We start from the raw sequence: 144,179 nt of genomic DNA, 5'->3' as shown, positions 1-144,179 counted from the left end.
GGACACGGACATGTCTTGTAACAGAGTATTTGCAGAAGGGACTTCATGCCTCAAAATTGAAGTGATAGGGTAGAGTTTCACAAGAGCACCAAAGGTCAAAGAAAAGATGCATTACATGGGAAAGAAATAGTGAAGTAAGGATGTCTATATGTTACCAAATGCAAATTTTACCCATTCTGAAATTTTGCACAGTCCTGTGCAGGAAAATAAATGTTCCCCGTGTTCCTGCAAAATCCCAGCCTCTTGAGCATTGATACTGATTTACTGTGAAGATGAGAATGTTTGCTTTTATGTCCCCCTGGAACATTTGCTCTTTATAGCCTTGAATTTCCAAGCCATTTGCTGCCATTTAAAGGGTAATAAAACTTCTGTATCTTACCTGGGGTCAAAGCCTTTCATTCCAGGATAGGGAACTTTCTCTCTTCCCTAGGGAGACCTTGGGAAGGATAGAGAGCTATCTCCCTACCTACATACATGTCAAAAGAGGAGAAAACCCTGGTTGTAATCTCAGAGAGGCTGGTTTTGTCTTCTCCATAAAGACAATTTAGATACTTTAGCTTCCAAAGGGTAAGAATCCAAGACTCTTCCCCTCCTATTCCTAAGGAAAATTAGTTTACATCAGGGGCAAAGATTTTTCTCCTTTCTTCGACGAGGGGAAAGAAGAATGGTTGTCTCTTCCCATGTAAACTCCCAGATCCATATTTGTGTTCCTCTACTACAGTTTGATCCCTCCATATATATAGGCTTAGCCACCCCACTCTCACTGTGTCATCTGAGGGGTGCTAAGCCTGAGGGACCAAGCTTCAGTGTTATTCTGACACTATGAGTAAATAAAGTTCTGATTTCTGATCCAGAAACCTGGTGTTACTACTAGCCTCCTTCTCTCTCTCTTCCTCTCTCTCTCCCTCTCTCTCCCTCTCCCTCTCTCTCTCTCAATCTCTCTATCTCTCTCCCTCTCTCTCCCTCCCTCCCTACCTATCTCTATGCAGGTAGGTGACCTTCTCAGACCCCTCACAGTTTCTGACTTGACATCTTCCTTTAAGAAATCAGTGAATTACTTTCTTTATTAGTGATTCAACCAACATTGAGTTTCTCATTTGTATACATATCTCTTATGTATTGTCCTGCCTAAAATGGAGGAAACCTAAAAATGAGGAAACATCAAGCAACTCCAAATCTACTCCAAATCTACTCTAAAACCTGTTGGTCTTTGTGCTTCAAAAATGTCAATGCTAAAAAAAAAAAAAAAAAATGTCAATGCTACAGAAGACAAAGTCTGAGGAACTGTTCCAGATTAAGGGAGATGGAAGACACACAGGGACTGAAACTAAATGAAATGTGTGAAGAGGAAGGATTGTTACAGAGGTTATTAGAACAATTGGCAAGATTTGCATATGGACTGCAGATTGATAACAACACTGTAGATTGATAACAACATTACTCTCTCAATTCCCCTCCTGTCTCATTGGTTGCTACTTCTCAGTATCCTTTGCTAATTTCTCTACATCTCCCCAAACTCTAAATTCTTGTGTGCCACAAAAGTCACACTTTGAACCTCTTCCTGTCTTTGACTTCTCTTGCTCCTTAGCTGGGCTTAACTAGTTGTATGGCTTTAAAGATCATCTGCAAGCTAATTCCCCAATTTATATCTCCAAGCCTTGGCCTTTCCTCTGAACTCCTGCTTATTCAGCATATCCACTTGGATGTCAGACTGGCATCAAAAACTCAACTTATCTAAACACAAACACTTGATTTCTTCCCAAACATATTCGTTCTAGAGCATTACCCATCTCAGTGAAGAAAAACTTTTCTCTTACATGTTTAGAGCAGAAATCTTAGAGTCATCTTTGATGTCTCTCTTTTTCTCAAACTGTACACGAATCCTTTAACAAATTTTATTGGCTTTAAATTAAAAATGCAATATATCCATAATCTGACCATTTTGTACCACTTCACTGTTACCATTCTGTTCCCAATCATCATCATTTCTTGCCCAGATTTTTGCAATAACTTTCCAACTAATCTCTATACTTCTCTGTATGTATCTTTCCTATTGTTATAATGCAAGCCAGATCATGTCACTTTGCCTCAAAACCTCCAGCGACATCCTAGTTCACTCCTGATCTTAAAAACAAAGACCCAGGCCTAATCTCCCTGACCTCATTTCCTTATATTCTTCCCCTTGGACCCTCAGCTCCAGCCATACTGGCTTCCTTTCTGTTCCCTGAATGCGAACATGCTTCCACCTCAGGACTTTTGCACTTACTCTTTCTTCTGTTTGGAACACTCTTTCAACACATTTCCATATGACTTCCTCCCTCACTTCCTTTGAGTCTTTATTCAGATGTCACCTTCATTGTAATGCTTTCCTTGAGCACCCTATATACTATTTTGTATTTCTGCCCCCCACCCCTGGACTGCCTATTCCCCTTGCTCTATCTATTTTTTTCACCTATTACCATTCGATATAGTATCAATAATTTGTAGTTTTTTGTGTTCCCCAGTTGAAGTAAATTCCTTGAGAGCAAAAACTTAGTTTCTCATTCACTATTTTATCCCTAGACCTAGACCAATGCCTGTCGTATACTAGGTGCTCAATGGACATTTGTTGAATATATGAATCATAATTGTATGTAAGAAACACACATGGAATTGAAAATAGTTTTATTTGGTTAAAAGCCTTGGAAAAATAGAGAACAAGGTCATGTAGATGTGGGTATTTGGAGGATTTTCAGTTCTATGGGAAAATTGCCCTGGTCAGCAATACAGAAGAAGGAAGTTGAATAGCTGGCCCTCATACATGAGATAAGAGAATGAAAACTAAATTAAATTTCAGACTTGAGACTACCAGATCTCCAGTAAGCCAAGGACACATTGGAAGCTGACCAAAGGAGTGCGTGAAGTCCACAAAATGGATTCCCCAGGCATGTACTGGTTACTGTAGAAATGGGCTTCCTCCTAAAGATATTACAATGAGAAATAGTGAACAGTCAACAAAGGATGAAAAGCACATTGGTCTAATTAGTGCCACCTTGGAGGAAGATCTGGGGAAGATGTTTGAACAATAGCCAGAGGATAAGCTAACCTGAGTACAGAGTTTAGGTAAACTTGGCTCACTTGAGACTTGGGCTTAAGGACTTCATGGTGACCGAATGTCCATGAACCTTTCTCTGACTGGCATGGTGATTGGGGTTTATGTTTATAAATTTGATGTTTCACTCACCAACATCGATTCACTTTGTACTTCAATAAAAACAAAGTGCCACTGACCCAGGTTCGATTGACTGCCTTGCAGCAAACTGAACACAGAGACGTTGAGGTTTGCAGCAGAGAATAGATTTATTTACAAGGCAGCCAAGCAAGGAGACAGCAGAACAAGTCTCAAATCCACCTCCACCAAGAGAGGGTTTAGGGGTGTTTATGGGATAAAGAGGTAGGGTGGTGAGGCATGGGGAAAGATGGTTGGAGGTAAGAAAAGTGAGGTAATTGGTGGTCTGCACAAATATAGTTGAGCTCATGGCTTGTCTTAGGATGCATGTTCAGAAAATGGCGGCATTAGCATGTTCTCGGGGTGGGATTTTTGGTCTTCTGACGTCAAAAGGTCATTCATCGGACACTCATCAGGCCCAGTTGAATGGTCAGTGGTCTCAACCGGTCTGAACCAGACAAGAATTAGCTCCAAGTTCCTGAAAAACAACTTAGGCAACTGTTACCTAAGTTGACGGTAGTGACCCATACGTCAGAGATGTTATCTATAGGGGGCGGTCAAAGGAGTCTTGTGATAATATTGTCTAAGCTAAGTGAAGCTTGAAGGGTATGCAGTTTGCAAGAACAATTAAAGCGAACTTGATCAGCGAAGGCAGGTTACAACTTACTATTTATTAGACAAGCAAGTTATAGTTTAATGGGTCTAGCAGTATTCAGTTTCAAAAGTGGTTTTTTGTTTTGGTTTGGTTTGATTTGATTTCTGGAAGGAAATAGAATTTATTCTCTAGGTACTTGGTGTGCCCTGGTGCGGGGATGGAGTGTCTATGTCTTCTTACTGTTTGGTTGCTTTCTCTGCCTCTCACCACAGTTGAAAAGAGAGTATCAAAGAGGAGAGCAACATGAATCCACAATTAATATACAGTGTGGTAGTATTCTAACATACCAAAGACCTCAGGTCAGTATACTAGCAATAATTATTATGAAAAAGTTATTTTTCTACGGTACTTTATAAATTCAAGTGTGCACTATACACTCTCATTCTCACAACTACCCCATGATCTAGTGTCAACCCTCCCATTTTACAATGAAGAAATTGAGGCTCAAGCAAGGTAGGATGACTTTTGCTCAAAGTCATTCAGTTGTGACCTAAACCTAGAGAAAAGATATGTCCTGGTGTGTCCAGGAGAGTCCCAGTTTATACCTATAGTCCCAGTGTAATTATTAATAGCACCTCTTTCACTCTCCAAAGTCTCCTAGTTGGACAATAAATTATATGGTCATTCTGCTAAAACTGGCTTCTTTCATTCACTCAGTTCCAATCTTTCATTATTGCTTTGTTTCCTCCACTTACGGCAGATCAGGGTGGTTATACCAGCCTAAAGAGCTGGCTTCAGACCATGAAATCACTTCTATGAGAAAGGGCATTTCAGACTGCAAACAAATAAGTCAACAAGTAACTTTTAAAATTGAAAGTTACCAGTATAGTGTAGCAAATAAATGGTCGGGATCTGAATCATAGTTCTATTACTTCCAAGGGGAAGTTGGGGAAATTAATGTGGAAAAATATCAGCCAGAGCACCATTAGCATAAGAGTTCATTTTTAAAGTGTCAGGCTTGAGAGGCTCCTGAAGGGCCTAAGGAATTGTCTATCTTGGGGAAAGAAGGAGCAAGAATTTTATAGCAATTTAGCGAGGGTCGGGGAGGGGATTGTCAGCCAAAATTCAGCTAGTTTTGGGAATAGTTGGTCAGAAAAGCTTCTTGGAGGAGGAGGGAATTGTTGCAGATTAGCAGCCATTGTTTGGGCGATTTGGATCCATCAGAATGAGTGGGAGGAACAGTTAGGGGCTAAGATGCTGTGCAAGAAGGAATGGGAGGAACAACTTCAGGCAGAGACACGCAGGGGCCACGTGGGAAATTCTCAGGACTTCAGGGTCTCTTACATTAATTAACCTCTCCAAGCCTCATTTTACAGATTTGTAGGTGGTTCTGAGGATTGAAGGTAGTCAGTACAAATTGTTCAATAAATGGCAGCTGTTATTATTTCTTTGAGCCCCTCCTCCACCCCACCACTTACCCCCACCCCTTGTTCCTAGAGTAGTAGCTAAGCGTGTAGATTCTGAAGCCTCACTGCCTGGGTTAGAATCCTGGCTCTACTAGTTATTAGCTTTGTGACTGTTAGCTGAAAGGACCCCAAGCTATAAAGAGGGCAAAAAGGCAGATTATTTGGGGTCTTAGAATTGCAGTTCGGGGATCTCAGATTCCCCTCTGGAGGAAAATGGGTAAGCATTTTATGGGAAAAAGGGGGAAGTTTACCAAGAGTTGTTTGGTAAACTCTTGTTTACCAAGAGTTTGGATTGGAGGGTAAAACTGTTCTATACATACAATTGAGTTAGGGAACACATCTCATCCTTAGTCCAGACAAAGTCCAGTTCTCAACGTTCTTCCTTCCTTTTGCCAACTCAGCAACTATTCAGCAGTTTAATTTAGAGTGTTCAGCAAAAGTCCAGCACGGGTGCATTAAGATGGAGGCCCTCAGGTCACATTTCAGTCGTTCCTGACATAGCTTTTTTAACAGTGACCTTAAGCAGGCTAATTAGTTTGTCTGTACCTCAGTTTCCTCATCTGCAAAATTAAAACCAATAAAACATAAATTGTTCAGAAGAGTAAATGTGTTATTAAATATAACGCAGATACAATAGCATCTGACACATATTCAGTGCTTAATAAACGTTATTATTTTCTTTCTTCACTTACCTCTGTCATCTGAAGGAGGGTAGAATGGAAATGAGGGTGAAGATATATTTGCCAGAGAGGTTTACAGCAGTGCCATCTCCAGAATTTTTACGTAGTTGGGCTTGGGGCTGACAATTTATTTGGAAGGGGAAGAGTGACAAGAGGGGGCTTCGATTGGCATTTGTGCCTCCATAAGTTTAATGAACTCTCCCACATAACTCCTTTGATGTGGGCAAAAGACTACTTTCTCAAAGAATTAGCCCAACACAAATCTCCATCATGCTGCACTGTTCACCACTTCTCTCACCCCAACCAAGTTGCCGTCCCTAAACGCCAACATTCTTGATCTGGAAGGGAGGGCAACGGAACTTTCTCAACACTTTCTTGGATTTGCACACTACGTTCACCATTTTCTACTTAGATTACATGTTCTAGGTCAATAAATAGAACACAATGTACTAAAGAAGCTTTTACTTACATTTTTCATAAGCTTGAGAAAATTGTTTATAACAGAGGATGAAAACTCTTAGAGGCATCTGGGGTAGGGTCTAGAGAGTATGCATAGAAATTACGGAAGCAGGGAACCTCCCAAATTGGACTTGGACCTCACCCACTCAACAGATTGGAACAGAGTGTCAATTCATAGTAGTTTTGAAACAGGAGGGAAGGGGGCAGGGAACAACCTTTGAAAGAATAACATAGCCTGAGGACATGACATAAACAGATTAAAACCAAATGGGTCCAAGATGGCGGACAAGTCGACTTCCACTAGACCTTGAGCCTCAGTATACACTCACTGTAACACATCAGCAAGCTAAATGACACACCCACAGGTGCCATGACAGTTCCAAGGATCCATAAGGATCAAAAAGTGGGCAGTGGTCAATTCTTGGAAATCCCCGCCCCTTCCTGAAATAGCTGGGATACTCCTCTCACTCATTAGCCATGAAGTTACCCGTCCCTATAAAAACTGACAACCTCCATATCCTGGTGACTTTCTCACCTTCTGAGATGGCCCACAATCCGTCTGTAGAGCGTGTTTCTCTCTAAATAAATCCACTTCTTACCTATCGCTTTGTCTCTCACTGAATTCTTTCTGCAATGAGACATTAAGAACTTGAGCTTCATTAAGTCCTGAAACCAACTGTGTGATCTCAGTTGGAAGACGGTGGGTTTTGCCCGGGTTCGAGTCCCGGCTGTGTGGGTTCGAGTCCCAGTCAGGGTTTTGGCCAGGTTTGAGTCCCAGCATGTAGGTTCAAGTCCCAATCTGAGGTGCACGGTTTCAGTTTAAAGGTGCTTTACTTGTTACAAATTACTCAGATTTTACTATATTTTCCTTGGGGTGGGGGGGAATCTTCCTTTTTTGGCTTTTTGAAAATAACATAGATTTCTTCATTTGTCAAAAGTATTAATGACCAGTCCAACAGCTTTTCTTTAGCCCTAAGGCTAGAAGAATAGTGATTAACTCCCATCTACTGTTTAGTAGTTTCATTCCCTGCATTCATAAAATTTCCATTATATTCTTGCTGGAACTGTTCAGATTCTGTCTAAAACCAAAGGCTCTAGTACTACTGACAGTTTTGTTCGTTTGTTTTTTGGTTTTGTTTTTGTGGCCGCACCCAGGCCCTTGGCAGTGAAATCTATCATAAGTATCAATGTTCTACACATTTTTACTCTCTTTACAATGGCAACAGTGCTTTATAGAGATATGTGCTGCTGTTAATCAAGGCCCGGAAAGGCTGGCCATTTTTTCCCCATGTTATGGACAAGGAAATTAGCCCCTTCTGAAATCAACACAACAGCACAGGCACATTTCTAAAAGTTGAAAAGCCACCTAACAAAATAAGATACTTCATGTTTTACTCCATGGAACAAATATACAGAAATGTAACACTTCTACGAAGTCAAATTATTGTTTCTAAATTTAAGGTTCATACCTTTTGGCATCAGACTAGAGGGCCCTATCCATCCCAAGATAATGCAAATATTTGGTATTAATTGTTTTATTAAAAGTGTTTCGACATTTCATTTTGCTCCTCTATATTTTTGTATTTTAACTTGAAAGATAATTTAAAATGAATAAGAAAAATAAAAACACATATAGGAGGTACACTGTGTCAAATAAATAATAAGGTAGACAATAAGGGTAGAAAGAGTTAGGGAAAAAAGGATGAAAACTAAAGGGTGCTAGATACAAAATCCTTGCAATCTCGAGAACATAAATATTTAGTGTTTTCCAGTAATGCAGGTTTGTTTTAGGCATTATTATCTTAAAATAAGGCCTCGTGAAGGAGGTGGGATTGATTTAGGCCTTAGAGTATGGAAGTAATATGGGTTAAGAGGAGAGGGAAAGGAGAGTAGAAAGATCAGGGGAAGGAAAAATGCAACAAAGAATTGAGATTATCTTAAGAGGGAAATAAGCCAGTTTGTCTCAAGTATAATATTTAGGCAAGGAGAAAACTAGGGTCATAGGGTCCACATTAGAAGAACTTGGAATTAGGATTTAAGGACTTTTACACTTTAATCTGCAAAACTCAGAGACAAATTGAAGAACTGACTAGAGTTTTAACTTGCATTTGCAAAGGAGACACCTAATCAAGAAAATAAGACGCATTTGCTTAGAAAACCACAAGGTCAGGCGATAACTCAGATTGTTACATGGTAGTGGACAATTCTGATTGGGTAACAGCTGGCTCCATTTTGATAAAAAGAGAAACAAGATGTTTCTGTCTTTTGAATAAAGAACAACTTTATGGCTTATCTTGGAATTCAAGGCTTTTAGAATATTCCTGTTTTTCATGGCTTATCTTAGCGTGCAAGGCTTTTAGGAATGTCAGCCTTTTCCAGGCTGTGGTACAGGATGGGACTGATTAGCTATTATGGTAGACAGGGTTAGACAAGATATCAGTTTTCTTTCTCATGTTGTATAGACTAGAGTGTAGAACCTCAAACATCCATAGGCTTTAGCAGGACCACCAGGTAGAGTAGTGCTGATTGTACAGGTTGTGCACAACTCCAGGGAGTGCTATGCACACAGTCCCCCTGGAGTTATACAATGCAGTCTGCTCAGCCATACGTGGAAACCTGGAGGCCAGGCAGGTAACACAAATCAGTGAAGCATCTAAAGGATTCCAACTAATTAAAAAACAATGTTCAGAACACTGAACACAGAACACAATTTGCAGACTATGTCCAGCCTTGGAGCTGGATCCAGTTTGGGACCTCTGCTACAGAAAGTAGAGTCAGTCAGTATTTTTGAGCAGGGTAATGATACATTAAAGAGGTTTATAAAATAGATTATAGAGAAAAGAGACTAGAAAGAAGGAGACCAGTCAAAAACCTACTTCAGTGATTTGGTGTTGAGGAAAAGGGACCTGGGCCAGGGCCATGGTAATAGGAATAGAAAGGAAAGAATTACTAGGATAGAATTCAGATTTGATTCAGAATCAAGTCAATTCAGATGATTTCCCATAAGAAAAAAAGAGAAGTGGTTCAGAGTAGTGCAAGGTTTTGAACTTGAGTCCTTAGAAATATACTTGGAGGGAAAATATTTAACTTTGAAACAAATTCAGATATTTTCTTAAAAGGTTTTTAGATTTTAGATCTAAAAAAAATTAGATTTTACAAGCAAAAAGAAAATTGAGTTTTGAAAGATTATATAGGACTTCCCTGTTGGCACAGTGGTTAAGAATACCCCTGCCAGGGCTTCTCTGGTGAAGCAGTGGTTAAGAATCCGCCTGCCAATGCAGGGGACCCATGTTCGAGCCCTGGTCCAAGGGAAGATCCCACATGCTGCGGGGCAACTAAGCACGTGTGCCACAACTACTGAGCCTGCGCTCTAGACCCTGAGAGGCACAACTACTGAGCCCACGTGCCACAACTACTGAAGCCCACGCACCTAGAGCCCGTGCTCTGCAACAAGAGAGGCCACAACAGTGAGAAGCGCCACGCACCGCAACGAGGATTAGCCCACGCTTGCTGCAACTAGAGAAAGCCCGTGTGCAGCAACGAAGACCCAACGCAGCCAAAAATAAATAAATAAATAATTTTTTAAAATTATATAATGTTATGGTACTGCTTACAATTAAAAATGTGGAGGGAATTCCCTGGCGGTCCAGTGGTTAGGACTCTGCCCTGTCACTGCCTGAGGGCCAGGGTTCAGTACCTGGTCCAGGAACTAAAATTCCTCAAGCTGAGCTGTGCTGCCAAAAAAAAAAAAAGCAGATGAGAGGGAGAAGGAAATTGGAAAAACTATGCAGAAATGTTAACAGGGGCTATCTATGCAAAATGGGATTACAAGTTATAATAATTCTCTTCTTTATGCATATATGGAGTGTCCAAAATTTCTACAATGAATGTGTTATATTTATAATCAGAAAAAATATTTGTAAATATCCTAAGGGATTTGCCTTTCACATAGTCCATAAATTAAATCTCCACTATTTGTTTTGGTGGCAACCATTTGCAATAGCAAATGCTAATAGGTCAGCTTTTTGGTGCTGGGAAAATAGGTCCTATTCTAGGGTGCTAGATACAAAGTCCTTGCAATCTCAAGGAGATAAATATTTAATGTTTTCCTGTAATATAGATTTAGGCATTATCTTCTGATTCAAAAATTAATTTCAAATGTGTTAATATTTTCAAAGACATAGTTTTTCTTTTTTTCAGCATTAGCTATTAGCCTTTCTCAATCTGTATTCAAGACTTAAAGCCTATCATAGCTTTTGCCAAGAACATAAAGATTCTAGGTAATAAGGAATGATAATAGTATCAAAAATTAAAATAATATGTTTATAATACTGTAAAGTTTTTAAAAAATGGCTTCACATATATTTGATATGAGGCTCATATGACCTTTAAGAAAAAAATCAGGATGTGGTAATAGCAGGGTTTTTTATCTCTTTTGTGGAAGAGACATTGAGACCCAGGTAAAGTCTCTTGTTCAGTATCACTACTAAATAGTAAAACCAGAATTCAGGGAATTCCCCAGTGGTCCAGTGGTTAGGACTCTGTGCTTTCACTGCTGAGAGCTTGGGTTCAATCCCTGGTTAGGGAACTAAGATCCTGCAAGCTGTGTAGCTTGGCCAAAAAAACCCCCAAAACAACAACAACAATTAAAATCAAGGTCTTCCATTTTCAAGCACTGTAACTTTTCCTACAGATTATGAATGGGAACCCATGAAAACCATGCCTTGCCCACTGGGTTAGATGTTTCTCTGAAATGATAGTGGAGCCTGTTAATCTTGCCACATTTGCCCAGCCCCATGACTTGGTCAAGCTCCAGGCTCTCACAATGGTCCAGCCTGTTCCAACCTAGTGAAATCCAAAATACAATAAAGGAAAATAGAAAGTGGTTAAAAACTCTTGCATTAAGGAAAAAACCCACTTTCTTTAAAATTTTTAAGGCATATTTGTCATTTTAAAATTTTCACAATGGTTTGCACATAAGTCCTTACTAAAATGAATAAAAAGAGTAAAGGTCTGAGATAAATAATGGAAATGATTGGAAAATTTGCAAGTTTGGTACTGCAGTAAGTCACATGCATCAGCAAAATAATTTTTTATGCTTGACTCTTTTACTTATCATAAATGGTTAAAAGGGGAGGACAACTCTCTTGGATAATCTGAAGCAGAACTTCAAGAATCAGTTTCAGTTCCACCTGGTTATACCCTCAAAATTAGTTTTCCCTTCATACTTTTTTTATATGATCCCATTTGGCAGTCACACCCTCTTGCTGGAAGAATTTCTCATTGTTCTGTGATCAAGGGTATTCATTTGTCTTAACTGGTACTCTACTGTTCGTCATGCAAACATGATTTTTGCTTTGAACACAATTTTGATTTGATACATTCTTAGATTGTTCTTCACACATGTGTGGGTTTTTAGTATATATCATTTTTCTCTGCCTGGTTAATTCTCACGTATGCTATCTGGGTATTTGTTCATGCTTTTATGCTAACACCCATACTGCTTTGTTCAGTAAAGCCTTATTGCTGGATAATTTGAATATAGTAGCAAATAGCTCACCTATCACTACTAACCACTTTAAAAGCAAAATTGCTTTCTCTAAAGTTTATAATAATGTCACATAACACATCTTTATCAAATGAATGATTAAATGGGTATCAGCTAAGAGAAGAAGTATTATGGCCAACTTTGAGTGGGATGTTACAAAAAGTAGGAGATTCTAATGTTTTAAATATTTTTTGAAATGCAATAAAAATGGTTTATCTAGTCGTAGGTTAGAATTTGAAACATTTTAAGAAATCATGCCTAAGCAATAAAGGGTGAGCAGAAGGTTCACCCTAATAATTAGTTTCTGCAGAGAATGGTAAAAGTAAGAGCTGCACCCAACTTCATGTCAACTCCTATGTGCCAACACCTCCTTCAGATGCTTCCTGGTGGCTGTCCCAAGACTCCAAGAACCTTGCTGCATTCTGTCCTCCTAGACAAAATTGCTCAACTAAGACCAAGTTCTCCCTGGAATGCTCAGGGTTTCATACCTAAACTTCTCCTCAATCACTGTCATGAGACCAAATTCTAAGAGTTATGTCCCACAGTGTGCTGTTAGCATAGACACTGAGTCCACATCCTGCAGCTGTTACTACTACAGCTACTCCTGCTGTCCCTACAATTCTACCATACAAATGTACTGCAAACAAGGGTTCATCATGCTCAATAATACCGTAATGCCCAATCGCAGGGTACCAGGGAGCAGCCTGCTGTTCATAGGCATACAAGACCAGATATTTTAACATTTCCATGTTGGTATATGCCCTTCCTCAAGAGCAAAACCAGATGTCAGGTGGACAGGTGTTTTCTCTTATTCAAGACTTGATCCTTATTTTTGTCAGTGTAATCACTGTCATTGAGACCGAGCACTCAGAACTTCTTATGCTGCACTCTCCAGAGCCTCCATTCTAAGAATGATGAAACCATCTCTGTACTTCAAGCCCATCTAGTCAAAAAGACTGCCCAGAAGCCAGTCAGCAGTGCTACTGAGGTCCTGAGGTTTAAAACTGATCAGGGGGAGGGACTTCCCTGGTGGCGGAGTGGTTAAGAATCTGCCTGCCAATGCATGGGACACGGGTTCGAGCCCTGGTCCGGGAAGATCCCAGATCCCACACGCTGCAGAGCAACTAAGCCTATACGCCAACTACTGAGCCTGCACTCTACAGCCCGTGAGCCACAACTACTGAGCCAAAGTGCCACAACTACTGAAGCCCGCGTGCCTAGAGCCCGTGCTCCGCGACAAGAGAAATCACTGCAATGAGAAACCTGCACACCGCAACGAAGAGTAGCCCCTACTCGCCGCAACTAGAGGAAGCCCACGTGCAGCAATGAAGACCCAATGCAGCCAAAAATAAATAAATAAAATAAACAATTAAAAAAAACTGATCGGGGTAACAAAAAGAAACTCATGTTTCATCCAAGAAAAATAGCTAAACACTGAAAAACTTCAATAGTATGTGTGGGGGGGTGATTACAAAATAAAATTTTAAGTAGAAAAAAAATTGAAACACATAGACTGAGAAAATGCCATGTCTAACAAACAATGCTAGTCCTAGATTATTTATGTAGCTTTAAAAAAGCAGAGAGGAAGGAAGGAAGGAGGGAGGGAAAGGAAAAATATTAAAAGGGAGCCTCTTTATCCAGAAATCAATGAGAAAGGTACAAGCCTTGGTTCTATATACCCTGAAACTACCTTTTCAAGTTAGTTAATGGTCCTTCATAGCATAGTGCTACTTCTTTATTTATCATTGGTATTGCATAAATTTATGGCTGATGTACTTTATACTGATATGTTTGTATTTTTGTTATGTTGAGAATGCTTTATAGACTCTTTTGTAACTGAGACATAATTCATGTCCTTTACTACATAAATTATTTGTAGCCATATGTAATCTTGATGTTCTGATGACTGACTGAGAAAAAGGCACAAAAAATTTCAAATAGTATCTCTGGTGCCAGGACAAACCAGGAGCATTGTGATCCTAACAGTTGTTCAAATACTGAATAGTACTGACTTCCACTGCATACCAGAAGCCCACAGTAAGAAGATAAGCTACCAGATATGACCTTCACGTCTGACATCATCAAATTAGGAGGAAGAATTTCAGCAGCAGAGCAAATTACAACCTCACTCCGTTGATCTACCCAGTTAACACTGCATATTACAGAGTGGTGCATATGTGCGAAAGGAACCACTTCAAGTATCACAAACACTTACTATAGGATGCAGATGATGGTAAGGAGACTCTGATTAATGTTGTAAATTTGGGATGGCTTTAATTATATATGTTATTTCAAAAAGTTCTTCTTACGAGCAGGGTTTAAGAAATCATGACACCGACGTGAATTACAAGATCAATAAAACCTTCCAAGATTCTGCAAACCTCGCACTTCTGTCTCCTTGACATTCTCCTGTTACACTTGAGACAGACTGTTGAGATTGAGGGAGAGGCTGAATGGACAGCCTGAAGAAAATTGTAAAAGTTTGTTAAAACCTGATGAGGGAATTTTGGAGAAGCAGATGGCTCAGAACAAATAAAAAGATTGCTAAGCTCTGTTGGAGGTTCACCTGAGTTTAGAGGTCACAGATTTATTGTGGTGTTTGCATGCCAGACCCCTTAAGTTTGTTTTCACATTTAATCCTCATGACCTCCATATATGTAAATATAATTTTCTTGATTATACAGAATTTAAGTCACTAATATAAGCTTCCACTGCTAGTTGGTTAGGGTTTTATGGTTGTAGACAACAGAAAATTACTCTGGCTAATATAAGATAAAAGGAATTTCTTTTAAAGGATGTGTGCAAGCTGACAAAACAAAGAGGAAGCTAATGAATCAATATGTAAAGGATGAAACTAAAGCATTTTCACAGGTCTCACTAATAGAAATGGATAGACTGATTCTTTAGGACATAGCTGCCTGTGTAAATCACTTAATGTCTCTGGATCACTCCACTCCAGAATCCAATTCCAGAGACAGAGACTGTTTGCCCTAGCAAAGGTCATATGCTTACTTAGCGGGGTGCCTCCAGGATTGGAAGAGTTAATTCACCAAAGGAGAATTGGGATGCTGTCACCAATAGAAAAGGGGCTGTGATCTCTTCCATACTAAGATATTACATAGTTATTGACTAAATTCCCAAGCTGTACATTTTATCCCTGTGACTCATTTATTTTGTAACTGGAAGTTTGGAACTCTTAATCTCCTTCATCTATTTCTCTTCTCCTACACCATACCCTTGCCCTCTGGCAACCACCTGTTTCTTCTCTGTTCTATGATTCTGTTTCTATTTTGCTATATTATGATAATTTTGAAATGTATAGAAATATTGAATCATTGTGTTGTACAATACAAACTAACATAGTGTTGTAGGTTAATTACACTTTGAAAACAAACAAAAAACCAAACAAACTCGTAGAAAAAGAGATCATATCTGTTACCAGGGGCAGGGGGTGGGAGAGGGGGAATTGAAAGAAGGTGGTCAAAAGGTAAAAACTTCCAGTTATAATATACATAAGCACTAGGGGTGTAATGTACAACAATTAACATTGCTGTATGTTATATACAAAAGCTGTTAGGACACACACCTATGGTCAATTCATCTGTGACAAAGGAGGCAAGAATATACAATGGAGGAAAGACAGTCTCTTCAATAAGTGGTGCTGAGAAAACTGGACAGCTACATGTAAAAGAATAAAATTAGAACATTCTCTAACACCACTCACAAAAATAAACTCAAAATGGATCAAAGACCTAAATGTAAGGCTGGATACTATAAAACTCTTAGAGGAAAACATAGTCAGAACACTCTTTGACATAAATTGCAGCAGTACCTTCTTTGATCCACCTCCTAGAGTAATTAAAATAAAAATAAACAAATGGGACCTAACTAAACTTAAAAGCTTCTTCACAGCAAAGGAAACCATAAATAAAATGAAAAGACAACCCACAGAATGGGAAAAAATATTTGCAAACAAAGCGACTGACAGGAATTAATCTCCAAAATATACAAACAACTCATGCAGCTCTATATCAAAAATAAACCAAACAACCTAATCAAAAAATGGTCAGAAGATCTAAATAGACATTTCTCCAAAGACATACAGATGGCCAACAAACACATGAAAAGATGCTCAACGTCACTAATTATTAGAGAAATGCAAATCAAAACTACTGTGAGATATCACCTCACACTGGTCAGAATGGCTGTCATCAAAAAATCTACAAACAGTCAATGCTGGAGAGGGCGTGGAGAAAAGGGAATCTTCTTGCACTGTTGCTGGGAATGTAACTTGATACAGCCACTATGGAAAACAGTATGGAGGTTCCTTAAAAAGCTAAAAATAGAACTATCATATGACTCAGCAATCCCACTCCTGGGCATATATCTGGAGATTCAAAAAATATATGCACCCCAATGTTCATTGCAGCACTATTTACAATAGCCAAGGCATGGAAGCAACCTAAATGTCCATTGACAGAGGAATAGATAAAGAAGAGGTGGTACATATATACAATGGAATATTACTTAGCCGTAAAAAAGAATGAAATAATGCCCTTTGCAGCCACATGGATGGACCTAGAGATTATCATACTAAGTGAAGTAAATCAGAAAGAGAAAGACAAATATACGATATCACTCATATATGGAATCTAATTTTTAAAAAAATGACAAAAATGAACTTATTTACAAAACAGAAACAGACTTACAGTTATCGAAAACAAATTTATGGTTACCAAAGGGGAAAGGTGAGGGGCGGGGAGGGAATAAATCAGGAGCTTGGGATTAACATACACCCACTACTATATGCAAGATAGATAACCAACAAGGACCCACTGTATAGCACAGAGAACTCTACTCAATATTCTGTGATAACCTCTATGAGAAAAGAATCTCAAAAAGAATGAATATATGCATATGTATAACTGAATCACTTTACTGTACACCTGAAACTAACACAACATTGTAAATCAACTATACTCTAATAAAATTTAAAAAAGAAAGGAAGTTGTTAGGAGAGTACATTCTAAGACTTCTCATCACGAGGAAAATGGTTTTTTTCTATTTCTTTAACTTTGTATGAAATGACTGATGTACTTAGTGTGGTAATCATTTCATGATGTATATAAGTCAAATCATTATGCTGTACACCTTAAACTTACAGAGTGCTGTATGCCAATTATATCTCAACAGAACTGGAAGAAAAGAAACAAAGAAAAGGGGTCGGATGATGGTGAGCAAAAGTTAGTAAGTATCCACAGCAGATAAAATAGCAAAATTAAGATGTGAATTTGTCAGATGTAAAACCTAACGTTGTATGTTCTTTACCAAGTTGCCTCCTGATAGGAATGGAGAAGGTAGATTGCCATGTGAGGTTAGAGCACAAGTGAAACAGAAGAGTAAGAATGTGCAAACTCTGACAATGCAGGAAATGATGATGGCTGACAGGGTCTCTGAGCGAGGGAAGAGAGTGAGGCCAGGAGGGGACTGGAAAACCAGGAGAAGTGGAGGGACAAGGCAGTAAGACATGCGAAGTGAGGACATTTCTGAGAATGTTCTGAAATGATGCCAGAAATTCTATTATGTAAACCAAGCTAGAGATGTCCTGAGAAGCTGAGTATGTCATGAAGGGTCATCAAAGAACAAACACATTTCTAATTGTGTTTTAGTTTCTGATATGATCAGAAGCACACTAGTTATTTGGTTTATTGAAAAGTTCAGCAGGAGGGAGACAGTTAATGGCCATAGACATCTTAAAAATAAAAGCTGCCCCAGAAATATTATGGCTTTGTGTTAAACAAAGAAAAAATGAAAACTATATTGATCATGATATTTATTTATTTATTTATTTATTGGCTGTGTTGGGTCTTTGTTGCTGTGCACGGGCTTTCTCTAGTTGTGGCGAGCGGGGGATACTCTTCGTTGCGGTGCATGGGCTTCTAATTGCAGTGGCTTCTCTTGTTGTGGAGCATGGGCTCTTGGCGCGTGGGCTTCAGTAGTTGTGGCATGCGGGCTCAGTAGTTGTGGTTCCTGGGCTCTAGAGCGTAAGTCCGTAGTTGTGGCACATGAGCTTAGTTGCCCCGCGACATGTGGGATCTTCCTGGACCAGGGCTCAAACCAGTGTCCCCTGCATTGGCAGGAGGATTCTTAACCACTGCGCCACGAGGGAAGTCCTTGATCATGATATTTAAAAAATAAAGAATGTCTGAAGAACATTTTATGAATGAACTTATTTTTCTACCCACCCCCTTTCCCAAAGAACTGTGCTATGATTCTAATTCTCTCAAACAACAGAAGTGTTAACAGAAACCTAGAGGCAATAGGTTTTAGGTGCTTAAAGATAGTCTTACTGGTTGGAAAAAAAAAAAAAAGTAAAAAGGTGTCTTTATTTGCTTTGTATGAAAGAAAGGAAAAAACATCAGAGGAAACCTGCCATTTATGAAAAGAGCAGAGCATACTGAAAATGAACCTTCCTAGAGAGTAGAGAAATGGCTGTGGCTATAAAAAGGCAACATGAAGGATCCTTGTGGGGATGGAAACACTGAATCTTGCCTGTATCAATGTCAATATCCTGGTTTTGATATTGTACTATAGGTTTTGTTTTGTTTTTGCAGTACGTGGGCCTCTCACTGTTGTGGCCTCTCCCGTTGCGGAGCACAGACTCCGGACACGCAGGGTCAGCGGCCATGGCTCACAGGCCCAGCCGCTCCGCGGCATGTGGGATCTTCCCGGACCGGGTCATGAACCCATGTCCCCTGCATTGGCAGGTGGACTCTTAACCACTGCGCCACCAGGGAAGCCCCATGAACCTCTATTGTTCTACCGGGAAGCCTGTGTTTTTCAACTGTGCCAGTGAGTAGTGCATAAGTCTGGGGAAAGTGTGAGTGTGCCCACTTGGCCACATCTTACAGTCAGCTTTATTAAGATGATATTTTGACCTTCATCTGTCTGACTCATATCTCAATTGATTCTGAATTCAGGAGGAAGAATGGGACAATATTTATTAGGTACCTGGTGCTTGCAAGGCAAGTTTTTTCAGCTGGTCTGAATTCTTAGATCAGACCCAGCGACCCTGTGGACATAACCTTAGATTTGCCTTCTTGCCACTCTGCTCTCCAGAATGTAGTGATGTAAGATAAATGTGGAATGTTAGTGGGTCAGATTACACCTGGTTTACAGAAGCACTCACTGTGAAATCTCGGACTGATGGGTTGCAGCTGCACTGGGAGGCATGTGACTTGGCACTCACTCCTAGAGAGACCATGCAGCAAGCATAGGACACACACAGGCAAGGGAAGAGGAAGGGTGGCTGCCCTAAGGTGAAGTTGTCTGCACCGGGCTCTACCTCATTCTTGGGACTGAACCCTGAGGAGTGGAGGAGAGTAGAAGCTGCACCTAACCTGTTGCCAGATGTCAGAAGGCCTCTGCTATTTGGCTTTGTGCATTGTTACTGTGTATCTTTCAAAGCTAAGTAAACTGGTGTAGGTGCCAGGAACATGTCTTGATCTGTGAGTCTTTTTATCAATTTTGAACATAGGACCAACCAGTATTGAGTAACACTTGTAGCAAATAGTCCATGAAAATTCCAATACCTGCTACCTGCTCTTCAATAACGAGATAAAGTTCTTTGTTAAGTTCACTTGGTTGTTGCAGTACTTCTGTAGGTTAGTATATATATCACTCATTTCAACTTTATTTCAATTTTCCTTCCCTTTTTAGAGAAGCGGGAAAATAAAAAACTTACCTTCTCAGATTTCCTTTCCGTTAGAGGTGATCTCATGATTCAGTTCTGGCTAATAAAATATAAACTGAATTTTTCTGGCACTGCCCCTTCTACTTCATTATTCTTCCCCAGAACACATGTGTGATGCCTGAGGCTTGGCAATCATTGCTAAGTATGGTAAAGTGCAAGACACAAGGGGATGGTTTCCTTGATGGCATTATTGAGCTACCATACCAGTCTTGGACCTCCCCTTTCCCAGACTTCCTGGTACATGAGACAAAGAGATCCTTTACTGTTTTAAGCAGTCAAGTGCAGTCTTAACTGCTATATTCATCAATTCCATGTGTTGTAGGCAAAATAGTGGTCCCCTAAAATGTCGATGTCCTAATCTCTTGAATTTATGAATATATCACCTTACATGGCAAAAGGGACTTTGCAGCCAGGATTAAGGACCTCCAAGTGAGAAAAGTATCCTGGATTCTCCGGGTGGACCCAATATGATCATAAATTTCCTTATAAGTGAAAGAGAGTGGCAGAAGGAAGGATCTGAGAAAGAGATGTGACAACAGAAACAAGGTCAGAGGAATGCTATGTTGCTGGCTTTATAGGAGGAAGGGAGCCATAAGCCAAGGAATGTGGGCATCCCCTAGAAGCTGAAAAAAGAAAGGAAATATTTATTTTGCCCCAGAGCCTCCAGAAGAAACACAGCCTTTCCAAAACCCTGATGTTAGCCTAGTGAGGCCTGTGTCAGACTTCTAACCTTTTATTTTTGGCTGACTTGGGTCTTCGTTGCTGCATGGGCTTTCTCTAGTTGCAGTGAGCGGGGACTACTCTTCATTGCGGTGCACAGGCTTCTCATTACGGTGGCTTCTCTTGTTGCGGAGCATGGGCTCTAGGTGCGAGGGCTTCAGTAGTTTCAGCACGGGGGCCCAGTAGCTGTGGCGTGTAGACTCAGTAGTTGTGGCACACGGACATGTTCTCATTTAATATTTTTCTATATAAACTTTTCTTTTTTGCGGGGGCTGCATCAGGTCTTGGTTCCGGCATGCAGGAGCTTTTCGTTGCCATGAGCGGGCTTCTCTCTAGTTGTGACGCACAGGCTCCAGAGCGCACGGGCTCAGTAGTTGTGGCACACAGGCTTAGTTGCCCTGCGGCATGTGGGATCTTAGTTCCTCAACCAGGGATGGAACCCACGTACCCTGCATTGGAAGGCGGATTCTTAACCACTGGACCACCAGGGAAGTCCCTGTGTATAAACTTTAGAATTAGTCCGTCTCTTAAAATTTTTTTCTTAAAATAGGGGTGGGTTTTATAGATTAATTTAGAAAGAATTTTACGTTTTATGATGTTAAGTTATCCTAGCCTATGCCTTTGCATTTATTCAAATCTTCTTTTGTTTCCCTTGGTAGTTAGTTAAAAGTTTTCTTTGTTTACTGCACATTTTCTGTTACATTATTCCCAGGAATTCAATCTTTCTTTTGCTATTGTAAGTAGAGCTTTTTGAATAGCTTGTTGTTTATATGTATGAAAATGAGTGATTTCTGAATATTAATTTCATACTAACCCACCTCAATTGTCTGATAATCTGTAAGATTTTGTGTTTTCCTCTTAGATTTTCTGGGTATATAATCATATCATCTGCAAATAATTTATAAATTTACCGCTTCCTTTCCCTCAAAATTATTTTTTTCCTTTTTTGAAAAGTTGACTACTATACAATAACTTAAAGCTTGGCAATATTTTTGAGATATAATTAAAATACAATAAAATTTATGATTTTAAAGTGTGTAAGTTAGTGATTTTTAGGATATTCACAAAGTTATACAGCTATCACCACTATCTAATTCCAGAAGATTTTTTTTTTTTTTTTTACCGGTACGCGGGCCTCTCATTGTTGTGGCCTCTCCTGTTGCGGAGCACAGGCTCCGGACGCGCAGGCTCAGCGGCCATGGCTCACGGGCCTAGCCACTCCGCGGCATGTGGGATCTTCCCGGACCGGGGCACGAACCCGCGTCCCCTGCATCGGCAGGCAGACTCTCAACCACTGCGCCACCAGGAAAGCCCCCCGGAAGATTTTTGTCACCCCAAAATAAACCCCATAGCCATTAACAGGCATTTCCCATTCCTCCCTCCCCTTAACCTCTGGCAACCACTAATCTACCTTCTGTCTATGAATTTGCCTATTCTGGACATTTCATATAAATGGAATCATAAAATATGTGCCTGTTTGGCTTCTTTCACTTAGCATAATATTTTCAAGACTCATCCACATTAGCAAGGTTCATTACTTTTTTTTTTTAATTTTAATTTTTGGCTGCACTGGGTCTTTGTTGCTGCGTGAAGGATTTCTCTAGTTGCAGTGAGCTGGGGCTACTCTTCATTGCAGTGGGCGGGCTTCTCATTGCAGTGGCTTCTGTTGTTGTGGAGCATGGGCTTTAGGTGTGTGGGCTTCAGTAGTTGCAGCATGTGGGCTCAGTAGTTGTGGCTCACGGGCTCTAGAGTGCAGGCTCAGTAGCTGTAGCACACAGGTTTAGTTGCTCTGCAGCATGTGGGATCTTCCCGGACCAGGGCTCAAATCCATGTCCCCTGCATTGGCAGGCAGATTTTTAATCACTGTGCCAACAGGGAAGCCCCCTCATTTTAGTTTTGATTTGCATCTCCCTGATAATTAGTGGTGATGAGCTTATCTTCATGTGCTTATTGCCCCTTTGTATTTGGAGAAATGCCTATTCAAATACTTTGCCCATTTTTTAAGTTGGGTTGTCTTTTATTGTTAGGTTGTTAGAGTTCTTTATATATTCAAGATACTTATCCCTTATCAGATATATGACTTGGAAATACTTTATCCCATTCCATAGGTTGTCTTTTCAGTTTCTGGATAGTGACCTTTGAAGCACAAAAAATTTTAATTTTAATGAAGTCCAATCTCTCTTTTTGTGTGTGTGTGGCTTGTGCTCCTGGTGTCATATCTAAGAAACCATTGCTTAATGCAAGGTCACAGAGATTTATATCTATGTTTTCTTATAAGAGTTTTATATATCTATATATATATATATATATATATATATTTTTTTTTTTTTGACTGTGCCACTTGGCTTGGAGGATCTTAGTTCCTTGACCCAGGCCCATAACAGTGAAAGTGCCAAGTCCTAATCCCTGGACCACCAGGGAATTAACAAGAGTTTTACCTCATATTTAGGTCTTGATCCATTTTGAGTTAATTTTTGTATATAGTGTGTGGTACTTGGGTTCCAAATCGTTCTTTTGTTTGTAGATAATCCAGTTGTCCCAGAACTGTTTGCTAAAGACTATTCTTTCCCCTATTGAATTGTCTTGACACCTTTATCGAAAATGAATTGATCATAAGTGTATGGGTTTTCTCAATTCATTCCATTTATGCCAGTACCACACAGTTTGATTACAGCAGCTTTGAAATAAGGTTTGAAATGCAGAACTGTGAGTCCTCCAACTTTTTTTTTTTTTTGCGGTACGCAGGCCTCTCACTGCTGTGGCCTCTCCCGTTGCAGAGCACAGGCTCCGGATGCGCAGGCTCAGCGACCATGGCTCACAGGCCTAACCGCTACCACGGCATGTGGGCTCTTCCAGGGCCCGGGCACGAACCCGTATCCGCTGCATCGGCAGGCGGACTCTCAACCACTGCGCCACCAGGGAAGCCCGAGTCCTCCAACTTTTGACTTCTTTTGTTTGGTCATTTTGGTCATTCAGGGCCCCCTGCAGTTCTATTCAAATTTAAGGGCCAGGTTTTCCATTTCTGCAAAAAAGGCTATTGGAATTTTCGTAGATTAATTTGGGTGAATATCATCAATATTAGGTCTTCCAATCCATGAACACAGATATCTTTTCAATTTCAAGTTTTCTTTAATTTCTTTCAGTGGTGTTTTGTTTTTTGAGTATAAGCCATCCACTTTTTTTTGGTTAAATTTAAGTATTTTATTCTTTTTTATGTTATTGTAAATGAAATTGTTTCCTTAATTTCATTTTTGGATTGTTATTACTAGTGTATGGAAATACAGCTATTTTGGGGACTTCCCTGGTGGCACAGTGGTTAAGAATCCGCCTGCCAGTGTAGGGGACACAGGTTCAAGCCCTGGTCCAGGAAGATCCCACATGCCGCGGAGCAACTAAGCCCATGTGCCACAGCTACTGAGCCTGCGCTCTACAGCCTGTGAGCTACAACCACTGAGCTCACGCGCCTAGAGCCCCTGCTCCACAACAAGAGAAGCCACCGCAACGAGAAGACTGCGCACCACAACGAAGAGTTGTCCCTACTCACTGCAACTAGAGAAAGCCCGCACGCAGCAACGAAGACCCAGTGCAGCCAAAAATAAAGTAATAAAAACAAGAATTAAAAAAAAATACAATTACTTTTGTATATTGATATTATATCTCCACAACATTGCTGAACTAATTTATTAGCCCTAATGGACTTGTAAATTCTTCAGAATTTTCTTTAAATAAGATTGTTATCTGCAAAAAGAGATAATTTTACTAGTTATTTTCCAATCCAGATGTCATTTATTTCATTTTCTTGCCTAATTGCCCTGGCTAGAACCTTCAGTGCAATGTTGAATAGAAGTGACAGGAGCAGGTATCCTTGTGTCCAGTATTTTTATACTTCTAATTTTTCTTCAAATTATAAAGATAATCATATTAGATAGAAAATGTTAGTGGAAATAGTAGTCATCATTTTTTAAAACTTTTGTTAATGAGAGTGGCTCTAATATTTTCCTATTGAACATAAGCTGGCTTGGGTGTTAAAATAGATTCATGTTAAGGAAGTGTTCTATATTCTTATTCTCTTTTTTTTTAAACATCTTTATTGGAGTATAATTGCTTTACAATGGTGTGTTAGTTTCTGCTTTATAACAAAGTGAATCAGCTATACATATACATATATCCCCATATCTCCTTCCTCTTGCGTCTCTCTCCCACCCTCCCTATCCCACCCCGCTAGGTGGTCACAAAGCACAGAGCTGATCTCCCTGTGCTATGTGGCTGCTTCCCACTAGCTATCTATTTTACATTTGGTAGTGTATATATGTCCATGCCACCCTCTCACTTTGTCCCAGCATACCCTTCCCCTCCCTGTGTCCTCAAATCCATTCTCTACGTCTTTATTCCTGTCCTGCCCCTAGGTTTTTCAGAACCTTTTTTTTTTTTTAGATTCCATATATATGTGTTAGCATACAGTATTTGTTTTTCTCTTTCTGACTTACTTCACTCTGTATGACAGACTCTAGGTCCATCCACCTCACTGGACAGTTACATGTAAAAGAATGAAATTAGAACACTCCCTAACACCTACACAAAAATAAACTCAAAATGGATTAAAGACCTAAATTTAAGGCCAGACACTATAAAATTCTTAGAGGAAAACACAGGCAGAACACTCTATGACATAAATCACAGCAAGATCCTTTTTGACCCCCTCTTAGAGAAATAGAAATAAAAAGAAAAATAAACAAATGGGACCTAATGAAACTTAAAAGCTTTTGCACAGCAAAGGAAACCATAAACAAGATGAAAAGACAACCCTCAGAATGGGAGAAAATATTTGCAAATAAAGCAACTGACAAAGGATTAATCTTCAAAATTTACAAGCAGCTCATGCAGTTCAATATCAAAAGAACAAACAACCCAATCCAAAAATGGGCAGAAGGCCTAAATAGACATTTCTCCAAAAAGGATATACAGATTGCCAACAAACACATGAAAGGATGCTCAACATCACTAATCATTAGAAAAATGCAAACCAAAACTACAATGATGTATCACCTCACAGCAGTCAGAATGGCCGTCATCAAAAGATCTACAAACAATAAATGCTGGAGAGGGTGTGGAGAAAAGGGAACCTTCTTGCACTGTTGGTGGGAATGTAAATTGATGCAGCCACTATGGAGAACAGTATGGAGGTTCCTTAAAAAACTAAAAATAGAACTACCATACGACCCAGCAATCCCACTACTGGGCATATACCCTGAGAAAACCAAAATTCAAAAAGAGTCATGTACCACAATGTTCACTGCAGCTCTAGTTACAATAACCAGGACATGGAAGAAACCTAAGTGTCCATCGACACATGAATGGATAAAGAAGATGTGGCACATATATACAATGGAATATTACTCAGCCATATTCTTATTCTTTTTTTTTTTTTTTTTGCGGTACGCAGGCCTCTCACTGCTGTGGCTTCTCCCGTTGCAGAGCACAGGCTCCGGACACGCAGGCTCAGCAGCCATGGCTCACGGGCCCAGCTGCTCCGCGGCATGAGGGATCTTCCCGGACCAGGGCACGAACCCGCGTCCCCTGCATCGGCAGGCGGACTCTCAACCACTGCGCCACCAGAGTAGCCCCATATTCTTATTCTTTTTTTTTTTTTTCTTATTCTTTTCATGACATTTTGATTCAAAAATAGATGTTAAGTGTTTTTATCAAATGCTTTTCAAAGTCTGTAGAATTGATCTTTCTCAGATCTATTCATAAAATATATGTCCTAATATTTAATCATCCTTGTACTCCTGAAATAAACCCGATTTTGTCATGTTATTTCTTTAAGATATTGCAGGATTCCCTTTCTTAATATTTTATTTAGTATTATTTCATCAATATTTACAAGTGAGATTAATGACAAGGTTTTTTCCCCTATAGGCTTTGTCAGATTTAGTTTTGAAATTATTCTTGCTTTGTGTAAAGAATTTGGAAGGTTTCTTTCTTTATATGATGGGATAGCTTAAATAATTTTGGCATTATGTGCTCCTGAAAGGTGCAGCATAACCACCTATGAAAAGCACCTGGCACTTTTTTTGTGCTTTCTTTTATGGTAATTAATTCGTTTAGACTTTCTTTTGAGATCAGTTTTGGTAAATGATAGTTTCTTTAAAAAGAATCTATTTTGGGACTTCCCTGGTGTCCCAGAGGCTAAGACTCCATGCTCCCAATGCCAGGGGCCCGGGTTCGATCCTTAGTCAGGAAACTAGATCCCACATGCCGTAACTAAGAGTTTGCATGCCGCAACTAAAGATCCCGCATACCTCAACTAAAGATCCTGTGTGACGCAACTACGACCTGGAGCAACCAAATAAATAAATGAAATAAATAAATATTAATAAGTAAATTAATTAAAAAATAAAAAGTATCCATTTTATCTAGAATTTCCAAATTTTTGCACCAAATATATTTTTGCTTTTTTTCTTAATTAACTTAGCCAAAAGTTTACTTTTTCAAGCAACCAGCTCTTGGGTTATTTAATTCTACCATTTTTGTTTGTTTGCTTTATAATTAAGTAATTTCTACTTTTATCTTTTTAATCTCCTCTTTCTATTTTCCTAGATTAATTTTCTGATCTTTGTTGAACTTCATTTGGATACCTCATTTGTTTTCATTCTTTCTTATTAGTTGATGTAGTGAAATTTTCTAGATGCTTTGTGATTTATTCACCTGTGAATAAGACCTAGTTTGGAATATTTGTAGAGCAAGATTCTAGGATATGTTTGTGTCAGCATAACTTGGAATATATGCAATTTATATCTGCTTAAAAACCGAAATCATTTAAGAAGGCACTGACAGCCAGTGAAAAGGCTGGTCAAACTTAGCTTGACATAACTTTAGTCTGTTAAAGGAAGGTTAGGCCCTGAACTTTATGCAAACTTTCTACACTGTAATTTGTTTGCTCTATCTAAGACCCCAACTCCATCCCCTGTGCCTAACCACTGACTAATATTTCCTGCCTTGATCTTCCTGTTTTTGCAATATTTGACATAGTTCGTTAAGTTCAGGACTTTCCTTACCAATTTTAATACACCACTTCTTCTTTCCACAGCCACCTGTCCCATGGTCTCTACATATAAAGCTATGCTTGGGCACTCCTTCTCAGAGATGTTTCTGGCTTCAGTTTTGAGTATCTGCCTATTGCAATAGTCTCCCTTAATGAAATGTTGCTTTGCAGACTCACCATTTTGCCTTGATACCAGAAGAATTTGAAAGACACTTTGATTCCTAGAATTACATTGACTTTTCTCTAAGTTGAAGTATAGTTGGTTTACTATATTATTTATATTAGTTTCAGGTGTACAGTATAGTGATTCAGTATTTTTCCAGATTATACACCATTAAAAGTTATTACAAGGGCTTCTCTGGTGGCGCAGTGGTTGAGAGTCCGCCTGCCAATGCAGGGGACGCGGGTTCGTGCCCCGGTCTGGGAAGATCCCACATGTTGCGGAGCGGCTGGGCCCGTGAGCCATGGCCACTGAGCCTGTACGTCCAGAGCCTGTGCTCTGCAACGGGAGAGGCCACAACAGTGAGAGGCCCGCGTACCGTAAAAAAAAAAAAAAAAAAAAAAGTTATTACAGGATAATGGCTCTAATTCCCTGTGCTATACAATATATTCTTGCTCCTTACCATCTTATACATAGTAGTTTGTATCTCTTAATCCCATTCCCCTAATTTGCCCCTCTCCACTTCCTTCTCCCCTTTGGTAACCACTAGTTTGTTTTCTATGTCTGTGAGTCTGTTTCCATTTTGCATATACATTCATTTGTATTATTTTTTTAGATTCCACACATAAGTGATATCACATAGTATTTGTCTTTCTCTGTCTGAGTTATTTCACTTAGCATAATACCCTCCAAGTCCACCCATATTGCAAATAGTAAGATTTCATTCTTTTTTATGGCTGAGTAATATTCCATTGTATACATATATACATAGCACATCTTCATAATCCAATAGTCTATTGATGGGCATTTGGTTTGCTTCCATATCTTGGCTATTGTAAATAGTGCTGCTATGAACATCGAGGTGCATATATCTTTTCAAATTAGTGTTTTTGTATATTTTCTGGATCATATGGTAGTTCTATTTTTAGGTTTTTTTTTTTTTTTTTTTGGCTGCACCATGTGGCTTCTGGGATCCTAGTTCCCCAACCATGGATTGAACCTGGGCCTCAGCAATGAAAGTGCTGAGTCCTAACCACTGGACTGCCAGGGAATTTCCTATTTTTAGTTTTTTGAGGAACCTCCATACTGTTTTCCATAGAGGCTGCACCAATTTCATTCCTAGCAGGTACAAGGGCTTCCTTTTCTCCATATACTCACCAACATTTGTTATTTGTAGACTTTTTGACAGGTGTGAAGTATTACCTCATTGTTGTTTTGACTTGCATTTCTCTAATAATTAGTGGGTTGAGCATCTTTTCATGTGCTTCCTGACCATCTGTCTGTCTTCCTTGGAAAAATATTTATTCAGTTCTTCTGCTCACTTTTTGATTGTGTTGTTTGTTTTTTTTGTTATTGAGTAGTATGAGCTGTTTATGTATTTTGAATATTAACACCTTATCAGTCATATCATTTGCAAATATTTTCTCCCATTCCATAGGTTGTCTTTTTGTTATGTCCATGGTTTCCTTTGCTGTTGCAAAAGCTTTTAAATTTAATTAGGTCCCATTTGTTTATTTTTGCTTTTATTTCTTTTGCCTTAGGAGACAGATCCTCCATTGATTCTTGGATTGTAATTTTGCTGCTAGTGATTTCTACATTAACTAGTATGTTTATATATGTAGTAGGTTTTTGGAATCCCCTAGTACAATCCCTAGCTGTTCTGAGCAAATCCAGGTCAATATATCTGCTAGTATGGCATACTATAAAAGTATTTAAAGTATAATGTTTCCTCTGAACACTGCTTTAGCAATATCACATATGTTTTGATATGTAATGTTTTCATTATCACTATTTTCTAAATAGTTGTAATTCTATGTGGATTTTTCCCTTGGGTTCAAGAACTGTTCAACCTAAGATATTTTACTTCCAGATGGGTAGAAGATTTTGTTTTCTTGTTACGCCTTCTAGTTTTATTGCATTGCTACTAGAGAAAGCTGTCTGTACTGTTTTATCTTTTTAGAATTTATTGAGGTTTCCTTTTTAATTGGGAATATAAATAGGAGGTATATTCTCTATTTTCAGAATCACAGAATTTGATATTTATAAATTAATTTTACCTTATTAATTATGTTATTTAAGCCCACTATATCCTTCTTTTTTTTTTAATGTGCTTCATTTGTCATGGACTGAGGGGATGAATTAAAGTATCCTGCCACTAATGTGCTTCTGTTCACTGCTCTGTGTAGACCTTAACTTTTACTTTAAGGGCTATGTTTAAATTGATGCCATGTTATCTGTACATAGATATCTGTAAACGCTCTCTCTCTAAGTTGGGCCCTTTAGCATATGAAGTGCCCTTCTTCTTACTTAATGCTTTTTGTCCCAAACTCAGTCATATTTGAAATGAAGATCATGACCACTTTTTTTTGCATTAGCCTATTCAGGTTTGCCCACTTATCATTTTTTTCTTTTCATTTCCTTTTCTTTTGATGGTTTTAAGTTTCTCATTCTTTACAGTGTTAAATTATTTTTGTTTTGTATCCAATTTGACTTTTCCCCTTTTACAGGGTGAGTTTAACTCATTTATAGTTATCATAATTTTGATTTGAAAGATATATTTAGTCATGGTTATGTTGTGTTATTTTGTGTTATGATTCATGTTTTCAAGGTTAAAAAGTAATTTCTTGTGTGAGATTTTGCATGGTTTTATGTGCAGTCTTCTGATGATTATGAATGTTTGTATTTTTATGTAATGTCTAATCTTCTTTCTTTAGACGTTATAAATGTCCTATTCTGAACAATAATTAAATTAGTAGCTTTCCTCTTCCTTCTCCCCTTTCTCGCCACAACTTCCCAATTTTAGTTAATTATATTATCTTTCTTAATATTATCTTTCTGTTTAATAACAATTATCCCCACATTTGTTTTAGTTTTAGTCTTATTTATCTGCAGTCCTTATGCTATCTACCTTATTCTTTCTAGTCATCTCTTTGATAAAACGTGTCCACTGGCAGATTATTCAAATGAGTTCATGGAAACAATACCCCTAAAATCTTGTGTTTTCAAAATTGTTTGCCTTTATACCTAAGCAACAGTTTGACTGGGTATAGAATTCCTGGGCCACACCTCTTTCCTTGAGGATTTTGTCTGTATTGCTATATCTACAATGTCTTCTAGGAGTGAACGTTGTGATCAAATACAAAGTCAGCCTAAGTTTTCCTAATTATAAGTAACTTATTTTCTTTAACTTTCAAAGCATACTTTATTTTTGAAATCTAATAATGTTATGAGGACATATATTGGTGTTGACCACGTGGAATCATTTTTTAAATTAATATGTGTCCTTGTACATTTTCAGACTCAAGTCTCCTTTCATTTCTGCAGTTTTTTCTTGAATTATTTTTTTCCTATTCCATTATTTTTTTCTTCTTTGCTTTCAGGATCTGGATTTATGTTTCTCATCATTTCTGGAAAGTTCACAGCCATTATCTCTTTAGATATTACCTCTATTCCTTTCTCACTTTTCTTTCTATTTGGAACTCTATCAATTGTTAGATCATATCATTCTATCTTCCATGTCCTTTAATCTTTCTTTCATATTTTCCTTTTTTGTTGTTGTTGTTTCTCTTTCCTGCAGTTCTTCAGATATATCTTTTGGTTCACAAATTCTCACTTGAGTTATCTAATCTAGTTAATCTCTCCACTGAGGGTTTTTTTTTTTTTTTGCTGCCAACAATTATATTTTTAATTTCTGTTTTCTTTGGATTGTTTCAAAACATTTCTGTTCATTCCTGAGTGGTTTTGTTTGTTTGTTTGTTTGTTTGTTTGTTTGTGGTACGCGGGCCTCTCACTGTTGTGGCCTCTCCCGTTGCGGAGCACAGACTCCGGACGCGCAGGCTCAGTGGCCATGGCTCATGGGCCCAGCCACTCCACAGCATGTGGGATCCTCCTGGACCAGGGCACGAACCCGCATCCCCTGCATCGGCAGGTGGACTCTCAACCACTGCGCCACCAGGGAAACCCCATTCCTGAGTGTTTTTAGCTGAATGTTCACTTTTTAAATTGCATGCTTTATTTAACACATCCGATATATGTGTTTTATGTTATATGTATGTAATTATAACTCCAATACTTGAAATCTTTGGGAAATTTAAATCTGCTGTTTCTTGTTTCTGCTGACTCTCACTCATGGTTATTGCCTTCTTGTGTGTTTGGTAGTCCTGTTTGTGAGTTCATTGCTTGATCATAATATGTGGGAGTCTCTGAACCAAACTTGGATAGCTCTCCTTCAGACAAGGTTTGTTTCTGTTTCTGTCATTAACCAGGACCACTCAATCCTTCTTGGAGTTTGGGCTTAGAGTGTTCCAGGTTCAGTTTGTCCATACAGCTGCCATTCCAAGGTTTGGTACCCACTACAGTTGTATTGCTATAGGAATACTTCCTTAGGCCAACACTGTACTTTCTGGCTTCCTGCCCACCCAGGCAGCTTCCTGCTACTCTGGCTCTCTACTGTTTTTCAAGCCATCAGGAATTTGGATTATGACCCAGCATTCTGTGTGTGAGTCTATTTGACCTTGACTTCTCCCCAGCCAATGGAGGTTGGCCATTACAGGGATGTTTGCAATGTAGAGTCTCTCTTCTCCCTGACTGTCACAGATGCAGACTGTTTTCTGCAAAAACAACTTGTCCGTGTGATACGTATGTTGCTACACTTTCTCTGCTTCTTGGAACTGTATGGGGTCTAGAGAAGCTCTTCCAAACAGCCTGTGAATCTCATTCCTACCTCTGAAATGAAAGATTTAGGCTCTAACAAGAGATTTAAGTTATGTCCTTAACCTTTACGCGATATATTTAGCTACTTAATCCTAACCCTGACCCATATCCAATCTCAAACCCTAAATCTAACAAGATCTTTCTAAAATATGCACTCTTAACATCCTCCCATACTCAGTCCTTCTACTTTTTGTAATTTAGGGATTTGTCTCATAATTTCTTCTGCTCAGTCTGCTTGTCACTTCTGAGTGATACTCCCCCAAAAAGGAAAATTTCTAACTACACTGTTGTCTTCAAATCTTAAGTCCCACTATATCTTTTGCGATAATTTCATTTTTGAAGGTACAAGATGCACTTTAAAAACTGCGTTTGGCAGTTTGTCTCCACTAACATTCAATTACTAGGTGCAACTCATCTTGGTTTAAAATATTTTCACAAGACTTTAACTTTTCGTGTGGTTACTGTTGTGTGGACTTCAGTGTTTAAAAAAAAAATGTTATCAAAGATTTTGAAAGTGTTTTACTAAAGCAAAAACATAATGATAAAAATAGTAATGTAAACATTAAAGTTCAGAATGTCATAAATGTAAAAAAATGGACAGGACTTCCATTTTTAGGTAAATCAAGAGGCAAATATGATAATTTCATAGAAACAAGTGAAAAAGAAAAAATATAAACACAAGTATGAGAGTGGATATCTAAAAACTCACAATCCAGCTACTTTTTTTTCTCACTGTGTTATCTTCTGAGAAACTTGGTCAAGTTTTGGCATGAAGTTAATGCTTTCATTTCAATTTCTAACAAAACACTGTGGCTTCTGGTAACCCAATTAAATTTTTTGTTACTAAAACAAAAAATATGGTACAAAATTAAATAATTCTTTTGCTAAAGTCAGAAAGAGGCCAAAACTGCGGATATTTTATACAAAGTTGCACTCCTTATACACTAAAACAGGCAGTTCTTACTGTTCTTGAAAGGTTTGTAAAAATCAGCTGCAAAGTTATTGAAAATACACTCAGAGCAAAACAAGCTATTGGCAAAATGCTATTGTCGTATTATTTATCATTGTGTAATGTCAGTGTCATGCAATGTGAAAGAGGAATTATGGCCCTGTGTATATGCTACCAAGTATTGTTTAGAGCTGGATGAAGCCACTAACCACTAGAAAATGAATCAGTTCGTGGCATATATGTGGTATATGAGGAAGTGCTAAAGTAATTTTTGTTCTGCTCATTACTAAAATCCATTGCTTCAGGAGAAAATATTTTTATTTAGATTATCAGTATTTTGTAGGCTATAACATAGACTGGAGGAGTATGCTGGATTCAGTTCTGATGCTACACCAGCTGAATACATGTAACAATGCAAGGTGCACTTTAATGCCAATACATGCATTGCTTTATAAAGAAGAACAGGTGGTCGATAATATGCCTCCAGGTCTTATGTAAAAGAAACTGTAAAAAACATGAATAAACCAAAGGTTGGCCACTTGTCCAACTCCCCAGTGTGTCGTGTAAAGCCAATCAGGCTTTCATCTGCATCACCAATGAAATATCTCTTATCAAAGTCGCCAAACATTTTTATCTTGTCAAATCTAATGATTAAGTCTCTGTCCAAATCATAGTTAATCTCTTAGCAATATTTGACCATTCTTTTTTCTTTGAAACATTTTTCTCTCTCTGCCACATTTTTTTCTCTAAACCACAGTCTCCAAAATTCTTCATCACTGGCTGTTCCTTCTTAGTCTCCTTTTGTCTATATTCTTTCTCTATGTAATCTCAACCAGTCCCATGGCTTTATGACAACAATATGGTATAGATTCCTATAGCCCTGCTTCCCTCACTAAACTCCAGATTCATTTATTCAATTGTTTGTCTTTTTTTTTAAGCGCTTTTATTTATTTACTTATTTGGCCGCATCATGCGGCATGCAGGATCTTAGTTCCCAGACCAGAGATCGAACCCATGTCCCCCTGCAGTGGAAGCACGGAGTCTTAACCGCTGGATGGCCAGGGAAGTCTCTCCAATTGTTTTTTGACTTCTCTGCTTGGGTATTGAAAAAGCTACTCAAAATTAACATATCCTAAAGATAATTTTGTTTCTTCCCCCCAAACCTTGCTCTTTCTGCGTTCATTGCTGTCTCAGTTATGGCACCACCATCCACCCTTTTGCTTCAGCCAAAAATCCATGAGACATTCCAAATGGTGTTCCTGATTTGTCTCTTGTTCCACTACAACTTGCTCTCCACATACAGTATCCAAAGTGATTATTTCTTATTTATATTTTTAAATCTATGAAATATAGTCTACATACAGAAGAGTATATACAATACGTTATAAAGTGAACGTCCATGTATCTACACACAGCTTTAGAAATTGAACACTATATTCAAAAGAATTATGTTAAACTCTCTACCTCACACTATATACAAAAATTAACTTAAGATGTACCAAAGATCTGAATGTATGAGCTAAAACTGTAAAACTCTTTGAAGAAAATATAGGGATAAATCTTTGTGTCTGTGGATTAAAATATGACACCCAAAGTATAAGCAACCAAAGGAAAAATATATATAAATTGAGCTTCATCATAATTAAAAACTTTTGTGCTTCATAGAAATGGAACTTCTGTGTTTCATAAGGCTACTTCCTACTCATATCTCTTCCCTCCTGTTGAAATAACCACAGTACTTATTTATTTGTGTTTTGGATCATTCTGTTGCTTTACTTTAGTTTTACCATATATATATATATATATATGTACAATATAGATTAGTTTTATCAATCTTGAAATTATATAAATGGAATCCAGCTGTATATGTTCTTTTGTGACTTGCTTCTTTTTTCTCAATATTATGTTCACAAGCTCCATCCATCCTGATGGATATAGCTGTAGCTCTGTATAAAATTTTATAATATAACATACCATAATTAATACCATTAGATTATACTAGTTATGGACTTTGGGATGTTTTCAGTTATTAACAGTGCTACAATGAACATTCTGATACATGTCTCCGGGTACTTATGTGCAAGTTTCTCTAAGATCTTTATCTAGGAGACTGTAGATATTGGACTGTCTAATAAACATGAAGGTATGCATCCTCATTTTTCCAAAATAGTTACACCAATTTAATACTCTGACAACTAGTAGAGGGTGAGTTTGCATTGATATTGTCAATGTTTTGGTAATGTCACATTTTTTCCCACTTTTACCAAGCTAGTGGCTTATACAGTTATGTTATTGCAGTTGTTTTTTTTTGGGCGGGGGGTGGCTAGTAAAGAGCTGGCCTTTATTTGCCTCAGAGATCTCCAGGCATAAGTCTCCTCACATAAATTAGGTCTGAACCATTGGACCAAAGGTTAAGGTAAGAGGGGGCTTATAATTAGACACAGAATGGGCCAAGCTTCCGGGTAACTGAATGTGCATGTTTCTGAGAGAAGCAGTCTCCAAACTAACCAGAAATGACTATCAAGTCTTCTCTTGTTTGGTGTGTTTGCCTTATTATTTCTCTCTTCCTTTGTTATAGACAATCAGTAGCTTAATGCACAGGGAGAATTGCAGGCGTGGAAGCTTTGTATGCTTTTATGACGGAGCCCAGCCCTCTACTGGGAGTATATTTGAGCTGATTCCAGAGCAATTAGCTGAATGGAGCATATTTGATTGTTATAATGAGTAGAGCAGAACTATCCAGAAAACTGTCCTTTACATCACATCTCCCCCTTTGGAGTTTTCTCAGTGTTAGTGGAGGTCGTTGTCTTTGAGGCTCAACTTCTTGAAACTTTGAAGAGCATACATCCCACCCCGGATTTGATGGACTCTTCTCCTTTACCCTGCTCCAGAATTGAGCTCCAGGCCCTGGGCAAGATCTCAGAAGGAGAGGAGCTGACCGTGTCCTATATCGACTTCCTTAATGTCAGCTAAGAATGCAGGAAGCAGCTGAAGAAGCAGTACTACTTTGACTGCACGTGTGAGCACTGCCAGAAAGGGCTGAAGGACAACCTCTTCCTGGGTGTGAAAGACGACCCGAAGGTACAGGCAGCCCCACTACTGGAGTGCTTCTGGGCATCTTCCCCAAGAGCCAGGCAAGGGCAGATTCCACAGCTAACCAAGCTACCGCTGCCCTTATGGGTGGTGGACAGAGCACTGCAGATGGGTCCCAGCTAGCATCCTGGTACCACTGCTTGCCAGGTGTTTGAGTCTGGGGAAGTTACTCTGTTTTCTCATTTGTAGAATAGGAATGATGGCCCCCACTACAAGGAGTTGTTATGAGGATTAAACAAGATGATATATGTGAAAGGAGTGACATAGAGAGTAGACACTCAGTAAATTTAAGTTCCTCTTCTTGCCCCTTTGCAGGTTAAGTGATGCTGAGAATTTCATATAGAGAGACAAAATGGGCAGAGATTTGTTGTCTGGTTATCACAAAGATATTCCTTGTCCCATGGAAATTGGCAATGTGGAGATCGGGCAATGTTTAGATTGCTTAGTATGCTTAACTTGCCTAATTGATGGTGAGACCATTGAGCGTTGGAAGTCTTACCAAGGGGAATGTCAGGGGCTCTGCTGAGTTGGGAGATAGCTAGGCTGCCAGGTGTCAGAGTAGCCGATTAAAGCAGCAAGCCTTTAATCACTTCCTATGATGGTAAAGCAGGAGGCTGAGACTAGAGCAGGTGCCAACTCCCCCTGGTCCATTTTTCCCCCATGGGAAGGCACACAGGTGGAGGGTCAGATGGATCAGCACAGATGTGAGGGTCGGCTCACTGCTGAGGGACCCAGAACAAAAGGCTCCAGCAGTTTTAGGGACCCTGAGGAGCATGTGTTGGGGAGGAAGGTGGGGGAAGGGTGAGGAGTGGAAAAGTACTGGGTACAGAGTCAGAGTGGGGAAAAGTGCCTTCAAATCTCCCCCAACCCTCCCTTCACAATAAGCAGGTCTTAGTAGAGCCTCCTGAAAAAGACCTCAAGACCTCAGCTAATCAACTATATTTCAATTAAAAAAAAAGAGAGAGAGAAAGAGAGACTTAGGAATGAAGGCACCTGGGCCAGGAATGCAAATATGCGAAGAGCGTGACCTGCCAAGGGGGACCTGAGTCCTTGGCTGCATCTCCTTTCACAGACTGCCATGCACTGGCCCTGCACCAAATCCCTTGTGGGGAGGGCAGCTTTCCCCCCACCCGTGAGGCCTGCCAGGTAGAGCCTTTGTAATTGCCTATGGTTGGGTCTGAAAAATCACACATAGGTTTTTAACCGGGAGCCATTTTCCTTGGGGAGGCTAACCCTGCACTTCTATATAATTCACAGTTCACCAGAGCATTTAAGATACAAATATACTTCTGAATTAACTTCTGTATCCTAAGTGTGAGCAGAAACTTTTCTCTGGTTAGAGCAAAGGCTACAAGCAAGCCCTTTTTTTTTTTTTAACACCTTTATTGGAGTATAATTGCTTTACAATGGTGTGTTAGTTTCTGCTGTATAACAAAGTGAATCAGCTATACACATACATATATCCTCATATCCCTTCCCTCTTGCGTCACCCTCCCACCCTCCTTATCCCACCCCTCTAGGTGGTCACAAAGCACCAAGCTGATCTCCCTGTGCCATGCAGCTGCTTCCCACTAGCTCTCTATTTTACATTTGGTAGTGTATATATGTCAATGCTACTCTCTCAGTTCATCCCAGCTTAGCCTTCCCCCCTCCATGTGTCCTCAACTCCATTCTCTATGTCTGTGTCTTTATTGCTGTCCTACCCCTAGGTTCATCAGAACCATTTTTTTTTTTTTTTTAGATTCCATATATATGTGTTAGCATATGGCATTTGTTTTTCTCTTTCTGACTTCACTCTACATGACAGACTCTAGGTCCATCCACCTCACTACAAATAACTCAATTTCGTTTCTTTTCATGGCTGAGTAATATTCCATTGTAGGGCTTCCCTGGTGGCGCAGTGGTTGAGAGTCCGCCTGCCGATGCAGGGGACACGGGTTCGTGCCCTGGTCCAGGAAGATCCCACATGCCATGGAGTGGCTGGGCCCATGAGCCATGGCCGCTAAGCCTGAGCATCTGGAGCCTGTGTTCCGCAATGGGAGTGGCCACAACAGTGAGAGGCCCGAGTAATGCAAAAAGAAAAAAGAAAGAAAAAAAAAGAAATTCCATTGTATATATGTGCCAAATCTTCTTTATCCATTCATCTGTCAATGGGCACTTAGGTTGCTTCCATGTCGTGTTATTGTAAATAGTGCTGCAGTGAACATTGTGGTACATGACTCGTTTTCAATTATGGTTTTCTCAGGGTATATGCCCAGTAGTGAGATTGCTGGGTTGTATGGTAGCTCTATTTTTAGTTTTTTAAGGAACCTCCATACTGCTCTCCATAGTGGCTGCATCAATTTACATTCCCACCAACAGTGCAAGAGGGTTTGCTTTTCTCCATACCCTCTCCAGCATTTATTGTTTGTAGATTTTTTGATGAAGGTCATTCAGACTGGTGTGAGGTGATACCTCATTGTAGTTTTGATTTACATTTCTCTAACGATTAGTGATGTTGAGCATCCTTCATGTGTTTGTTGGCAATCTGTATAACTTCTTTGGAGAAATGTCTATTTAGGTCTTCTGCCCATTTTTGGACTGGGCTGTTTGTTTTTTTGATATTGAGCTGCATGAGCTGCTTGTATGTTTTGGAGATTAATCCTTTGTTCATTGTTTCATTTGCAAATATTTTCTCCCATTCTGAGGGTTGTCTTTTCATCTTGTTTATGGTTTCCTTTGCTGTGCAAAAGCTTTTAAGTTTCATTAGGTCCCATTTGTTTATTTTGTTTGTTTGTTTGTTTGTTTGTTTGTTTTGTGGTATGTGGGCCTCTCACTGTTGTGGCCTCTCCCATTGCGGAGCACAGGATCCGGACACGCAGGCCCTGTGGCCATGGCTCACGGGCCCAGCCGCTCCACGGCATGTGGGATCCTCCCAGACCAGGGCACGAACCCATGTCCCCTGCATTGGCAGGCAGACTCTCAACCACTGCACCACCAGGGAAGCCCTATTTTTGTTTTTATTTCCATTTCTCTAGGAGGTGGGTCAAAAGGATCTTGCTGTGATTTATGCCAAAGAGTGTTCTTCCTATGTTTTCCTCTAGGAGTTTTATAGTGTCTGGCCTTATATTTAGGTCCTAATCCATTTTGAGTTTATTTTTGTGTATGGTGTTAGGGAGTGTTCTAATATCATTCTTTTACATGTAGCTGTCCAGTTTTCCCAGCACCACTTATTGAAGAGGCTGTCTTTTCTCCATTGTATACTCTTGCCTCCTTTATCAAAGATAAGATGACCATAGGTGTGTGGGTTTATCTCTGGGCTCTCTATCCTGTTCCATTGGTCTATATTTCTGTTTTTGTGCCAGTACCATCCTGTCTTGATTACTGTAGCTTTGTAGCATAGTCTAAAGTCCAGGAGCCTGATTCCTCCAGCTCTGTTTTTCTTTCTTCAGATTGTTTTGGCTATTCGAGGTCTTTTGTGTTTCCATACAAATTGTGCAATATTTTCTTCTAGTTTTGTGAAAAATGCCATTGGTAATTTGATAGGGATTGCATTGAATCTGTAGATTGCTTTGGGTAGAATAGTCTTTTTCACAATGTTGTTTCTTCCAGTCCAAGAACAGGGTATTCTTCTAGTCCAAGAACAAGCATCTGTTTGTTTCATCTTTAATTTCTTTCATCAGTGTCTTATAGTTTTCTGCTTACAGGTCTTTTGTCTCCTTAGGTAGGTTTATTCCTAGGTATTTTATTCTTTTTGTTGCAATGGTAAATGGGAGTGTTTCCTTAATTTCTCTTACAGATTTTTCATCATTAGTGTATAGGAATGCAAGAGGTTTCTCTGCATTAATTTTGTATTCTGCTACTATACCAGATTCATTGATTAGCTCTAGTAGTTTTCTGGTAGCCTCTTTAGGATTCTCTATGAATAGTATCATGTCATCTGTAAACAGTGACAGTTTTACTTCTTTTCCAATTTTGATTCCTTTTACTTCTCTTTCTTCTCTGATTGCTGTGGCTAAAACTTCCAAAACTATGTTGAATAATAGTGGTGAGAGTGGGCAACCTTGTCTTGTTTCTGATCCTAGAGGAAATGGTTTCAGTTTTTCACCATTGAGAACAATGTTGGCTGTGGGTTTGTCATATATGGCCTTTATTATGTTGAGGTAAGTGCCCCCTATGCCTACTTTCTGGAGAGTTTTTATCATGAATCGGTGTTGAATTTTGTCGAAAGCTTTTCCTCCATCTACTGAGATTACTATATGGTTCTTATCCTTCAATTTGTTAATATGGTGTATCACATTGATTGACGTGCATATATGGAAGAATCCTTGCATTCCTGGGATAAACCCCACTTGATCATGGTGTATGATTCTTTTAAGGTGTTGTTTGATTCTGTTTGTTTGTATTTTGTTGAGGATTTTTGCATCTACGTTCATCAGATATATTGGCCTGCAGTTTTCTTTTTTGTGACATCTTTGTCTGGTTTTGCTATCAGTGTGATGGTGGCCTCATAGAATGAGTTTGAGAGTGTTCCTCCCTCTGCTATATTTTGGAAAAGTGTGAGAAGGATAGGTGTTATCTCTTCTCTAAATATTTGATAGAATTCGCTTGTGAAGCCATCTGGTCCTGGGCTTTTATTTGTTGGAAGATTTTTAACCACAGTTTCAATTTCAGTGCTTGTGATTGGTCTGTTTATATTTTCTACTTCTTCCTGGTTCAGTCTTGGAAGGTTCTGCTTTTCTAAGAATTTGTGCATTTCTTCCAGGTTGTCCATTTTATTGGCATAGAGTTGCTTGTAGTAATCTCTCATGATTCTTTGTATTTCTGCTGTGTCAGTTGTTACTTCTCCTTTTTCATTTACAATTCTATTGATTTGAGTCTTCTCCCTTTTTTTCTTGGTGAGTCTGGCTAATGGTTTTTCAATTTTGTTTATCTTCTCAAAGAACAATCGTTTAGTTTTATTGATCTTTGCTATTGTTTCCTTCATTTCTTTTTCATTTCTTTCTGATCTGATCTTTATGATTTCTTTCCTTTTGCTAACTTTGGGGTTTTCTTGTTCTTCTTTCTCTAATTGCTTTAGGTGTAAGGTTAGGTTGTTTATTTGAGATGTTTCTTGTTTCTTGAGGTAGGATTGTATTGCTATAAACTTCCCTCTTAGAACTGCTTTTGCTGCATCCCATAGGTTTTGGCTCATCATGTTTTCACTGTCATTTGTTTCTAGGTATTTTTTGGTTTCCTCTTTGATTTCTTCAGTCATCTCCTGTTTTTTTAGTAGCATATTGTTTAGCCTCCATGTGTTTGTACTTTTTACATTTTTTCCTGTAATTAATATCTAGTCTCATAGCATTGTGGTCGGAAAAGATACTTGATATGATTTCAAGTTTCTTAAACTTATCAAGGCTTGATTTGTGACCCATGATATGATCTATCCTGCAGAATGATCCATGAACACTTGAGAAGAAAGTGTATTCTGTTGTTTTTGGATGGAAAGTCCTATAAATATCAGTTAAGTCCATCTTGTTTAATGTGTCGTTTAAAGCTTGTGCTTCCTTATTTATTTTCATTTTGGATGATCTGTCCATTGGTGAAAGTTGGGTGTTAATATCCCCTACTATGATTATGTTACTGTCGATTTCCCCTTTTATGGCTGTTAGCCTTTGCCTTATGTATTGAGGTGCTCCTATGTTGGGTGCACAAATATTTCCAATTGTTATATCTTATTCTTGGATTGATCCCTTGATCATTATTAGTGTCCTTCTTTATCTCTTATAATAGTCTTTATTTTAAAGTCTATTTAGTCTGATATGAGAATTGCTACGCCAGCTTTTTTTTTATTTCTATTTGCATGGAGTATCTTTTTCCATCCCCTCACTATCAGTCTGTATGTGTCTCTAGGTCTGAAGTGGGTCTCTTGTAGACAGCATATGTACGGGTCTTGTTTTATTTATTTATTTCTTTTTGGCTCTATTCGGTGTTTGTTGCTGTGTGTGGGCTTTCTCTAGTTGCAGCGAGTGGCGGCTACTCTTCGTTGTGGTGTGTGGGCTTCTCATTGCAGTGGCTTCTGTTGTTGTGAAGCACAGGCTCTGGCCTGCAGGGTTCACTAATTGTGGCACACGGGCTTAGCTGCTCCACAGCATGTGGGATCTTCCCGGACCAGGGCCGAACCTGTGTCCCCTGTGTTGGCAGGCAGACTCTTAACCACTGTGCCACCAGGGAGTCCCCGTGTCTTGTTTTTGTATCCATTCAGCCAGTCTATGTCTTTTGGTTGGAACATTTAATCCATTTACATTTAAGGTAATTATTGATATGTATGTTCCTATGACGATTTTCTTAATTGTTTTGGTTTTGTTTTTGCAGGTCTTTTCCTTCTCTTGTATTTCCTGCCTAGGGAAGTTCCTCTAGCATTTGTTGTAGAGCTGGTTTGGTGGTGCTGAATTCTCTTAACTTTTGCTTGTCTGTAAAGGCTTTAATTTCTCTGTGGAATTTGAATGAGATCCTTACTGGATAGAGTAATCTTGGTTGTAGGTTTTTCCCTTCCATCACTTTAAATTTGCCCTGCCACTCTCTTCTGGCTTGCAGAGTTTCTGCTGAAAAATCAGCTGTTAACCTTGTGGATATTCTGTTGTATGTTCTTTGCTGCTTTTCCCTTCCTGCTTTTAATATTTTTTCTTTGTATTTAATTTTTGATAGTTTGATTAATATGTGTTTTAGTGTTTTTCTCTTTGGGTTTATCCTGTATGGTACTCTCTGTGTCACTTGAGTGACTATTTCCTTTCCCATGTTAGGGAAGTTTTTGACTATAATGTCTTCAAATATTTTCTCAGACCCTTTCTTTTTCTCTTCTTGTGGGACCCCTATAATTCGAATGTTGGTATGTTTAATGTTGTTCCAGAGGTCTCTGAGACTGTCCTCAATTCTTTTCATTCTTTTTTCTTTATTTTGTTCCCTGGCATTTATTTCCACCATTTTATCTTCCAGCTCACTTATCCATTTTTCTGCCTCAGTTATTCTGTTATTGATTCCTTCTAGAGTATTTTTAATTTGAGTAATTGTGTTGTTCATCACTGTTTGTTTGCTCTTTAGTTCTTCTAGATCCTTGTTAAATGTTTCTTGTATTTTCTCCTTTCTGTTTCCAAGATTTTGGATCATCTTTACTATCATTACTCTGAATTCATTTTCAGGTAGTTTGCCTATTTTGTCTTCATTTATTTGGTCCTGTAGGTTTTTACCTTGCTCCTTCGTCAGTAAGATATTTTTTTGTCGTTTCTTTCTTTTTTGTTTTTGATGGGTGGTGCTGTATTCCTGTCTTACTGGTTGTTTGGCCTGAGTCGTCCAGCCCTGGAGTTTGCAGGCAGTTAGATAGAGCTGGGTCTTGGGGCTGAGATGAGGACCTCTGGGAGGCCTCACTCTGATTAATATTCCCTGGGGTTTGGGGTTCTCTGTTAGTTCAGTGGTTTGGACCCAGAGCTCCCACTACAGGAGCTCAGGCCTGACCTCCGGCCTGGGAACCAAGATCCCACAAGCTTTGTGGCATGGTAAAAAAATAAAAAGGGCTTCCCTGGTGGCTCAGTGGTTAAGAATCCATCTGCCAATGCAGGGGACACAGGTTTGAGCCCTGGTCAGGGAAGATCCCACATGCCACGGAATAACTAAGCCTGTGTGCCACAATTACTGAGCCTGTGCTCTAGAGTCTGTGAGCCACAACTACTGAGCCCACGTGCCACAACTACTGAAGCCCACGCGCCTAGAGCCCATGCTCCACAACAAGAGAAGCCACCGCAATGAGAAGCCTGTGCACTGCAATGAAGAGTAGCCCCTGCTCACCGCAAGTAGAGAAAGCTTACATGCAGCAACGAAGACCCAACGCAGCCAAAAATAAATAAGTAAATAAATTTTTAATATTATTTTAATAAAAATGATTAAGATGGTCAATTTAATGTTATAAAAAAAGGAAGAAAGAAAGAAAAAAAGGAGCAGTACAATATCAAAGGATAAATAACAAAATAAAATTAGAAAGATAAAAATTTTTTAGGAAAAATAAAAGTATAATTGAAACCACTGCAACAAGGTAAAATAAAACCACAGCAGAAAAAAGAAAAAAAAGGGGGGGAGGCAACAAGCCAAAAGGAGCGATCACTAACAAAGTATAAAGAATAAAATAGAATTAGAAAAATAAAAGCTTCCTTAGGAGAAATAAAAATATAAAAGAATCAACAAGGTAAAACAGAACCCCGATGTAACAGAGGAAGAAAGAAGAAAAAAAAAACCCTTGGCTATGGGGGCGGAGTTTAGTTGGGTGGTGGAACTTAGGCAGGGGCGGGGTTTAGGTGTGGCGGGGGACCTAGGTGGGTGGGGTGGTGATGTTTGAGCATGGGGCAGGGCCTAGGCAGGGCAACGTTCAAGCGTGGGGTGGGGCCTCTGCTTAGGACCTGTACAGAAGGGGAGAGGCAGCATGTGGAAAGGAGGGCACCTGGAGTGTGGAGTTCAAGAGTTTGGAGCTAGGGCCCTGCGTGAGGGTGTGTGGGTGTGGTTTAGGCCCAGCTCTGTTGGAGGGGGTCTCCGAGTGTAGAGGTAGAGGCCTGGGTGGGGGTGTATTGGGGGCCTTGGGCTCTGTGCGGCAGAAGGGAGGCTCCGAGGTCAGAGGATTAGGCCTGGGAGCTCAACACGCTCCCCGGTGCCTAAGTGGACAGGGAAGGTGCTGGCCCTGCTCTGTTCCGTTCCTTCGCACCCCTCCCCCACCATCTCTCCCAGGGTCTCTGCCTTCCCCACTGGACCGCTAACCGTGGGTGGGTCCCCCTGGGTGTAGGGACTCCTCCCCTCCCCCAGCCACCCCTCAGGGGTGCTGGTCCCGGAGGTCCAGCCTTTACTTTTGCTCCCCCTTCCCTCCCTCCCACTCCCTCAGGACCCGCCCGGCTGGAGGGGGCCTAGGTGGGCAGAGGATCAGGCCTGGGATCTCAGCAGGTTCCTGGGGCTCCAAATGGTCAGGGGAAACCTGGCCACGCTCCCTTTTGATCTTCTGTCCTCCCAATGGTTCCCCAATTTCCCCCCTTCTGGCGTGGGATCCCTTCCCCTCCCCCAGCGGCCCCTCAGGGGTGCCGGTCCCGTCCCACCTCCACTTCTCCTCCCCCTTCACTCCTGCCACACCTCACATCCTACCCGGTCACTGGGGTTTCCTCCCGTTCCCTTAGGTGTCCATGGTCCCTCACAGCTGCCTGGTAGATGCCCTAGTTGTGAGGAGATGCTAATTCCACGTCCTCCTAGTACACCATCTTGACTCTGCCCCCGTTATTGCAGTTTTAATACGTATTTCCCTGGTTAATTAATGAGATTAAGCATTTTTCATATCTTTATTGACTATCTGCATTTCCTCTTTTGGAGAACTGCTTAATCAAGTATTTTGCAAATTTTCTAATTGTGTTCTTTTTCTTTTATCATATTGATTTGTAGGAGTACTTTTAATACTCTAGATACTAGTCTTCTTCAGTTATTTGTTCTGCAGATACTCTTCCCAAATTTATGGCTCCAAATTGATCTGTTAAAAATGCCTATCAGGGGCTTCCCTGGTGGCGCAGTGGTTGAGAGTCCGCCTGCCGATGCAGGAGACGCGGGTTCGAGCCCCGGTCCGGGAGGATCCCACATGCTGCGGAGCGGCTGGGCCCGTGAGCCATGGCCGCTGAGCCTGCGCATCCGGAGCCTGTGCTCTGCAACGGGAGAGGCCACAGCAGTGAGAGGCCCACGTACCGCAAAAAAAAAAAAAAAAACCTATCAGATCTAGTCATATCCTTGTAAAGTATATAATTTAATAGATTTTAATATTTTCAGAGTTGTGCAACCATCACCACAGTCAATGTTGGAACATCTTTATCCCCCTCAAAAGAAACCCTGCAGCCATAAGCAGAGCATTTCCTCTTTACACGTGAATGCTAGTCTCCAGGTTTCATAAGACTGACAACTTCTTGACAAGTCTCAAGTAAAACATTACCATCTCTAGGGAGACCAAGTTACTGCCCCTTTTAATTATTCCCTGACTCTCTGTGGATGACAGTGTTTGTTGCTTACACTAATTCCCTGTGCCCTCCTCTTCTCTTTTAACAGAACCCTGATTTTGTTCAAGTATCAGGTAGCCATAAGCTACAGGGGCAGTCAGGCCCATCCCCAACCCAAGAGATAAAGCACGACTGATCTAAGCCAAAGGTGATGTCTCATTTCCCTTGGCAATGATTAGTTTAGTCATGGTATGTGTTATAATACAAGGGTACTGCTGGGGGTTCTTCTAGGCAAATACTTTGTGCTCTTACAATGGGACGTGAGAAAACACAGTTCCATTTTCCCTGCCTCCAGACACCTTAGCATGAGAATATATTGCTTAGACCCACAGAACCATCTTACAAGCATGAGAGGAAAACTCAAGAGAATCACAGAGATGCTGAGCTGGAGTCACAATGCCATTGAGCCACTGAGTAACCAGCCCTGGAACCATCCTACTTTGACTTTTCATGTGAGATAAAACCCTTAAAGTTAAAGCATTCTGAATTGAGTTTTCAGCCACATCTATCCTACCTCATAATCTATTACATCGCCCTCTTTTGTTTTCCTCTTAGCACTTAGTTTCTGTAATATTTTGTTTATTGCTTGTCTCCATCAATTAGAATGAAAGCTCCTTGAGATCATGGTCCTTCTCTTCTTTGCCACTGTACCTGAAGCATCTTAGGTAGTACCTGGTATCTAGTCAATAACCAGTAATTATTAGTTGAAAATTAATGAACAACACCTTTATTTCTCTCTTTCCCTTACTTCCAGTCCTTCAGCAAGTCTATTGGTTCAATCTTCAAAATATATCCAACTTTGACTACTCTGACCATCCCTGGGGCTGTCATCAGTGCGTGTCCAGGTGGGAAGTGTTGTCTCACCCTCCTGTTCACCTGGTAAACTCCCCACTCTGCCTATTTTCACTGACTCTACTTTTGCCAAGGTACGTGCAGGGCATTGGGCTGCCCATATGAACCCACAGTCTAGTGGGGGAAGTGGGAGAGGGGTACTGACACAGATCTTTTCTGTGTGAGATATGAGGAATGCAGAGGTGGGTCTGGTGGTCTGGGCGGGTGGAGAACTGCAATCCCCACTCCAGTTGCACAGAAGACTAGGCAAGAAGAGAGGAGCCCCTCCTCTGTGGTCTCTGTGGGGGTAGGGGTGGGGCTTAGAATTAGGGTCAGGAACATTTCTGTTTCCTTTGTATATATGAGGAGAGGCCAGACAAACCCTTGCACCTGTTCTTCCCCTCAAATAATACTCAAGACAAAAATAATCCCTCAGTCCACAGTGAGTATATCTTGTCATACAAATAATTAGGTGGGAAGGCCCAACCAGCTCCATTTGACAGACAGAAAAACTGAGACTCATCAAGAAGCCATTTCCCCAGGGTTGTGCATCTCTTCTGCAGTAAGGCCACAAGCAGACCCTAGGCCTCTTCATTCAAGAGCAATTCACATTACAGCTCACTGAGCACCCAGCCCAGAGGCTCCCCAGAACAGGGGCTCCACACGTAGGTGTTTCTGACCCTTTTTGGACTCCTCTGAGAGGCCCTCCTGTTAGAGATGGGGAACCTGAGAGGAAAAGTGACTTGGCAAGGAATAACAGAGCAGACAGGCTGACCTGCCGCAGGAGCTCTGATTCTAATCATAAGAGTAGCCAATATTTATGGAGTACTCCTGGGTGGTAAATCCTATTCCAAGCCCATTACACATGGTATCTTTTTTCATCCAACAGCAACCCTGCAAATTTATATACCTCAAGCTCACAATCCCTAATCTGTAATTCGGAAACAAAAAACCTCTGAAAACCAACAGACTTTTCCTATATTTGCTGCCCAAACTCTTTTGGTGGCAAAATTTGTCTCAAACAGATGTGAGGCTATTTCAATTATTTATAATTTTTTATATCTTTTATTTATTAATTTTAAAGATCAGGGAAAAGCATGAATAGCCATACCTTTATTAGTTTTCTATTGCTGTGTAATGATATTACTACAAAGTTAGTGATTTAAACCAACACTTATTAACTGTCTCTAAGTTTCTGTTGGTCAGGAGTCTGAGTGTGGCTTAGCTGGGTCCTCTGCTTAGGGTCTCACCAGGCTTCAATCAAGGCGTCAGCTGGGACTGCAGTCTCTTCTGAATTCAAATGGGGAAGGATCCACTTCCAAGCTTACTTGTGTTATTGGCAGAATGCATACCTTGAGTTAGTAGAACTGAGGGCTTCATTCGGGTGTTTTTTTGTTTTTCTTTTTCTGCCTGTCAGCCAGAGATTGCCTACATCCTGGTTGTATGGGGTCCCCTAATGTGGCCACATGCTTCCTCAAAGCCGGTAAGAAGTGGGGCGAGGGGAGACTGAGACGAGACTCCAGCAAGATGAGTGCTGCAATCCTATATAACATAATCACATATGTCTAATCATATACATCCTATTACCTTTGCCTTATTCTTTCAGTCAGAAGCAAGTTACAGGTCCTGCGTAACACTTGAAGGGACAAGATCACATACCACCAGGAGATGGGGATTGTGGGGCCATCTTAAGAGTCTGTCCACCATAATTTTGATACCTTTCAATGCAGAAATGTTAATGTTTTGATTATGCCCTAGACCCCCATGGGGGTGTCTCATAATATCTGGTATATGTACCATGACATCTTTCTAAAATCCTGAAAGTTTTGAATTCTGAGACATACTGTCCTCATGGGTTTTAGGTATGGTACTATATTACTATTGCCATTTTACAAGTGAAGAAATTGAATTACCTTAGGAGTCAAGTGACTCAGTCTAACACACTCACTTCTGTGTTTTTCTCCTCTACTCTCAATACTGTGGTACTCCAAGGACAAAAAACAAGATAAACTCAAAGGCCAACATCGCAGGGACAGAGAGTTACCAGACTCTTAACACTCTGTCACATAGTGACCATTACAATATCCCCGAACCCTCCCAAGCAGCATGCCCTGCTCCCTTCCCATCCCATATAAGGAAAGGTATTTGTCCTGTTCTTCTCCTGCTCTGCACACTGGAAGTATGCATACCCTGCCCAATCAGCAGGTGACTCACATGTTCCTTTGTTCCCTGGCTATAAAAACAGACCAGTAACCGTTGCTTGGAGTCAGCTCTCCTGGATTATCAGGAAGTCAGCCCGCTGTTCGGGCAGTGACCCTTCCCTTTAATAAATTCTGTCTTCTTTATTTTCTGCCTTGTGTCTGGAAATTCTTTTCCAACCCACACTTGGACCACGACAAATACTACACTACTACACTTCTTCACTTCTGACCCCAGCTGTGTAGGTTTTCCACACATCAAGCAGTTCTGCAATTCCAGCTGGCTGTCCTACAATTAAACTCAATTCTGACACTATTTACCTGGAGAGAGCATCAGATCCCATAGGTTAAGGATTCAGTCCCACAAGGCTGCCTTCCCACCAGATGCCAATTGCAAGGTTGTCACCTGGGCTTCTGACCTTCTAGCTATAAATTGGAGGTTCCCCTCCCTGGGTTCAATTATACTTGCTAAAGTAGCTCATAGAACTCTGGAAAATACTTTATGTACTACCTGTTTATTATGAAAGGATATAACTCAGGAACAGCCAATGGAAGAGATATATAGAGCAAGTTTTATTGGTGATTGATTCAGTCCCAGGCCCCTCTCCCCTCCCCAGAGGTTGGGGGGCAGGGGCTGAAAGTTCCAACCATCTAATCACTAGCTGGTTCCCTTGGCAACCAGCTCCCATCCTTAGGAGCTTTTCAACTCATTAACATAAACTCAGGTGTAGTTGAAAGGGGCTTTTTATGAATAACAATGTTACTGAACTCAAGTCCCTGTGCCTAACTCACAGTGAGGCCAAACAATACTGAAGTTCAGAGTTTGGAGCAGAGAAAGGTTTATTGCAGGGCCATGCAGGGAGATGGGTGGCTCAGGCCTTAAAAGCCCGAAATTCCTGAAGGCTTTCAGCAAAGCCCTTCTAAAGCCAAGTTGAGAGAGGGCCGTGGTTAGTTGTTGCAAACTTCTTGGTATTGGATCCTTTGTTCTTGCAACTGTCCATGTTGGTCAGGTCACCATGTTCCTGTAAACATCCAGCAAGACAGATGTTATTCTCTGTTCAGGTCACGGTCAGGTTATCCTGTATATTTCAAGCTATAGGCAACATTCTTTTACAAAAGGTGCAGAGCCAGCATGACTAAGCACAGGCAACAGAGCACAAAGGTTAAAGTAAGGTTAAAGCAAAAGGAACAGATCTAATATGGTGTCAGTTTAAAGTAAGGTTAAAGCAAAAGGAACAGATCTAATATGGTGTCAGATTTGTTCTTCCCTGTTAGAACAAGATGTTTCTCTGAAGCTGTTTCAGGAACAAAGACCAAATACTGTAACAAAAGATGCTTCCCTTGCTCTTATTGCTTAGGAAAGTACAAGCGTTTTAGGAGCTCTTTGCCAGAAACAGGACAAAGAACAAATAAATATATATTTCTTGTTATAAATCACAATATCACACTAATCTTGGGCCAAAATAAGGGTTCAGACTCTGAGGTCAGAGCCCAACCATGCAGGCCCCATGGTTCTGAGATTTAGGGGTCTATGATGAAGAGATTCCAAGTGTTATCACTGCCATGACAGCAACCCAGGGTCAAAGGCTTCAGAGCCCCAGGCACTGAGGTCCTGTAGATACACATGCTTCCTGATGCCATTGTAATAAGGAAGAACAAATCTGACTCCATATTGATCTGTTCCATTTTACTTTAACCTTTGTGCTCTGTTGCCTGTGCTTAGTCATGCTGGCTCTGCACCTTTTGTAAAAGAATGTTGCCTATAGCCTGAAATACATAGGATAGCTTATTCGCAAGGCTCTTGACCTTTAAGAGTTCATTCATATAGAGATAAAAAGTTGCAGAACAGAGATTAACATTTATCTTGTTGGAGGTTTACAGGAACATCATGACTTGCCCTAAGTGGACAGCTGCCAGAACAAAGGCTCCAACACCAAGAAGTCTGCAACAACTAACCATGCCCCTCCCTCACCTGACCTTTAAATAGGCTTTGCTGAAAGCCTTTGGGGAGTTCAAGGTTTTTCTAATGCATGAGCTCCATGTGTGGCCCTGCAATAAACTTTTCTCTGCTCTAAACTATGTCATTTCAGTATTATTTGGCCTCACTGTGTGTCAGGCACATGGACTTGTGTTTGGTAACACCATCAGCGCTACCACCATCTCCAGCAGCACCACTGCCACCACCACCACCACTGTTCTTTTTCCCTGGAGGGCACCTTCCACCTGTTTGGAAGGGGGTTGAGGATTCTAGGTGGGGGCTCTGGAGAGGTGTAGCCTTTGGGGAAACCACTACCAGGCTCAGCTCTGTTCAAGACATGCTGTGATTCACTCCCCACAGCTTCCTCCATTCTTCACACTGCAACCCAAATGGTAACAATCCCCTTCTTTAAACTTTTAGTGGTTTTCATTGCATCTTTTTTTTTGGACAGTTTTTAGCTGTACCTTTATTCATCTTAGTTCATTACAAATGTACTTGTTTTAAAGATCCTATAGGGACTTCCCTGGTGGTACAGTGGTTAAGAATCCATCTGCCAATGCAGGGGACACGGGTTCAAGCCCTGGTCCTGGAATATCCCACATGCCGCGGAGCAACTAAGCCCGTGCGCCACAACTACTGAGCCTGGGCTCTAGAGCCCATGAGCCACAACTACTGAGCCTACGTGCCACAACTACTGAAACCCCCATGCCTAGAGCCTGTGCTCTGCAACAAGAGAAGCCACCACAATGAGAAGCCCACGCACCGCAACGAAGAGTAGCCCCTGCTCGCCACAACTAGAGAAAGCCTGCACGCAGCAATGAAGACCCAACACAGCCAAAAATAAATAAATGAATAAATAATAAAGATCCTATAAATAGTGTCTACCCACTAATGTGGGATATAAGTCACCCCTCTCAGCATGGTATTTTTGTCTTTAGAAAGCAGAATTCTTATAGGAATCTTATTGATTGCACAGTGGTTACAAAAATGTCAGATATAATGATGTATACAATCTAAACAGGACAGGCTGATTAAAAATGTACATAATGCAAAAATGTACTTATTAAAAGTTAGCCATGGGGACTTCCCTTGTGGTGCAGTGGATAAGACTCTGCACTCCCAATGCAGGGGGCCCGGGATTTGATCCCTGGTCAGGGAACTAGATCCCACATGCAAGCCGTAACTAAGTGTTCGCATGCCACAACTAAGGAGCTCGTGTGCCACAACTAAGACCCAGCACAACCAAATAAATAAATATATATGCATATATTAAAAAAAATTAGCCATGAGGACAGATGAATGCAGTGGGAAGAGTAGTTGATTGGGGTTGACGGCCCATATACAGTGATACTGCTTTTCTTCCTCCATTACAGTAAAAAACTGCCACTAATAGATACAGGTATTCCACACACATCTAACTACACAAAGGTAGGTGGTGACCGGCTACGTGTATAGTCTAAAGTGGTCTGTGATCCTTCTGTGATAAGTCTCACAAAAATAGTACATAGTGAACCCCATGCAGGTAGTAGGAAACACTGGTTATCCATTCTAGTTAGACTTTGAAAATGTTTAACTTTTGACATTAATATCTGTAAAGAACATGTTTCCTTTTGCTGTTTTCAAAATTAACAGGCACATAGAGTGGAGGAATTTTGACGGTTGCTTTTCCTAACAGTGATAACTGAAATAATCTTTTTAAATTTTTTTGAATTTATTTATTTTTCACTGCATTGTGTCTTCACTGCTGTGCACAGGCTTTCTGTAGTTGCAGCAAGCAGGGGCTACTCTTTGTTGCGGTGCACATGCTTCTCATTGTGCTGGCTTCTCTTATTGTGTAGCATGGGCTCTAGGCGCAGGGGTTTCAGTAGTTGTGGCACATGGGCTCCGTAGTTGTGGCACATGGGTTTAGTTGCTCTGCGGCATGTGGGATCTTCCCAGACCAGGGCTCAAACCCGTGTCCCCTGATTTGGCAGGCAGATTCTTAACCACTGCGCTGTCAGGGAAGTCCCTAAAATACTCTTTAAAATACTTTTTAATAACATATTTCAGTCACATACAACATAAAATGTGGATCATCTACAGCTTTAAGCTGAAAGGTAGAGGACATGCATCTGAATTTTAATGCTTTACTTTCAGTATTCTGCAGTTTCCTACCTTTGCCGTGAAGAATGAAACTGATGTAACTGCTTGTTTATTTTCCATTTCATTTTGAATAACATTCAAATTCAGTTCTTTGGTCATCAAGGTTTTACCTGGTCTGGCTTCTGACTTTTCCAATCTTATCTCCTACTATTCCCCGCTCCACACTGACCTCTTTCAGTCCTTCAAACTTTACTAAGTGTATTTTTTGCGTCAGAATGTCAACCAAAAAAATAATGCAGGAGGCTCCAAATAAGAAAGGAGTTTATTTGGGGTCTTAAGAACTGCAATTCGAGAGACACAGATTCAGGTGAACCCAAAGGAGAGTTCTGAGGAAGAGAAAGGGTCAGGAGCTTATAAAGACAAAAAGACAAGGCTGTTAAAAGTTGCCTGGCAAGAATTGTGATTCACTCTGATATGAGTCAGAAAATATTTGTCCTTAGGAATTACAAGTTGTTTTAGGATAGGAGTCCAATAATTAGATAGACTATCACGAGTTATTTTAGGGTTAGGATCCAATAAGTATCTTGGGTTTCTGGCAGGTGTTCTGGATTACTTCATCAGGTCAAAAGGTCAGATTCCATCCAGACTGAGATGTGCATAAGCCATACTTCCTTAATGGTCTCCTGGCTCCATTTTAGAGAGCTCTCTTAGCAATGCTGACTCCATTTTTACTTTCCTTTCACGAGAGTCTTTCTCTTCCCTCTGTCCCCAGATCTCTGCATGGTTATCTCCTTTTTATAGTTCAGGTCTGAAGTATAAAACAATTAAATAGGGAAACAATTAGATTGGGGTTGGCTCTAATGCCATGGCATCCTATGTAAGCAAACCAAAATCTAAGCCTGTAAACGCCTCAAAGTTATGATATCAAAACACTTAACCAATAACAAAGAGCCAACTAAGCTTTAAGCCATAGCCAACCAAATAATTTCCTTCTTTGCTTTCTCTGTGTAAGTCTTTCCTCCCAAATCCTATTAGCAGAGCACTCTTAACCACTTCTAGTTTGGCACTGCCCAATTCTAAGCAGTCTTTGCTCAAATAAACTCTCAAAATTTTTAAAAAGCTTCAAGTTATCTTTTAATAGGTTTCAGCAAAAATGTCACAGCCTCAGAGATGCCTCCCTTGACCATCCGAGCAAAAGTAATCCTTCTCTCATCTCTCGGCCTCTCCCGACACCCTCTCTCTCCCTGATCCTATCTTGTTCTTTATAGTCCTTATCTTATCTCCACATGTTGTTTGTTTGTGTGCTTGTTTTCTATCTCTCACACTAAAATCTATACTCCAAGAGGACATGTTTGTTTACTGATACATGCTCCCTGGCACATAGTAGGTATTAAATATCTGTTTGAATGAATGTAATTAATGGATTTTAAAAGTCCCATTTAAATGACCAATAAATGTGAGTTAGGAATCATATAATTTTGTAAAAATAAAAATAACTGGTGACACTAACTAGAAAAAGACAAGGTTGTCTTTGCAGTGGGTCAGCATCCTGATGAAGGACAATTGCCATCCCTGTCACTGTTACAAAACTGATCATTATTATGTTGGCATTACTAAGCGATTATTCTTAATTTTCAAAATGTTAATGATATTTAATTACATTATGTAAAAATCAGGGCTTCCCTGGTGGCGCAGTGGTTGAGAGTCCGCCTGCTGATGCAGGGGACGTGGGTTCGTGCCCTGGTCCGGGAAGATCCCACGTGCTGTGGAGTGGCTGGGCCCGTGAGCCATGGCCACTGAACCTGCGCGTCCGGAGCCTGTGCTCCGCAACGGGAGAGGCCACAACAGTGAGAGGCCTGCGTACCGCAAAAAAAAAAAAAAAAAAAAAAAAAATTCAGTGGTCTGTTTATGAATTGGATATTTTCCACTCTATCCTTCTCTACTCTGGGCTCTAACAAGCCGACCTTTATGGATTGCATAAACTAGGATCCCTTGACCTCTGATTTCTGGTTGGGTTGAGGACATGACCGCATCAGCAGATCAAAAGGAGAGGTAGAGAATGGGTTAGAGTATTTATTCTTCCAGCTCCCTCCTGGCTGGGTTGCCACAGGCTGTTTACCCTAACTGACCCAAAGGCCATAGCTCCTTTTAGGTGGGTATGGCCATTCTCTCCAGGTTTTGGTAACTTTCCCTCCCTGCCCTTTCAGGACTAGGAGAGGTAAGGGCTTCCTGCTATTGCTAGTCCTAAGGTATTGAAACATTATCACCCCTGCCCTTAACTGTGCCCAAACCTTTGTAAGCAGCCCCTTTATTAACACCTCCTTGCTTATCCTGTTTGAATTTGCCCAGCTATTTCCTGCCTTGGATCTGGAGTCATACACTGTATGCCTCAAACTCATGAGAATTTGAAAGACATGGATCTATAGCCTAGAAACAAAGTAAATCAAGGATCGAGCTAATGGAAAATTTTAACAATGCCCAAGAACTCATGATCATGGGCACTATTGTTTCCAATTTGGAGTAAGACATAAGTTGAGATATAAAAAGAAACTAAATAAAAAGAACGCATGTTATTTTCACATTACCTTGAATTAAGGACACTCCTACTGGGAAATAACCTGCATACGGTAGGATAATAAAGTAGTGGTTTATTTGGCTTATCTTTATTCTATTTGCCCTTAGCCCCCTTCCAAGTTATAACCTAAAGATCAGGTTTTAAAAAGGTACCAGACAAGGGATTGGCTACTTTCTACGCCCATCTTTGCCATTTTCCTGCTCGGAAATCATAGATGTGGTGAAGACGGCAGAGTAGGGAGAGCCTGAGCTCACCTCCTCCCATGGGCATACAAAAATTAAAACTATTTATAGAGCAACTATCTATGAGAATGACCTGAAGACTAGCAGAAATGATTTTCCACAACTAAAATATAAACAAGCAACCACAGTGAGATGGGTAGGAGGAGTGGAGACACAATATCGTCCAGACTCATACCCCTAGGTAGGCCACTCACAAACAGGAGGATAATCACAATTTCAGAGATTCTCCCCAAGGAGTGAGGGGTCTGAGTTCCACATTAGGCTTCCCAGCCCAGGGGTCTTATACCAGGAAGATGAGCCCCCAGAACATGTGGCTTTGAAGTCCAGTGAGGCTTGCTTATGGAAGAGGCAGAGGGCTGTAGGAAACAGAGACTACACTCTTAAAGGGAGCATGCAAAATATCACATGCTCTAAGGTCTAGCACGGAGGTAGTAATTTGAAAGAAGCCTGGGTCAGACCCACTTGCTGATCTTGGAGAGCCTCTGGGAGAGGCAGGAGGCAACTGGGAATCACCCCTGGAGACAGAAACTGGTGGCGGCCATTCTTCTAAGTTCATTCTGCCATGAAGACAATGGTGTTGACAAGCACCAATTTAGAATCTTCCCTCTAGCCTATTAGCACCAGGGGTTACCTGCCCACTAGTGGGAAGGCATCAGTCAGTCCTGGACCCCCTCACCCCCAAGACCCAGCCTCTCTCATCAGTGGGCCAAGGGCACCCCCATAAGACTGTCAGCTGACTTTTCAAGCAGAAGCTTTGCCGGCCAGAAGGGAGTAGCATGATATTCAAAGTGAATTAAAGGAAAAAAACCTATAACCAAGAATACTCTACCTGGCAAGGCTATCATTCAGATTTGAAGGAGAGATAAAGAGTTTACAGACAAGCAAAAGCTAAAAGTTCAGCATCAATAAATTGGCTTTATAAGAAATGTTAAAGGGACTTCTCTAAGCAGAACATAAAAGACCACAGCAAGACATGTGAAAACTACGAAAAGAAAAATCTCATTGGTAAAGGCAAACATACAGTAAAGTTAACAGATCAACCACTTGTAAAGCTGGTAGGAAGGTTTAAAAACAAAAGTAGTAAAAGCATCTATACTCACACTAAGTATTTAAGGGATATACAAAACAACAAGATGTAAAATATGATGTCAAAAGTATTAAACGTTGGTTGAAAAGATAAAAGAAAAAGAAAAAAGGGATGAAAAAAGAAAAAGAAAAAAAGAAGAAAAAAGTTAAACAGTGGGAACAGAGTAAAACTGCAAGGTTGTTAGAATGCATTCAAACTTGAGATCATCAGCTTAAAATAATCAAGTATATGTATACAGGTAATTATATATAAACCTCATGGTAACCACAAACCAAAAACCTACAATAGATACACACTCATAAAAAGAGAAAGGAATCCAAACATAACACTAAGGATAATCATCAAATCACAAAGGAAGAGTGCAAAAGAAGAAAGGGAAAAAAAGAACTATAAAAACAACCAGAAAACAAGAAGCAAAATGGCAATAAGTACATACCTATCAATAATTACTTTAAATGTTAATGGACTAAATGCTCCAACCAAAAGACATAGAGTGGCTGAATGGTTACAAAACCAAGACCTATATATATGCTACCATCAAGAGACTCACTTCAGATCTAAATATACACACAGACTGAAACTGAGGGAATGGAAAAGATATTACATGCAAATGGAAATGAAAAGAAGACCTGGGATAAAAATACTTATATCAGACAAAATAGACTTTAAAAAAAGACTGTAGGACTTCCCTGGTGGCGCAGTGGTTAAGAATCCACCTACCAATGCAGGGGACAAGCGTTCAATCCCAGTTTAGGATGCCACGGAGCAACTATGCCCACATGCCACAACTACTGAACCTGCGCTGTAGAGCCCACGAGCCACAACTACTGAGCCTGCGCACCACAACTACTGAAGCCCGTGCGCCTAGAGCCCGTGTTCCACAACAAGAGAAGCCGCTGCAAAGAGAAGCCCGCGCACCGCAACAAAGAGTAGCCCCCACTTGCGGCAACTAGAGAAAGCCCACACACAGCAACAAAGATCCAATGCAGGCAAAAATAATGTTTATAATAAATAATAAATAAATAAATAAATTTATTTTTTAAAAAAAGACTAACAAGAGACAAAGAAGGATATTACAGAATAAAGCAATCAATCCAACAATAAATATAACTTATTATATTTATAATAATTGTAAATATTTTTGCACCCAACATAGGAGCACCTAAATACATAAAGCAAATATTAACAAACATAAAGGGATAACTTGACAATAACACAATAGTAAAGGACTTTATTACTTTTCTTCCAATTTTGAGATATAATTGACATACAGCACGTATAAGTTTAAGGTATACAGCAAAATAATTTGACTTACCTCATGAAATGATTAGCACAAAAAGTTTAGTGAACATCCATCATCTCTTGAGATATGAAATTAAACAGAAAAAATGTTTTTCCTTGTGATGAAGAAAATCTTAGCATTTACTCACTTAGCTTTCTTTTTCTCTTTTTTCTTTTTTCTTTTTCTGCAAAACGCTTTACTGTTTTCATCTGGTCCAAGGCTTGGGAGAGGGTTCCAGGGCGGTTAAAAAGCTGCCTAGAGGCTGCAGAGTGGGACTTCAGGTAGAAGCCCTGACACCAGAGGGGCTCCTCAAATGTTTCTGGGCTTCAGAGGCTCCTAGTCATGCTTGCGGTTAAGCCTTTTAAGCCTTTCGAAGAGATACTCACCCAGCCCAGCCTGGGGACCAGCCAGCCTGCAGATGTTGGTCAGGTGGTCGCCCAGTTTCTAGATGAGTTTCACCTCCTCATCTAGGAAGTGGCTCTCCAGGAAGTCACAGAGGTGAGGGTCTGCACGGGCAGAACCCAGGGCATGCAGATCCAAAAGGGCCTGGTTCAGGTTGTTTGCCATGAGTACAGCAACTTCCATAACATCCTGGGTTTACCCCTCTCATCTTGAGGTGGCTTCTGCACATCCTGGAAGAGGGTGTGGCTGCCACGATGGTTTTGCATTTTCAAGAGACGGTCCTGCGGTGCCCTTGCGATTCTCCTTGGCCAGTTCGTGGATATAGTGCCCCACGCCCTCCAGGGCCACATAGTCATGGTGGAAATAGAAGCCCAGAGAGAGGTAGATGTGGGAGGCCCACACGTGCACATTAATTCTGACGAATCTGGGAGGTCATGTTTGTAAGGAGTTGAGGCCAAAAAATGGTGTTGGCTGGTGCCAGTGGCTGATTCTGAAGGTTGCAACTGGAAAAAAGGTTGGAGGATGGTTGCAGAGGCTGGAGCATGGAGGCGTCCCTGGGTCTGTTCAGTCCAGACACTGTTGAAGCAAGAGACAGATTCGTGGGACCCCAAGCACACTGCGACTTAACTTTCATATATAATATTCAGCAGTGATAATTATATTTATCAAGTTGTACATTACACCGCTAGTACTTATTTATCTTATAACTGGAAGACTGCCTTCATCCACTTTCCCCTCCACACTCACTGCCTCTGGTAACCACAAATCTGATCTCTTTTTCTATGAGTTTGTTTGTGTATGAAATATAATTGACCTACAACGATATGTTAGTTTCTATTACACAACATAGTGATTAGATATTTCTATACATTTCAAAATGACCACTATGATAAATATAGTTACCATCTGTCACCATACAAAGATATTACACAATTATTGACTATATTCCCCACAGTGTACAACTCATACCCATGACTCATTTATTTTATAACTAGAAACTTGCACCTCTTAATCTCCCTCACCTATTTCTCTTCTCCTCCCCACAAGTCCTCCCCTCTGGCAACCACCTGTTTGTTCTCTGTATCTATGACTCTATCTCTGTTTTGTTATGTTTGCTCACTTGTTTTGGTTTTCAGATTCCACATATAAGTGAAATTATATAGTATTTGTCTTTCTCTGATTTAATTAATTTCACTTAGCACAATATCCTCTAAGTCCATCTATGTTGTTCCAAATGACAAGATTTCATTATTTTTTATACCACATATTCTTTATCCATTCATCTATTGATAAGCACTTAGGTTGCTTCCATATCCTGGCTATTGTAAATAACACTGCAGTGAACATAGTGGTGTGTATTTTTTTGAATTAGTGTTTTTGTTTTCTATGGATAAATATCCAGGAGTGGAACTGTTGGATCATATACTAATTCCATTTTTAATTTTTTGAGGAATCTCCATACTGTTTTCCATAGTGGCTGCACCAATCTACATTCCCAACAGCACTGCATGAGGGTTGCCTTTTCTCCACATCCTCACCAACACTTGTTACTTGTCTTTTTGATAATAGCCATTCTGACATGTGTCAGGTGATAGCTCACTGTGATTTTGATTTGTATTTCCCTGATGATTAGTGATGTTGAGCATCTTTTCATGCATCTGTTGGCTATCTGTGTGTCTTCTTTGGATAAATATCTATTCAGGTCCTCTGCTCATTTTTTAATCTGATTTTTTTTGTTGTTGTTGTTGAGTTGTATGAGCTCTTTGTATATTTTGGATATTAACCCCTTATCAGATATACTGTTTGCAAGTATCTTTATATTCAGTAGATGGCCTTTTTGTTTTGTTGATAGTTTCCTTTGCTGTGAAAAGCTTTTTAGCTTGATGTATATAGTCCCACTTGTTTATTTTGCTTTTGTTTCCCTTGCCTGAGGAGACATACCCCCCCAAATATTGCTAAAACCAATGTCAAAGAGCATACTACCTATGTTTTCTTCCAGGATTTTTATGGTTTAGGACTACATTTAAGCCTTTAATCCATTTTGAGTTATTCAAATATATGGTGTGAGAAAGCAGTCCAGTTTGATTCTTTTGCACATAGCTCATGACTACATGCTTAAGAATCCAGCTGTACAGCCTGATTGCTTGGTTTCAAATACCAGCTTTACCACTGATAAGCCATGTGGACTTGGACATGTTTCTTACTCTCTTTGGACCTCTGTTTCCTCATTTGGAAAATGGGTGATAATGATAACGATACCCACCAATCAGGGTTACTTTGAGGATTATATGAGTTAGAACTTGTAAAATGCTTACTGTGTGCAAGTCATCATTCTAACCTCTCAATAAATATTCATAGTCTTCATCGATACTGTTAAAAGAAAATTTTCCAGAGATAATTTACTGATCAAGTAGGCTTTTATTCAGCAATTCATAAATGGGACAGCATCTAATCTAGCAGATAGAAAGGAGCTCAAAAGAGCCATACAAGGCAAGAAATGTTTACAGACCAAAGCAAGGAGGTATAAGGAAGTGACACTGGGCATTTGCTGATTGGTTTTAACCAATGGCAGTGTTACTTCCATTATACGGAGCAAAGGGAAATCTTGGAGCCACGTCAGGTTAACTTCTACTGAGCAGGCAAGCGTTGACTGGTTGGCCTAGGTCTTCCGTTGGGAGAGCAGAGGATAGAAACTAAGCTAAACTCTGGTCTGCAAATGTGGGGGCTTTACATAAATGATTCCATCTTGGGCCTAACCTGGTCACTTTAACAAGAGCCAACTGAAATGACTTTGGGTTAGTAATAGATGATGATGTGCATGTTATACTGAATTGAAAATTAATATTAGAGGAGCAATTGCTGTTTTTTTAAAATTAATTTATTTATTTATGGCTGTGGTGGGTCTTCGTTGCTGCGTGTGGGCTTTCTCTAGTTGCGGTGAGCGGGAGCTACTCTTCATTGTGGTGCGTGAGCTTCTCGTTGCAGTGGCTTCTCTTGTTGCAGAGCACGGTCTCTAGGCATGCAGGCTTCAGTAGTTGTGGCACATGGGCTCAGTAGTTGTGGCTCGCGGGCTCTAGAGCGCAGGCTCAGTAGCTGTGGTGCATGGGCTTAGTTGCTCCACGGCATGTGGGATCTTCCTGGCTCGAACCCGTGTCCCCTGCCTTGGCAAGCGGATTCTTAACCACTGCGCCACCAGGGAAGTCCGCAATTGCTGTTTTGAATCCAGATATAATCAGTATGGCTTAAGAGTGAAGAATCTAACTCATGGCCTATTCTTATATTTTGAGATATGACATGTAAAGATGATTTGAACAATTTATTGCCGTCTGCTTATGTGCACACATGTTCTTATTATTGACCCAATATTCACTTATATATAGCATAAGAGATATACTTAATCATTTTATATATATATACTTATTATATATTTGTATACACACACTAGGAATGAATAACATGATTTAAGGAAAGTAATATTGTTTATTATTCTTATATAACCTGCCCAGAGGAACAAACTATAATAAAGTTTTCTTTATATGGTATCTAGGGAAGGAAATGGAGAAGGTTCTGAGCTAGAGGTAACTACAGTAAAGTGGACACAGCAAGCAAAGAGGCAAGAAAGGAAAAATGACATCTTGCCCTTTGCCCAGCCTGTCCACAAATCACTGACCATGCACCAGAAGAGACTTCCATTCCTAATAACCTTGCATTCCAAGATAAACAATGAATAATAGGAACCTCCTAAAAGCCTTGACTAACAGGAAATCCTAAAAGCTTTGCCTCCTGAGATAAGCCACAAAAACAAGAACATCCTGTTTTTCTTCCCAAAAGACAGGAACATCTTGTTCTTATCCAATCTGAATTGTCAGCTGCTGTATCTGAACTATAAATATCTGCCATATCATCTGAACTACAATTTCCTCTCATTCTATTTGATGAGCCACTATTTCTAAAGGCCTAGTTCCCTTGCACTGCTAGTAAAAATGTTTCCCTGTGTTCACTGTTTGTCTCTGAATTTTATTTTGACAGAGTTCCTGAATACAGTAGTAGTAACTGATTCTCTTGGGAAGTCCTGAGGTCAGATGCACCAAGAGCCAGCCTCATGGGGGGGAGGGCACTTGTGCAGCTGCACAGGCCCCACCCCTGGTTTAATGCTCTGCTATCACCGTCTTGAAATTCTCAATCACTTTTATATTGCTGGTCCTGGATGTACCATAAACCTCTCTCCTGAGCGCCCAAACAGAGTAGAAAGAGCATGGCCTTTGGAGTCTGACACACCTTTTTATTTGGGAAAGTTCTCACTTTATAAAATAGCATGATACTTCAGACTGATGATTACGTGAACTCATGAAAGTATCTATCATGTTTGACATCTGGGTTAATAGGTCCATAAATAATAGTTCTGAATTGCCCCATTTTACCTTCTTTGAAGTAGAGCTATATAGCCTTATACAATCTACTTTTCTTCTCAGCATGAATCTAAATAGAAGCAGCAATTCATTTGAACAAGTATTTATTTGAGTGACAGTTGGGATACAGTACTCAAAACTTCAAGTTGCAAGCTTTCAAAGATGCGAACGTTCGTTCACACGTCCAATCACGCAAGTTAGTTCACATGTCTTGCGTACATTGTCACATGCGTGCATCCTCTACAACTGGTAGTGGTTTTGTGTACTTTACTGTACAGTACTGTATAGAGTACAGTAGTACAGTATCTTTATTTAAAGCCCACGATGTCTGGAAGCAAGAGTAAAAGCAGCAGTGATATAACTGGTACTACTGTATTTTTCAAGGTACCGTACGGTAAGATTAAAAATGTTTTATTTTTTTGTGTTTGTTTTTTATGTATTATTTGTGCAAAACGTATTATAAACCTATTACAGTGCAGTACTATATAGCCGATTGTGTTAGTTGGGTACCTAGGCTAACTGTTGGACTTACAAACGAATTGGACTTACGAACACACTCTCGGAATGGAACTCATTCATATGCAGGGGACTTACTGTACTTACGCGTTCATTCCCTCACCTCCCATTCATTCCTCTCATTACAATCAGGCTACATCCTCCACCACCACCTCAGTGACCCTCAGTGACCTCCTTGCTGCTAAATCACCTTCAAGTGTTATCTTAGTTGACCTCTCTGTAGCATGTGACAATTTTGGTGATGTTTATCTTCTGTAGTACCTATTTCTTCCCTTCCTCTTTGGCTATTCCTTCTCAGTGTCAATTGCCAGCCAATTGCTATTCCTCAGCTATCTCTCCAAGGACTGATTGTTCTCTATATACAACTCTATATACAACTGTTGAGTGAGCTCATCTATTCCTATACCTTCAATTTCTGTCTATATGCTGGTGACTCCTGCTATGAATATGTAACTGTTAGGCTGTTTGAGGCAGCAAGAAGCAGAAAACTCAAGTCAACCAATTTTATCAACAACAAAAGGGATTAACTGAATTATATAACAGAAAGTAGTGTTGAAATAAATTTCTAGGTCCAAGATGAGGCTGCTCCTGTCCAGGATGGCATGTCAACAAACCCAAACTTAGATAATTTTCATGTTCCTATAAATGCTCTGCTTGATCAGAAGCACAGTATCCAGCCAGCCAATCCCCAACTGCCAAGAAACTGTGATGATTTCCTTGTTTTCAGATATGCAAGCCCAGCCAATGAACTTAAGCCAAATACTCTTTCCTTATTCCCTGACTGACCTGCTAACCTTATAAGGAAATCCCTGACCTCCTAGCCAATCAATCATGCCATTTCCTCATTGCTGCTTCAAACACTGTGTAAAATGCACTGCTGCCCAAACATCCCTCAGGAAGAGTGCTCCACTGTTTGTGAAGTACTGTATTCCCCCAATCCATAATTGTTTCCCCTTGAATAAAGGATATCAAGCTCCTTGTTTTATTTTTGTCATCTGATAGTAAAGAGGAGGGGTGGTGTTCATGCATGATTCAATCAGGTCTCCGGCTGTCTTCCTGTGATTCTCTTACTCTGTTTTCCTGTTTAACTTCATTCAAAATGACAATGATGAGAGAACAGAGTGTTGCTTCACAAAGCATCGTACAAATAAATATGAGGAAACTTCTTTCCCAGCAATCTCCAGAACTTTTCCTGCTTCTTATTGGCCACGAATGAGTCACATGCCCACGTGCCCATTCTTGAACCCATCTTGGTGGCTGAGGGAATATTGTGGTTTCTTGATTAATCTAGGCCTGCTAACCTTTGAATCAATTACTATAGTAATCACTGATTAGCCTTAATCTGGACCCACCACTGAAGATGAAGTCAGTCCCCAAACCACACTGCTGCCAAAAAATAAGGTAGGAATGAGATGAGTACGTTAGGGCAACCACAACATACATCAGACCTATATCATTCAGTGGCAAGAAACTCAAATTCTTGACACAGTTATGCTAAGTAACTGAGAGGCTAGTTTGTAAATTGTAGGCCCTAAAATCTGCAGGAAATCATTGTAAAAACACTTCTAAGAACTGTGATATCATGAGGGTTTACAAATCTTTGACCTTTAAAATAATTGGCTAGAAATAACTAGGACTTTGTTATCTTACCTTTTTATATAACTGACATTTTCTTAAAAAGAAAAAAACAGGGGGCTTCCCTGGTGGCGCAGTGGTTGGGAGTCCGCCTGCCGATGCAGGGGACACAGGTTCGTGCCCCGGTCCAGGAAGATCCCACATGCCACAGAGCGGCTGGGCCCGTGAGCCATGGCTGCTGAGCCTGCGCATCCGGAGCCTGTGCTCTGCAACAGGGGAGGCCACAACAGTGAGAGGCCCGTGTACCGCCAAAAAAGAAAGAAAGAAAGAAAGAAAAAAACATAAAAAAGCAGCTGTGACATTTTCTTTTGACTATCTAGAAGAACTCAGGCACCCAAAGTTTAACACCTCATAATACTGGGGCAGTGACCTGCACTTTTCTGGTGTTGAAGAATCAGGTAATCAGCAGGAAGAACTAGATGGATAGCTGTGTAGCATTCAAGCTGGGCAGCACTCAACAAACAGATAGGAAGGACCATGAAGTCTGCCCTTATCTGATCTGTCAAGGTCTTCCAAGGTCCAAATGACTCCCAGAGCAGCAGACGATTCTTCCCCCAAAGTACTGAATTCATAAGTAAATACATGTACTACTGCTGCTATTCAATCTCACCTTTAAAAGCAAAACGGCATCATTTCCAGACCTATAGCCCCAAGGCTATATCTTCCATAGACACTGCAAGATTCATATGTCCAAAATTTAATCTCCCCTTGTTTTCAAAAAACCCCTGTAATCCTCTCAGCTCATTAAAATGGCATCACCATATGTCACCCAATTCTCCAAACCCAAAGCCTAGAAATTAGCCTTGACTCTTCTCTTTTCCCTCCACTCCAACCAATCTCTAAATCCTATTGGCTCTATTTCCATTACCTCTTGAATCTGTCTATCCAGTCTGCTGCTATTACTTTAGTTTAGGCTATTAACAAAAGACATCTTTCTAGTCTCCAACTCTCCATCTGTGACCGCTACAATTCGTTTACTACTTAACAGCTAGAGTTCTTTCAAAAACTCATCCTTCCTATGCATGTACTGTCCTTGTTTAAAACCTATCATCTATGACTCTGCACAAAGTACTTCAGACAAAGCCTAAACTGTTTAACGTAACACAGGCCATCATGCCCCCATTTTAGCTTTCTAGATCGGAAGGCAAGCCACCACAGCCATCCAACCCAGGCTGCTGCCTGTTTTTGTACAGTTTTCAATGTAAGGTTTTTACATTTTTTAATGGTTGAAAAAAATCAGAAGATGAATATTTCATAACACTGACAACTACATGAAATTCAAACCTCAGCATCCATAAAGTTTTATTGGAACACACCTCCCCCACCCCTGCCATTCATATGGTCTATGGCTGCTTTTGAGCTACAAGGTGAGCAGCTGTGACCTCCTAAGGTCAAGGATGAAACCCAGTCCTCCTAAAACCGAGTTTCCCTGCCAAGTTTATGATTAACCTCTCTTGTCCAAAACTTATTCCCTTTCTTGTCCCGCCCCTGTTCCCCTCAGGATTGAGGAGTATCAAAGAAAAGTGGGACTGAAACAAAGCAGGACCCTGTGAGGCCTTCCTGGGTACAAACTTCTCATATCCCCTGCTTCTTGCTTGGCCTTCCATGAGTTCCAGAGCAGACTCAAGCAGTTAATGATTAGCACAATAGCCACAGAACTCCTAGCTCTCCTGAAGGGATATAGATAACAATCTGATGCATACCTTTGAGTTGTTCTGCAGAAACTAAGATCCCCAACCAGGTAGAGGATGTTGAACACACGTTGACCACAAGCACACAGACCCCCCAGACTGGATGGAACCAAAGGATGATAATTAATATTCCCCAAACATCACCCTGTTACCTCACTACCAACCAATCAGAAAAATGTCCGTGAGCTGATCATGCACCCTGCCACCCTCACCTGTAGTGTTGCCTTTAAAAACTCTTGCCTGAAAGCCATCAGGTGAGTTCCAGTCTTTTGATCATCAGCTGCCTGTTCATCTTGCTTGGCGCCCTGTACTTTCCCTCACCACAACCCAGTTGTCAGTAGATCAGCTTGGCTTCAGGTAGGACACGCGGAGCCCAGTTCGGTTCAGCAACAAGGGATGTCCCACAAAACCTAAAATATTTATTTTCTGCCCCCTTATAGAAGAAGTTTGCCTGTTCCCTCCTCTACACGCACCTCACCACTCTCCACTGTAGCCATCCTGAACTATTTGCAGTCCCTAACAGGCCACGTTTTTCTCTCAACCTGCTCCCCCGACCCTTCCATGGGTGTTCCGGCAGAACTAACTCCATCTTAGTATTTAACAGTTGTTCTGATTGTCTTTTTACTTGTCTGGTTCAAGGGTTCACCACTGAAGCCTCAGCACCCAGCACAATCCCTGCCCTCCTTCAGTGCTTGGTAAATGCGTGCTGATTGAATAAGCAAGCATCCTGAAGAGATGAACAAGACTGGGTTCCAACTTTCAAAAGCTTACAAAAGGAAGACATATAAACAACAAGTTAATCTACAAGGAAGAATGAAAAAGCACCAAAAAGTAGCAAGTACTCTGCAGCATAACCAAGGAGAGACAATTCCACCTGGGGAAAGGTCCCTCTTCTTTAGAAACCCTTCTGATTTAAACACAAGCCCCTGTCTCCGTGATGAAATGCTTACTGAGCTTTTTTGTAGGCACGTAATGTCCTCATCTGTAAAATAAGCTAAATAATTCCGACTTCACAGGATTAAAAAGAATATGGTTAATTACTGAAAGCACTCAGCTCAGTGCGTGCTTTCTTACACAAAGTGCTCGGTAAACGGCAGTCACTCTCGGATCCGCTAAAACTCTCTGACGGTCACGGAGTCTGTATCCAAGGGGGTCCCTGGTGTGCATCGCCAGATGCTCGGCCCAGCATCAAACGCACCCCTGTAGTAAGAGCAGCGACCTCGCAGCCACGCGCGGCTCCAGGGGTACCGGGCTAGGTCGCGCGCGGGGCTGGCCGACTCGGGAAAGCGTCGGAGTCCGGCCGCAGGTCTGCAGAACGACAACTGCCGCAGCGCTTCTCTGAGAGTAAGGTTCCTTTCCATTTTATCCCGCCGCCGCTCCGGCGCACGGCGCCGGGCTCCGCCCCAAAGGGGCTCGGCAGTCGCCAGCGCGCCCGCGCCTGGTCACCGGAAGAGGCGGGCGACGTCACAAGGGCCTACGCGTCTTGTCGGGGCAGGAGTTGACAGACGGTCTCTGGCTGGATTTCGACGGCCCCGGGACCGCGGAAGAGGCTTCCGAGGGCGGCCGCGATGCCGAGCCAGCAGCGGGTCAGTCAGCTCCTGGATCTGTGAGTCCGCCCCGGCCCGCCTCCCTGTCGCCCCGCCCCGGCGCCGCCCGCGCCCGCCGCCTGCGCCCGCCGCCCCGCGCGGCTTCCCTTCCCCGCCCCCTTCTTGCCTCTCACCGAGGAGGCCCCGCGGCTGTTTCTAGACCTGGGTCGCTGATTTTGTCTTCTCCTCGCTGAGGACCGTCGTACCAGGGGGCTGCCCGGCAGGCTTGCCCCTCTGGCCCCCGATAGATGTCCTATCAGTCAGCCTTGACAGCTCCACGCCCGGGCGGTTCCTGGCAGCGGGCTGTCTCTGACGGGAGCTGAAAGCCTTGGTAAAACAAAACAAAACAAAAAACAAAACACTGGATGGGGCTCTCAAAAGCCTTCAGCAAAGTTCCACCCAGTTACTGTAACAGGGATAAATATTGATTCTTTGACATAGCGCTCAAATCCTTGATTGTGCTTGCTGGGTTCAGCTCCCGGTTTTGCTATTATTCTCCAGTTGTGTGACTATAGGAGAGTAATTTCACCTCTCTGGGCCCTAGTTCTTGATCTACAAAATTAGTATAATAACAGTACCTATCTCATGGCGTTGTAGTGAGCAATAAACTTAACATATTTAAATCCTTAGAAGGCTACCTAGTATTAAAAGGATTAACCTCCTTATTACTTAACAGCTAGATTAACACCTAGTATTAAAAGGATTAACCTCCTAATTAAAAGGATTAATTAATTAAAATAAATTTTTTTACTTGATATGAATATTTTATTGAGGGAGAAACCAGAAGCACAGAGGCATGTAGTTACAGGCTGGCTTATAAAGTGAGCGCGAGGAAGTTGTTTAACCTTTACAATGGTTATTACGTTGGGAGTTTACAGACAGCAGGGGATTGGTTAAAAGTGATTATCTTACGCTATTTTAAGAAGACAATTTACGTTGATTATTAGAGGCATTTACAAGGAATAACCTGTTAAGTGTCACTTACGTTCATGATATAAACTAGATTTGGTTTCGCTTATGCGGTCTAACTGCCTTGGTCAGCTTGGGGGATTTTCAAGCCTGGTCTCCATTTATTTTATTTAAAAAGTCTCCGACTTTTGGTCTTTCTCTCGACCAGCTGAGAGTGTGAACCAATATGGTGTTACTCTCACTACCCCTTTGATGTAGTCCTTGGCATGGATGGTCATGTAGTTGCTGTTACCGGCAGTTACATAGTCACCCTGAATACGGTCAGTGGGATCATTGAGTTCTTCCAGTTGTCTAATCCTGATGGATAACATATGATGTGTGAGTAGTCGCTGAAAGACATTTAAACTCTTGAGAGGATACAAGGCACTAGGGAGGTTAATATAATGACTATGAGGGGAATAGTAGTCAAGGATTGAAAGATTCTCCAGAGCAGAGAGTCCCAGGAGCCATGATTTAACCAACTAAATAATCAAGGGAAGAAGTGTTGCCTATTTGATTAAAGACTGGCATCTGATCTTTAAGATCTTTTTGATATATTAACATAGAAACAACATTTTTTTTTTTACCAGTTACAGTACATGCATTTCTGTCTTGGGTGGTTAGGGTGTCTAAGGCTATGCAGTTGTCTAAAATAACTGGCTAAAGAATTTACAAATTCTTGCTGTAACTGTAGAGATTTTGCAGAGGATAAGGTCTCTCCCAATGAAGTTTAAGTGCAGTCTTTTGTTGGTGTCTTTTCCAATAAACTGGGTCTCTGGGTTCTAATATATGGGGCACATTGTCTTCTTTGGAAGCAGATCACAGAAAGCTTTATGGACCTGTGGAAATAAGCCTTTCAATATTGCATTAGTGCCTTATAGTACTGAACTATGTCATGATTACTTAGGATGGGATGAACATGAGGATGTCTTATTTTAGGAAGCGGTGCTATAGGTAAGCTTCCATCTAAGTAGGTTTCTATATGGTGTGAGCAATCAAGTATTCAATAAGAAGCATTTCTATGGAAACAAAAAAAGGCGAAGATTAAAGATTAGTTGGAACAAATTATAAATGTAGTTGTTGAGTCTAGAGAGCAGCCCGTCGAGAAAATTTTTGGAATTGAGCTCGGATTTTTAGATGAAGGTGGAATGAAGGTGGCAGTTTCAAACTGACAGATTTTCCTTGTTTGCAGTTTGAATGTCTTTGATGATGTCATCAGGTGTTCTGCTGAGCTCTGAGTGGCCTACACAGAAGTAGGTATGAAGGTTGTCTTGTCTATACATGATCTGTTGTGACTTCTCTGAAGTCTATATCAAGACTGATAGCTTTAGCTTGTAGGGTTTGAGGAAAAGGACAGTTTTAGTTTTTATTTCAAGTCAGAAGGGTAGGAGAAAATTGAAAATATTAGTTTGGAGAGTCATAGCCAGATGTTGGAGAAAACTAGAAGAGTTCAGGACCCAGTCCAGTTTACAGTTAGATACAAAACCTCAAAGACAATAAACAGGACTCGAATTTGATTATGATTATGCCAAAGTTTTCTGTTTAAACATAATTTTTCTCTCTGTAGTCACCTCATTTTTACCAAAGATAATCATAAGTAATTTGTTTGTAAAATAAGTCTAGTCTTTTTAAACTTGGCTTGTTATTTACATAAGTGCAGCAGGAACAGTGATTTTATGCACATTCTCAAATACGATACTCCAGTCAAAGCTTTGGTAATATCCAAGGGGCTTTATTGGCTCCATAAAGTCAACTTTAGATCCTTAAAACTGTCTTAATAAGTAAACTCAGGTTAGATCTTTAAAAGCCTCTTTATGCTAAGAAGGCAAGCCAAGGACTTGTCCAGTTGTGTCCCGTTACAAAGAGAACAGATTCTTATTGAATTTATGCAAATATCTATATTGCCATGAAAATAAGAATACTCAGTAAGGGTTTTTTTTTTTTTTTTTGTAATTTGTTTGTTTTAATTCTGAAGGGATCAGGTAAGGAGAAAAAGTAAATGTTTCATTTTTGCTTTTAAAAGTATACTTTACCAAATTGTTTTAAGTTTAGATAGCTTAGAAGGAGAGGAAAAAAGCGTTCTTTAAATCTGGAAAACAAGCATTGAAGAACTGACAGTGTTTCAAACAAAGTCATAAAAGTTATAATTATTTTCATCAGTTCATTTGGTCCCATGTAATTAATCCTTGTTTTGCTTGATCTTGGGTTAGCAGTTTTATGAGTTAAGCAGTTTCTCCATTAGAGTTCTAGAAGTTCTTACTCAGTTTAGTGGTATGAGCTTAAAGTTATCAGAAACCTGTATTCCAGAGTACTTGTCAGGGTCCTTTCCATGAATCTCCATAAAGACAAAGCATTTTGGCCTGTAGTTGATTGTAAATGCTTTACTGTGAAGCAAAACTTAGTTACCTATTCAGCCAAAGTGACAACTAAAAGATTTCAAAAGCAAATACAGAAAGTCACATAGTTCTAAAAGACAAAACAAAACCAAAAAAACCTTACCTCTTGTAATGTTGTAAAGATTCAGTTTTCCTAAGTAGTTAGGTAACATGAAGCACAAGAAATTATTTTGCTAAGACACAGAATCTTTAGTTCCTAGACAGTTTACACAAAAGGTAAAGAAAAACCTTTTATAATACAGTAAGTCTCCTACATACAAACAAGTTCTGTTCCGAGAACGCGTTTGTAAGTCCAATTTGTTCATAAGTCCAACAAAGTTAGCCTAGGTACCCAACTAACACAATCGGCTGTATACTGCTGCTTTTACGCTTACTTCCAGACATCCTGAGCTTGAAATAAAGATGCTGTACTACTGTACTCTATACAGTACTGTACAGTGAAGTACGCAAAAACACAACCCTTGTAGAGGATGCACACATGTGACTATGTATGCCAGACACGTGAACTAACTTATGTGATTGGACATGCGAATGCACGTTCGCATCTTTGAAAGTTTGCAACTTGAGGGTTCATATGTAGGGGACTTACTGTATTTTATTAAGAGCAGACCAATAATTTAAGAAACTTTGTGCTTTTAATACAGAGGGTAAAAACGTTCTAGTTTGTTTCAGTTTATTATTGAGCTCATTTTTTAAAACCCTTATAAATAATTTTAGCTAACTTTGACCTTCCAACATAAAATTTCTAAACAAGCACTTTCTATATCCATTTAGAGTTTGTGTTATTCCTTTTCTCTTTCTCATTCTGGAATGAACAGTAATTTTACTTTACAAATTTCTGTACGAAATTACTTTCTTTTTTCCATAACAAAAATACAACCTATATTCTTTGCATGCTCTTCTTCTAAAATTACATCCCATTTTCCTCTCATACTTTATAGACAAAGTTGTTTTCTTTCTTTCTTGTTTCTAGTATTTTTTTATATATTGATTATAAATTTTAACCTTTATTAACATTTATTTTCCAGTGAAAACTAGGAAGCATGCAGTTGTGAACTGTCATAATAGCAGCATCCTATAGTAGATTAGCAAATTCATGAATACATAATTACTAAAAATTATATTTTTTGGAGACGTTTTCTCACAGTACAATTTTTTCTTACAGTTTTGTGGAGCTATAATTGACATACAGCACTGTGTAAGTCTGAAATATACAGCATAATGACTTACATACACAATAAGTTTAGTGAACATCTATTGTTTTATACAGATACAAAATTAAAGAAATAGAAAAAAGGGGTTTTTTCTTATGATAACTCTTAGAAATTATTCTCATAACAGCTTTCATATGTAACATACAGCAGGGTTAATTATATTTATCATGTTGTGCATTATATCCCTAGTACTTATTTATCTTATAACTGGAAGTTTGTAGCTTTTGACTGCCTTCATCCAATTCCCCCTGCCTCTGGTAACCACAAATCTGATCTCTTTTTCTATGAATTTGTTTGCTGTTTGTTTTTGAAGTATAATTAATCTACAACACTATGTTAGTTACTGTTACACAACATAGTGATTCAGTATTTCTATACATTTCAAAATGATAACCATGATAAATCTAGTTACAGTGTCACCATATAAAGATATTATATAGTTGTTGACTATATTCGCCACACTGTACATTTCATACCCATGACTCATTTATTTTGCTGCTGGAAGTTTTGTACCTCTTAATCTTCCTCACCTATGTTTTTTCTGCCCCCCATCCCCTCCCCTCTGGCAACCAGCTCTTTGTTCTGTGTATCTGTAACTATTTCTGTTTTGTTTGTTCAGTTTTGTTTTTTAGATTCCACATATAAGTGAAATCATACAGTGTTTGTCTTTCTCTGTCTGACTTACTTCACTTAGGATAATGCCCTGTAGGTCCATCCATATTGTGCAAATGGCTAGATTTCATTCTTTTTAATGGCTGAGTAATATTCCATTTTAAAATATATATCATGTCTTCTTTATCCATTCATCTGTTGATGGGTGCTTAGGTCGCGTCCATGTCTTGGCTATTGTAAGTAATGCTGCAGTAAACATAGGGGTGCATATATCTTTTTGAATTAGTGTTTTTGTTTTCTGTGGATAATTACCCAGCAGTGGAATTGCTGGATCATATGGTAGTTCTATTTTTAATTTCTTAAGGAATCTCCATACTGTTTTGCATAGTGGCTGCACCAATTTACATTCTCACCGACAGTGCACAAGGGTTCCCTTTTCTCCACATCCTTGCCTACACTTGTTATTTGTTGTTTTTTGATAATAGCCATTCTGACAGGTGTGAAGTGATATCTCTGTGGTTTTGATTTGCATTTCCCTGATGATTAGTGATATTGAACATCTTTTCATGTACCTGTTGGCTGTCTGTGTGTCTTCTTTGGAAAAATATCTATTCAGTTCCACTGCTCATTTTTTAATCGAGTTGTTTGTTTTTTTTAATGTTGAATTGTGTGAGTTCTTTGTATATTTTGGATATTAACCCCATATCAGATATACTGTTTGCAAATATCTTTATATTCAGTAGATGGCCTTTTTCTTTTGTTGATTGTTTCCTTTGCTGTGCAAAAGCTTTTTAGTACTTTTTTTTAGTACTTTTTTTTTTATGTATATAGTCCCACTTGTTTATTTTTGCTTTTGTTTTCCTTGCCTGAGGAGACGTACCCTAAAATATTGCTAAGACCAATGTCAGAGAGCATACTGCCTATGTTTTCTTCCAGGAATTTTATGGTTTCAGGTCTTATGTTCAAGTCGCTAATCCATTTTTTGTTGTTGTTGCATTGGGTCTTCGTTGCTGGGCACGGGCTTTCTCTAATTGTGGTGAGTGGGGGCTACTCTTCATTGTGGCGCCACGAGCTTCTCATTGCGGTGGCTTCTCTTGTTGCAGAGCACAGGCTCTAGGTGGACAGGCTTCAGTAGTTGTGGCTTGCGGGCTCTAGAGCACAGGCTTAGTAGTTGTGGTGCACAGGCTTAGTTGCTTCACAGCATGTGGGAGCTTCCTGGACCAGGGCTCGAACCTGTGTCCCCTGCATTGGCAGGCAGATTCTTAACCACTGTGCTACCAGGGAAGCCCCTCTAATCCATTTTGAGTTGATTTTTATGTATGGTGTGAGAAAATGTTCTAATTTCATTCCTTTACATGTAGCTTCCAGTTTTCCCAGGAACACTTACTGGAGAGACTGTCTTTTCCCCATTGTATATTCTTGCCTCCTTTGTCATAGATTAATTGACCAGAAATGTATATTTCTGGGCTGTCTATTCTGTTCCATTAATCTATACTTCTGTTTTTGTGCCAGTATCATACTCTTCTGATTTCTGTAGCTTTGTAGTATAGTTTGAAATCAGGAAGCATGATACCTCCATCTGTGACCTTCTTACTCAAGATTATTTTGGATATAGGAGGGTCTTTTGTGTTTCCATACAAAATTTAAGATTATTTTTTCTAGTTCTGTGAAGAATGCCATTGGTATTTTGATAGGGATTGCACTGAATCTGTAGATTGCCTTGAGTAGTATGGTCATTTTAACATTTTTAATTCTTTCAATTCATGAACACACTGTATCTTTCCATCTATTTGTGTCGTCTCCAATTTCTTTCATCAGTGCCTTATAGTTTTCTGAGTACAGATCTTTTACCCCCTTAGTTATATTTATTCCTAGGTATTTTATTCTTTTTGATGAGTTGTAAATGGGATTGTTTTCTTAATTTCTCTGTCTGATAGTTCATTGTTAGTATACAGAAATGCAACAGATTTCTGTATATTTATTTGTATCTTGCAACCTTACTGAATTCATTGATGAATTATGGTAGGATTTTGGACAGTGTCTTTTGGATTTTCTATGTGTAGTATCATGTCATCTGCAAACAGTGATGGTTTTACTTCCTCCTTTCTGATTTGGATTCCTTTTATTTCTTTTTCTTGTCTGATTGCTGTGGCTAGGACTTCCAATACTATAGAAGTGGTAAGAGTGAGCATCCTTGTCTTGTTTCTTATCTTAGAGGAGATGCCTTCAGCTTTTCACTGTTGAGTATGATGTTAGATGTGGGCTTGTCATATATGGCCTTTATTATGTTGAGGTATATTTCCTCTGTACCCACTTTGTTGAGAGTTTTTTGTCATAAATCGTTGTTGGATTTTGTCAAAAGCTTTTTCTGCATCTATTGAGATGATATGATTTTCTTCTTCAATTTGTTAATGTGGCGTATCACATTAATTGCTTTGTGGATATTGAAACATTCAAGGATGAGATTGGTTCAATCCCATCCCTGGGTTAAATCCGCATTGATCATAGTGTATGACCCTTTTCATGTACTGCTGAATTCAGCTTGCTAATTTTTTTTTTTTTTTTTGCGGTACACGGGCCTCTCACTGTTGTGGCCTCTCCCATTGTGGAGCACAGGCTCTGGACATGCAGGCTCAGCGGCCATGGCTCACGGGCCCAGCTGCTCCGTGGCATGTGGGATCCTCCTGGACCGGGGCACGAACCCGTGTCCCCTGCATCAGCAGGTGGACTCTCAACACTGAGCCACCAGGGAAGCCCAGCTTGCTAATATTTTGTTGATGATTTTTGTGTTTATGTTCATCAGTGATATTGGCCTGTAATCTTCTTTTCTTTGTGATATCTTTGTCTGGTTTGAGTATCAGAGTGATGCTGGCCTCACAGAATGAGTTTGGAAGCATTCCTCATTCTGCAATTTTTTGGAATAATTTGAGAAGGACAGGTGCTAACTTTTTTCTAAATGTTTGGTAGAATTCACCTGTAAAGCCATCTGGTCCTGAACTTTTGGGAGGTTTTTAAGTTGCTGATTCAACTTCATTCACATTCATAATTGACCTGTTCATATTTTCGATAGTACGGTTTTTTAATCTGGCAAAAGACATGTTTATTATAACCCCAAGTAGCTTTTATCTGTAAAAATTAAGAAGCCAAAAACTTATGATAAATTTATGTTTAGCAATTAATGTTTCAGTATATTATCTTATTTGGAAATGATCTAGATAGGATATAATAGATAATGAATATCCATCATTTAAGTTAGCTTAGTATAAACTTTTATCTTACCTCTATTTAATTTACTTGTTTTTAGTAAATATGCTTGGATTAAACATTAAACAGCTAATCATCATCTTATATTGTTTTTCTTGCTGCCAAATTTTATAATATAGAGATAGCATGAGCTTATTTTACTAGTAAACCTGGGTAGAAATGTTTGTATATTTGCATTATATTTAATGTTGACAACCCTATTTTATTAAACCAACACATTTAAAGTAGCTTTTATTTACCAAATATCATTCCAGATCACACCAACTTGAAAAGCATTTGGATTAGTTTCTATATTTCTGAGAGTTTTAAGAGCACTTAATTTATATAAGTGCTTATTTTCCTTTAAGCAGATTAAATAGAGCTCTTTAAAAAATATCACAGACCATACATGAATTCGTGTATACATAAATATATAGACAGACACAAACAGAGATTGTATAACTTTCATTTTTAAATTTTAACCATGTGTCAGGTACAGTAATATAAAACTCAAAAGAATAGCTGGATCCAAATTATTTCTGGCAGATGTAATAAATTAAGGTTACCTGCTGATGGCTAGAGCTTTTTACCAAAATTTTTTTGGTAAATTTTTTTCTGTGTGCTGTAAGGATTCTTTTAGAGAAGCTGTTTTTGGAGTCATTTTGTCTTTTAGAAGCTTTTGCCTACCATCGTTTCTGAGAAATTTGGAATATTCTCTTTTTAAGGGTGTCCCTAAGGTGGACTATCTTATCTAAATTAAAGGTTCCCCAAAGTGGCCACTGCAATTCCAGTCATCCTTTATAAAGTTCACCCATTTTTCCAAAAGGCACAAGATCCTGGTCTGTGATTTGGACCAGGTGGAACCCATCTTCACCTTAGATTCTCCAGGACATCTTAACTCTGAGGGGTCCTGTTTTTGAACAGCTGTTCTGAAACACAGGGAATTACACTCCCGCCCCTTTTTGAACAGAATAGGGTGACTTATCAAAAAGTTTCAACAATAGTTGCTCAGTAAAATTGGAGAGCTCAACACGAAAGGGAGTGAAGCTTGGATTCAGGAGAGGTGTACTGTGAAACTTCTTGGTCAGTGAGAAAACAGTGAGCATAATGGGCTCCATGAGTACTGGCACTTGTTTACTCACCAGCCTCTTGACTAATCAGGGATCTTCTGTAGGTCCCACTTCTGACACCAAAAACTGTCAAAAGAAAATTCAGAGAGATTTATTTGATACGAATATTTTATTGAGTGACAAATAAGCTATTTGTGAACAGAGAGACTTCAAACTGAAAGTGGTTAGAAGCTCAGAGGCATGTAGTTACAGGATGGTTTTTAAAGTGAGAATGAGGAAGTTGTTTAACATTTACGATGATTGGTTGTTACACTGGGAGTTTACAGATGACAGGAGACTGGTTAAAAGTGTTTATCTTATACTATTTTAGAAGATGATTTAAGTTCTGCTTATTGTTATCAGAGGCATATACAAGAAGTAATGTTTCCTTTTGCTTAAGTTCATGAAATAAGCTATCAATAGATTAAGTTTAACTTATGCAGCCTAATTGGTTTTGTTTGCTTGGAGGATTTCCAAGCTTGGTCTCCATTTTATTTTACTTTAACACTAGCAAATAATAAACACTACTAAACGTTAGTTATTGTTATTATTAGTTATTTCACACCAGAAATTGTGCTGAAAATTGCAGTTATAATGGCAATTGCTTCTCTCCAGGAGCTTTCAGTCCATTATTATTCCCATGTAAAAAAGTTAAGGCTAAGGAGAACAATCACTATAATCTACTGAGTGCCTTCTAAAACAGTAGGATTTGACATTTGCATTATATCTCATAAACTTCTGGCTCTTGGTCCACAGTCAATTTTCATAAAAGGGAAATCTGTTGATTCTCCTTTGTTGATTCTCAGACTTGTGTAGAGTCCTGAGAAAAGTATCTTTACTTTAGTTCTTGGTGAAACTTTTACACCTTATCCAAACAGAATATCCTTTCTGTTAGTAAAGACAGAGTAAGTTAAGGGTGCAAGTTAGGAAAACAGACTACATGGGTTCTATACATACACCTACCATTTACTAGTTATACAATCTTGAGCAAATGTTTCAACTTATCTGGGATTCAGTTTTCTCCTCTGTAAATGGAAGATGATGATATTATTACCTACCTTACTGAACTGCTGTGAAGATTAAAAGCCAGTACATGTAAATTCCATAAAACAGTGCTTGGCACATAGTAAGTATTCATTTATGTTAGTTATTAATGTTATATCATTCCTACCATGGAAAGCACTGTAACAAGGAATATGTTACCTAAGACCTGACCTTTTTTCCTAAGGCCTAGCTTAATTCCTACTCTTAGTTCCAATCTCTATTCTAAGGCTCTGTGAGGGTTCCATGCAAATGATCCTATGAACTCCTGGGGCCAGAATCAAGTCTTTTGTCTCTTTGTACCCACAGTTCCTTATTTTTAGGAGTTACTATTCAGTTAAGCATGTATATAAAGAGGACATGTGGCATATGAAGCACTATGCTGATGACTGTTGGAAATAACTAGCATAAAATAGATATAGTCTTATGGGACTAGCACAAGACAAGTATATGAATAAATATAATCTAGGTATAATAATACCACAAAAGCTGGATTTACAAATGGGAGGAAATGCGTTCAAGAGGGAGTATAGGAATTTCCCTGGTGGCACAGTGGTTGAGAATCTGCCTGCCAATGCAGGGGACACGAGTTCGATCCCTGGTCCGGGAAGATCTCATATGCTGTGGAGCAACTAAGCCTCTGTGCCACAACTACTGAGCCTGTGCTCTAGAGCCCACAAGCCACAACTACTGAGCCTGCATGCCACAACTACTGAAGCCTATGCACCTAGAGCCCATGCTCTGCAACAAGAGAAGCCACCGCAATGAGAAGCCCGCACACCGCAACGAAGAGTAGCCCCTGCTCGCCACAACTAGAGAAAGCCCACGTGCAGCAACGAAGACCCAATGCAGCCAAAAATAAATTTAATTTAAAAAAAAAGAGTATAATAATAAGAGCAAAAGCTTGATGAACAGGAAAGTTAGAAATATATGAGAAGACCAGAAAATAGTATTTCTATTTGGCTGGAGAATACAATATGAATAGTGTAATAGTAAGACATAAAGCCAGATAATTAGGATCAGAACCTTGGCCACCACAATGAAATAAGTGTTTAATTCTGTAACATGGGAAGCTATCAAAGGTTTTGGAACTGCTGGGAGCAGAGGGAGAGTTGAATTAGGGAGCAGTTAAGAGTAAGAAGACAGGAAACTGTTTTAAAATTTTGGAAAAGAGTAAGGAGAGCCCAAACTAGGAGACATATGTGAAGATGTTCTTGCAGAATTCATTCTGGTAAAAGAGAATTGGAATGTCCATCACTGGGAGAGGTGCCATGGAATGTTATGCAGCTATTAGAAAAGTAAAGAGTAAATGTGTATATATTCACATGGATGGAACTTGAAAACATAGTGCTTAGTGAAAAAAGAGGAAACAAGAATATATTAAGAAAAATTATCCAAAAATTGGAATTAAAGCAAAAAGATGACCATATGACCTTCATTGTCATACTAAAGTGTTGTCTCCCATGTAAAGGTCCACATTTAGGATAATATTTTCTAACCTTTTTTGGGATGAGATATGGTCAGGCTGGCAGTTGTTCAGCAAGCTGTTTCTGGGTTACCTTGGGTTTCTGTTACTTTGGTAACAAGCTTGGTTCAGAATAGCAGTCAACTGTTTTACTAAGTGCACTGTTAAGTCCACAGGAATGGGACTTCTCCGTGACGGAAAACTGGTTGGTTTACATCCTTGCATAAGTTCTTAACCTCTTCACTGAACCAACACTTTGAGTAGCACTGCCTTGGAGAATCCTCTGGATCTGTGATATGGTGAACAATTTTGAATAAGGGGAGCAAGGAAAGGCAAAAATTAAAAATTACTGTAGGGCTTCCCTGGTGGCGCAGTGGTTGAGAGTCCGCCTGCCGATGCAGGGGACGCGGGTTCGTGCCCTGGTCCGGGAAGATCCCACATGCCGTGGAACGGCTGGCCCGTGAGCCATGGCCGCTGAGCCTGTGCGTCCGGAGCCTGTGCTCCGCAACGGGAGAGGCCACAACAGTGAGAGGCCCGCATATCGCAAAAAAAAAAAAAAAGAAAAGAAAAAAATTACTGTAAAGTTTTTAGCTTCATTGACCAGGAGGATGGTGATATCGTTAGATAATTGTGGAGGAGTAAGTATCTTTTCAGGAAAATTAATCAGAACATCCAGTTGAAATAGGCAGTTAGGAATATAATTTAAAACATTTTTAATCCAGCTTTTCTTTCCACCATCTTTCCATGCCACCATAATGGTGCACATGAATGCCCTGGCTGATGCTCTCAAGAGTATCAACAATGCCGAAAAGAGAGGCAAACGCCAGGTTCTTATTAGGCCATGCTCCAAAGTCATTGTCAGGTTTCTCACTGTGATGATGAAGCATGGTTACGTTGGCGAATTTGAAATCATCGATGATCACAGGGCTGGGAAAATTGTTGTGAACCTCACAGGCAGGATAAATAAGTGTGGAGTGATCAGCCCCAGGTTTGATGTGCAACTCAAAGATCTAGAAAAATGGCAGAATAACCTGCTCCCGTCCCGTCAGTTTGGTTTCATTGTACTGACAACCTCAGCTGGCGTCATGGACCATGAAGAAGCAAGACGAAAACACACAGGAGGGAAAATCCTTGGATTCTTTTTCTAGGGATGTAATACATACGTGCAAATAAAATGCCTCAGAGGACAAAAACAAACAAACAAACAAAATTTTTTTAATTCAATTTATTTAATCTAAAAAAACCCGAACAATTAACCCATTTCTCCCACCCCCCACCTCTGAGAACCACCAATCTGTTTTCTGTAGCTATGAACTTTTGTTTGGGGTTTTTTCGTTTTTGTTCTTAGACTTCACAGATAAGAGAAGTCATATGGTATCTGTCTTTCTCTGTCTGACTTATTTCACTTAGCATAATGCTCTCTAGGTCCATCCATGTTGTTGCAAATGGCAAGATTTCATTCTTTTTTATGGCTGAATAATATTCCACAGTATATATACCACATCTTCTTTATACATTCATCCATTGATGGACACTTAGGTTATTTCCATATTTTGGCTACTGTAAATAACGTTGCAGTGAACATGGGAGTGCAGATATCTTTTCAAATTAGTGTTTTCATATTCTTTGGATAAATACCGAAAAGTGGAATTGCTGGATCATACGGTAGTTCTATTTTTAATTTTCTGAGGAACCTTTATACTGTTTTCCATAGCACCTACACCTATTTACATTCCCAATGCACAAGGATTCCCATTTCTCCACATCCTTGCCAACACTTGTTATTTGTTGTCTTTTTGATAATAGTCATTCTGACAGGTGTGAGGTGACATCTCATTGTGATTTTGATTTGCATTTTTCTGATGATTAGTGATATTGAGCATCTTTTCATGTATTGGTCATCTGTGTGTCTTCCTTGGAAAAATATAATTTTTAATTTGAAAGAGATATCAAGGAGTAAGTCTAAGATTAGGAGTAAACTTATAGATAGTAGGTGAAGCCATGGTTAAGTTTGAGGAAGAGGATATAGAGAGAAGAAAAGGAGGCCAAAGACCAAATTTTATGCAACACTTACATTAGAAGCAGGCCATTTTGCCTGAATTCATTTCTTTGTTAGATTAATTTACTGTATAATTGATTGGCTAAATATCAATAAGTTGTTTCTTTTAACTATAAAATTTAGAGCAGTTCATATTGGGTGAGATATCTATTTCTCCTCCCACACCCATACCCTTTTTTTTTTTTTACAGCTTTTGAAGATTTGTTTAGTTTTAGCTGACCACTTTTCATTTTTGTCTTGAGAACTGAGACCACCTATGTTAACCTTTGGGATTGAGAACTAAGATTGCTTATGTCAATATAACTTTTTGCTCCAGGAAATTTCTGCAGTTTATCTAAATAAACATTTGGTTTTTAAGGTGAACATTTTGATTGTTAGGGCGAACATTATATTTATCAGGATAGATTATTCAAGACCCCATGTCCATCATTCTTAAACCATTACATCACAAATTTTGCCTAATCCTATCCCATTCCCCATCTTGGAGGGGGAGAACCCTCTTAAACTACTTGAGCTTTCACCCCCAAATCCTGAATGTACTCTTCCCTACCTTTCCCCTATTAAGACACTATCAAAACCCTGTTAAACCCTCACTGCAGCGAATTTAATAAACTTGCTTTGTTTGACCAACAGGCTTTTTGGATGGTCTTTGTGAGCCATTTAATAGTTCTCATAGCAGCATATTAAGAAATATTTAATTTGTTTCTGTCCCGGCTCTCTGCTAGTGCTGCTGTAGGGAACTGGAACAGAAAGGGGAAACCCTTTATTCTGTGGAACACATTGCACAGCCTGAGCTCAGAGAAGAGACCAAGAACAAAATGAAAAAGACTGAGAGGAAGAGGGAGTTGGGGGTCTTCCCTGGTGGCGCAGTAGTTGAGAGTCCGCCTGCCGATGCAGGGGACACGGGTTCGTGCCCCGGTCTGGGAAGATCCCACATGCCACAGAGCGGCTGGGCCCATGAGCCATGGCCGCTGAGCCTGCACGTCCGGAGCCTGTGCTCTGCAACAGTGAGAGGCCCGCGTACCGCAAAAAAAAAAAAAAAAAGAGGGAGGGGGGAGAAAAAAGGGTATTATCATGGAAAGAAGAAAACATTTAAAATATAACTGAAATCTGTATAAAGGAAAATGTAAGAGGAGTGATTGTGGAATTTGATTTTTCTCTTCTTCAAGCTAAAATGTTTTTAGCTTGGTCTTGTTTTGCGAATGCTGGTAGAAGACTAAAGGCTTGGGTCTTGGGTCAGAGACCCTAAGGACTTTATTATTCATTGCACAACAAGCAGCATGAGCATTAGCATGTTTATGTCACTTCCCCTTGACCTCCAAGACACACGCCAGCAACACAGAAGGCCAAGCTGGATACCTACACAAAGGGCAGGTTGTGTTACAGGAGACAGACTCTGAATCTGGGGACTCTGCATTTTATAGCAAGCAGTAAGCAACCTCTTTGTTCTGGAGGGAGACATTATCTCACAGTGTTGCTCATTGTAAACACAACCCTGAGAGTGGCCCAGATAGAGTGTCAGGGCCTTATAATCTTGTCATTCCCAGCAAGAAAGGTAAGGCCATGAAAAACCTGTAGAGAACTGCCTTTCCCAACATTTCACCTTTTGGTCCTACCACCTTGGCTTCTGACAAATTATCACATGAGTATGACGCTTCTTCATCACACTGATTCATTTAATCAGCAGAGGCTAGGACCAAATATATTCAATTTGTGTCATACAGCAATCAACTAAAGCTATTAATATCGCTCCCAAAAGGAGGATGAGGCCAACTGGCAATATTGACTTCAGCTATGACTCCAGAGTCCCAGAGTCAGGCAACTGTGACTAAATCCCAGGGGAGACCAGTAGGTCTTATTTCAGAAATCCAAGATGTAGTGTAAGCCCAGGATATTCTCCATTATGGCCTGCACAAGGAAATTTAAGTTTACCTGTTAATCTTTGGTGCTGTTATCTGTAATTACAGGGACATATATAATAGATGGGCCAAGAAAGAAACCCAACTGAGAGATATTCCGTGGCCTGTTCTCTATAGACAAGCATATAAAACCAAGAGACACAGGTCACTCTAGTTTGGATTTATTGTTAAACTTGATTTGGATCACCATGACATTGTTTTCCATATATCACATGGGAAAGTGTCACTGAGTAGTTGCAGCCTTGATTGTTAACACGTAGCTCAAGATCACTTGGACATCAAGGAAAACATGCATTTGTATTTGTCATATTGAAACAAGTTGTGCTGGTCCATGTTTTTATACCCTTATGAAGAGAGGCTAGGCAAAGCAGAATAGTGCAAGGCCTTCCACATTTACATGAATTATTCAGTTATCATAGCACAAAGACAATGATGAGAAATCCAACAGTAGGTCAGATTGTCAGCTGCAGCGGCTGCTTGCCTCAGGTGGACCATATAATTGTTTTGCCAAGGTGCAATGCTGGATCTAGAGGTGGAAGGAAGCATTAATTCCTCCCCTTCCTTAAGTACTTACTTCCCAGGGTCTAAAGTGTTCCCTCCCCAGGTTCTGGAGTTATTGCCATCCCTTATGATCATAAAATTGGTGTGCCCCATACCAGTGTAAATGATTTCACTTTTTTCCGATCATCTGCTACTCACAGTGGTCAACTGCAGGAGGGACAAGGGGATTTTTATTTTTGTTATTTTTTAAATTTATTTTTTTGTTACTTTTTAAAAATATCTTTATTGGAGTATAATTGCTTTACAATGTTGTGTTAGTTTCTGCTGTATAACAAAGTGAAAGAGCTATATGTATACATATATCCCCATACCCCTCCCTCTTGCGTCTCCCTCCCACCCCTCTACGTGGTCACAAATCACCGAGCTGATCTCCCCCCGTGCAATGAAGCTGCTTCCCACTATCTGTTTTACATTTGGTAGTGTATATATGTCAGTGCTACTCTCTCACTTCATCCCAGCTTACCCTTCCCCCTCTCCATGTCCTCAAGTCCATTCTCTACATCTGCTTTATTCCTGTCCTGCCCCTAGGTTCTTCAGAACCAATTTTTTTTTTTTTTTAGATTCCACATATATGTGTTAGCATATGGTATTTGTTTTTCTCTTTCTGACTTACTTCACTCTGTATGACACACTCTAGGTCCATCCACCTCACTACAAATAACTCAATTTCCTTTCTTTTCATGGCTGAGTAATATTCCATTGTATATATGTGCCATATCTTCTTTATCTATTCATCTGTCAGTGGACACTTAGGTTGCTTCCATGTCCTGGCTATTGTAAATAGTGCTGCAATGAACATTGTGGTACATGACTCTTTTTCAATTATGGTTTTCTCAGGGTATATGCCCAGTAGTGGGATTGCTGGGTCATATGGTAGTTCTATTTTTAGTTTTTTAAGGAACCTCCATACTGTTCTCAATAGTGGCTGTATCAATTTACATTCCCACCAACAGTGCAAGAGGGTTCGCTTTTCTCCACACCGTTTCCAGCATTTATTGTTTGTAAATTTTTTGATGACGACCATTCTACCTGTGTGAGGTGATACCTCATTGTAGTTTTGATTTACGTTTCTCTAATGATTAGTGAGGTTGAGCATCCTTTCATGTGTTTGTTGGCAATCTGTATATCTTCATTGGAGAAATGTCTATTTAGATCTTCTGCCCATTTTTGGATTGGGTTGTTCATTGTTTTGATATTGAGCTGCATGAGCTGCTTGTATATTTTGGAGATTAATCCTTTGTCCATTGCTTCATTTGCAAATATTTTCTCCCATTCTGAGGACTGTCTTTTCGTCTTGTTTATGGTTTCCTTTGCTGTGCAAAAGCTTTGAAGTTTCATTAGGTCCCATTTGTTTCTTTTTGGTTTTATTTACATTACTGTAGGAGGTGGATCAAACAAGATCTTGCTGTGATTTATGTCAAAGAATGTTCTGCCTATGTTTTCCACTGAGAGTTTTATACTGTCTGGCATTTAGGTCTTTAATCCATTTCGAGTTTATTTTTGTGTATGGTGTTAGGGAGTGTTCTAATTTCATTCTTTTACATGTAGCTGTCCAGTTTTCCCAGCACCACTTATTGAAGAGGCTGTCTTTTCTCCATTGTGTACTCTTGCTGCCTTTATCAAAGATAAGGTGACCATATGTGCACGGGTTTATCTCTGGGCTTTCTATCCTGTTCCATTGATTGATATTTCTGTTTTTGTGCCAGTACCATCCTGTCTTGATTACTCTAGATTTGTAATATACTTTGAAGCCAGGGAGCCTGAGTCCTTCAGCTCCGTTTTTCGTTCTCAAGATTGTTTTCGCTATTCGGGGTCTTTTGTGTTTCCATACAAATTGTGCAATTTTTTGTTCTAGTTCTGTGAAAAATCCCATTGGTAGTTTGATAGGGATTGTGTTGAATCTGTAGATTGCTTTGGGTAGAATAGTCATTTTCACAGTGTTGATTCTTCCAATCCAAGAACATGGTATATCTCTCCGTCTGTTTATATCATCTTTAATTTCTTTCATCAGTGTCTTATAGTTTTCTGCTTACAGGTCTTTTGTCTCCTTAGGTAGGTTTATTCCTAGGTATTTTATTCTTTTTGTTGCAATGGTAAATGGGAGTGTTTCCTTAATTTCTCTTTCAGGTTTTTCATCATTAGTGTATAGGAATGCAAGAGGTTTCTCTGCATTAATTTTGTATTCTGCTACTATACCAGATTCATTGATTAGCTCTAGTAGTTTTCTGGTAGCCTCTTTAGGATTCTCTATGAATAGTATCATGTCATCTGTAAACAGTGACAGTTTTACTTCTTTTCCAATTTTGATTCCTTTTACTTCTCTTTCTTCTCTGATTGCTGTGGCTAAAACTTCCAAAACTATGTTGAATAATAGTGGTGAGAGTGGGCAACCTTGTCTTGTTCCTGATTTTAGAGGAAATGGTTTCAGTTTTTCACCATTGAGAACAATGTTGGCTTTAGGTTTGTCATATATGGCCTTTATTACGTTGAGGTAAGTGCTCTCTATGCCTACTTTCTGGAGAGTTTTTATCATAAATGGGTGTTGAATTTTATAAAAAGCTTTTTCTGCATCTATTGAGATTATCATATGGTTTCTATCCTTTAGTTTGTTAATATGGTGTATCACATTGATTGACGTGCAAATATTGAAGAATCCTTGCATTCCTGGGATAAACCCCACTTGATCATGGTGTATGATCCTTTTAGTGTGCTGTTGGATTCTCTTTGCTAGTATTTTGTTGAGGATTTTTGCATCTATGTTCATCAGTGATATTGGTCTGTAGTTTTCTTTTTTTGTGACATCTTTGTCTGGTTTTGGTATGAGGGTGATGGTGGCCTTGTAGAATGAGTTTGAGAGTGTTCCTCCCTCTGCTGTATTCTGGAAGAGTTTGAGAAGGAAAGGTGTTAGCTCTTCTCTAAATGTTTGATAGAATTCGCTTGTGAAGCCGTCTGGTCCTGGGCTTTTGTTTGTTGGAAGATTTTTTTTTTTTTTTTTGCAGTCCGCGGGCCTCTCACTGTTATGGCTTCTCCCGTTGCGGAGCACAGGCTCTGGACGCGCAGGCTCAGCCGCCATGGCTCACGGGCCCAGCCGCTCCGCGGCACGTGGGATCTTCCCGGACCGGGGCACGAACCCGTGTCTCCTGCATCGGCAGGCAGACTCTCAACCACTGTGCCACCAGGGAAGCCCTGTTGGAAGATTTTTAATCACAGCTTCAATTTCAGTGCTTGTGATTGGTCTGTTTATATTTTCTATTTCTTCCTGGTTCATTCTTGGAAGGTTGTGCTTTTCTAAGAATTTGTCCATTTCTTCCAGGTTGTCCATTTTATTGTTATTTAGTTGCTTGTAGTAATCCCTCATGATTCTTTGGATTTCTACAGTGCCAGTTGTTACTTCTCCTTTTTCATTTCTAATTTTGTTGATTTGAGTCTTCTCCCTTTTTTTTTTGGTGAGTCTGGCTAATGGTTTATCAATTTTGTTTATCTTCTCAAAGAATCAGCTTTTAGTTTTATTGATCTTTGCTATAGTTTTCTTCATTTCTTTTTCATTTATTTCTGATCTGATCTTTTTGATTTCTTTCCTTCTGCTAACTTTAGGGTTTTTTTGTTTTTCTTTCTCTAATTGATTTAGGTGTAAGGTTAGGTTGTTTATTTGAGATTTTTCTTGTTTCGTTAGGTAGGAGTGTATTGCTATAAACTTCCCTCTTAGAACTGCTTTTGTTGCATCCTGTAGATTTTGACTCATCATGTTTTCACTGTCATTTGTTTCTAGGTATTTTTTGATTTCCTCTTTGATTTCTTCAGTGATCTTGGTTATTTAGTAGCGTATTGTTTAGCCTCCATGTGTTTGTATTTTTTACAGTTTTTTTCTTGTAATTGATATCTAGTCTTATAGTGTTGTGGTCGGAAGAGATACTTGATACAATTTCAAGTTTATTAAATTTGCCAAGGCTTGATTTGTGACCCAAGATATGATCTATCCTGGAGAATGTTCCATGAGCACTTGAGAAGAAAGTGGATTCTGTTGTTTTTGGATGGAATGTCCTATAAATATCAATTAAGTCCATCTTGTTTAATGTGTCATTTAAAGTTTGTGTTTCCTTATTTATTTTCATTTTGGATGATCTGTCCATTGGTGAAAGTGGGGTGTTAAAGTCCCCTACTATGAATGTGTTACTGTTGATTTCCCCGTTTATGGCTGTTAGTATGTGCCTTATGTACTCCTGTGTTGGGTGCATAAATATTTACAATTGTTATATCTTCTTCTTGGATTGATCCTTGATCATTACGTAGTGTTGTAGTGTCCTTCTTTGTCTCTTGTGATAGTCTTTAAGTCTATTTTGTCTGATATGAGAATTGCTACTCCAGCTCTCTTTTGATTTCCATTTGCATGGAATATCTTTTTCCATTCCCTCACTTTCAGTCTGTATATGTCCCTAGGTCTGAAGTCAGTCTCTTTTAGACAGCATATATATGGGTCTTGTTTTTGTATCCATTCAGCCAGTCTGTGTCTTTTGGTTGGAGCATTTAACCCATTTACATTTAAGGTAATTGTTGATATGTATGTTCCTATTAGCATTTTCTTAATTGTTTTTGGTTTGTGTTTCTAGGTCTTTTCCTTCTCTTTTGTTTCCTGCCTAGAGAAGTTCCTTTAGCATTTGTTGTAAAGCTGGTTTGGTGGTGCTGAATGCTCTTAAGTTTTGCTTGTCTGTAAAGGTTTTAATATCTTCATTGAATCTGAATGAGATCCTTGCTGGGTAGAGTAATCTTGGTTGTAGGTTTTTCCCTTTCATCATTTTAAATATGTCCTGCCACTCCCTTCGGGCTTGCAGAGTTTCTGCTGAAAGATTAGTGGTTAACCTTATGGGGGGGTGGTTCCCTTGTATGTTATTTCTTGCTTTATCCTGCTGCTTTTAATATTTTTTCTTTGTATTTAATTTTTGATAGTTTGATTAATAGGTGTCTTGGTGTGTTTCTCCTTGGATTTATCCTGTATGGGACTCTCTGTGCTTCCTGGGCTTGACTATTTCCATTCCCATGTTAGGGAAGTTTTCAACTATAATGTCTTCAAATGTTTTCTCAGACTCTTTCTTTTTCTCTTCTTCTTCTGGGACCCCTGTAATATGAATGTTGGTGCGTTTAATGTTGTCCCAGAGGTCTCTGAAACTGTCCTCAATTCACTTCATTCTTTTTTCTTTATTCTGCTCTGTGGTAGTTATTTCCACTATTTTATCTTCGAGGTCACTTATCTGTTCTTCTGCCTCAGTTATTCTGCTATTGATTCCTTCTAGAGAGTTTTTAATTTCATGTATTGTGTTGTTCATCATTGTGTATTTACTCTTTAGTTCTTCTAGGTTCTTGTTAAACGTTTCCTCTTTTTTTCTCCAGTCTATTTCCAAGATTTTGGATTATCTTTACTATCATTACTCTGAATTTTTTTTCAGGTAGACTGCCTATTTCCTGTTCATTTGTTTGGTCTGGTGGGTTTTTACCTTGCTTCTTCATCTCTGCATATTTCTCTGTCTTCTCATTTTGTTTAACTTATTGTGTTTGGCATGTCCTTTTCACAGCCTGCAGGTTCATAGTTTCCATTGTTTTTGGTGTCTGCCCCGAGTGGGTAAGGTTGGTTTAGTTGCTTGTGTAGGCTTCCTGGTGTACAGGACTGGTGCCTGTGTTCTGGTGGGTGGGGCTGGATCTTGTCTTTCAGTTGGGCAGGGCTGAGTCCAGTGGTGTGTTTTGGGATGTCTGTGAACTTACTATGATTTTAGGCAGCCTCTCTACTAATGGGTGGGGTTGTGTTCCTGTCTTGCTAGTTGTTTGGCATGCGGTGTCCAGCACTGGAGCTTGCTGGCCATTGAGGGGAGCTGGGTCTTAGCATTGAGATGGAGATTGCTTGGAGAGCTCTCGCCAATTGATATTACATGGGGCCATGAGGTCTCTGGTGGACCAGTGTCCTGAACTCAGCTCTTCCACCTCAGAGGCTCAGGCCTGACACCAGGCCGGAGCACCAAGACCCTGTCAGCCAACTAGCTCAGACGAAAAGGGAGAAAAAAAAGAAAGAAAAAAAAATAAGTAAAATAAAACTATTAAAATAAAAAAAATTTTTAATTATTAAAATAAAATACTTTAAAAAAAGAGAGCAACGAAACCAATAAACAAGTCTACCAATGATAACAAGCACTAAAAACCATACTACAATAAACATAAAAATCAGAAAGAAGTCAGTTGCAGGCAGCAAACCCCAAGTCCACAGTTGTTCCCAAAGTCCACCTCCTCAATTTTGGGTTGATTTGTTGTCTATTCAGGTATTCCACAGATGCAGGGTACCTCAAGTTGATTGTGGGGATTTAATCCACTGCTCCTGAGGCTGCACGGAGAAATTTCCCTTTCTCTTCTTTGTTTGCACAGCTCCTGGGGTTCAGCTTTGGTTTTGCCGCCACCTCTTCCTGTAGGTTGCCCTCAGGCTTCTGTTCCTGCCCAGACAAGATGCGGTTAAAGTATCGGCTGATTAGGGGCTCTGGCTCACTCATGCCAGGAGGAGGGATGGGTGCAGTAGTTATAATTGGAATACGGGGTGAGCCAGCGGTGGCAGAGGCCGGTGTGACATTGCAACAGGCTGAGGTGCACCATGTGTGTTCTCCCAGGGAAGTTGTCCCTGGATCATGGGACCCTGGTAGTGGTGGGTTGCACAGGCTCCCTGTGGGTATGGTTAGTGACCTGCGCTTGCACACAGGATCCTTGGTGGCTGCAGCAGCGTTAGTGTTTCCTGCCCATCTCTGGTGTCTGAGCTGATAGCCGTGGCTCACACCCATCTCTGGAGCTCATTTAGGCGGTGCTCTGCCTTCTGTGGGCAGACAGGTAAGGAATCCTCTCTCCTCGTGCACCCCAAAACAATGGTTTCTTGCCTCTTAGGCAGGTCCACACTTTTTCCCTGACTCCCTCCTGCCCAGCTGTGGCTCATTAGCCCCCTTCAGGCTGTGTTCATGCAGCCAACTCCAGTCCTCTCCCTGGGATCTGAACTGCGAAGCCCAAGCCTCAGCTCCCAGTACCCACCTGCCCCGACGGGTGAGCAGACAAGCCTCACAGACTGGTGAGTGCTGGTTGGCACTGATACTCTGTGCGGGAATCTCTCCACTTTGCCCTCTGCACCCTTGTTGCTGCGCTCTCCTCCATGGCTCTGAAGCTTCCCACCCCCCGACACCCCATCTCGGCCAGTGAAGGGGCTTCCTAGTATGTGGAAACTTTTCTTCCTTCACAGCTCCCTCCCAGAGGTGCAGGTCCCATCCCTATTCTATTTTTTTTTTTTTCGCGGTATGTGGGCATCTCACTGTTGTGGCCTCTCCCGTTGCGGAGCACAGGCTCCGGATGCGCAGGCTCAGCGGCCGTGGCTCACAGGCCCAGCCGCTCCGCGGCATGTGGGATCTTTCCGGACCGGGGCATGAACCCGTGTCCCCTGCATCAGCAGGCGGACTCTCAACTACTGCGCCACCAGGGAAGCCCACGTCCCTATTCTTTTATCTCTGTTTTTTCTTTTGCCCTACCCAGGTACGTGGGTATTTTCTTGCTTTGGGGGAAGTCTGAGGTCTTCTGCCAGCATTCAGTAAGTGTTCTGTAGGAGTTGTTCCACATGTAGGTGTATTTTTGATGTATTTGTGGGGAGGAAGGTGATCTCCATGTCTGACTTCTCTGCCATCTTGAGGGTCCCCCTAATTTATGTTTTGGGGGGCCACGCTGTGCAACATGCAAGATCTTAGTTCCCTGACCAGAGATTGAACCCGGGCCCCCTGCATTGGGAGTGTGGAGTCTTAACCACTGGACCACCAGGGTAGTCCGACAAGGATATTTTTCCAAAATGTATAGGAATCCATCATATTTCCCACCTTCATGGGCATGGGCTACTGCAGGGGAACTTGGTGAGCAGTTTACTCAACCAAATGGTCATTATCTTCATAGGATAGAGGTTGGCAAACTTTTTCTGTAAAGAGCTGAAGAGAAATATTTTCAGTTTTGTAGGCTTCTGTCACAATTACTCAACTCTGCCTTTGTAGAGCAAAAGCAGCCATAGACAATACATAATAAAGAAACAGTCATGACTGTGATTCAGTAAAACTTTATTTACAAAAGCAGGCAGCAGACCAGGCTCGGCCCATGGGTTATAGTTTGCCGACTCTGATCTAGAACCAGTTCAATCCAAAAGGAGAATACGGGTGACTAAACCAAGATTAAGTTTGAATTCTATAAGCTCCTTTTTGGCCAGGCTGCCACCCAGCTGTACCAACCAGGCTGGCTTGGGGTAACTGTTAGGGAAAAGAAAGATGCATCATGCTCAGGAAATGTCAGAATAGAAGTCTAAAATTTCAGAATTGGTCAAGAAAACCCTCCACCCCTTTTATCCTGATCATTATCTAGAAGGTGGCCAAGGGGATGTGAACTCTTTCAGTGGATGCTTGCATTTAATTAAGATGTGTGGATCAGGAGAAAGTGAAGGAGGTAGAGTCAGAAATCTCTTTAGTTGACTTTTTAAAAAATCCATTTACCTCTTGTTGGAACCAGCAGCTTGAGGATAATAAGGGATATGAAATGTCCATTGAATACCTTGACTATTGGTCCAGTGTTGAGTGAACCTTTGCAATAAGAGACATCATACCGTCCAACTGAATATGACCTGAAAGGCCAAAAACATAACACATTTTATGTTATGGCCAATGTGGCTTGAGTTGGTTGATCAGACTGGAACAGTGACACCATAACCTGAAAACATATCGACAACAGTAAGGCATCAATGGAGGACCCAAGGCAAGTGGTCAAAGGCTCAATATAGTCAGCTTGTCAGGAGTGAGAGGGGACAACACTCTATGTATTGTGGCCTATTTCATTAGAAAACAAACAGGCAAACTTTTTTTTAATTTTATTTTATTTATTTATTTTTGACTGTGTTGGGTCTTCATTGCTGTGCGCGGGCTTTCTCTAGTTGCAGCAAGTGGGGGCTACTCTTCGTTGAGGTGCGGAGGCTTCTCATTGCGGTGGCTTCTCTTGTTGCGGAGCATGGGCTCTAGGCTTATGGGCTTCAGTAGCTGTGGCATGTGGGTTCAGTAGTTGTGGCTCATGGGCCCTAGAGTGCGGGCTCAGTAATTGTGGCACATGGGCTTAGTTGCTCCGCAGCATGTTGGATCTTCCTGGACCAGGGCTTGAACCCATGTCCCCTGCATTGGCAGGCAGATTCTTAACCACCACACTAGCAGGGAAGCCCAACAGGCAAACTTTTGAAAGGAGGCACAAGACTGGCATGCAGTGGTAGCTTTAACATCAGACACAGATAATCCTTACTTTCCTCGGCCATGATGGTGGATGTGTTGCCATGTTCGGTGTGATGATGGATTCCCAGTAGCAGTGACAGGGATCTGGGTGGGGCATACTTAATTAACAGCATGAACCCAGCCCATTCCATTAGGGAATGAGCCATTGCCATGTATATCAGCTATAATTTGTTTCTACAATTCACAGTCCTAAAGAGGACTTGATCTTTAATCTACCAATCTGTGGTCTTGCAAATGGCAGACCAGGTGACTAGGCAATTGGCAATAGTCTAAGAGTCAGTAAGAATATAAGCTTTAATCTTAATAGTATTACCATTATCTAAGGTAGATATTGGCAAACTGCTGTAAGTCTAGACAATGAATATTTTCAGACTTGCAGGCCATACAGTCTCAGTTCTGCCATTATAGTGTGTGAAAGCAGCCATAGACAGTACATAAATCAACAGACATGGCTGTGTTCCAAGGAAGCTTTATACACAAAAGCAGATAACAGGCCAAATTTGGCCCATTAGCCATAGTTTTCTGACCCCTGGTCTAAGACAGTGGTAACAGCTTTTATTGTATTTACCCAGAAACTGCCTTTGAGAGGACCCAGATGTTGGACTTAGCAAAGACTTAAAGAAACTACTATAAATGTGTTCAAAGAACTAAAGGATACCATACTTACAGAAGTCAAGGGAGAAACAGCTTGGCAGTTCCTCAAAAAGTTAAACATAGAATTACCATATTACCCGGCAATTCCACTCCTAGGTATGTACCCGACAGAATTGAAACTGGGTACTCAAACAAATACTTGTACACAAATTCATAGCAACACTGTTCACAACAGCCAAAATGTAGAAGCAACCAAAATGTCCATCACCAATGAATCAATAAACAAAATGAGGTATATCCATACAATGAAATATCATTCAGCCATAAAAAGGAATAAAGTGCTGATACATGAGCATGGATGAACGTCAGAATCATTATGCTAAGTGGAAGAAGCCAGACACAAAAGTTCACATTTATATGAATTAATTTATATGAAATACCTGAAACAGAAAATTCCACAGTGAAAGAAAGCATATTGGTAGTTGCCAGGTACTGGGGAAAAAGAGGAATGGAAATTGACTCCTTAATAAGTGTAAGTTTTCTTTTGGGCTAATGAAAATATTTTATAAGTATAGAGGTGGTGGTTACACAACATGAATATACAAAATGCCACTGAATTGTACACTTTAAATGATCAATTTTATATTATGCAAATTTCACCTCAATTTCAAAGAAAGGAAAATAAAAGAAGTAAAGAAAGGCATGATGACAATGTCTCATACAGTAGATATAATAGAGAATATTTATATAGAGATAGAAATTATGTATAAAAAAGAACCAAATGGAAATTCTGGAATTGAAAAAGTACAATAACTGAAATTTAAAAATCACTAGAGGGACTCAGTAGTAGATTTGAACTGGCAGAAGAAAGAATTATGAACTTGAAGATAAATAATAGTATGCAATCTGAAGAGTGGAAAGAAAATAGGATGAAGAAAATGGAACAGAACCTCAGAGAAGTATGGGATAAGTATGTCAACATACATGTGATGGGAATACCAGAACAAAAGGAGAGAAAGGAGCGGAAAAAAATTCTTGGAAGAAATAATAGCTAAAAGCCAGATTTAATGAGAAATATTAATCTACACATCCAATAAACTCTGAATTGAAATTAACTCGATGAATTTGTAGGATAAATACAAAGAGTTCTAAACACAAATATCATAGTAAAACTGCTGAGGCCAAAGACCAGAAGAAAATCCTGTAAGCAGCAAGAGAAAAATTACTCATGTATAAAGGAAGCCTAATTAGATTAACAGTGGACTTCTTATCAGAAACAATGGAGGTAGAAGGTAATGGATTGACATATTTAAAGTGCTGAAAGAAAAACCTCAACTAAGAATCCTATAAATAGCAAAACCCAACTTAAAAGTGGGAGCAGTATCTAAACAGATGTTTCTATAAAGGAGATATACAGATGGCTGACAAGCACATGCACAGATGCTCAACATCATCAGCCAGCAGTGAAATGCAAATCAAAACCACAATGAGGGGCTTCCCTGGTGGCGCAGTGGTTGAGAGTCCACCTGCCGATGCAGGGGCCGCAGGATCGTGCCCTGGTCCGGGAGGATCCCACATGCCGCGGAGCGGCTGGGCCCATGAGCCATGGCCACTGAGCCTGCGCGTCTGGAGCCTGTACTCCACAACGGCAGAGGCCACAACAGCGAGAGGCCTGCGTGCCGCAAAAAAAAAAAATAAATAAAACCATTAAAAAAAACCCACAATGAGCTATTACTTCATAGCCACTGGGATGGCTATATTAAAAAAAGACAGATTAGGGACTTCCCTGGCAGTCCAGTGGTCAAGACTCCACGCTCCCAATGTAGGGGGCCCGGGTTCAGTCCCTGGTCAGGGAACTAGATCCTATGTGCATGCCGCCACTAAGAGTCCACATGCCACAACTAAGAGCCTGCATCCCATGATGAAGATCCTACGTGCCGCAACTAAGACCTGGTGCAGCAAAAAATAATTAATTAATTAATTTAAAAATAAAGATTAAAGAAAAAATCAAATATTGAAAAGGATGTTGAGAAATTGGAACCCTCTTACACTGCTGGTAGGAACATAAAATGGTGTAGCCACTTTGGAAAATAGTTCAGTAGTTCCTCAAATGTTTACACATAGAGTTGCCATATGATCCAACAGTTTTATGTGACCCAGCAACTGAGCTCTTAGATATGTCCCCAAAAGAAATGAAAACATATGTCCATCCAAAAACTCATACACAAATGTTTATAGCAGCATTATCCATAATAGCCCAAAAGTAGAGACAACCCAAATACCCATAAGCTGATGCATGGATAAACAAAAGACGGTAAAAAGGAATGAAGTGCTGATACATGTTACAACGTAGATGAACTTGAAAATGCTATGCTAAGTGAAGGAAGCCAGTAATAAAATACCACATATTTTATGATTCCATTTATATGAAATGTGCAGATAGGCTAATCTAGAGATACAGAAAATAACACCCTGTCTCGTTGTGTCCTCACATGGTAGAAGGGGCTAGGGATTTCTGTGGAGCTTCTGGTAGTTCCCTAGGCTGTGGAAGGTGGGGGGGATTGGCACAATTGGTACAAGATTTCTTTTTAGTGTATTGAAAATCTTCTGGAATTAGATAATGATGATGGATGCACAACTCTGTGGATTCACTAAAAACCACCGTTATATCAGTTATATCTTAATAAAGCAGTTACTCCCCAAATGATCTTTTTTAGTTAAGCTTTTAACTTTTAGAATAAATGACATAACTTTCTGTTGATGGTAGAGCATCTGATTTCAATATCATAACAGAGTTGAGGATAATGAGAGCTGAGAGTCTAAACTCGTTACCCTTCTTATTTCTTGTAGTCCATCCAGTATGAATTACTTAAAATGTGTAAACAACCTAAATAATGCATAGTTTTGGAAAACGGGAGTGAAATCCATGGAGATGTGCCACCCAGCTCATCCTTCAGGGAAGGACTTTCTGCCCTCCTGTGGGAGGAGGGTGGACAGATAGCTTCCATTACTCAGCTCCATCAGAATCTACCTCTGTTGCAGAGCCACCTAGCTTGAGGTCACACTCTTCCAAGAGCAGCCCACATCAATGGCAAGGATATAAAGTCCCAGCCAAAAATAGAATTCCTGTTTAAAAACTAGTATCTTGGGCTTCCCTGGTGGCGCAGTAGTTGAGAGTCTGCCTGCCGATGCAGGGGACACGGGTTCGTGCCCTGGTCCGGGAGGATCCCACATGCTGCGGAGCGGCTGGGCCTGCGCATCCGGAGACTGTGCTCCGCAACGGGAGAGGCCACAACACTGAGAGGCCCATGTACCGCAAAAATAAATAAATAAATAAATAAATAAAAACTAGTATCTTGTGCATTTATTATATGCAGGTGTATGGTTTGAATTTTCACTGTTAATATCCTCAAGATGGATACATAACAGTTAACTATGCTTTGGAATTTGTGAATATTTATGAGGTCTGCTATGGTCTGAATGTTTTTGTACCTCTGAAATTCTTATGTTGCAATCCTATCCCTAAAGGTATGCTGGTAGTAGCTGGGGCCTTTGGGAGGTGTTTAAATCATGAGGGTGGAGCCTTATGAATGGGATTAGTGCCTTTACAAAAGAATCTCCAGAGAAATCCCTAGTCCCTTCCACCATGTGATGACACATAAAGAAGGTCCCAGCTGTGAATGAGGAAGAGAGCCCTTACCCAACCATGCTGGCACTTTGATCTTGGACTTCCAGCATCCAGAACTGTAAAAATTAAAGTTCTTTTGTTTTTAAGCTACCTGGTCTATGGTATTTTGTTATTGCAGTTCAACAAGATAAAGACAGGGTCCTTAAGAAGAGGAAAACTGAAACCTTCTCTGCGAGGTTTGCTTTCACAACGCAAAGAATACAGGACTCTCATGCAAAACTACTTGTGCAAAGAAGCGTTAACAGTCAAAATTTATAAAGTATCTAAAGAAAAAAATCGCATGAAAGAGACTCAACAGAAAATAGGAGAATTGACACTTTAAGAACTACAGACAACAGAATTTTGAAAAATATTTTAAAACAAAGATATTGGAGATGTTCAAAAACAAAGGAGCAGTTATCCTTAAGGGAAGGATATAGATAAAATAACAGACGGATTTTTTAAAAATTAAAAGCCCTAAGAAAGAAAAAGGTAGTCATTGAAATAACCACCTAAATTCCTTTGCATGTTTCATAATGGATGATAGATTGGATTTTGACCACACCCTGTCTTAAAATAAGACCTACTAGTTCCCCCCACCCCCACCCCATTCCATACTTTTTCACAGTTAGCTGAGTCTGGGACCCTGCAGGCACTTTTTCTTTTTTTTTAAGGTTTTTTTTTTTAACTTCTTTATTGGAGTATAATTGCTTTACAGTGGTGCTTTATAACAAAGTGAATCAGCTATACATATACATATATCCCCATATCTCCTCCCTCTTGTGTCTCCTTCCCACTCTCCCTATCCCACCCCTCTAGGTGGTCAAAAGCACCGAGCTGATCTCCCTGTGCCATGTGACTGCTTCCCACTAGCTATTTTACATTTGGTAGTATATATATGTCCATGTCACTGTCTCACTTCGTCCCAGCTTACCCTTGCCCCTCCCTGTGTCCTCGAGTCCATTCTCTATATCTGCGTCTTTATTCCTGTCTTGCCCCTAGGTTCTTCAGAACCATTTTTTTTTAATTCCATATATATGTGTTAGCATATGGTATTTGTTTTTCTCTTTCTGACTTACTTCACTCTGTATGGCAGACAGAGTCCATCCACCTCACTACAGATAACTCAGTTTCGTTTCTTTTTATGGCTGCCTGCAGGCACTTTTGAGGTCATCATTACTGAAGGTTGGCCTTATCCTGCTACTTGGAGTACTATTGATAATAGCTTTAATTAAATGCTTTAAGTGACAAATTGAACGGATTTGGTTTTAGCCTCTGTTGGTCAAATTAATTAAAATGGCTGACAGAGTGGCATACTTACATGAATATTTGAATTCAGCCAAGAACATGTTGGGGTAGATTGTTGGGAGAGGCAGTGCTGTGGACCTGCACATTTTTGCTGGGTATACCAAGAATGCGGGACCTTGATTACCTAGGACATTTCTCAAGGTTGTGTTTGTAGCAGACAGACTTGAGGGATGAAGTATTTTCTCCTTCCAAAAAGAGCAGTCTTGCTTCAGTTTGATATAAAAATGGTGAATTCCCCCAAGCTCAGTGTTCTTCTCTTGTAATACAACCCACTGCATGGGCAAACATCTATCTTGACCTACCTACATTATATTTGCAGGACTTGGAGGGCATGGGGAACCAGCAGAAACATGAAGCTCTGGCTACTGCTCTTGTCATTAGTAATAAAGTCCTTTTTCTCTGACCCAGGGATCTCATGTCTTCTGCTAGCATTCATGAAATGGTAATAAAGCTAACTCATAAACAAGTAAGTAGGGTAAACTCTCAGACTCTGCACAGTTCTTGACAATTGAAAAAAATCAATTACAAGAGGGTTTTTAAGTCAAAAAGTGAAAGGTAAAACAATGAATGAATTTTTTCTAGAAATAAGCATAGGAGACTATTTTCATGAATGTAGAACAGTGAAAGAGTTCATAAACAGGACACAAAAAAATACTTGCTATAAAGAAAACACATATTGGACCTCATCAAATGTACTTCTTTACAACATAAAACATGATTAAGAGAATGAAAAGGCAAACCACAGAATGGGAGTCTATAATTGCAACATACATAATCAACAGAAGGCTCATGTCTGTAATATAAGAGGAACTCCTACGTACCACTAAGTAAAACAGTCAACCCAAAAGAAAACTGGACATGATACTTGAACAGAAACTCCAAGAGACTATCCAAATGTATCAATACAATAAAGGAATGAAAATGTGCTCAAATTAATAATCTGGGATTGAAATTTAAAGCCACAATGCATTGTTACTATACCCTCACTATACTGGCAAAAATTAAAGAGACTGACAATGCCAAGTGTTGACAAGGATATGGATTCCAGAAACTTTCATTGACTGATGGTAGGATTTTGAATCAGTACAAACACTTTGGAAAACTGTTGGGCATTAAGCTAAACATATGCATACCATATGAGTCAGCAGTTCCACTCGCAGGTATAAACTTGATTGAAACATAGGCACATGTGTACCAAGAGACATGTCCCAAAATATTCATATTAATATTCCTAATAGTAAAAAATTATAAACCACCACACTGTACATCAACAGTCAAATAGAAAAATAAATTGTACAGTGGAATATTATGCAGCAGTGAAAATGGGCATGAACAAACTATAGCTATCTACAACAATGCAGATGAATCTTGCAAAGATGTTAGCAAAAGAAGCCAAAGAAAGATGGTGGAGCAATAGTAAAACCAGACTGAATGGTTTTACTGAAGTGAAAAACATTAATATAGATAGAGACATTACTTGAGGGTAAAAGGAATGTTCCACGAGAAGATAAAATGATCATGAATTTGCAACCAACACCATAGTCTTATAAAAAGGAAAACTATCACAATTACAAGGACAATTGTCAAATTTAGTCATGGTAGGAAACTTAATACATGATATTTTATAAGTACAGAAAGAATACTATATGCTCTTTATGCATATATACTTTAGTATTAGAAGTATAATAAAATCATGGACAGAAACTATTTTTAAAACTTCATGGTAGTAGTTGTTTCTGCAAAGGGAGATAAAGAGAATCAACCTGAATAGGTTGACAGAGGCTTTAATTTTATCTGAAATGTTATATAATGGATTTAATCTTATTAATATTATTAGTATTAATATCATAATTATATTATTAATAATTAATTATATTGTTAATATAATGTTTTGAAATGGATTAAAGACCTAAACATAAGGCCGGATACTATAAAACTCTTAGAGGAAAACATAGGCAGGACACTCGTTGACATAAATCACAACAAGATCTTTTTCGATCCACCTCCTAGATTAATGAAAATAAAAACAAAAATAAATGATTGGGACCTAATTAAACTTAAAACCTTTTTCACAGCAAAGGAAACCATAAACAAAATGAAAAGACAACCCTCAGAATGGGAGAAAATATTTGCAAACAAAGCAACTGACAAGGGATTAATCTCCAAAATATACAAACAGCTCATGCAGCTCAATGTCAAAAAAACCAACCCAATCAAAAAATTGGCAGAAGATCTACATAGACATTTCTCCAAAGAAGACATACAGGTGGCCAAAAAGCACATGAAAAAATGTTCAACATCACTAATTATTAGAGAAATGCAAATCAAAACTACAATAGGTATCACCGCATACCAGTCAGAATGGCCATCATCAAAAAATCGACAAACAGGGACTTCCCTGGTGGTCCAGTGGTAAAGAATCTGCCTTACAATGCAGAGTATGCGGGTTCAATCACTGGTCAGGGAACTAAGGTCCCACATGCCGCGGGGCATCTAAGCCCGCACACCACAACTACTGAGCTTGCACGCCTCAACTAGAGAGCCCACGTGCCACAAACTGCAGAGCCCATGTGCTCTGGAACCCGTGCACCACAGCTACAGAGCCAACATGCCCTGGAGCCAGTGTGCCACAACTAGAGAAGAGAAAACCCGCATGCCACAACTAGAGAGAAGACTGCGCACTGCAACGAAAGATCCTGCATGCCTCAATGAAGATCTTGCACGCTGCAACTAAGACCTGATGCAGCCAAAAATAAATTAAAAAAAAACAAACTACAAACAGTAAATGCTGGAGATGGTGTGGAGAAAAGGGAACCCTCCTACACTGTTGGTGGCCATGTAAATTGGTACAACCTCTATGGAGAGCAGTATGGATGTTCCTTATAAAACTAAAAATAGAACTACCATAGGGCCCAGCAATTCCACGCCTGGGCATATATCCAGAGAAAACCATAATTCAAAAAGATACATACACCCCAATGTTCATTGCAGCACTATTTACAATAGCCAGGACATGGCAACAACCTGAATGTCCATCGACAGAGGAATGGATAAAGAAGTTGTGGTACATATATATAATGGAATATTACTCAGCCATAAAAAAGAATGAAATAATGCCATTTGCAGCAACGTGGATGGACCTAGAGATTGTCATACTAAATGAAGTAAGTCAGACAGAGGAAGACAAATGTATCACTTATATGTGGAATCTAAAAATAGGGTACAAATGAACTTATTTACAAGAGAAAAATAGAGTTACAGTCATAGAAAACAAACTTACGGTTACCAGGGGATAGGGAGAGGGGGAGAGATAAATGGGAGGTTTGGATTGACATATACACACGACTGTATATAAAACAGATAACTAATAAGGACCTACTATATAGCACAGGGAACTCTACTCAATACTCTAATGGCCTATGTGGGAAAATAATCTAAAAAAGAATGGATATATGTATATGTATAACTGATTCACTTTGCTGTACACCTGAAACTAACACAACATTCTAAATCAGTTATACTCCAATAAAAATTTTTAAAAAAAGAACAACTTCATGGTAGTAGTTGTTTCTGCAAAGGGAGATAAAGAAAGTAAACCTGAATAGGCAGACAAAGGAGGTTTTAATTTTATCTGAAGTGTTCTATATCTTATGAAAGATACCTGACACAAAATGATAAAATAAATTTTTAAATTCTTGGTTTTGGGTACATGATTTATATCATTCTATTTTATTTTTCTGTATTTTTGAAAATTTTCATTATAAAATGGTGATGTACATAAACTAGCAAAAACTTGTAGAAATAAAAGAAAAGTTGATTTCAAAATACAAGTATTGCAAACTAAGAATTCTACAGATTTAGTAGAAAAAATAAGAACATAGAAGAATTAAATGATACTCATCAATAAATAATCATATACACAATATATTTGTGTACTATTCAATAAATAATCATATACACATATTTGTGTATACATACACAGAGATATTTAGACACACATATATAATACACAGAGAACATTACATTTCTCAGAGAGTATACATTCTCTGAATATTTATAGAGCATATACAAAATCAGTCATGTATTTGGCCACAAAATAACTCTTACAAATTTAAGTAAAAAACAGCAAAATAGACAAAGGATATGAATAGGCAATCCTGAGAAAAGAAAATCTAGATAGCCAGCATGTTTATGAAAAGATATTAAATTTACTAGTAATTAAAGAAACACAAATTAAAGTAATGAGATACCACTTTTCACCCATGAGATCTTCCAACATTTAAGAGTAAGTAGATCTTAAAAATAGTGCTAAAGGATTTCCCTGGTGGGGCAGTGGATAAGAATCCACCTGCCAGTGCAGGGGGCATGGGTTCGAGCCCTGGTCCGGGAAGATCCCACATGCTGCGGAGCAACTAAGCCCGTGAGCCACAACTACTGAAGCCCATGCACCTAAAGCCCGTGCTCTGCAACAAGAGAAACCACCACAATGAGAAATGCATGCACCACAACGAAGAGTAGCCCCCACTCGCTGCAACTAGAGAAAGCCCACGCACAGCAATGAAGACCCAGCACAGCCAAAAATAATAATAAATAAATAACAAAAAAAAAACCAAAACAAAAACAGTGCTGAGTGAAAGACTAAGCAAATCTATGACAAATACCACATACATAAATTAGAAATACATCCATATAACAATCATGTTGATGGTACATACAACAAAAGGATACATATTAGACATTAGAATGGTTTCCTGGAGTGGTGGGGGATGAGACTGGGAAATGGACATAATGGAAAAATAAATAAAATGAACAATAATACCTACTGCTTAGGGATGTAGAGGAAAGGGAACCCTCCAACACTGCTGATGGAAATATGAAGAAAACAATCTGACACCATATGTTAACATATCCTTGAAACAGTGGAATTCTCATCAATAGGGGATGACTAAAGTCATCCACACTGTGAAATATTATATCGGCGTTAAAGGAAACTTAAAACCACACTTGATGCTTTAAAGAATTTCCTAAGGTATTATTGAATGAAAGAGGGTGTAGAAAAGTGAGTATACAGTGATGCCATTCTAGGAAACAGTGATCTCTCCCCACCCCCAACCTAACCCTTTAAATGTATGTTTGAGTACATACATACATGTGTGAGTAAACGTGTGTGTGTACAAGCACAGAGAAAAAATAAGAGGGAACATACACGGAATAGGGTGAGGAACTAAATAATGGAAGGGGGAAGGAAAGGAGAGGGAAAGGCAGAGGCAACCAAAAGAAGAAAAAATAAAGATGGCACTAAAAAAATTCAAGTGTATGATCATATTTATTCATGAATGTAAAAGTGTATATATGAGGGAGTATTTGTAGGCAGAAATTAAATAAGGTTTGTATTGGACTTCCCTGGTGGCGCAGTGGTTGAGAGTCCGCCTGCCGATGCGGGGGACACGGGTTTGTGCCCCGGTCTGGGAAGATCCCACATGCCGCGGAGCAGCTGGGCCCGTGAACCGTGGCCGCTGAGCCTGCGCATCCGGAGCCTGTGCTCCACAACGGGAGAGGCCACAACAGTGAGAGGCCCGCGTACCACAAAAAAATAAATAAATAAAAATAAGGTTTGTATTATTTGTCTAACATACGAGTGTCTCAGATAGTTGGAATCTCAGGCCACATTTGAGGTATGTTGGTCATGTAGGTCTCGGTTGTTGCCTGCTTTGATAACTGTGCGTATGCAGTACTGGCACTAAGTTTATTATCTCTGTGATTTGCACTATTTGTGGAATCTTTGTGGTTACAGTTCTTTCTTGAGTGATTCTAATACCTGCATAATTTTTAAGAAAAATAGTGAAAGCAAGATTGTTGCATTAACAAATAAAATTTGTCAATTTGTAGGCCCTAATTTAATGTTTACTTAGAAATATGTGACTAAAAACTTGGTGGAAACTGTGTCTTAGGAATTGGAGAGACTGACTTAAGAAAAATATCTTGTTATCAGGATGCATTTTAGTAAATGAGGTATGCTGAGAAAAAGTTGTAGAGGAAAAGAAACTTGCCCATAACTGAGCACAGACTAGGCTTTTGCATCTTACCAAGCTTAAGTTGTAAATATTCATATAAAATGTACACCCTGGGGCTTCCCTGGTGGCGCAGTGGTTGAGAGTCTGCCTGCCGATGCAGGGGACACGGGTTCGTGCCCCGGTCCGGGAAGATCCCACATGCCGCGGAGCAGCTGGGCCCGTGAGCTGTGGCTGCTGAGCCTGTGTGTCCGGAGCCTGTGCTCTGCAACGGGAGAGGCCACAACAGTGAGAGGCCTGCATACCGAAAAAAAAAAAAAAATGTACACCCTGTTTATGAAAGGACTAAGCACTAACAAATAGCATTTGGAGGTTCCTTAAAAAAATAAAAATAGAACTACCATATAACCCAGCAATCCCACTATTGGGCATATACCCTGAGAAAACTATAATTCAATAAGAGACATGTACCACAATGTTCATTGCAAAACTATTTACAATAGCCAGGACATGGAATCACCCTAAATGCCCATCAACAGATGAATTATCACAAAGAAGATGTGGCACATATACACAATGGAATATTACTCAGTCATAAAAAGGAACGAAATTGAGTTATTTGTAGTGAGGTGGATGGACCTAGAGTCTGTCATACGAGTGAAGTAAGTCAGAAAGAGAAAAACAGATACCATATGCTAACGCATATATATGGAATCTAAAAAAAAAAATGGTACTGATGAACCTAGTTGCAGGGCAGGAATAAAGATGTAGACATAGAGAGTGGACTTGAGGACACAGGATGGAAGGGGGAAGCTGGGATGAAGTGAGAGTAGCATCAACATATATACACTACCAAATGTAAAACAGCTAGTGGGAAGCAGCTGCATAGCACAGGGAGATCATCTCGGTGCTTTGCGATGACCTAGAGGGGTGGGATAGGGAGGATGGGAGGGAGGCTCAAGAGGGAGGGGATGTGGGGACATGTGTATGCATATAGCTGATTCACTTTGGTGTACAACAGAAACTAACACAGTATTGTGAAGCAATTATTCTCCAATAAAGATCTATTTTAAAAAAAACAAATAGTAGGAATCAGTACCTGTACAGTGTAATTTACTATATTGTATTTGTATTTCAGATGCCTTTGGTGCTTCATGAAGAATATTTCTAGATATATCACAGACATTAAGCCTTTGCCACCCAACATAAAAGATAGACTGATCAAAATAATGAGCGTGCAGGGGCAGATAACAGATTCGAATATAAGTGAGGTAAGAGCATATACAAAGAGCATGTATAGCCTGTAAAGCAGGCTATTATATTTTACTGTTTAGCTGTGGTTTCACATTTATGGAACAGTGGTTTATAATAGGATTAGTAATAATTTTAAAATATAATAAAGTGTTGGGGTTCTTTTTTTCTCCAGATAACCAGAATGTCCATGTGTAATAGTTTCTAAAAAATCTTCTCCCACTATTCTTTCAGGTGTTTCTCTTGTCTTCATGGTACCAGCATCCATGAACTCCATATTTTCAAGAAGTTTAAACTCTTTGATTGAGTTCACCTTAATAAAGCTGGAAAAAAATTAAAATGCAGGGTGAATAAACAAATGGCAAAAAAAAAGACCCACAGTAAGAAATATATATGTTACATTGTGACGCTAGCGCACAAGCCACACCTCTGTGTAACAGTACTCTGTACAGTACACTTGGATATTTTCTATTTTATTCTAGTATGTCTTATTCCATTTAAAAAATGATCGTAGCCTATTGACTTTGTCCATTCATGGTTAGCAGTCAGTTAAAAATCACTCTTCTAAACTCTTCTCATTCTTCTTGGGTACCTCACTCCAGCTAATTTATACTTACTCCCCTTCACTAACTAAGCTAAAATTAACTATTCTGTAAGGGAATAAGTGTAGTAAAGGCCTCCAACTTGAATTAAAATTCTAGCCTTGCTACTCTTTCTGACATTGAACCACAGTTGTCTTAACTGTAAAATGGGTTTGCAGCTATCATCACTCACTGCCTACAGAGACTGGAACTACTTATTGCTGACTTTACTACATACTCTGCCCAAAGCCTGTGATCAAAAGGAAGCAAGCTCTGATGGTAGCACTCCCCATATGTCTACAATGGTGACTTCACATTGGAATTGTGCTTCAGTGTGCCATAGTGTTTCCTCTACATTAACTTGATGTGCCTTTAATGCTTTATTTTCTTCCTGTTAGCTTGCATTTGAACATAGACATTTTAGTGTTGTAGTCTGCTTTGCTCTTTGGAGGTAGAATCCAGCTCTTATTGTTGATTGTTCTGTGGATGTATATAATGTATGTGTGGCTCACAGATGAAACATTGACGCTACAGAAAACGTGGTTTTCTTCACTTCCCCACATCCCTTTAACCTGTATTTCAGTGACTTAAATTTTTGTTTTATGACAAGCCTGAGCATTCATTTAAACCTAATTTTACCTGAATAAAAAAGGGCTAAGGGGGTAAATGAGATAGAAAAATCAAAAGCGTTATTTTCCTTGGTGTTTCCGTCTAATCCCCATCCTTATGAAAGTCCTGCTTATGAAATTATTTAAAAGACCAGATCTAACATTTTTTTAAAAGTTGCACACATCTGGGGATGGCTGTTTTTGAAAAATTTCCTAAATCTTTTTGTAGTCTCTGGGTGGAGAAGGCCTTTTTAAACATGACACCAAGTTAGAAAACAAGAAGAAAAAGATTGATAGATTTAAATACATAAAAATATAAACTTCTTTATGGCAAGAAGAAAAAAATAAAGTAACAAACTAGGAAAAATATTTGCAGTATGTATGAAATTCTATTTTTTTTAATCTTGCCAATGTAAATCATGCCTGCAAACCACTAAGAAAAATCAAAACAAACAAATAATAAAACAGAAGAATCAGGAAATACTCCAAGGAAAAAATATAAATCAGCAATAATACGTAAGAGGATATTTAACCTTATTAGTAATCAAAGTCACAGTTTGTCTTTCAGTTTAGCAGAGACTTAAAAAATAGTAATACCTGGTGCTGGCAATAGTGTGGGGAGCAATCACTTTTATCCCCTGCTGTGAGAGTGTAAATTGATTTAAAAAAACCTTTTAGGAGGACAGTTTGGAATTCTATCAAAAGTCCTAAAAATTTGCTTACCATTGACTCAAAAATTTCACTTCTGTTATTTTTTTCCAGCTTTATTGAGATATAAGTGACATATAACCTTGTGTAAGTTTAAGGTGTAGAACACACGTGATGACTTGATACACTTATATATTATGAAATGGTTACCACGGTAGGTTAACATCTCCATCACCTCACATAATTACCATTTACTGGTGTTAATCTCAAGAAAATAATAATTTAAAAAGCACACAAGAATGCTCACCATAACATTTTCGTAATAATAAAATAGCTAACAGTTATATATAGCATATATTATAAGCAAGGCACCTTTATTTCTCACAAATACCATCCTCCTCTTAATGAGGATAGTGAGGCACAAAAAGAAAGCAGAGCTTGATCACAATTACAGGGTTGGAACTCAGGCAGCCTGCCTCCAGGGTACATGCTCTTATACACTGTACTATATTGCCTCTTAAAATCAGTCTGAATGTTCAGCTTAAGTGTTTGCCAGTGTAGGAGGCATTTAATAAGTTACAGTGCATGCATAAAATGAAATAGTATGCAACCACAATTATTATTTTTATTAAAAGTGCCCATTTATAAATATATGTGATCTGATCCCATTTTTCTTCAAATATTTTTTTAAAAACTCAAAAAGCATCAAAACTAATATTATGTTTGTCACTGGGTGTTGACATTATGGGTAATTTTAGCTATAACTAGTTAAACGCATGGCCTTTGGAATTAGGAAGACCTGGCTTCCAGTCCTAGCTCTCTCTGCTCCTTTTTTAGCTGTGTACTTTGTGTTGCTACTTAAGCTCTGGGTGACTCAATTTTCTCTTTTATAAAATAGCTATGACCAATCTCTTAGGGTGGGGGGGGTGTGTGTGTGTGTGTGTGTGTGTGTGTGTGTGTGTGTGTGTGTGTGTGTGTGTGTGTGTGTGTATGTATGTGTATGTAAGAGAGAGAGAGAGAGAGAATATTAAATGACATATTTTATGTAACACTTAGTACCCTTCCCGGTAAGTGCTCAATAAATAGAAATAGTTATTTGTATCATTTCTGTAATTTTTCTGTGCTGTCTGAATGTTTTATAATAACAGTACATTACTTTCATGTTCAGAAAAGTGTAAGCCATTTCTATTTTCATAAAAATAAAGCAAAAGAGAAGGAAAATACCCCCAGAAAAAGAGCTCAGAATGCTTTGAAATTGATCTGCTATTTGTTGCCCTCAAGTAAACATTCAGTAATACTGGGTTTGTTTGTACTAGCTCCCAAAAATAAAAATGAAGGAGGTAAATATTCTAGATAAGCATTTGGTATATAAGTGCCTAAAGACTCGTACTTGCTGAGCAAAGAGACACAGAGTTAGAATCTCTAATAATAGGAACCACTGGAAGAGGATAAGCTCCCCCCGCCACCTTGGTTCTGCTTGCAGGTCTAGTGGGTCCTTACTCTGTACCAGCTGTCTCAACAGTGCTCTGTGTCCCAGTAAGACTTTGGGGACACTAGAAGCTGCACCTCCAGTTGGAAGTAGGTTGGTTTTTTCCTGCTCTATGTATCTGTCTTCACACAGATATGTTTCTGTATTCTTTGCTGTATTTTCCACCTGCTGTTTTTTTATGACCATCAAAACACTGAATATGGAATAAACATTTATATTTATAGGAAATATTAATTTCTCAAAAACATGTATTTATTATAGATTTTACATCCTGAAGTCCAAACTCTAGATCTACGAAGCTGTGATATTTCAGATACTGCTCTCCTGCACCTATGTAACTGCAGAAAATTGAAGAAATTAATTTTAAATTCCTCAAAAGAAAACAGAATTTCCATAACTTCAAAAGGTATGTTTATTAACACAATGAATTGGTTGAGTACTGTTCACCATCTGGCATAAGTTTGGAGCAGAGAAGGGGAAAATATGTTAAAAGATAGTATAAGTATGTCAAAGAAATAGGAACTATATTTATCAATACAATATTCAAACTAAGCTAAAGAATCCAAATTAGAATTCTTGCTTATAATCAGTGCTGAAAGTTGGGAAATACACTAAGTCACTACCTTGAAGTTTAAACATGTTTAAAATAAACATGGATAGATACCTCTGTATTTTAAATATTTTACCTAGTATAGTGAAACAAGAAATGACCAGTTCATACTTTGTTAAGGCTTTCTTGTAATAGTACAACAGAAAGTTAAACCATCATCAGATTAAATTTACTAGGCACTGTCCTATCAGCCTGTTCACTGCATAGTTTTGTAGCCAGAGCATAAGCTGCCCCATTTTGAACAGCACAAAACTAATCATATATTTTCCACTTCTGCTGCCATAAACCTATGTTAGACAATGACTGATTGACTAGGAAAGAACTAATCCTGCTTGCTTAATTCCAGATACCAACTTCAAAGACATTGGCCTGGAAGATGGCAACAATTTATACTATAAGCCAGTCAAATAGCAAAATCACCAAGCTCCCAGTTCCCTGAAAGATATAAAGGTCTAACACACACTCCTAAGTTGTTTTTACAGGAAGCATACCCCCACGAGATGAAAACTGCTGACCATCAGCACGTAGACCCCAGACTGGTTGAAACCAGAAGATTGGTGTTGCTTGAAACTTCACCTTGATGCCAACCAATCTGAAAATTGTGTACAAACTGCTCATGTACCCTGCAGCTCCCTCCCTCACACTGCCTATAAAACCTTTATCTCCCATCCGGCAACTTGGAGATGGTCTTAGGACAGTAGTCCACCAGCTTCCCAGGTTGCTGGCCTCCTGAATACAGCAAACTTTTCCTTTTCCACCAATACTTGTCTCTGGAGTATTGGCCTTTCGAGCAGCAAGCAGCTGAACTTGGTACCGGCCATGTCCAGTTACAGTTTTTTTTTTGTTTTTTTGCGGTATGCGGGCCTCTCCAGTTACAGTTTTTTATAGCCAGACAAACTGCATTTTTCAGTGTGACTGTTACATGAATTAATGGATTTTTACCATTTTTTTTCAATAGAGGATTTTTATCTTTTTCTTCAGTATAAGAAAGAAAGAGTTATTTGGCTACCTAGGTTTCTGAAAAATCTTGTGGGTAGTTGGCTCTATTTTACAATCAGCTTGGTTAGCAAGTTAGGATATTCATAATACTGCAAAGAAGCATAAGTTTTAAAATGTTTACACAAATATTGATTCACTAAAAAGAACTTTCATGCTGGACACTAATGAATAAAATAAGAGTTCTTTCTTAAGATACGGAAAACAATAAAAATGACCTACACACGAATTTACCATCTTCCCTTTTGTGTATTTTGCCCATGAAAGTGTCTTTTAACAGTGCTATAATGTTTGTCCATGACTAAAGGGCCCAGGATTCCTGAAGTACGTTTCTATTTATGTGGCACATTATCACGTACCTGTCACCAAAGTGCTTTTACATCAGTTGAATTGGACTTAAGGGCTTCTGTTTTCTTGACCGTTGATAAAATGTAAGATTGGTCCAGGCTAACAAAGAAGGTGCATGTTGGTAGCAAAGGGCAGAATCAAAGAGGGAAGAGAGAACACAGAGATACAGGTATGATTCCTAAGGATAAGCATGAAAACTATTACTTAAGACATTTGGGCCATTTAACTTTTGATTTCTTTTCAGAGTCCACGAGAAAATTAACTTTATTTAAAACTTTTAACAAAAAGGAGAATCATCTACTATTTAATTACCTATTTTGGTTCTGAATGACTTTTGGCTATTTCCTAAAAGCAAGTCTAATCATAAACAAAAAAGTCTTGTCATTAATTGCAGATATTCTGAAGAATATACCACAGATTATGCAGAGAATTCTTGAAACATTCCAAAAGAATTTTAAATAATGACAACATCACTGGAAATAAAGTATATCCCCACATGCATACTTTGAAAAAGGCTAACGTGCAATTGGATGTATCAGTACTGGTGATTGATGAAATGAAAATCAGTTATATTTCTCATATATAAACATATATAGCTCATTGATACAGAATTATGTTTTCCCTCAGGAATAAAAGCTGTGGCTTCATCTTGTTCTTACCTGCACGAAGCTTGTTTGAAAAGATGCTGCAATCTCACTGATGAAGGAGTCCTTGCTCTTGCACTCAATTGCCGGCTGCTAAAGATCATTGATTTAGGTGGCTGCTTAGGTATTACTGATGTGTCCTTGCAGGCATTAGGAGAAAACTGCCCATTTTTGCAGTGTGTTGATTTTTCAGCTACTCAGGTAAATGAAATACAGACTTGAAAGGTAGAGACTGTATGTATTTGCCCAGAGTATTTCCATAACTCATCAGAACATAATTAATTCTTTTTGTTGTTTGCTAAAAATTTTTTTTATTTATTTGTTTATTTATGTATTTATTTATTTCTGGTTATGTTGGGTCTTCGTTGCTGCGAGCGGGCTTTCTCTAGTTGCGGAGAGTGGGGGCTACTCTTCGTTGCAGTGCACGGGCTTCTCATTGCGGTGGCTTCTCTTGTTGTGGAGCATGGGCTCTAAGGTGTGCGGGCTTCACTAGTTGTGGTGTGTGGGCTTCAGTAGTTGTGGCTCGCGGGCTCTAGAGTGCAGGCTCAGTAGTTGTGGCGCACGGGCTTAGTTGCTCCACAACATGTGGGATCTTCCCGGACCAGGGCTCGAACCCGTGTCCCCTGCATTGGCAGGCGGATTCTTAACCACCGCACCACCAGGGAAGTCCACTAAAATTGTTGGCTTCATGCTTTGATAGTTAAATAATTACAGTATAATTTGGCACCCCCCCCCCCCCAGTTATTTTCAGTAAGGGTGGAAGGTATGTGTGGCTAAGACACCTTTGCCAAACGGGAGGAAATAAAACTATATCTAAATAATTAATCATTTTTATAAACGTTTGCTTCCATCATCTCCATTTACGTGCTATGTTCCTCTTTTCCTTTGCTCAGGTATCTGACAGTGGTGTGGTTGCGCTTGTTAGTGGACCTTGTGCCAAGAAATTAGAGGTAATTTTAAAATATCTGTAAAGATGATGATTATCTGAATTCACATTATCCTCAGAAATTCTTTTTTAAACCTAGAAGACAACCAGTGCCTTATTCTCAATTAGATATTAAAATGGACTTTTTTTTTTTTTTTGCCTCCACCTCTTTATTCCCAGAGTGAAGAAAAACTGGTTAAAGTTAGGAGATAAAGTATACTTTATAGTAAATCCCATTTTACTTCCAATAAAAGTTCTTATTCTCCAGAAATTTTAGCTTCTAATACATTTAAAGACAGTCTTATTATGGATGAAAATACTGAAAATTTATCAATGTAAAATGACATTCTTTAGAATTTTCATGTCTGGCTGATATTTTTACCAGGACTACTTATTCTCTTGCCAGTGTTTTTTTCTTGACATCATATTTTTTCTCTTGCCATCATCTTTTTCTGAATCCATGAAGGGATACAGACTATACCACTGTGGCATAAAAATTATTTTGATCTGAAGATGTCTGAGAAACAACAAGGGTTAAAAAAAAAAAAAGAGACTTTGTCTTAAACCCCACCTTCCCCCATCTGCCTAAAAGCAGACCATTCCAAAAGAATTCAACTGCCTCAAACCCCCTTTAAGGTAGGCTTCCCATACATGGGGAAGTCAGATGACAAATTGCATTAAATAAACATTGTCATAAGATTATCGTTAAGTCCCATCTATTCTCCTAAAGGTCATTTTGTCTTCCCTAAAAAGTCACTTGTTTTTCTGAGTGTCCTTTCTCCTCCTCCCCTTCCCCTATTAAGATGGTATATAAACTCTAAATTCTAGCCATTTCTTTGAGCCACTTTCTTTGTGATCTTGTGAATAAACTTCATCTTTTCTCTTGCTAATCTTACTGTCAGTTTAATTCGAAGGCTTCCAAAGACAAACATAAGAGGATAGAGAAAAGGTTTTTCCTCTCCAGAAGCCACATTGTGCAGCTGTTTAAAAAGATCTGAAATTAGTGTTCAGCCTTTGTATCCAATGACTGATGTGATACCTGTAACCTATTTCTAAATATGAAGAAGACTTTTGTCCCAAGATTTTGTTTTTTTCCTTTTTCAGTTTACAATGTTTTATTTTGTTTTTACTCATAATTAATATAGCTGTGCTTTTCAACAATAAATCACAGCAAATCCTTTTTGGAAGTAAGCTGGCTATAAATGAACTATAAAAGTTAGTAATCACTATTATAATAGAATGGTGGTGCCATGTTTTTGCCAAAATATTTCTGCTTGATTTAATGCTCAAATAGTTTTTTTGGTGATATTTATATATTTGCATTCTGCTTGTATTTATGTATGTATGTGTATGTGTGTGTATAAAATAGCATATATATTTTTACAAATCTTTTAATTAAGAAATTCCTTTCTTTAAAATATGAAGTTCCAAATTCCAAATTGCATTCTAACTGTAGGGACAATAACTGCCATAATTTTTACTGTTTAAATACTAACATTTGTTGAGCACTTACTACATTCTAGCCTCCATGCTACTGCCTTATATTCATCAGGTTATTCAATTTTTACATTATCCTATAATCACCATCATTTTTTTTTTAACATCTTTATTGGAGTATAGTTGCTTTATAGTGGTGTGTTAGTCACCATCATTTTTAACAAAGTTCTCAAACAGTTAACCTAGTTTATCACTTCCTAATAAAACCACCAGGAAATTAGTTGTTATGCAGTGGTAGGAAATATACCTACATATTTACTTCAGCTTTATAAAATTAGGAGCACCAACCTAAGCAGACTTAGGAAAAAATCCAGTAACCAATGTGTTGGTCATTGTAGTGTCATTGAATTTTTCACTTTTTCAGTTTTCCAAAGCTTATTTCTGTTAAGTGCCAAAACATTTTAATGGAAATCTTTCTGAAATTTGTTAGAACTTAATTCCTTCCTTAAAGGAATATATTTTAACCTTTGGCTCATAGCATCTTTCTGACCACAATTTCTGACTGAAACTGAAATACAGATGTCTTCATCTTTTTAACTGATTCTTCTCTTTTGGGTAACATGTATGCCTGCTATTTATTAGATACCTTGTTTTAATCTGTTGCTTTTAATTTGTTCAATTCTGGAAAATTAAATTACCAATGTTGCTAAATAGTTTATAATTTGAAAATAAATTTGATTAAAAGTCTAAGGACCTCTCCTAAAGATTGACATTTAGTACAAACGTATGCTACAGCGTTTGTTGAATGTCAGGATTGCCTCTGAAATCTCTGTTGATCTGAGTTCTCAGCGAGCATGGACCATTTTGTTCATCACTTTGTTGTCATTTTATCCCCAGGTTTGACTGCAGTTCCAGACATATGGTAGCACCTAATAAATGTTATCATATTCTTAACTTCATATTACAGTCATTTTATAGTTTTCTGTAGTCTTCATGATTAAAAGTTTAATTTGCTGTATAAAATTATTCATTTATTAAACAAATATTTATTGAGTATCTGCTGTGTTCTAGGCACTGGCATATCAGAGAACAAAATCTGTCCATGTTATGTATCACTTTCCTTTAATCATTTTTCTAATGTTGGTAATTCAGATTATTTACAGCTTTTAGCTACTGGAAATATTCATATGTTGGGACATATCACTTTTTTCTTCCATTGCTATAATGAACTCTCCATAATGAAACAAGTGGATCAATAGGTATGAATCCTTTTTTTAATGGTCCCAAATTCAGATTGCTGAATTGTTTCCCATAAAGGTTATGTTGTGAATTCACAGTTTTTGCTAGGACCCCAATTTGCCAGAGTTGAATATTTTCTTTTTTTTAATGCCTTAATATATTTTAAATGAAACCTGACTTGAACACTGTTCCTTCCATCTCTTGTTCTCAGTTGTATTTCATTGTCTGTAGCCTTTGCCAATTCATATCATAGGATGCCTTTGCCAATGTATAATATACAATGCTTTCTGCCTCAGTTTTTATGAGTTTTCAATATATTCAAGTTTCCTTTATTTCTAAGATGTGATTAATTATAATATGTACACCAACATAGTATTTCTTTTCTCCTGAAAAGCTGATATTACCATAAGTATACATATCAATTACCACATGAATCTTATTTCCAGAATTGTTAAGTTTTTTTAATGTGGGCAAATATACATAAAAATTGCTATTTTAGCCATTTTTAATGTACAGTTCAGTAGAATTAAGTACATTCACATCATTGTGCAGCCATCACCATTAACTATCTCCAGAACTTTTTCATCATCCCAAATTGAAACTCTACCCTTTAAACAATAACTCCCCATTATCTTCTCCCCCAGCCTCTGGCAACCTCTGTTCTGTCTTCTGTCTTTATGAATTTGCCCATTATAATCACATTTTTTTTTTAACCCATTCATCCATTGATATGTTTCCACCTTTTGGCCATTGTGAATACTGCTGCTATGAACATAGGTGTACAGATATCTGTTTGGGTCCCTGCTTTCAATTCTTTTGGGTATATCCCTAGAAGTGAAATAGCTAGATCATATGCTAATTCTATGTATAATTGTTTGAGAAACTGCCATACTGTTTCCATAGCAACTGTATCCTTTTACATTCTCACCAGCAATGCAAAAGGGTTCTGAATTAGAACATTAAACAAAAGATAGATAATGTTTCAAATATATGAAAAAGTATAGAAAGTAATATAACAGACCTGTGGACCAACCCCTTGAATTTTAACATTTTCTGCATTTGTTCCAGTTCTTTTTTAAAAAATTATTATATGTTACATCTAAAGCTCCCTCCCCTTATTTATTCCCCCTTTCTTCCTTCAGAGGTAACCACTCTTCTGTGCATCTTTCCTTCCATAGTTGGATGCTTCATCTCTCTCTCTATGCATATGTGTGTGTATGTGTATATATATCCATAAATAAGATATTGTATTGTTTTATGTTTTTAAATAGTACATAATAGTTTCATAGTGTGTGTGTTGTTTTACAGTTTGCTTTTTTATTCGAAATTATGTTTTAAAATTTTTTCAAGCTTTATTGAGGTTTAATTTACATACAATAAAACTCACCTATTTTAAGTGTACAGTGTGATGAATTTTGGTAATTGTTATACAGCCTTGTAACCACGACCACAGTTAAGTATAGAATATTTCCATCACCCTAAGAGGTTATCTCCCATCCCTTTGCAGTCAGTGCCCTGCTGTGGCCCTCTCCCAAGCAACCACTGATTTTGTCAGTATAGTTTTGCCTTTTCTATACTTTTATATGAATGGAATCATGCAGTAAATTGTCTTTTGGTTTTTTACTTTTTTCTTTTACTTCTTTCACTTGGCATAATGTTCTTGAGATTCACCCATGTTGTTGCACGTGTTAATATTTCATTCCTTTTCTTTTCTGAGTAGTATTCCATAGTCTGGAATATGACACAGTTTGTTCATACATTAACCATTTGATGGACATCCAGGTTGTTCCAATTTTGGACTATTATAAATACTCCTATGGACATTTGCATACAAGTCTTTGTGTAGACATATGGTTTCATTTTGAGGGGGTAAATACCTAGAATGAAATTGCTGGGTCATATAGTTGAGTACATGTTTAGCTTTATAAGATGCTACCATAGTGTTTTCTAAAGTGTCTGAACTAACATTATGTTTAAGATTTATGTCTATTAATACAAATAGATATTTTTCATTGTAACTGTTTTATCTTATTACAATATATTAATGAACCACCATTTATTTACCCAGTCTCCACTTCTTTACTATTACAGATAATATTGCAATTGGCATATTTATAAGTTGTTTCCTTACGCACATGTACAAGAGTTTCTCTCTATATAGTGGACATCTGCAGTTGGAATTGCTGGGTTCTGGGGCATACTTACTGTCAGTTTTAATAGATACTGCCAAATTGCCTTATAAAGTGGTTGGGCATTTAACTCTTAAAGGTACTATACCTTCCAAATTACTACAGAATTTCACTGGTCCTTTCTATAGAGTTTTTCTTGCAAGTTGATATTTGGGTTTTTTGTTATCAGAGTACAGTATTTCCCAAGCTTTTTCACACTGTTATTATTGTCCTATTTTTTCTTTTGATTATACTTATTTATTTTTAAATAGGAGATTCATATGGGATATTGTGTGAATCTGACTGATGAGGCTGTAGAAGCTGTCCTTACTTGCTGTCCTCAGATATGTATATTACTCTTCCATGGATGCCCCCTGGTAACAGGTTAGTATGAGGCTGCTTGGGTTCAAATCTTGGTTTCACCTTTTAATAACTGTGTGACCTTGAGTAAATTACTTAACCCATTCCATTATTCAGTTTCCTCACATTAAGTGGGTATAATGACACTATCTACCTCATAAACTTGGTCATGATGATTAACTGACAACACTTCATATGGTGCCTAGCACATAGTGAGGGCTCAGTAAATGTTAAGTCATGATGATGATGGTGATGGTGGTGATGGCAAATGCTCAGTAAATGTTAACTGCCTTGAGGAGGAGGATGGTGGCAGTGGTAGCGGTCATGATATTAAACATTATGCTTTATGAAGTCAAGTTTATAATATTACATCTTTCAAATATGCTAAATGACCTGCTTTTTTTTTTCCTAATTTTATTTACTTATTTATTTATTTTTGTCTGTGTTGGGTCTTTGTTGATGTGCACAGGCTTTCTTTAGTTGTGGCAAGCGGGGGCTACTCTTGATTGCGGTGTGTGGGCTTCTCATTGTGGTGGCTTCTCTTGTTGTGGAGCACGGGCTCTAGGCGCACGGGCTTCATTTGTTGTGGCATGCAGGCTCAGTAGTTGTGGCTCGTGGGCTCTAGAGCACAGGCTCAGTATTTGTGGGGCATGGGCATAGTTGCTCCGCGGCATGTGGGATCTTCCTGGACCAGTGCTCAAACCCGTGTCCCCTGCATTGGCAGGCGGATTCTTAACCACTGCGCCACCAGGGAAGCCCCATAAATGACCTGTTAACTGTAATCTCATCAAGCTGTAGCCATTGAGATTCAGAATCATTTGGCTAATGTGGTACTTCACTAAAGTAGTCACAGCCCTTTTGGCTTGTATAAGAGCCATAATACCCCTTTCACATCACCCCTACAGTGGGTCCCATACCACAATATAACCAGGATCTTATGTGTGAGTCAGTACTTATGCCCAGCCCTTCCAGCTCTTTTTCCTAATTACAGTCTAATAGTTACTATCCTAGAAGTCCTTTTCGTTTGTTTGTTTTTGTTTTTGTTTTGCGGTACGGGCCTCTCACTGCTGTGGCCTCTCCCGTTGTGGAGCACAGGCTCCGGATGCGCAGGCTCAGCGGCCATGGCTCACGGGCCCAGCCACTCTGTGGCATGTGGGATCTTCCCGGACCGGGGCACAAACACGCGTCCCCTGCATTGGCAGGCGGACTGTCAACCACTGCACCACTAGGGAAGCCCTAGAAGTACTTTTGACATCCTCTGGTTTTTCTTGTGTTTGGACTGCCAATCTAAACTAAGCCTGTAATGGGTTGTATTTGGTTATCAGTGACATCTATAATGAAGACTAAATCTTATTTTAGGCAGACATCTCTCAACACTAAAGCCAAAAGTGACGTTAGAAACTGTTACCAGTGGGTACCTCTAGGGAAGGTTGTGGAGAAACAAGACTAGGAAAAAGCTTTCACCATATACCCGTTTGTCCTTTTGAATTTTGTATCATGTGAATGATTTTACCTATTAAAAATTAGTAATCATAATTTTAAGAAAATAATTTAGAACCAGAAAAATTCATGTGACTGAGTACGGGGAATTGGTACATGTGAACACTATTCTGGGGGTTATGAGAAGGCAGGCAGAGGCTCTCTGGTCATCAAACAAGGCAGAAAATTATATTCTAACAAGTAGGCTATTATTGTAAGGTGGAGGAGACCACAGTATGTGAAATGTAATAACAGCAGTTTTGGATAATAGGTCTTTTCAGAATACCAACTAAAAGTATGTAAATCTACTCACTGAGCTATATGTACGTTTAATCAATACATTGAACAAGAGAGTGGTACTCACAAAGTGACTCCATCTTCCTCACACTATATTAATTACAGGTTTAATCTAAAGGGCCTAATATTTCCCAAAGCCAAATGAAAATCTCCGACATGTGCCACTGACTTTTCTTATCATTCTCAGATAGTTAAAAGTCTTGTCATTTCATATCACTGAAACCCTCTCATTTCAGCAATGAAAATGTCTTAGACCCACGTAATACTCCAAACAAGTTCAAATTAAAGCTTTTTGCTCCTCCAGTCAGCTCAAGTTTGCTGTAGGTGGAAGCGCTGCTGTGGGTAAGGGGACGTGGTTACTCTGTTTTACCACCTTGCGCTTCTCTTCTTCCTTTCCCAGCTTGCCCACCATGGTTTCTGACCCCACCAGTGTCAGTACAGGGTGGGACTGCAGTGAGCAGAAGGGAAGGGACGGGAAAGGAAAGTCTAACTTGACTACTACGGCTGTGATCTAGCGGCAGCACTGAGGGCCTGTGGGGAGCTCGTCCTGATCCGTGCTCTCTCAAAAGTGGGGCACTTCTGATCTTCTTCAGGGTCCACTTTCCGCCACTCCTCTCATCACTGCATATATCTTCTACATCTACAGTTCTCTTGATTCAAGCAAATGTGTCTCTTCTGGCTAGTAGCTAGCATTTTCTTCCTCTGCACCCAGGCAGCTGGCGGTACACCTTCAGTCTCTTTCTGTTGAGGTTTCCTAGACCATCCAAGTTGCTTTCATGAGCAAACTACAAGGCAACCCATGCCAGCCCACATCTGTCCACAGGAAACACAATACTTTAGACAGTAAGAGTGCAGGTTATTTCCCAACTTCAGTCCTCTCTTTAGCCACATGGACTCTTACCATAGCCTTTTGCTTTTTAGTTTTCTCAGGTCTGATATTAGTGTAATGTGTCTCCCAAGCTCCAAGGGACAAATCAGATTCTCCAACTGATCTCCTTAGAGCCCCCTCTCACTAGGCTTGAAGGCAAGAGCAAGCACCTGCAACCCTCTTTCGACAACTCAAATCATAACTGTCTTCAAAAAAATCCTTTCTTCAATTTCCAGTTTTCCGTCGCTTCCCACTTTAACACTTTTATATCTTTGAATGGATGAGGCACCACGGATTCCAAAATGAGTTTTCAGCCAAGCATTTGCAAATCATGTACAAGTCTGGTATCTCATTTTGGAATGAGAGAGTAGCTGGTACCTCTAGTCCTGGAACCTTAGCTGAAATAGTTAATGTTTTAATGTTCTGTTATATTTGTCTCAGGATAACTTGGCTACATAACATGTTATAAACTCAGCCTTTGCTAATTTTATCTTGATTATCTTTCTGGTTACAATTTGGAAATAGTTAATTGGCATTTTCCCTCTACTTTTAATAGAAGTGAAGACAAACTATACACACAGTCAACCAGAAAAACTTATCCTTAGGCAAACTGCTTAAAACAATCATCAAAGACCCTATAGGTAATGAAATCTTTAGAAGGTACAACCAAAAACTTAAAATTTGAGTACAACAAGGCCAATAATAAAATGCTTAAAGGTGCCTGTATCAATATAGAAATGACTAACAAATATGAATTTTGAAGTCTGGAAAATATGTTGCAGTCATTAGTCTGATTTTTAAAGCAGAAGGCTTTTGAGATAAATTATATAATTACTGAGATCACTGGAAACCAAAGATGTATTATCAGTTGGTGAATTCAAGAGAAATGCCTACCTGGTATGATTATAGATACTAGGAAAACTTAATCCCACTAAATCTTTCCACATCCACATAATGGCTCAGAATACTGAATTTACCAACTATCTTGCTGCTGAGCAACAGCTACATAACCCCCTCCTCAGCTCAGTCTTCTGGGAATTCCCTTACCTTACTCCCTTTCTGAGTAAGGGGGAAGTTCTGTTGTGAGGGACTCCCCTTCCATGCAAACCTATCAAAGTGCTGCCCAATTAAAGCTCGTTGTGTGCTACTGCCACCTTGTGGTCGTATCTTTTTCCTTGATCTGCCCCACAATCCCTTGATCTCACTAACTACAGTTATATGGTATGGTGTTCTAGAAGACATCAAGGGATAAAGCATAAAACAAAATATGTTTATATGTCCAAATGTTTGGGAAATGCAACATACCACTATAATGAATATTAATTTCTCAAAGGCTCTGAGAAATACTATTGCTAAGAAACTTAAATTTTTTTATCTAAGTGCCAGGGAGTTAGACGTTTTCCTCTACCCTTTTAGGTTCTTCCGGCTGGTCTAAGAATTAAATTGATAGGAGGCAGATTAAGAGGCGAAAATCAAACAAAAGTTTAATAACATGTATACATGGAAGAGACCCAGGAGAACTGAGTAACTCACCAAAATGGCTGAAACCCCCGCCTTAAATAACATTTTCAGCAGCTAAAGAGGATGTTGGGGGTAGAGGTTTGGGACTTCAAAAGGGAGGAAGGCAATTCACATGAAAGATGAAAAAGCAAATGTTCGGTAAACAAATATTTGTTGGGCCATGCAGCGCAGTTTGCGCCATAAAGGTACTCTCATCTCTAGGCCCTGCTGAGTTTCCACCACCACACCTAGCCCATATTTTTGCAGACAACCTCTGGCGATAACTTGATCTATACTTCTTTTAGGCAGTAAGGGGGAAGGTCAAAATTTCTTCTTGAGTCTTTTGGTCCTTGATTGTTATCAGCTTGAAATAATCCTCATGCCAAAGAGACATTTTGGGCTGGCACGTTTTGCTCCCCCACCCAAGCATTTCCCACATATTTTTTAACACAGAATAATTCATGAATTATTATTTTGATCCCTCCTTTCAGAGAAGAGGAAAGTGAGAAACTGAAATGGTATTTGTCCATTGTGACATAGTTTTTAATAACAGTGCTAAGATTAAACAAAAATCTCAAGATAAAGTGAAATGAGCACCAATCCCTAGTCTCCTACCATCTCTCCAAAACACTGAATAACGTAACTTCTGTGGACCTCAACTTTTCCTTACATATAAATGTCAGTCATAAAATTGGGTGATCTGATAATAATATAAGAGTTCACATACAATGGCTTTTACCGATAAAGGTTCTTAAAGAGAAAAAAAGCTGAAGTTTTTCAACTACCCAGATCATCTCTACTCTTCCCGCTTTCCTGTCAGCACCTACCATTGTGTATTTTTGCTACCATCATTGAATGAAAATAAAGTGGGCTAATATATTCACCATATATATATATATATATATATATATATATATGGGTTTTTTTGTTTTGTTTTTGTTTTTGCGGTACGCGGGCCTCTCACTGTTGTGGCCTCTCCCGTTGTGGAGCACAGGCTCAGGACGCGCAGGCTCAGCGACCATGGCTCACGAGCCCAGCTGCTCCGCGGCATGTGGGATCTTCCCGGACCAGGGCACGAACCCGTGTCCCCTGCATCGGCAGGCGGACTCTCAACCACTGCACCACCAGGGAAGCCCTCACCTTATATTTATTTGTTAATTTCTCTTTTTTCCAGAGAAAACAAATGCTTTTTTTTTGCCTGATAAATAAATGTTCTTTCTTCTTTCATGACACCTTATATGTTTCCTCTTACGTATTCATGTGATTGCTCACATCTGACTAGATAAGACAATAATGATACATATTCTATAAAAAGAATGTATGTATATCATATGTTTGTGCAATTCTAGTGTTATGTTATCCTCAAAGCAACCTGACCCCCAAATTGGCAGTGTCAACTGTAGTTACTCATCAGATTCCCTGAATTAATACGTTTATCTTCTCCACTGTAAGTTTTTATAAAATTTCTTAACATTACAATCAGACTGTAAGCAAAACTCCACATTATAAATTAAGTCTTGAAACTGTTAGAAGCACTCTGATTTTATTTCTGCAGAAGAGACCAAAAACCTAAGCTGCTATTTAAAATACTGTAGATCACAGACATTATGGAAACAGAAAATAATTTTTAAATGTATTAAATTATTTTAATTTAAATTATGTCTGCAATGATTTTCAGTAATTTCAACTCACACAGTTTTATTAATCTCCTACAATGGACATGCATTTCAGTTTCTATCATTATCTAGACGTGTTTCACAGTAATCACAGGCATCTAAGTTTAGGTTTTAGAAGGGCAATAAAGCAATTAGCACTAGAGTCCTTATGTTTACATTGAAAGGCAGGAAAACCCAACAGGAAATCTGCCACTTTGATTTAATCGACTCAAATTTTAGTGATATCAGAGGATTTGTTTGATTCAAGGATCAGCTTGATTACTTTACAAGCAAGTTCTTTACTTAGATTCCTGGATAATAAATATGTCAAGATTTACCACAGAGACAAGTGGTTTGCTTCAGGGTTTCCCTGTAATTAAAGCTGATTCCTTGCTTCAAGGACAACTACTTTTTAAATTTCATATATTTTATTTTCTAAATCCTATATTATCTCTTTCCTTATCATTATTTATTCATACATTACTAATCCAGAATTACGAAACTTCTTTATGCCATACACTGTAGTGACGCATTAGAACCTTGATCATTGTTTGTAAAAATGTGTCCAGCCTCACTTTTTTCACTGTGTATTCTATAAAAATGTCTAAATTACATTTTCCTTGATCATTTGAAAAACTTAGTTTGTTAACTTATATTTCCCATAGTTTCTTTTCTTGGGGCTCCAAAACCTCCCGTAATGAACCTCTTTCAAAAAGTGGTCTCCAACTACATTAGTCAGAGATTTTTAGAAAGATGGTAAAAGGTTCCTTAGAAGTCATCTACACAACTCCCTTGTTTTAAAAATAAGGGAACAGAGATACAATGAATTTAGGTGGCTTGCCCCAAATCTTAGAAATAGTTAATAGTAGAACTGGAAGTAAAAACCTAAATCACCTAATCCACAGTTTCTACTTCTTTCCCCAGTAGAGCAATTTCCTAAGCCTTTGGTGTCAAGTGGTTTCACTATTAGTAGAAAAGGGAAGGAAGTAGGAGAGTGACATCAAGCATCAGTAGTGTGCTTGGTATAAACGACGTTTAGAGTCTTTTTCAGTCCTGAGAGTCTGTGTTTTGGTGAGTGGCAGAATAAGCCACCCCAAAATATGCCTCTTTAGCATAAGGATTATTTTAAGCTAATTTTTCACAGACACTGGAGGAGCTCTGAAAGCAGTAGAAGTTACCCTTTTGTGAGGAAAATATACATTTATAAAGGAAATCTCCATTTGTAAAGTGTCTCCCTCTCTGTACTAAGAAGGGAAGGGTGACTCTAAATCAGAATCATATTCAGTGGAGAAGGCACTGACTTAAATCTGTATAGTGAATCTTACTGTTACCAAACCAAAATCAGGTCTCCTTGCTCCATGTGCAGCAAAGCCAATCTACTGACACCGGGTTGTGGTGCAGGGTGCAAGCAAGGAGAAAGGACAACTGATGCTCAAAAGACTGGAACTCCCTGATGGCTTTCAGTCAAGGGTTTTGAAGGCAACGTTTGGGATGAGGGTCACAGGGTGTGCGATCAGCTCGTGGACATTGTTCTGATTGGTTGGTGGTGAAATAACAGGGTGATGTTCTGGGAATCTTAATCATCGATCTCCTGGTTCCAGTCAGTCTGGGGTCTGTGTGCTGGTGGTCAGCATGTAGTCAACATCCTTCACTTGGTTGGGGGGGCGGGTCCTAGTTTCTGCAGAACAACTCAAAGATATGTCAGATTGTTATCTCTATCCCTTCGGGAGGAACTAGGTGTGACTCCATTGTTCAAGCTATTATTACTTTTCTTGCTTGCCTGCTTTGTTTGTTTCTACATTGTCTACTTCTCTAATCATTAACTGTTTGAGTCTGCTCTTTGGAACTTGGGGAAGGCCTAGGAGACGAAAGCTTTTTCTGCAAACAGGAAGTGGGAGACATGGAGGGGCTTGTACCCAGGAGGGCCCAGCAGGGTCCTGCCCGGTTTCATTACCCTTGTTTACTATGCTTTTCCTGGTAACTTCCCATAACCGGTCTCCCCACAACACCAAAATCTTTCTTTTGTCTTTAGCTGAAGGTGGTATTTAAGGTGGTGGCTTGGGCCCTCTCAGGGAGTTCACTCATTTTCCCTGAGTATCTCCCATGTATACATGAAGTATACTTGTTGATAAACTTCTGTTTGTTTTTCTCTTGTATCTGTCTTTGGTCACAGGGGATCTCAGCCAAGAACTCAGAAGGGTAAAGAGAAAATTATTTTTCCTCCTCCACAATTTCTACAGAGTATTCTGGCAAGAGATATGAAATACTTAGAGACCCCACAGTTTCTCCCTATAGCGTAATAAACTTACAGGCATCGAATATTCCTACTATTGACTCACTGCTCTAAATACTGTATACTTTTATGGGGAAAAGAAAAGCTGCCTGAGGAGACTTTGAGTAATGTAATACTGCCCTCTAGCATCCAGTTTTTAAAATTACATAAAAATATACTGTATGCTCACAACTAGAGGGAAAAGTGTTTTTCTATTCATGTACAATAATAAATTCCTACAGAAGAGTGACAAATATAGTCAGAAAACAAATATTTACATATAATATTTGATAATATATTCATAACTAGTAAAAATGCCAAAATAGTCTTAGAAACACCAGCTAAAGTGAAATTGGGAAGTACACGTTTCCAATTTTGTTCTTTTTCAAAACTGTGTTGGCTCTTCTGGGTCCCTTGAATTCCTATGTAAATGTTAGAATCGTTTTGTCAATTTCTTTTTAAAAAGTTTGCTGGAATTTTGCTAGGGATTGCATTGAATCTGCAGTCAGTTTGGGGAGTACTGCCATCTTAATACTAAGTCTTCTGATCTATGAACATGGACATCTTTCCATTTATTAGATCTTCTTTGATTTCTTTCAACAATGTTTTGTAGTTTTCAGAGTATAAGTTTTTCATTTCTTTTGTTAAACGTATTCCTAAGTATTTTATTTTTATTTTTATTTTTTTTCGGTACACGGGCCTCCCACTGTTGTGGCCTCTCCCGTTGCGGAGCACAGGCTCCGGACACGCAGGCTCAGTGGCCGTGGCTCACGGGCCCAGCCACTCCGCTGCATGTGGGATCTTCCCGGGCCAGGGCATGAACCCGTGTCGCCTGCATCAGCAGGTGGACTCTCAACCACTGTGCCACCAGGGAAGCCCTATTTTATTCTTTTTGATGGTAATGTAGATGAAATTATTTTCTTAATTTCATTTTGTAACGGAACCCAGGTTTGGCTGCTTGCCACTAATATGCCAATAATTCAAGAGGCAAGTGTCAGTAGAAAAGAAAGTTGCTTTGGGACTTCCCTGGTGGCGCAGTGGTTAAGAATCTGCCTGCCGGGCTTCCCTGGTGGCGTAGAGGTTGAGAGTCCGCCTGCCGATGCAGGGGACACGGGTTCGTGCCCCGGTCCAGGAAGATCCCACATGCCGCGGAGTGGCTGGGCCCGTGAGCCATGGCTGCTGAGCCTGCGCGTCCGGAGCCTGTGCGCCACAACAGTGAGAGGCCCACGTACCGCAAAAAAAAAAAAAAAGAAGAATCTGCCTGCCAATGCAGAGGACATGGGTTCGAGCCCTAGTCCGGGAAGATCCCACATGCCGTGGAGCAACTAAGCCCGTGCGCCACAACTACTGAGCCTGTGCTCTAGGGTCCGCGAGCCACAACTGCTGAAGCCCATGCACCTAGAGCCTGTGCTCTGCAACAAAGAGAAGCCACCTCTATGAAAAGCCCGCACACCACAAGGAAGAGTAGCCCCCTCTCACCGCAACTAGAGAAAGCCCGCCTGCAGCAACAAAGACCCAACGCAGCCAAAAATAAATAATAGAAAAAATAAAAAGATATCACCATTAAGAAAAGAAAAAAAAAGGTGCTTTATTCAGAAAAGACAGGGTGATTCCCTGGTGGTCCTGTGGTTAGGACTCTGTGCTTTCACTGCCAAGGATCCGGGTTCAGTCTCTGCTCAGGGAACTAAGATCCTGCAAGCCACACGATGTGACCAAAAATAAGAAAAAGAAGAAGAAAGAAAAAGAAAAGATGGCAATCTGGGGAGATGGTAAACTCATGTCCAGAGACCAACTCCGAAGATTCTGCTCAGCCGTGAGAGTTTTTAAATGGAAAAATGGGGGAAAGAATCTCATTGAATCATTGAGGCATGAGGTTGGGTTTTGCATCATTCTCCATTGAGTGCAGACTGGCTGACTCTTTCTTCAGAGAGAAGAAAACCTTGCCTGCATGGTCTGCCTGTAGGATTGCTAAGGGAGCTGTTGGGGGTAGAAAGCAAGTCACTTTTTTAACTGCTTAATTCTTCATTCTTACTTCTTTTTATCTAGGAAAAGAATCAACAGGTTAGACAAGGCATGATGTGCGTTCAGGAGAGCATAAGTCAGGAGTTAGTTTCAATTGCTTAGTGATCTCATTCCTATAATTAGGTTCTTTTAAGGTTAGAGGGGAATCCAAATGGGCAAACAGGAAAAGGGCAAAGAGCTGCTTTTAATTTTTGGATTGTTCATTGTGTAGAAATAAATTGATTTTTGTATATTGATCTTGTGCCCTGCAACCTTGCTGAACTCATTTATTAGTTCTAATTTTTAGTGGATTCCTTAGTACTGTATTACCTAACTACAAATAAAGAGTTTTACTTTTTCCTCTCCAACATGAATGCCTTTTCTTTTTCTTCCCTAATTTCCATGGCTAGAACCTCCAGTGCAGTGTTGCATAAAAGTGGCAAAAGGAGAAATCCTTATCTTTTTTTTTTTTTTTTTTTTTTTGGCGGTACGCGGGCCTCTCACTGTTGTGGCCTCTTCCGTTGCGGAACACAGGCTCCGGACGCGCAGGCTCAGCGGCCATGGCTCACGGGCCCAGCCGCTCCGCGGCACGTGGGATCTTCCCGGACCGGGACGCAAACCCATGTCCCCTGCATCGGCAGGTGGACTCTTAACCACTGTGCCACCAGGGAAGCCCCAGGGAAATCCTTATCTTTGTTCCTGATCTTAGGGGGAAATTATTTAGTCTCTCACCATTAAGGATGATGTTAGTGGTGGGTTTTTCATAGATGCCCTTTATCAGGTTGAGGAAGTTCCTTTCTGTTTCTGGTTTGTTGAATGTTTTTATCATGAATGTTGGATTTTATCAAATGCCTTTTCTGTGTCTGTTGAAATGATCATGTCGTTTTTGTCCTTTATTCTATTAATATGGGTGCCATAGGCAGAAATATGCCCCCACCCAAAGATGTCCATGTTCTAATGCTCAGAACCTACAAGTATATTGACCTTAAAATAGGGAGATTATCCTGGATTACCCAGGTGGGCCCAATGTAATCATAAGGGTCTTTAAAAGTAGAAGAGGGAGACATAGAGATGGCAGCATAAGAAAGACTTTGTCCAATGTTGCTCACTTTGAATATGGAGGAATTCAAGGACTGTGGCAGCCTTTAGAAGCTGGAAGAGTCAGGGAGGTGGATTCTCCCCTAGAGCCTCCAAAAAGAACGCTAAGCTCCTAATACCTGCTTTTAGCCCAGGAAGGCCCATTTTGAAATTCTGACCTTCAAAACTGTACAATAATAAATTTGTGTTGTTTTAAGCCATTAAGGTTGTGGTTATTTGTTACAGCAGCAAGAGGAAACTAATACAGTGTACTACATTAATTGATTTCCAGATGTTAAACTAACCTTGCATTCCTGGGGTAAATCCCAGTTGATCATGGCATGTAACCCTTTCTGTGTTGCTAGATTGGGTTCGCTTGTGTTTTATTGAGGATTTTTGAGTACATGTTCATAAGAAATATTGGTCTGTTGGTTTTTGTGTATGTGATGTTTTTGTCTGGCTTTGGTGTCAAGGTAATACTGACCTCATAGAATAAGTTTCAAAGTGTTCCTCCCTTTTCTATTAGTTTAACCACTGCAGCTTTGTTACAGTTGCTGTCTGCATGATGCATCTTTCTCCATCCTTTTACTTTCAACCTATTTGAAACCTGTCCTTAATCTAGATCTCCTGTAACAACAGACTTCCTCTATAATAACTGATATTTTTTATGACAATGAAAACTGCATTTGTTATATTTTTAGCTGCTTTTAAAAAAATTAGCTGCTGAAGTAAACCTTTGTTTTCACAACTATAACTTCTTGTTTCCAAACACTCTCTAGTTCTCTTTCTTGCACTAAATCTTTAATGTTTTGGCTTATTTTTGTTTTACTTAAAATAAAACTTAGTAACCATGTGTTGGGCCTGCTTTTTTCCTAGTGGTCTACAAAATCTTTAAGTCTGAGAACGACTAAACTAGAAATTTCCCAAGACTAGGTTAGAGATATGTTATACACACAACATAGGTTGTATCTATGGAACAAGTTTATTAAACTCCTGAATAATTTTTAAAGTAATAAAATTTTAGCAGTATTTTTGCATTAAAACATTAAAAGCATTAAAAGATACTATAAAACTGACTTTGCAAAAGATATGTAAACTATATTAAAATCACTGCTATATATTGTGAATAATTGAAAACCATCTAAATGTCCAGTCATACAGATTGGTTAAATTACAAGGAATTCATGTAATAGTTATCTATTTAAAATCATGTTTTATAAATATTATATGACATGGAAAAATGTTCAACTACAGGTCAAGTTGTCCTGTTTTAGTAACTACTCTGTCCCCTAACCCTCATGGGCATGTTGCAGCTTCCCAAGGTGTTTTACCATACCTGTTGGCTTTCTTTAATCATGTTTTCTTTAATCACTCCTTTGTAGTTAAAACCTGTTCAAGCACCCTAGTTTAGTGTGTCATCTACTTCCTGCCAGGACCCTGAGAAACTTTAACCCTGTTACTCTCTGGTTGGTGAAATTAAGATGAAATTACAGAGAAAACAGTAAATACCTGTTTTTTAGAAGTATTACTATGATATGTTTACTGCAGCTAAGAACAGTGATGGTTACCACTAATAAAATGTATTTTTAGCTTATAGTATACTTTATATATCATCTCATTTAATCCTTTAAATAACCCTATGAGATATAATAGTTATCGTCACCCCCAGTTTATACATGAGGACACATTCAATATCTTCGATTACTGTGAATTAATATATTGCCATTGTTTTCTTTTGTAGATCATTCACGAGAAGTCTTGGAGCAATTAGTAGGCCCAAACAAACTAAAGCAAGTGACGTGGACTGTCTATTGATGCTTATTGAAGCTCATCAAAGCTATGATCTTCATACAACTTTCCCAGGAAACAACGATCTAGAGATTGGCTTTCCAATAATATGATTTATGCTTTGAAGTTAACCAGGCTCTTAAACATTTTAATAGTGCTGTTATTTCTAAGTTTGTTTGAGGAGTGATTGTTCTTGAAATGACAATCCTAGCATGCCCTCTGATGTATTTGGGGAGGGTATTGTGTTTGTTTCTTTAATAGCAAAGTTTTAAATTACCTGTTTTCCCTGGAAATTTCCTTCTCCTACCTAGATATTTGAGCTGCTGTAAGAGAAATTTACCAATATGGATAAACATTAGGAGAATTCTAAGTAAAGGTATTTCTAAAAGCGTTAATTACCTACCTAGCTATTTTTTGGCTGCTACCTTCCAAATTATTTAAATGTCCACTGGCCAGAAAGCAAAGCTGAACATCAGGCCTGTAACTTCTTCACAGAATTTATTATTTCAATGAAACAAAGAAATATAATAGTTTAATGTCATAATCCAGGACATCATATACCTTAGCCATTCAGCATATGAATGTTACTGAGTATGGCTACTTTTCCCAAATACATGCTATTCATCTACAAACTTTCATCCTTAAAGACTGCAGTCAAGAATGTGTAAGAATGAGTAAACACGAAATGTCATCACAGAGGTTGTATCCTGAAGCTCTACTGGTTTCACATTGTGAAATAAACACACAGGTCTTAGTTTTCAAATGAAATGTATTACTCTCTATAATCACAAAATTCTCTGACGTATACTGTGCTTAAACTATCCCCAAATTCAGCATATTCCCTGTGCCATGAGCCTGTCTCAGTGGGACTTTTCTTAAAGATTTCCTATTTTAACTGTGATGTAGTGAATAACAGGGAAAGTGTGGTATGGTAGATTTCTTGTATATGTTTAGAAGGAAGGGTTTACATATTCAACTCCACTCCTTGTCCTTACTATTAACTACTTTATAAATGTGATATGTTTATAGCGTAGATAACATATATTGCCACTGCAAAGGTGGTACATATGTATATATGTGTAAAATGGGTAAGGCCTGTTCCATCTATGAAATTTTTCTGAAAACAAATTCAGTAAGATTTAATATTGAACACCTAACCAAGTCAATAGCTTTTTCCGTTTTGGGGGAAACTAGTTTCAAGATCTAAGGTATCAGGTTTGTAGAGTCTATAAAGGACTCATCATCCTAAAGCAGTTTGCAGCTTGACCTTCTTTTTTTATACTGCTAGTTACCTTAGCTGTTTCTCGGCACTCTGTTTAAAATTTGGGTCTCCCATCCCTATCCTACCTATCCCTGTCACCCTTACCTGTCACTCTAGACTCTATTTTTCCCCTTTCCACCTGTCACCATCTGACATGTTTTATTTTTTATTTGTTATCTGTCTCCCCACCCTAGTATATAAGCTTCATGAAGACAAATTATTTCTCTTTTTTTCACTGCTGTATCTCCAATACCTAGAACAGTGTCTGGTACATAATAAGCACCCAAATATTTGTTGAATGAATAGACAAGAAAATAAATAAAAGTAATACCTGTACTTCAAGTTTCTGGTCTGTGATGTACAGAGATTAGATGTCATCACTCCTGTCCTCACAAGATAAAAGCTGAACAAACTGAAAATCATGAAGCAGTACAGTGTTTATTTCAAAATGGAATTGTATTAGTTGTAAATATACACTGCAAACTCTAGGGCAACTGCTAAAAAATTTTTTTTAATAAATATAACTGACATCCTAAGGGAGGAGAGAAGATGGAATCACATAAAATCCTCAATTAAAACCAGAAAAGGGGGAATTCCCTGGTGATCCAGTGGTTTAGGACTCTGTGCTCTCACCGCCGAGGGCCTGGGGTGTGATTCCTAGTCAGGGAACTAAGATCCCACAAGCCATGAGACGCAGCACACAAAAAAAAGATAAAACCAGAAAAGGCAGAAAAAGTAGAACACAAAAAAGAAACAACAAAGGCAACGAATAGGGAACAGTTATAAATATGGTAGAAATTAATCCAACTATATCAATCTCTTTAAACGTGAACAGTCTTAATACAAACATGTTTGTTATGCTATGAAGTCATTTCAAGGATCACTGTTATATATATGGGCAATTTAAAAATATTTTAAGCAATATTTGGACGTCTCAAAGACCTTCTTGTACCCTCCTCATAAATACTTAAGAAAGGATAACAGAAACAGTGTTGTAGATATTTATTTCTGGCTGTGTTGGGTCTTAGTTGCGGCACGCGGGATCTTTTGTTGCGGTGCTCAGGCTTTTCATTGTGGCGCTTGGGCTTCTCTCTAGTTGTGATGCGTGGGCTTAGCTGCCCTGTGGCATATGGGATCCTAGTTCCTCAACCAGGGATTGGAGGGCAGATTGTCAACCACTGGACCACCGGGGAAGTCCCATGTAGATATTTAAAATTAAATCTACTCTTGGCCTCTTCAAGCTGATTTCCAACAGTGCTCCAGAGTATAATTTCCTTTAATTTTCTCTGTCTTATCTTGCTGAGGACAATACCCAGCAGACTATCCTGAATTTTCAAAGAATATGTCAACAAAACTCTTTCCTCTCAAATGCCATCCAGTGCCACTGTAGCCTATCATTTCCACTGATTTTAACCAATGCTGAATCAAAATTTTGAGTTTATAATTAAGCCCCAGTAGACCAATGGAAATTGGATACAACAAGAGTTGATTCATTGGGTTGTAATAAACTCTGACTTCCAGAGTTCAAGGATCACAAGATCCTCTGTGACCCAGCTCCAAAACTCCCACCTAATGATACTATTTTCCTGCCTAAGCAACAACCTGCCCTTAACTGCTTTCTCTACATTTCTTTTGAATGACTGTAGCTCTGATCATGTCTCCCTGGTATCCTAATCCCACTGGCATGTGTGTATTGTTAGAAAACATAAAATGCAAGTGTCATAAACAATTCCTAAGCAGTATACGAGAACACGAGAGTACAGCTGACCCTTGAACAACATGGGTTTGAACTGCACTTACATGTGTTTTTGTTTGGTTTGTTTCAATAAATACTACAGTACTACACGATCCACCCCCGGATGCAGAAACTTGGATGCGGACTGTAAAGTTATACATAGATTTTCAGCTCCAGGGGGTGGGTGGGGTAGTCAGCACCCCTAACGCCCAGGTTGTACAAGCGTCAACGGTACATTCGCAAGGCTGCGTTTTATACCTGTAACATATATCGTGGTCACGTTTTGTTTTAAATTGGAGAATAGGAAATATAATACATGTAATCGGTACGAAATTACAAGACCCAAAAGTAAGAATTAGGTCTCCCTACCACCCTATCCACCAGCCACCTGGTACCCTCTCAGAAGAACCACTGTTACCAGTTTCTTTCCAGGGATATTCTATATCTACTACAAGTAAATATGCATTCTTTACACATACATTCATATGTAGGTATATACATACATCTTTTTTACATAGTGTATACTATACACATTCTTCACACTGTTTTTCATTTATGTCCTAATGTTCTTATTGATATATAAGATCCTGACAAGCTGGGGCATGTAGTGGTGGCATAACCAACTTCTAACTGACCTTAGTAAACCATAAAGAGGCATCATAAGGTATCACAGTACCAAGTGTGTAGGAAATTCTAAAATCTTTATCTGTGTTTCTTAATTGATGCCCCATTATGTACTTATCCTATATTACACACTTTATACTTCATTATAATAACCCTTTGAGGTGCAGTTTATTAAATTTTATTACTATTTTATAGGTGAAGAAATGAAAGCTCAGAGAGCTTAACTAGCCCAAAATCCCAACTAGAAAGTGACAGAGTGGCCTCACTCCGAAGCCCATGTACAGTAAGTCCCCTACATATGAACGAGTTCCATTACGAGAGTGGGTTCGTAGGTCCAACAGAGTTAGCCTAGGTACCCAACTAACACAATCAACTATACAGTACTCTACTGTAATAGGTTTATAATACTTTTCACACAAATAATCATAAAAAACATACAAAAAATAAAACATTTTTAATCTTACAGTAGAGTACCTTGAAAAGTACGGTAGTACAGTACAACAGCTGGCATACAGGGGCACTTTAATATCTTCGAAAGTTCACAACTTGAAGGTTCGTATGTAGGGGACTTACTGTATTCTGTACCATACCAACTGCATCTCTGATCTTAACAGATAATTTTTTTTAAATATAGTATTCTTCTGTATTTTTTATTTTGTTTAATTCAAAGATACATCACAGTTGTCCTCAACTATAGAAAGAGACTCTGCTAAAATATCTAATTCCTCTCAGCTACTTGAATTACATGTGGATATTGCCTTCTATAATTATATTCCTATAGCAGTAAAACTAGAAAAAAATTACAGATAGAGATTTCTATATTTGGCTTACTGCAGAACAAGTTACATGACAAAGGGTGACAAAACTTCAACCTTCATATTTTGGAAACAAGATTTGCCATTTAACACAAATTTCCTTCTTTGAACTGGACAGTCTTTAGGGTTAAACCCAAACATAGCTATATCCATATTGGAGGTACTTCAACAGCTCAAGGCTGAAATTCCCACACCGTGCTTGTTGTCAGTCCGTTGTTCTCCTGCCTAGTGGGCTCTGGAAGTGAATATTCTGCTACTTTGTGCAGTTGATGCTGAATGCTATGTCCACTGAACTGGGGTCGCCCAGGGTCACCAATCAGTACTCGAGTTCTGTAGACCCCAAAGCAATTTTTCAGCCATTGATGTAGACTGTCTGCAAGGTCTTCATCATAAAACATATCTCCAAGCACAACAAGGTCCCACTTATCTTGTTCCAAATCCAGCATGTTTTTGGTTAAAATGGGAAAAGGATTCAGTTGGTTCAACTCACAGTTTAGTGTAATAGCCATTCCTGCAACTTTAAAAAAGCACATAGTGAATTGGTATATGCTAAGTTGTTTTAATTCCCTATTAATTAATTTAAATAATCTAGAAAATCTCCAATAATATGTTTTTTTCCCCATTCTGTTGAAAGTTGTTTTTTTAGGTAAAGAAGCCTAAAGTATATGCCAATATAAGCTATTTCCTGCAATTCTCAAATATATGAATATCCTGAAAATGAAACAATACCAAACACCTGGAAATGTTGAGGTTTTAAGGAACATTTGCTGATCTACAAGCCTTGTGCAGCCGGATGACAAGTTGGACCTGAGACCCCATATACAATAAAGCTCCTCAAGGGCTAGATCCTCAGTGAAAGGGAAGACTAGAAGAAAGTCAGATAAAATTAAACCTTACCTGTCTCAACTTGGGTTCGAATGGAATAAAATCTCCCTCAAAGACACTGGCCTATCTTCACTTGGGTTTTGGTCAAATAAACACTACCTACATATTTCAGGAAATGCCTAGCCCAGCAATGACCAACAGTTAAGTGCTCCCAGGTTGGTATCACTTTGGTATATCTGCCAGACACAAATAGAAGTCCTCCTGTGAAAAATGCACCATCAACTCAGGCCTCATAGGATTCCCACAGATAATGTCCCACTGAGTAAGTTCACAATATCAGATTATAAGATTCACATGGAAATGGGCTAGGCTATGATGGGTTGAGGCATCTGTAGATATTTATCCTGGAAGAAAAAAAGATGAGCTTCAAATATTTTAAAATGTGAAATTCTTACTAGGGTCTATGTCATTGGCCAAGATCGTTAAAGCTCCACTCATCTTAGCAGCAATAGCAGTAGCTCCACATCCACTCCCAATATCTAACACAGATTTTCCTCTGACAACGTCAGGATTATCCAAAAGATACCTAAATTAGAAAGAAAGGGGAAAACATTATCTAAGATAGAAGAAGGTCAATAAGAGGTGTACAAAAATTTTTCTTTGGATTGACTGGACAAAGAAATAGTGAAACTTAGCAGAAGAATTTGGTCCAACATTGGCAAGTTTGGCCTGACTAGAATGAGATAAAATGTCAATCTTAAGAGCTGGGCAGAGGTGGCAGAGAGAGGACCTAGTCATTTTGGTCTTTCTCTTTGGCAGGTGTGAAGAGCAGTTCCATACAACTGACTAATCATGCTCTTCAAGTCAACTTTTTAGAAGTAGTGAGCACTTACTGTGATCCAGAAACTACTAAGCACCAAAAACACAGACTGACAAAATACTGCTAAAGTCAGGACTCAGTAAGCTAGATGCAAAATTCACAGTCTCCTTTTCATTGTTCAACAGAGAGTGGTTTTACCTACTGCTTGAACTGTTTTATAATGACCTCTCTGGTAAGGTACAATCAAAGTCCAGTTCAACCAAAGAATTTGGACCTGGGCTAAGTAATTACCAAGCAAGTGAAGATGAATGGGAAAACACTGAAATAATAAATGTCAACTGACACTTGACCTTAGTATTGTAATAATAAAGAAGAGCAGAGGGAATTCCCTGGCGGTCCAGTGGATAGCATTCAACGCTTTCACTGCTGAGGGCCCATCAGGGAACTAAGATCCAGCAAGCCAAAAAAAGACTAAGGAACTACGGCAAGGTGGGGATGTAGTACCCTGTCTAAAGGGGCAGCTGTTACCCATCTTAAGCTAATTGTTGCCCCACAGAAATGGGGTGTTATCAGAGATTTAAATCCAGTGTTATCAGATATTCTTTTTTTTTTTTTTTTTTTGCCTTGCCTCGTGGCTTGTGCCATCTTAGTTCCCCGACCAGGGATTGAACTCAGGCCAGGCAGTGAAAGCGCCGAGTCCTAACCAGTGGACCACCTGGGAATTCCCCAGAGATTCTTTTTTTTCAAATCGAAATAAATTTTTACATGCAATCCCTCAAGTTTTAAATGTGAGCAACTGATTTTTTTTTTAAGTTTACAAGTAAAGGCCAAAGAAAACGCATCTGTGGATCACCTATTTGTGACCTCTGATTCAGACAAGTCTCTTAAGGAATTCGATGGCACTTATATTTGGAGTTGATAAACAACAACTTGCATAGATATCACTTAAAATGTATTCTTTTTAATGATATAAGTAAATAAAGCTTGAAAATTTGGCAACACAACAGCCAGAATATTGGACTTGTTAGATATTGGAAAGCTTTCCAGAACTTAGGATTCTCCAAAAGCTCTATGTTTGCATTTATTTATTTTGCATTTAAAACTATATACAACCTGAATTCTGCTAGACCATACCATTCCTGTGAAAGAGAAGTCCTTATCCTTTTCCTTTCAGTTTTGTAACCTCAAGGCATAAAAAGATTAAATCATTTACCAGTCTAAGAGCAAAGACTAGATTCAAATGCTATAAGTTCTTGCCTTTGTTTCAGTGGCTGTTTTAATAAAAAGCACTGTGTGAATGTGTGAGAAAATGTCTAAAGAAGACCTTTGCAGTACGGGGAGTTAGAAAGGGGGAAACTTAAAAATGCAGAGGCAGTGCTGCAACTAAGAGCCCGTATGCCACAACTAAGACCGAGCGCAGCCAAATAAATAAATAAATATTTTTTTAAAAATAATTTTAATGCAGGTGCAACTCCAGAGTTCACCTGAGTAATGTCCCAATCACTCACATCCCTCATCCTTTGGGAGCCTGGGAAGAGGCAGTGATGGAGGAAGTGTAAGGTTTAAGGAGCAATATTTACAGGATTAAACCAGGCGACCTGAAGGACTGGGGCTTTAAGCTCCACTGAGGAACTCTGCACGGGCCATGCATCATGAACCATGAACCTGAGAACAGTGTGAGATTTCTGGATCATGACCAGCTACCTAGGGTCTTGATAGCTGACCTAGGATTTCTCTTGGGGAGAGAGCTATATATCGGGAAACACCTTGATAAGCTTGGAGCAGAAGGTAAAGCTGTGCAACAAAACAACCCAAAACTTTTCCTAAACTGCTCTAAATTAAGAAAAGAATTTGGGGTTTTACTCTGGTTTTCTGTGAGGAGCAGGGAGAACAAGGCATTGGAAGGGGCTGAAAAGAGTAAGGATATGCGGAGCCCTAAAGGTTCCGGCTTCACTTACGGCCGTACCTAGACAGGGCTTGGCCTCCTGGCCAGTAGACTGCCCAGTAAGGATCACTGTGGGGCCACAGGTCAGCTCTCTCCCACCAGAACTTGCATCTGGGGGTCAAAAGCCGCAACTGGATTTCAGGGGTGAGGCTACCACGGTTGGTGACTTCAGTGTTCTCCTCCAGGAAAGCTTTCATCTCAGGGTCCAAAAAGCTTCCGGTTCCCCTCCAGGGGCAGTGGCCCCAGGGAAACAAAGGAAAACGGCTGCTTCTCACAGCCTTCCGAAGGACACCACAGCAGTTCATGGCAAATGATGTAAACGCTCTCCAACCTGAGCTCAAGGCCATCGGTCCTGTCCCAAAGCACAGGTTTGTTGGTGCTGCTCTTAATAACAGCTGCTCCTCCTCCTCCTTCCTGGGGAAAGAATAAGGGTCTGGCTGCCAAACTGATCTCAACTGGAATCTCTGGACCTCTAAAAACATAAATAATACTGAAAACTCCAAGGCTCACCAACACTTCCAAATCCTATTGCATAGTAAGAAAATGTTAGTGTTAGCTCTGTAGCAGATGCTGCACAAGTGCAAGTTCATTTTAGGTGAAAGCGTTGGTGCATTAATTTAGGAAAATCCAATCTTCTAAAAGATGCCTTTCCACAACAGAATCCTTTTTAGTAACTTATAACAACAAATATACAAGCATCTGATTTTGAGAGAATCCTCAGGAACACGCCTTTTACATAAAATAAGGTATACCTTTAAAGTTCTTTCATTCATTTAATAAATCACTTACCTTTAAGCAGGCACTGTGCTTGGCAACTGTGAACAAAATAAACAAAGTCCCCATCTTCGGGAAGCTTAGATTCTAGTGATGGAATAGAGCAATTATCAGGGCAAACACAGTTCTTGCCTTTATGAAGTCTAGCCAAGATTATGCAGATTACCAAATTGTAACTGTGGTTAGAGATATACAAATTATACTGGCTGCTCAATAAAGATAGTCCTAGCATAAAACATCAATGTAATCAAGATTCAGGTGTTTTCCTAAAAACAAACAAAAACAAAACAAACAAAAAACTATGGATTTAATTGTAATAAAAGAATATCAACTCCCAAATCTCTTTCTGTAAATACCTCTGATGAGTCATCTTTACCAAACCTGGACTTAATAGAAAGACACCTTGATGAAAATAAGAATGAGGAAGAGCAGTTTAAGCACAAATTATACACCCAGTTGTTTGGGACCTCTGATCTGTTCTGCATAAATATATAAATAGTCTTACATCCACCCAAGTACTTAGAGTAGGGGCCCCAAACTCAAATGCCTACCCAGGGCCAGACCGGTGATAAATGAGTGATGCAGGCTGGTTGTTAGATCACAGAAGGGCTGTGGCAAACTGGAAACTATTTCAAAACAGTCCCCAGCCAGGGGACACGTGGCCAGATCTTTCAATTTCTCAAAACAATCCAGCTATTTACCCATAAACTCCCACTTTTAAACGTGGGCAGTTAGTTAAAATACCAAGACACGAGGAGGGGCAAAATGTCTGTCTGTGAACCAAGGACAGACCTTAAGTGGGTGCAGCCCACGTTTATTCCTTGTAATCTACGGGTCTCTAACGGCCTGACCTCATTGGACTAATCGTGTAGGGAAGGATTGGGTCAGCCCTTGAATCTCACGAGCCTAAGGTTTGAAAAGACAGCAGAGCAAATACAAGATGATTGATTTTGGACACCCTGTCATGCAGACCGATGATGCCCCGCCCACGCCAGCACCAATGAAGCATCCGTTATGAATATGTGATTATGCGGTGGACACTTGGTACCTGGATTAACTGGTACGGTGAGAAGACAGGTTTAAAGGGGCAAGTTACAAAGTGTTATCACGTAACTTCCCTCGAAGGAGGACGGGAGTCAGTCTTAAAGGGGCAGGCACAGTCCTCCTTTTCTCCTTACCTGGCTGTGCTAACACCGTCCCGGGAAGCTAAGCACAGGGCAGGTCTGTCACTCGCCTTTGCGCCTCTTTTCGCGCCTTCTTTACAACTGCACGCTGGGTCCCACCTCCCCCCCAGAACCGGGCCCCAACACCCAGCACCCCCACCCCCGCCCTGCGTCCCCGCCCCGCCCTCCTGCTCCGCCCTCCTTCCCGGCAGCACTTTCTCTCCCTTACCTGGGCTTCTTAAAGGGACAGGAAGTGCGAAATCAGCCGGCGCCCTGACCTCATTTGGGAAATAAGGGAATGTCAAATACTGATTTCTAAAAAATCCACTCTGAAGCCGTGGATCATCTGCTTCGTGTCAATCACACTTCTAGGCACTGGGCATAGAGCGGTGAGCAAAAGAGACAGCACAAACCCTTAATGACGCTTATATTCAACTGGAATTAAATCATAATATGTCATCCCTTTTATAATAATTTTCCTACACGTACAATCTTTTTTGTTTTTCAACTGTAACTTCTCCTGTCAATAACACTCACTGATTCTCTTGCTAGTAATAATTCTTAATAGATGTTCAAGATCAGTTTGTCTAAGGACTTCTCTGGCAGTCCAGTGGTTAAGACTACACGCTTGCACTGCAGGGGGCGCGGTTGCATCCTTGGTCAGAGAACTAAGATCCCGCATGCCGCCCACCCCCCACTCCCCACTCCCCACCCCCGGTTGAAAAATCAATTTGTCTAAGGATTTTTTTTTTTAATGGATGAGCAATCAAGCCACATTATTTTTGGCTGCCTTGGGTCTTGTTGCTGCGCATGGGCTTTCTCTCGTTGCGGCGAGCGGGGGGCTACTCTTTGTTGCCGTGCGCGGGCTTCTCATTGCGGTGGTTTCTCTTGTTGCAGAGCAGGGGCTCTAGGCACGGGGCGCTTCAGTAGTTGTGGCTCGCAGGCTCAGTAGTTGTGGCGCACACGGTTAGTTGCTCTGCGGCATGTGTGATCTTCGCGGACCAGGGCTCGAACCCGTGTCCCCTGTATTGGCAGGCAGATTCTTAACCACTGCGCCACCAGGGAAATCAAGGATTATTGTTTTTAACCAGCTTCTGTATTCTATCCCAGTGATAGTTTTAAAATCGATCTGCTTCTCTCCATCCCTCCTGCCTCTGCCTTATGATTGCTTGCTTGAATTCCTGCTACTGGTCTCTCTGCAATCCTGCCTTCCTCTATCCCATTCTCTATAGTGCAGCTGAAATGGTTTTTTCTGAAACTTTCATTCCATAGTCCAAAAAAAGGCCTTACATTCCTACAAGATAAGATAAACCAGATAAGCCAAGAGAAACAGACTGTAAGCCCTGAGAAACAAACGTGGATTTTCTTTTCTATTGTTTGGTGGTGTTTTTGTTTTTTGTTTTTGGTCACGCCACTTTTCATGCGAGATGATCTTAGTTCCGCAACCGGCGCCCCCTGCATTGGGAGCTGCCTGGTCCTAACCACTGGACTGCCAGGGAAGTCCCGCCCTTTTGTTCTTTTTAATTGAAAGAACTGTCTCGCTTTTATCAAAATTGACCCAAATGCAACAAAGCAGACCCATCAACT

At 39.5% G+C, this 144,179-nt stretch overlaps 3 protein-coding genes across 9 annotated transcripts; 2 read left to right on the top strand and 1 right to left on the bottom strand.

Moving 5' to 3' along the window:
- Positions 1-68,589: 68,589 nt before the first annotated feature.
- On the top strand, positions 68,590-134,867 carry AMN1 (antagonist of mitotic exit network 1 homolog). Of its 6 annotated transcripts, none has more exons than XM_060024554.1 (8): positions 68,820-68,948; positions 71,069-71,133; positions 107,528-107,660; positions 111,228-111,372; positions 113,548-113,765; positions 114,458-114,514; positions 119,606-119,717; positions 132,584-134,288. In XM_060024554.1, the coding sequence occupies exons 3-8, from the start codon at positions 107,544-107,546 to the stop codon at positions 132,655-132,657; spliced, it is 723 nt and encodes a 240-aa protein (XP_059880537.1). In that variant the 5' UTR covers positions 68,820-68,948; positions 71,069-71,133; positions 107,528-107,543; the 3' UTR covers positions 132,658-134,288. The 6 variants fall into 6 exon arrangements, with proteins under 6 accessions (XP_059880540.1, XP_059880536.1, XP_059880537.1 ...); XM_060024551.1 differs by having other exon boundaries at positions 71,069-71,129; positions 132,584-134,286; XM_060024552.1 differs by having other exon boundaries at positions 68,823-68,928; positions 71,069-71,129; positions 132,584-134,286.
- Positions 81,627-82,417, top strand: LOC132434479 (small ribosomal subunit protein uS8-like). The gene has a single exon (XM_060026143.1). It carries the CDS (start codon positions 81,712-81,714, stop codon positions 82,102-82,104), a length of 393 nt encoding a protein of 130 aa, XP_059882126.1. The 5' UTR covers positions 81,627-81,711; the 3' UTR covers positions 82,105-82,417.
- Positions 134,868-135,065: 198 nt separating the features above from the next.
- ETFBKMT (electron transfer flavoprotein subunit beta lysine methyltransferase) lies at positions 135,066-142,688 on the bottom strand. 2 transcript variants are annotated; one of them, XM_060024550.2, is made up of 4 exons: positions 142,608-142,688; positions 140,677-141,069; positions 138,346-138,476; positions 135,066-137,582 (listed from the first exon to the last, which is right to left on the bottom strand). In XM_060024550.2, exons 2-4 carry the CDS (start codon positions 141,000-141,002, stop codon positions 137,239-137,241), a joined length of 801 nt encoding a protein of 266 aa, XP_059880533.1. In that variant the 5' UTR covers positions 141,003-141,069; positions 142,608-142,688; the 3' UTR covers positions 135,066-137,238. The 2 variants fall into 2 exon arrangements, with proteins under 2 accessions (XP_059880533.1, XP_059880532.1); XM_060024549.2 differs by lacking the exon at positions 142,608-142,688 and having other exon boundaries at positions 140,677-141,434.
- Between the last annotated feature and the right edge of the window lie 1,491 nt (positions 142,689-144,179).

Source organism: Delphinus delphis, chromosome 11 (genome assembly GCF_949987515.2).
Source record: "Delphinus delphis chromosome 11, mDelDel1.2, whole genome shotgun sequence".
NCBI lineage: Eukaryota > Metazoa > Chordata > Mammalia > Artiodactyla > Delphinidae > Delphinus > Delphinus delphis.
Note: the sequence above shows the minus strand (reverse complement) of the source record. Positions and strands in the feature narration are given on the sequence as shown.

What these genes read in the sequence shown, in the direction of transcription:
- AMN1 (XM_060024551.1), top strand. Translation starts at nt 71,074, where the DNA reads ATGTCTTTGATGATGTCATCAGGTGTTCTGCTGAGCTCTGAGTGGCCT. An exon ending in TCTGAGTGGCCTACACAGAA is followed by an intron (nt 71,130 to 107,527) that starts GTAGGTATGAAG and finishes TTTGTATTTCAG; the next exon opens with ATGCCTTTGGTGCTTCATGA. An exon ending in CAGATTCGAATATAAGTGAG is followed by an intron (nt 107,661 to 111,227) that starts GTAAGAGCATAT and finishes TATTTATTATAG; the next exon opens with ATTTTACATCCTGAAGTCCA.
- LOC132434479 (XM_060026143.1), top strand. Translation starts at nt 81,712, where the DNA reads ATGGTGCACATGAATGCCCTGGCTGATGCTCTCAAGAGTATCAACAAT.
- ETFBKMT (XM_060024549.2), bottom strand. Translation starts at nt 141,137, where the DNA reads ATGTTTTTAGAGGTCCAGAGATTCCAGTTGAGATCAGTTTGGCAGCCA. An exon ending in GGAGGCCAAGCCCTGTCTAG is followed by an intron (nt 138,477 to 140,676) that starts GTACGGCCGTAA and finishes TTTCTAATTTAG; the next exon opens with GTATCTTTTGGATAATCCTG. An exon ending in GGCCAATGACATAGACCCTA is followed by an intron (nt 137,583 to 138,345) that starts GTAAGAATTTCA and finishes GCTTTTTTAAAG; the next exon opens with TTGCAGGAATGGCTATTACA.